Raw genomic sequence first — 144,179 nt, 5'->3', positions numbered from 1 at the left:
ATGAAACATAAGTCTGAAACGTTTGAAAAGTTCAAAGAATTTCAGAGTGAAGTTGAAAATCATCGTAACAAGAAAATAAAGTTTCTACGATCTGATCGTGGAGGAGAATATTTGAGTTACGAGTTTGGTGTACATTTGAAACAATGCGGAATAGTTTCGCAACTCATGCCACCCGGAACACCACAGCGTAATGGTGTGTCCGAACGTCGTAATCGTACTTTACTAGATATGGTGCGATCTATGATGTCTCTTACTGATTTACCGCTATCGTTTTGGGGTTATGCTTTGGAGACGGCCGCATTCACGTTAAATAGGGCACCATCAAAATCCGTTGAGACAACGCCTTATGAACTATGGTTTGGCAAGAAACCAAAGTTGTCGTTTCTGAAAGTTTGGGGCTGCGATGCTTATGTGAAAAAGCTTCAACCTGATAAGCTCGAATCCAAATCGGAGAAATGTGTCTTCATAGGATATCCAAAGGAGACTATTGGATACACCTTCTATCACAGATCCGAAGGCAAGACTTTTGTTGCTAAGTTCGGAAACTTTCTAGAGAAGGAGTTTCTCTCGAAAGAAGTGAGTGGGAGGAAAGTAGAACTTGACGAGGTAACTGTACCTGCTCCCTTATTGGAAAGTAGTGCATCACAGAAAACTGTTTCTGTGACACCTACACCAATTAGTGAGGAAGCTAATGATAATGATCATGAAACTTCAGAACAAGATACTACGGAACCTCGTAGATCAACCAGAGTGAGATCCGCGCCAGAGTGGTATGGTAATCCAGTTCTGGAAGTCATGCTACTAGATCATGATGAACCTACGAACTATGAAGAAGCGATGGTGAGCCCAGATTCCGCAAAATGGCTTGAAGCCATGAAATCTGAGATGGGATCCATGTATGAGAACAAAGTGTGGACTTTGGTTGACTTGGCCAATGATCGGCAAGCAATTGAGAATAAATGGATCTTCAAGAAGAAGACTGACGCCGACGGTAATATTACTGTCTACAAAGCTCGACTTGTCGCAAAAGGGTTTCGACAAGTTCAAGGGGTTGACTACGATGAGACCTTCTCACCCGTAGCGATGCTTAAGTCTGTCCGAATCATGTTAGCAATTGCCGCATTTTATGATTATGAAATTTGGCAGATGGATGTCAAAACTGCATTCCTGAATGGATTTCTGGAAGAAGAGTTGTATATGATACAACCAGAAGGTTTTGTCGATCCAAAGGGAGCTAACAAAGTGTGCAAGCTCCAGCGATCCATTTATGGACTGGTGCAAGCCTCTCGGAGTTGGAATAAACGCTTTGATAGTGTGATCAAAGCATTTGGTTTTATACAGACTTTTGGAGAAGCCTATATTTACAAGAAAGATAGTGGGAGCTCTGTAGCATTTCTGATATTATATGTGGATGACATATTACTGATCGGAAATGATATAGAATTTCTGGATAGCATAAAGGGATACTTGAATAAGAGTTTTTCAATGAAAGACCTCGGTGAAGCTGCTTACATATTAGGCATAAAGATCTATAGAGATAGATCAAGACATTTAATTGGACTTTCACAAAGCACATACCTTGACAAGATTTTGAAGAAGTTCAAAATGGATCAAGCAAAGAAAGGGTTCTTGCCTATGTTACAAGGTGTGAAGTTGAGTCAGACTCAATGCCCGACCACTGCAGAAGATAGAGTGAAAATGAAAGATGTTCCCTATGCTTCAGCCATAGGATCTATCATGTATGCAATGCTGTGTACCAGACCTGATGTGTGCCTTGCTATAAGTCTAGCAGGGAGGTACCAAAGTAATCCAGGAGTGGATCACTGGACAGCGGTCAAGAACATCCTGAAGTATCTGAAAAGGACTAAGGATATGTTTCTCGTATATGGAGGTGACAAAGAGCTCATCGTAAACGGTTACGTTGATACAAGCTTTGACACTGATCCGGACGATTCTAAATCGCAAACCGGATACGTGTTTACATTAAATGGTGGAGCTGTCAGTTGGTGCAGTTCTAAACAAAGCGTCGTGGCGGGATCTACGTGTGAAGCGGAATACATAGCTGCTTTGGAAGCAGCAAATGAAGGAGTATGGATGAAGGAGTTCATATCCGATCTAGGTGTCATACCTAGTGCATCGGGTCCAATGAAAATCTTTTGTGACAATACTGGTGCAATTGCCTTGGCGAAGGAATCCAGATTTCACAAGAGAACCAAGCACATCAAGAGACGCTTCAATTCCATCCGGGATCTAGTCCAGGTGGGAGACATAGAGATTTGCAAGATACATACGGATCTGAATGTTGTAGACCCGTTGACTAAGCCTCTTCCACGAGCAAAACATGATCAGCACCAAGGCTCCATGGGTGTTGGAATCATTACTGTGTAATCTAGATTATTGACTCTAGTGCAAGTGGGAGACTGAAGGAAATATGCCCTAGAGGCAATAATAAAGTTATTATTTATTTCCTTATATCATGATAAAAGTTTATTATTCATGCTAGAATTGTATTAACCGGAAACATAATACATGTGTGAATACATAGACAAACGGAGTGTCACTAGTATGCCTCTACTTGACTAGCTCGTTAATCAAAGATGGTTATGTTTCCTAACCATGGACAAAGAGTTGTTATTTGATTAGCGGGGTCACATCATTAGTTGAATGATCTGATTGACATGACCCATTCCATTAGCTTAGCACCCGATCGTTTAATATGTTGCTATTGCTTTCTTCATGACTTATACATGTTCCTATGACTATGAGATTATGCAACTCCCGTTTGCCAAAGGAACACTTTGTGTGCTACCAAACGTCACAACGTAACTGGGTGATTATAAAGGAGCTCTACAGGTGTCTCCAAAGGTACATGTTGGGTTGGCGTATTTTGAGATTAGGATTTGTCACTCCGATTGTCGGAGAGGTATCTCTGGGCCCTCTCAGTAATGCACATCACTTAAGCCTTGCAAGCATTGCAACTAATGAGTTAGTTGCGGGATGATGTATTACGGAACGAGTAAAGAGACTTGCCGGTAACGAGATTGAACTAGGTATGGGATACCGACGATCGAATCTCGGGTAAGTAACATACCGATGACAAAGGGAACAACGTATGTTGTTATGCGGTCTGACCGATAAAGATCTTCGTAGAATATGTAGGAGCCAATATGAGCATCCAGGTTCCGCTATTGGTTATTGACCGGAGACGTGTCTCGGTCATGTCTACATTGTTCTCGAACCCGTAGGGTCCGCACGCTTAAGGTTTCGATGGCAATTATATTATGAGTTTATGAGTTTTGATGTACCAAAGTTAGTTCGGAGTCCCTGATGTGATCACAGACATGACGAGGAGTCTTGAAATGGTCGAGACATAAAGATTGATATATTGGACGGCTATATTCGGACACCGGAAGTGTTCCGGGGAAGTTTCGGATAAAACCGGAGCACCGGGGGTTACCGGAACCCCCCGGGGGGTTAATGGGCCTCATGGGCCTAAAGTGGAGAAGAGGAGGGGCTGCCAGGGCAGGCCGCGCGCCCCCTCTCCCCCTAGTCCGAATTGGACAAGGAGGGAGGGGCGGCGCCCCCCCTTTTCCTTCTCTCCTTCCCCCTCTCCTACTTGGACAAGGAAAGGGAGGGGAGTCCTACTCCCAGTAGGAGTAGGACTCCTCCTGCGCGCCTCCTACTAGGGCCGGCTGCACCCCCCCTTGGATCCTTTATATACGGAGGCAAGGGGCACCCCTAGACACACAAGTTGATCCACGTGATCATATTCTTAGCCGTGTGCGGTGCCCCCTTCCACCATAGTCCTCGATAATATTGTAGCGGTGCTTAGGCAAAGCCCTGCGACGGTAGTACATCAAGATCGTCACCACGCCGTCGTGCTGACGGAACTCTTCCCCGACACTTTGCTGGATCGGAGTCCGGGGATCGTCATCGAGCTGAACGTGTGCTAGAACTCGGAGGTGCCGTAGTTTCGGTGCTTGATCGGTCGGGCCGTGGAGACGTACGACTACATCAACCAAGTTAACGCTTCCGTTGTCGATCTACAAGGGTACGTAGATCACACTCTCCCCTCTCGTTGCTATGCATCACCATGATCTTGCGTGTGCGTAGGAAATTTTTTGAAATTACTACGTTCCCCAACACCTACATATGTTTGTGCCATTATTTTCTTCAAGATTTGTCTGTACATAGACGGTTGTGCTTAAAAATTGAACCATAATCTCTGGATATGTATAAATAAATAGCCATAAATTCCTAATCATACTTCACGGCATGTAAACATTGATTTGATGCCAAATTTGTTTTACTATTTGTATAGGTGTTATTTGACGATGTGGACAGCGAGGATGAAGATGGCCAGAGGAGGTACAAGAGGCAAATCTTGAGGGAGATTTATGCGGGAAAGCATAACAAGCGTATTAGGACCTAGAATGGTGGCTATCGATGCCCATTTTGCAACCACAAGCTTCATAATGTGTATCTAAGTGTTCTTGGGCATGTAAGAGGACGGGTCGTTGGCTCCTTCAAGCAGAAGTATACTCGCAGGATGGCGCACGGTGCGTACACCGAGTACCTAGAGAAACTTCAGGATCATGCCGGCATGTGAGATGATATGTGGGATCGAACTATGTATGCTTGAGTATGCTTAATGACGATTGAACTATGTACTTATGGTTGAACTATGCTTGTGTACATGTACGCTTATTATCTATGTCTGAGTATGTTTAATCTATGTTTACTAATGTATAACCGTGGGATATGGATGCAATCAGTTAGGTTGATGGAATCTACCCCCGTCTTGGTTTATTGGTCCCCTTTGTAATTTGTGTTAAATTTTGACCAAAGGTTTAACTGACAAAATGTTAGTGTAGGTCAACAAAAATTATATCATTGGATGCTATTTGAGCATAGTGTTCAATGACATAATTTTTGGTAACATGCATAATCATTTCTTAGTTAAATATTTGGTCAAATTTTGGTAAAAATTACAAAGGGGGCCAATAAACCAGGACGGAGGTAGTACGTCAATCACTCACGGTTCCCAAAATTGGAACCATGTGCAATGACTTTCATTTGACCTGTTGCGTCAATCACACACGGTTGGCTCTACCAAACCGTCGCCTCCAAAATTCTTTATGGGACAGAAAACCCTCACCACCCAATTCAAAAAAGAAAAAAGAAAGCCCTCACCATCCCCACGTCACAAAAACCCTCACCCCGCCCGCCACCCCCTTCGGTCCCCATTCACACCTGCACAAGCTCCTCCGCGTTTATGCATGGCACCGCCTATCGTGGCGTAACCACTTACCTCGACGCCTGCCGCAGCCGCCAGGCTGCCGGCAAAGCCCGCCGCATTTCGCCACTTCCGCTTGTCGTCGCCTATCGCCATCGACTTTCTCCACGCTGCTCGCGGTCAACCCAGCTCCGCTCGGTTGGGGAATCTGTCGTACAGAGGGTTCTTTCTCATGGACAACAAGGTAACTAATTTAATGAGATATTATCCCATCTCCTATCCCAGTTCATCTGCCTCCTTTAACCACCTGGCCGAAATCGCCATGAATTCATTTTTATTCGAGCTGATTTGAGGGTTTTCTTCTGTTCATAGAGTGTACAGTGCGCAGACACATCGGGACCTTGCGACCTCCGCCAGACATTACATCTCACCGTACCAGATGACTTGAGGATGCGCTCGGTATGTTCAATCTCACCCTAAATCGGCTGGCATGGCCTACTTTCCTAAACATATTCTAAATATTACTACATTTGGATAAAAGGTGCCACATGCACATATACGTCAAAGGGGATTTGTTTCCCCTCTTCTTTCTATATTAGGCAAATTAATGATGTATTATTCTTTCGATTACTCTCATATTTCCATGACATCATGTTTACCCTATCTGTTTAATTAGATTTTTGTCCTTCGATTTCGGCTGCTGTAAAGTTCTTTCAATTTGGGCCCATATTTGCATGTTACCATATTTTGTTTAACAATCCTACCATTTTCTGCAGCGTGTCCCTTGCTATGCAACAAAATCTGTACTGCACAATATTTCCCTTTACATAAATCAAGACTGCAGGGATGTCATACTACACACAAACCATGGATTTACAATCGTTGCTACTATAAGACTTGATGAACGTGGTGACTCCTATTTTGGCACTGGCTTTTGGAAAGAAATTTCTAAGTTTTATGAACTGAAAGCTGGCACTAGAATTGCACTGCACATAAAAGGGCCTGGTCATGAGATATATGCTAACTTCCCCGACGATATCATCCGTCCAGACTTTGTTCGAAGTAATTTTTCTTTTCAACTATCTGCATGTTGACTTACCCAGCAATATCAAATGAATTGTGTAGTATTTAAGCAACCAATTGTAATTCCCTTTTCTTACTATATTCCTACCTCATAACTTCTAGTTACCAATACACTTTTCTATTGCCCTGTTTTAACTAAATATTCCTTGTACTCCCATTTCTATCAGAAAGCGCCACTGACAAGGAGACTCCAGAGGTGGAGAACGGGGCTGCCAACAAGCGGAGGCGGGGCGAGCTAGAACCGCAAGCGACTCCAGCAGGCCTAGACTTCATCAACAGCCTCCCCAATGATATGTTGACAGTCATCATCTCCCTCCTCCCAATCAAATATGGGGCGCGGACAACCGTCCTTTCCCGACGGTGGCGCCCCCTATGGAACTCTAGCCCTCTCGACCTCATCGACACCCACGAGCTCTGCCATGGCTATCGCAAAAGCTTGGATGCATTCTCCAAGATCCCCGGCAGTCACCTTGGCCCAACTAGAGGCCTTAGAATGGGCAAGTTCCATTCCAACAGCAAGGACCGAGCCAAGCTTGACGACTGGTTCTGATCCCCCGCCCTAGATCAGCTCGATGAGCTTACTTTTGATGATGGGCATATGCGCTTCCTGCCAACGTCCACGCTCCGGCTCGCGCCCACGCTGTGCGTCGCCAAGTTTAGGAACTGCCATCCCCCCCCTAATGACGCGCCTGCTCTTATTCTACCACGACCGAAGCACCTCGAGATCGTCGTCGTCTGCCTCTCAAACGGTGACATGGAGCGCCTGCTCTGTGGCTGTACTGCACTCGAGTACCTTCATCTTCAGGCGATCAATGGGTTGAGTACCTTCCACATCACCTCCATGACTCTCCGGACTATTTATGTGTGTTTCTAGTGCGGCAGGAAGACATCACAAGATGTGTACCACGGTATGGTCATTGAGGACACACCTGCACTAGAGAGATTACTTGAAATTGATCAAGAAGGTCCAACAAGAATCAATGTCATTTCTGGGCCGAAATTGACAGTGGTGGGTATAGCGACCCGATCCCAATGGATCGTAGTCTCTGTGCTTAAGTGTCATCCCTGGATCGGTATTGCTGACACACACAGTACTCGAGGATTTATAACGGAGTTCAATCACACTTATTACATCGAGTGTCTCATAAAGAGTACTTATTACAATAATATGGTTGAAGGCCATCTAAATAAGATAACTGTGGAAGCTTCCAAGATAAGTGAGTCCATCCAAGTCCACGGCAAAACTGAGTGCATGACAACGACCTATCGCACCTTACTCTTCGTCTGAAAATTCTGCAACATGATACATTGCAGCCATGTAGGTCATCACATGGAATATGTTGGCAAGATAACACCATAGAGCAATGAACAAATAACAGCTATCACTACATGCATATTTGGCTGGTGGAGGCTCTACGGTTATCATTTGCATAAAGCTAATTTTTCCCTACAACAAAGGAGTATCTTTTATTTAACTACAAAGTTTATATCATTATTGAGAAGGTTCCTCCAACTCAATCCCAAAATAGTAATTAATAACCCAACAAATTCATTAAGTGATGAGATCAATCAATAATTCAAATACCGGATACTCAAGACGTCTGTAACCGGGGACACGACTAATAATGATTAGTTTATACACTCTGCAGAGGTTTGCGCACTTTTCCCCACAAGACTCGACCACATCCATGATTGGATGATCGAGGCATAGTCTTTCTGAAGCATTAACTCTTTACTCTAAGTAGACAGTACCACCTACTTTCCCCTACATCTGCTAGCCTACCACTGAAAGAGATCACACAACTTACTCAACTATGCCAGAGCCCATAATGGCTTGTGACTGCACACGGAAGTTTCTGAGCATGAATAATATTATGATCTCTTTGAGCCTGGGTGGCATTTCATAGGATGATCATACGGGTACTCCGGGATATCCTAGGACAACACTGGATTGCTCCTGGTGCCCGCAACCAATCCACCCATATGTGTATTAAAGTTGCCTCCTTAAGTTTCCCTTAGTTAAATATGAACCCTCACATCTTTCATGAATCTCACATACCAATCCACGTCTACGAGCATAGCCAAGTAGTACAAGCATAACGTTTAATACCCGGGTTTGATATAAGACAATAGGTTCCTACCTCATCAACTACTTCCCAATACGAACATGTTTCAAAACCTACTCATGCAATGTTTGAGGGTTGAAACTAATGCATAAAACTGGGTAATAAAAGGATATGTTCAAAGTGTTACTTGCCCTGCTGACGATCGGAAAACCATAGAGATTCATAGTAGCAAGATTCGCACTCCGAAAACTCTATCGTGAACAAACAATAGCATATATAAGTACTCAAGCATAAGATGCAAAGGTAAAATTAAAAAAGATCTAAACAGAAAGTTCAAGTGAAGAGCTTCGATTTACAAAAAGAATCAGTCAAATCGGAGATACAAAATTTAAATTACGATCAAAAGAAGTTCAAATTCAAATCTGTTTGAAACCAAATTTTAAATTCTCAAAATCATGTTCAAGTTATTTATCTGGAGAGAGGGGAACAAACGAAGATTTTGGCGTTGGTTTCATTGGATTTGGATAAACGAGCAAAAAGTAGTGAGGGTTTGAAAATCAGGGACTAATCTGAAAGAACAATATTTGTGGATAGGTCCCTGGCCAAAAATAAAACTAAAAAGAAAAATCTATCGAAAGAACGTCCGCTAACAGAGACTAACAAACGAATTCGTTCGTTAACAGAACCAAACGGGCGAACGTTCACTAAATAACTTAACCAAATAAATAAACCGAGCTAAAAAATAAAACTGAACTAAATAAAAAACCGTGGCGGGTTAGCAGTTTATACCGGTTCACCAAAAAACCCGGCGACGGTGGCGGTGACTACTCCGGCGAGGGCGACGGCAGTGGCGGGGACCCCAGGCATTAAAACCGAAAACCGAACCCGAAAAGACCGAGACCGAACCTGAAAAGACTGAACTAGAAAAGACCGAATAAAAAACGGTCAGCACAAACAAAAGACCGAATTTGTTACGGTCTGTTCAGTCCTGCTGTCTCAAAGACCGAATAGCCCGTAAAGACCGAACTAGTAAAAGCCCATACACAAGGGTTTACCAAAAACCCATCCGGCCAGCCCAAGTCATCACACGATCTCACCCTCGGCTCACCTCACGATTCACAGGACAGCAACCAACAGCCGCTTCACTCTCGTTCCCCATTCTCTCCCACGACAAACCCTAGTCGTCGGCCACCGCCCGCCGCTGTGGCCCGATGCCCCCCGTGAGACCGTGATGACAGCCGCACCAAGGCGCCGCGCGCCCTGACCGATGAATCCCAGGACCCCGAGCCGCGCTCAGGATAGGTGACGACCACGACCAGCATCCAAGCCGTCAACTGTCGTGCCCCGTGCGTCGCGCTACGCCGCCAGCCCCGGCACTCGTGCGTCGCTCCATTGCCTGTGACGCGGCCATCCATCCCCGACCACCATCTAAGCTGGAGTTCTTCACCATCTTCTCCTCTTCCATGCTGGTCGCCAGCTCGCCCCCTACTGTCCTCTTTCAGTGCTCCACCTCGCAGATGAAGGTGAGCAAGCTACCTCATCTCTCTATGTGCATCAGACTCATTTGTGATGTTGATCTTCTGTACTATCCAGATTTTGTTCAGATGTTTATGTTCTATGGTGTACAAATTTTGTGATGTTTATGTTCTCTATGATGTCCAGATTTTGTGATGTGTCTGTGATGTCCAGATTTTGTGTTGCCCATAGGTAAAACTCAGCAAGAAGGCATGCTCCTATGTCTTAGGATTTCATCATTCCACAAAGCCACGTCCGCGTCATTGCGTAGCGGAGGCCTGAGATTCTTACGTCCTCGATTGCTGAGATGTGGCCGGCAATTGAGAACCTTCAAGAGTCCAGCAGCAATATGTCGCCGAACGATGGCCGGGCAGTTGTAGTCATTGGCGGTGAGGAGCATCGGTAATGGCTAGCTGCTGCTGCACTCGACACTGATGTTCAAGTGCATATGCAAGTATAATGTATGCACATGATCAATCCATGTCCATATCGTCAACATTATAAGCATTAGTGGACCGTATATGCATTTGCATGATGGAGCCGTCTCAGCTAAGCAATGAAGCAAAAGTTCAGGTGCTCATTGCTAAGCCGCTTGCAGACTTGAGTATGGAAAGCAACTGATCGTCAACTACCTGCAGAATGTACTGCACCCGCGAGGAATATAGTGGCCGTCTCGACGTTTGGTAGCAGTCCAGGGCGGCTGCAGTTTCAGTTGGTAGTAGGGGTGCTGTCAGCAGTATATATAGTACTGATTTTCTATTTTAAGATTTTCATGTGAATCTTGTTGCTGGTGAAGTAGCGATTATATATACTACAGATTTTCTTTTTTAAGATTTTCATGTGTTGTACTGTTTTCCATGCAGATTGCATACAAGTGGTACTTGTTTGAATTTTTCTTATTTACACATGCGCCTCTATACAAACATTTGTTGTCTCTGTACACACACACCTTTGTACACACATGTACCTCTGTACTCTATGTAGTTTGCATACAACTATTACTGGAAGTAATATAAATCTGAGTTCTAGCTATTAATTTGGTCTGTTTGGTCGGGACCGAAGACCGAATAGTAAAGACCGAAGACCGAATAGTGAAGAACGGAAAAGACCGAAATTATTTCGATCATCAATTATGGAAGACTGAATTTTTGAAAGACCGAAAACACCGGACCGAACAAACCGAAAAGACCGAACGCCCGGGCTGAGGCGGGGTGGTGCGGGGCGACGGCGAGGCGATGGCGACACGAGGCGGCGGCGCGGCATCGTGGGGAGGCGGGAGTCGGTGCGGCGGCGGCGGCGGCGAGCGGCGGCTTGAGGGGAGAGGGGGGTCGGGCGGCTATATAAAGGGCCGGGGAGGGGCGGCTTGGAGGAGGGGCAAAGGCGGCGGCGGGGTGCGCAAGTCCGAGCCGGACTCCGCGGTGGGCGGCGGGCGGACTCCAGCCGGAGTCGGTCGCGGGCGAGGCGAGGCGCTGGGCCGGCTGGGCCTTCAACCCAGTTCGGTCCGGGAAGAATTTTTTTAATAATTTGGCCGCCGAGAAAAATATTCAAAATAAAATAAAATAAAAATCCTAAAATTCCAAAAATAATTTTCACGGTCCTATCCTAATATTTAGGACCAAGTGAACATTTTTCTAGGCTAAAATACAATTTTTCCCTAATTTAACCGAATAAAATCTCAAATAAAATTTAAAGAAAAATATATTTTTATTCAAAATTAAGTTTTCATTATTTCCTCACAGTTTTGAAGAAGTCATATTATCTCCTCTCTTTATTTTATTTATTTTGAAATAATTGGAAAAATAACTTCAAATAAAATCACCTTGACCCAATTACCAATTTTGAAAATTTAAAATTGGAATTTTATGAAAACCTCCAACTCTCTCAAATGGTCCTTGAGTTGCTTAAGGTCTCTTGGATCAAAATGTCCAAAGAAATCAAATTCAAAAATGCTCAAATCATGGATGCATATGATGACCTAATGATTAACATCCAAATTGAAAATTGGGATGTTACAAACCTACGCCCCTTAGGATGAATCTCGCCCTCGAGATTCGGGTTGGCTAGCAAATAGGTGTGGGTGGTCTTTCCGTAGGTCTTCTTCTCGCTGCCAGGTGGCTGATTCCTCGGTATGGTGGCTCCACTGAACTTTGCAAAACTTGATGACCTTGCTGCGCGTAACTCAGCTGGCAAACTCGAGAATCATGACGGGTTTCTCCTCGTAGGTTAGGTCACTCTCCAACTAAATTGCTTCCAAGGGCACTGTATCTCTCAGAGGAATATCGGCCATCTCTGCATGGCATTTCTTCAATTGGGAAACGTGAAATACATCATGAAACTCCTGACAAACCTTCGGGTAACTCCAATTTGTAGGCAACTTCTCCCATGTGTTCCAAAACTCGGTATGGTCCTACAAATCATGGGGCTAACTTTCCTTTGACTCCAAATCATTTAACTCCTCGAAGTGGTGACACATGAAGATATACTATGTCTCTGACTTCATAGGCTACCTCCTTGCGTTTAGTGTCACCATAACTCTTCTGTCTAGACTGAGCTATCTTGAGTCTATCATGGATCAAATTAACCTTCTCTTCAGACTCTTTGATTAAATCTGGCCCGAACAATTGTCGGTCTCCAACTTCATCCCACATCAACGGTGTCCTGCACCTTCTTCCATACAAAGCTTCAAAAGGTGCCATCTTCAAACTAGCCTAGTAGATGTTGTTGTACGAGAACTCTGCGTAAGGCAAATTATCATCCCAACTAGATCCATAATCTAGTGCACAAGCTCTCAACATGTCTTTCAGAATCTGGTTGACTCTCTCGGTCTGTCCATCTGTCTGTGGATGAAAGGTTGTACTGAACTCTAGCCTGGTACCCAAAGTCTGGTGTAATTGATTCCTCTATCTGATATGATGGTCCTCGGAACTACATGCAGACATACGATCATGGTCATATATATCTTGGCTAACTTCGCGCTCGTATAAGTGGTTTTCACCGGGATAAAGTGAGACACTTTGGTCAAGCGATCTACTACTACCCAGATGGAGTCATATCCTGATCGTGTCCTGGGTAATCCGGTGATGAAATCCATGCCAAGCTTATCCTAGTTCCATTCAGGTATCGGCAAAGGCTGAAGTAATCCTGCTGGTTTCTGGTGTTCTGCCTTAACTCTCTGACATACATCACATACAGCTACATACTCGGCAATATCCTTCTTCATACCTGTCCACCAGAAACGTTCCTTCAAATCCAAATACATCTTGGTGTTTCCTGGGTGAATTGAGTATGGCGATTCATGAGCTTCCTGAAGTATTAACTTCCTGATCTCTGGGTCATTGGGCACGTAAATACGATCCTCAAACCATAAAGTTTCGTGTTCATCCTCACGAAAACCTTTGGCTTTTCCTTTACTCATCTTTTCCTTTATCTCCGCAATCTCCTTATCAGTCTTCTGGGCTTCTCGAATCTTTGCCAACAACGTGGACTAAACTTCCAACGATGAAACAAAACCTCTCGAAACAATCTCCATTCGAAGCTTCATGAGATCTTCGGCTAACTCCGGAGGTAATCCTCCGGTTATGAGGGTATTAACATAACTCTTGTGGCTCAACGCGTCTTCTACAACATTGGCCTTTCCTGGATGATAATGCAGCTTCAAATCATAGTCTTTTATGAGCTCCAACCATCTCCTCTGCCCGAGATTTAACTCCTTCTGTGTGAAGATGTACTTCAAACTCTTATGATCCGTGTGTACATCACAACAGTTTCCAATAAGAAAATGTCTCCAGGTCTTGAGCGCATGTACTACGGCTGCTAACTCCAAATCATGCGTGGCATAATTCAAATCATGAGGTCGAAGCTGTTGTGAGGCATATGAAACAACTCTTCCGTCTTGCATAAGTACACCTCCAAGTCCCTGGAGAGAAGCGTCGCAATATACTTAGAAATCCTTGCATATGTCCAGAAGGATTAGCACTGGGGCTATAACTAAACATTTCTTCAACTCCTGAAAACTGACCTCACATTCCTCGGTCCATTTGAACTTGGTATCCTTCTTCAATAACTCCTCATGGGCTTCGCAATCTTGGAGAAATTCTTAATGAATCTCCATAGTATCCTGCGAGTCCAAGAAAACTGCGTATCTCTCCAACTGAGGTGGGTGCCAACCATTCCGTGACAGACTGAACTTCCGTAGGGTCTACTGCTATACCTTCTCCTGATATAACATGTCCGAGAAATCCGACTTCCTTCAACCAAAACTCACATTTGCTAAACTTGGCATATAATTGATGCTCCCTGAGCTTCTCGAGAACTAAGCGAAATGTTCTTTGTGTTCTTCATTCTTCGAGTACACCAATATGTCATCAATGAACACCACGACAGACTTATCCAAGAACTCCATGAACACCTTATTCATCATGCTCATCAAGTAGGCAATGGTGTTAGTCAAACCAAAAGACATGACTTTGTACTCATATAGCCCGTACCTTGTGGTAAAAGCTGTCTTAGGTATATCATGTTCTTGGATCTTTAGCTGGTGGTATCCTGATTGAAGATCGATCTTGGAGAATACTTTAGCTCCCTGCAGCTGGTCAAACAAATCATTGACAATGGTAGAGGATATTTGTTCTTGATTATCTCCTCATTCAGTGCACGATAATGAACAACCATTCTCAAGGATCCATCCTTCTTCTCAACTAAGAGCACTGGGGCTCCCCACGGTGATGAACTTGGTCGAATATAACCTTTCTCCAATAACTCCTTAATCTGCCTCTTAATCTCCTCTAGATCATTTTCGGGCATCCGATACGGTCTCTTAGATATTGGTTCGGTGCCTGGTAACAGCTCGATCAAAAACTCTACGTCTCAGTCCAGTGGCATACCTGGTAATTCCTCTAGGAATACATCTGGATAATCCTTCACAACTGGCACTTCCTCTTGAACAACTCCCGAGAGTGAATTTACTTGAGTCCTCCTTGGCGCATGCCTAGACACATACTTGATCATTTTCCCTTCTGGGGTGGTGAGATGAATTGACTTGCTAGCACAATCGATGTTTCCTCCATACTCCGAGAGCTAATCCATGCCTAGTATTATATCCAATCCTTGTGACTCCAAAATAATAAGGTCTGGGGGGGACATGCTTACCAATGGTTAATGGCAACTGATCACACCATCGGCTGGCCATATACTCCGCTCCTGCTGAGCTTACTAACATTGGTGACCTAAGGGCTAAGGTTGGCAATATAAACTTGTCCACAAATACCCTTGATATGTATGAATGGGATGCACCAGTGTCAAAAAGAATAAGGGCGGTAAATGACCTAATAAAAAACTTACCAATCACTGCGTCAGGTTGCTCTTCAACTTCCTCCACGTTGATGTGGTTCACCTGACCTCTAGTGAAGGGATTTGGCTTCTTTCCTGAGCTTCCATTGCCATTTCCATTCTTTGCTTCAGGACACTCGGTGGCGAAGTGTCCAGTCTTCCCGCACTTGAAACAAGTAATGTGGCTTAGATCCTTCTTGGCGGGTGTAGCAGGGTTGGGACGGTTCTGACTAGTGTTTCCTCCATTCCCATTACCATTCTTAGGGCCACTGTGCCTGTGTGAACTTCCTCTATTGTGAGAATGGCCTCCATGGTTATGATGGGTGTGTCCCCCCAAGTGCGGGGTAAAACGAAGCTTCTGCTGAGCTCCAGAGTTGTACATCCCCTGTCCATACTTCCGTTTGCAGTTCTCTATCTGCTGCTGCTTGCCTTCAATCATGAGAGCCATGTCTACCAGCTCCTGATAGTTAGTGAATGTTGCCACCATCAACTGCATACTCAACTCATCATTCAGCCCCTCGAGAAACTTCTCCTGCTTCGCGGCATCTATGGCCACATCATCTGGGGCGTAGCGTGCTAACTTGCTGAACTCTTCCATGTATTGCGCCACGGTACGATTCCCCTGGCATAAGTTGTGGAACTCACGTTTCTTCATACTCATGGCTCTAGTTGAGACATGTGCAGTGCAGAATGCTTGTTAAAACTGATCCCAGGTGACATTGGCCACGGGGAATGTGACTGTGTAGTTCTCCCACCATGAGGCTGCGGGTCCATCCAGTTGATGTGCGGCAAAGCGCACCTTCTTAGCATCTGTGCAACCTGCGGTGGTCAGCTCCCTTCCAATCTTGCGGAGCCAGTCAACAGCAACAATCGGCTTGGTGCTACTAGAGAACACCGGCGGATTCAACCTTAGAAAACGGGCTAATTTGTCAACTTGGGGTGGTGGTGGTGGGTTGTTGTTGTTATTGTTGTTGCCTTGGTTCTGGACTAGCAACTGCATCAAGGCATTCTGCTGTTGGATCAACTGAGTGAGCTCCGGTGGGAAGGCGAATGTGGGGCCACGTCTCGGAGGCATCTGATAGGTTTAGAGGGGTGAGAACAGAATAGAATAAGGTCTAAAGAGATATTTCACTACACATATGCTCATGAGACAAATACATTCATTTCACACCACTCAATTCAAACAAGATTCATACAATCGATCTAAGCTACCATTACAAAATCTCGCGGACTACTACTATATACATGGAAGGTGTTCTAATGGTAATATGGTGGTCAACTAGAAATTTTGATCGGTGGAAGACTCCATAATATCTGCTCCAGCTTCGTCTTCATAATCATCATCGCTGTCGGGGTCGGAGTCTGTGTTGTCTAGTATGATGTAATCCTCTGAATGAATGTCCACTCCAGGTTCTGGATCCCCCATGAATATTCCTAGATTCTTCTTCAGGTCTTCATTCTTCTCTAGTAGTACAGCAATTTCTTCTTCATGTCCATCGCGTGTAGACTTGAGTTCTTCCTCTAGCTCCATGTTCCGGGTCCTCACCTTCTTCGTGTCTATCATGTTGGCACACATCTGGTTCTCGTGGCATCGAATGTGCTGGTTCAACTCCTGTATGTAGGCCGCAATGGATTTATCCTTCCTGGTGCGAATCATCTCCCATTGCTCATCACTAGGTCCACATGTCTGGTAGGTGGTGTCCTCAACATCCTTGTTGTACACTTTGCCTATGCGTCCAATGGCGATGTGGGTGGCCATGATCTTTCCCAAACTCCAGGTTGGTGCATCAAAGTAAAACTCGATGGGCTCGGTAACTGGTGCAAACGTCCTCCCAGGAACATGAACTTGAATTGTCCAGCGCTCCCCTTCTGGTAAAGTGGCTGTGAAGGTTCCGGTGAAGCTTGGTATGCCGATGTTCAGGTACCTAGTGACTTCCTTCAAGTTTCGTCCGAAAGGTGTGTTGTCATCCGGTTGAGTGAACTTGTTCCTTGGGTCCGCCATCTATAGAGGGGAAATGGAGAAGAGTTAGAAATGAGTAGAGAACAGTATCATGCATCTTTTCCTAGTGGTCGCGTCCTACAGTCAGCGTGCGCTCTCATACCATCTTGTAGCGACCCAATCCCAATGGACCGTAGTCTCTGTGCTTAAGTGCCATCCCTAGATCGGTATTGCTGACACACACAGTACTCGAGGATTTATAGCAGAGTTCAATAACACACTTATTACATCGAGTGTCTCATAAAGAGTACTTATTACAATAATATGGCTGTAGGCCATCTCAATAAGATAATTGCGGAAGCTTCGAAGATAAGTGAGTCCATCCAACTCCACGGCAAAACTGAGTGCATGACAACGACCTGTCGCACCTTACTCTTCGTCTGAAAATTTTGCAACATGATACGTTGCAACCGTGTAGGTCAGCACATGGAATATGCTGGCAAGATAACACCATAGAGCAATGAACAAATAACAGCAATCATTACATGCATATTTGGCTGGTGGAGGCTCTATGGTTATCATTTGCATAAAGCTAATTTTTCCTGACAACAAAGGAGTATATTTTATTTAACTACAAAGTTTATGTCATTATTGAGAAGGTTCCTCCAACTCAATCCCAAAATAGTAATTAATAACCCAACAAATTCATTAAGTAAAGTGATGAGATCAATCAATAATTCAAATACCAGATACTCAAGATGTCCATAACCGGGGACAAGGATAATCATGATTAGTTTATACACTCTGCAGAGGTTTGCGCACTTTTCCCCACAATACTCAACCACATCCATGATCGGACGATCGAGACATAGTCTTTCTGAAGCATTAACTCTTTACTCTGGGTAGATAGTACCACCTACTTTTCCCTCCATCTGCTAGCCTACCACTGAAAGAGATCACACAACTTACTCAACTATGCCAGAGCCCATAATGGCTTGTGGCTGCACACGGAAGTTTCTGAGCATGAATAATATTATGATCCCTTTGAGCCTGGGTGACATTCCATAGGATGATCACACGGGTACTCCGGGATATCCTAGGACAACACTGGATTGCTCCTGGTGCCCGCAACCAATCCACCCAGATGTGTATTAAAGTAGCCACCTTAAGTTTCCCTTAGTTAAATATTAACTCTCACATCTTTCATGAATTCTCACATACCAATCCACATCCACGAGCATAGCCAAGTAGTACAAGCATAACGTTTAATACCCGGGGTTTGATATAAGACAATAGGTTCCTACCTGATCAACTACTTCCCAATACCCACATGTTATCAAAACCTACTCATGCAATGTTTCAGGGTTGAAACTAATGCATAAAAATGGGTAATAAAAGGATATGATCAAAGTGTTACTTGCCTTACTGACGATCGGAAAACCCTAGAGATTCGTAGTAGCAAGCTTCACACTCTGGAAACTCTATCATGAACAAACAATAGCATACATAAGCACTCAAGCATAAGATGCAAAGGTAAAATCAAAAAAATATCTAAATAGAAAGTTCAAGTGAAGAGCTTCGATTTGCAAAAAGAATCAATCAAATCGGAGATACGAAACTCAAACTACGATCAAAAGAAGTTCAAATTCAAATCTGCTTGAAACCAAATTTTAAATTTTCAAAATCATGCCCAAGTTGTTTATCTGGACAGAGGGGAGCAAGACGAAGATTTTGGCATTGGCTTCATTGGATTTGGATAAACGAGCAAAAAGTAGTGAGGGTTTGGAAATCGGGGAGTAATCTGTAAGAAAAATATTTGCGGATAGGTCCTTGGCCAAAAATAAAACTAAAAAGAAAAAATCTATCGGACGAACGTCCGCTATCAGAGACTAACGAACAAACGAATTCGTTAACAGAACCAAACGGGCGAACGTTCACTAACTAACTTAACCAAATAAATAAACCGATCTACCAAAATAAAACCAAACTAAATAAAAAAACCATGGCGGGTTAGCGGTTTATACCGGTTCGCCAAAAAAACGGCGGAGGCGGCGATGACTACTCCGACGAGGGCAACGGCAGTGGCGGGGTGGTGCGGGGCGACGGCGAGGCGACGGCGACACGAGGCGGCGGCGCGGCGTCGCGGGGAGGTGGGAGGCGGTGCGGCGGCGGCGCGAGGCGGTGCGGCGCGGCAGCAGTGGCGGCGGCTTATGGCGGCGAGCGGCGGCTGCGGCGGCTTGAGGGGAGAGGGGGGGTCGGGCGGCTATATAAAGGGCCGGGGAGGGGCGGCTTAGAGGAGGAGCAAAGGCGCGGCGGGGTGCGCGAGTCCGAGCCAGACTCCACAGCGGGCGGCATGCGGCGGCCGGACTCCAGCCAAAGTCGATCGCGGGCGAGGCGTTGGGCCGGCTGGGCCTTCGGCCCAGTTCGGTCTGGGAAGATTTTTTTAAATAATTTCATCGAAGAGAAAAAATTCAAAATAAAATAAAATAAAAATCCTAAAATTCCAAAAATAATTTCCACGGTCCTCTCCTAATATTTAGGACCAATTAAACATTTTTCTGGGCTAAAATGTAATTTTTAAAAATGTAATTTTTCCCTAATTTAATCGAAAAAAATCTCAAATAAAATTCAAATAAAAATATGTTTTTATTCAAAATTGAATTTCCATTATTTCCTCGCTGTTTTGAAGAAGTCATATTATCTTCTCTCTTTATTTTATTTATTTTGAAATGATTGGAAAAATAACTTCAAATAAAATCACCTTGACCCAATTACCAATTTTGAAAATTCAAAAATGGAATTTTATGAAAACCTCCAACTCTCTCAAATGGTCCTTGAGTTGCTTAAGGTCTCTTGGATCAAAATGTCCAAATAAATCAAATTCAAAAATGCTCATGGATGCATATGATGACCTAATGATTAACATCCAAATTGAAAATTGGGATGTTACAGTTGGCTACTCGTCTGACAAATACTCGGAACTTATTATTGGATCCACACCCGTTCAGGTACAACAGCCGCCTTCTACCTCTCCTACAAATTAACATTATTTCTAATTTTGAAGATGTTTGTTCTTCTGTCATTCAGAAAATGATTCCGACAAGCTTGACCCCGAAATTGCGCAGAGTGAAGGTCTTGGCACTAGAATCTATTGGCCCCAACTTGGAGCAAGTTGTCAGTTTCCTCAAATGCTTTTTGTGCCTGGAGAAGCTATATATCGAGGTGATGTTCCTTTCCTATTAAATGTTAACCATAAGGGAGTTCAATTTGTGATACATTTTTCCAAGTTTACAATCACAATGTACTACGATTTCTGAAGGATTCTTTTGGAGGATTTCAGTACATACATGTCCCCCCCCCATATTGGTTGCTTGATCCATATGGGTACAATCAATAAGCATTTTTCTTTTGGATTCATCAGTACTAGTTTTCTTAGGGAACTTTTCATCCACTCCAACCTCTTGTGAAGAAGGCTACATTTTTCTAGAATGTAATCAAATGGCCATGTTAATCATGTCAGATCGAAGATGGCATGTTAGTGCATTTTACAAATCCTGCAAACCAAATAGGCCTGTAGTAGTGTTCAAAACTGCATGTAGGCACTAACACGTTTTCTTCTTTTGCAGATAAGATTAGGCCCAGTGGTGGATAATGTGATACAATATAACAATCACGTCAAATGCCTAGATCAGCATCTCTCAGAAATTACTTTGAACTCCTACCGAGGACCTTACCGGAGATTATATTCGCCACCTCTTTGTTCTCGAAGCAAGGGTGCTGAAGGTAATGAGGTTTGCCCTACATTTATTTCGCAAAAATGAATGGTTTGTTGATCAACGTCGGCACCTGCGGTAGAATGGAATAGGCTCCAAAAATGCTGAATTTCATTTTGGAACTTCAGATGACAGAGTAATCGAAAGTCATCGTGTCAACCCCATGCATGACTTCTCAGTGGCTGACCCCTTTGCAAAAATTGTGAGGTTTCGAAACCAGACTTGGAAGTGGTAATATTAGTTTGAAACTCTTTGATATCCATGTTCAGCGGATTAGCACGAGCGTTTGCAGCTGATGAGCTGAATTTCATTTCCAATATCAGTTTGAACCTTGTAATCTTCGAATTTGAGCCATATAACTCCGGAATTAGAACCTTGTAATATTTCGAGTTTTTGTGGTACAATCATTGAAATGGCATCGTATGAGACTCGTATATTGGTAGCACTATTTTGACCTTAATATGCAATGGTCTTAGATTTTACTAACCATTCTCGAATCTGTTTACCTTGTCGATCTCACAGCACACGGTCTATATAGCTAACTCAACTGCGATCTTCGACATTATTGCACACAGTTGGTTTCTTCCACTGTGTGCCTTGTAGAGCACAGAATTAATTATCGCACTCGAGTGTCCATCATCACCCTTCTGTGTAACTTTGACCTCATCACCCACGGGTAAACTTATGACCGAAGTCATTCCACACACTTCATTTTTACAAAGATTTTTGCCAATAAACGCACAAGATTTGTCCCTCTTCTAGCCGATGCATGGCCAAACTAGCCGGGCGGGATGCTTGCACGGTAAACTGCACGGTAGCGCGGGAACAGGCTCACCGATGATACATTTGGCGCCTCTTCGAGCCCATGCATGCGGTGCGGTGTTGTCAAGCGTGCACTGAAATCCTCCGTTATGAATGTCATGACAAGACATGACGATTACAGGCCGGCCGGCCCCCATTTATTACAGCGGCCATTTAACCCTTGTGTTTCTTCAACCTTTTGATCGCGCCCACCATTGCAAGAAGCACACCCACCACGAGAAATTCTTAGAGGGTATCCTGCGCGGCTCCAATGGCGCTCCGAGCGGCTGCCGACGATGAGTAGCAGTTCACCATGCGTGCCATGGTGGACACCCACAGAAGGTTCATGGACCTCTCGGTGGTGTACACCAATGACCTGGTCTGGGTGGAGCACTCCATCCACATCATGGAGCTGTTGCTTGCCGAGGAGAAGTACAAGGTGGTCGGGTTCGACCTCGAGTACACCCGCGCTCGTGTCGGGTCTCGTCCCGAGGTCACCGTCGCCCAGATGTGCGTGTGCCACCACGTCCTTGTCTACCACTACTGCCTGGCCACAAGGCCTTGCGAGTGTTTCGCCAGGTTTGTCAACAGCCCCCACTACATGTTCGCTACAGTGGACATCACCAACGATGTAAAGGCGCTCGAGAATTCGGGCATCGCCTGCCAGAATCTTGTCGACATCCAGGGCCAATACAAGATCTGGGGCGACAAGGAGCATGAGAAGGACTCACTGGTTCGCCTCGCCGAGGCCATCATCGACCCCTACTACACAGACATGAAGGATTCGTCCAACAAGGACAAGCGTGCCTGGCACTTGACCTAGATGGAGAAACTCGACAAAGCTCACGTCATGTATGCGTCCAAGGAGGCGTACACGAGCTACGACATGTACAGGTAGATCGTTGACATGAGGAAGTGCCTCCTTCCCTAAAACGGCCAGGGATCCAGCCGGAAGTAGAGCAATGGCAAGCGTCGTCGCAACAATAAGTAGATGATTAGATCCTCGTTTCTCCTAGTTTAGTATGCATGTAATTGCTTACTTTGGTGTGTGGAAATGTTATGTGTGTAGTCACTTATGTAATTGTATGCTTAATTTGGTTATGCAATGCTGTCTTTTTAAGTATATATGTTGATGCTTTGTAGACAGAGCGTATATGTTGTGCGTACAAAGAAAATCACATCACACACGGACTAAATAATGGAACCCGTCGGTGATGTTTTAATCAATCACTCACAATTGTATACCAGCGTTGCTCACAACACACACGGTTTGTTAGCAACAATCATCTGTGTTGTTATCGGTCTTCGCACACATTTCCGATTACAGACCTGTTTGCCGCGTATCACACACATCTTGTTAAGTTGAACCATTTCTGTTCTCTTGTCTCAACGCAAACAATTCATCCGAGTGAACTGCATGCCGTATATCGCACATACCTTGACCTGGCTGATCGTTTCTTTTGTGTTGCCTAACCACAAATAGTTCATCCGAGTGAACCGTATTGTCGGTGTTCTGGGAACAGGGGTCCCAGACTTGCCTGCCTGCGGCCCGCTGCGTGGCTAAGCCAGCAGGCCGTACGGCCCATCTTCATCAACAAGGCATCCAAGACCCTCGCGAGGGGCCAAGCATCGCGAGGCGGACGACGCAAGACCTCCTCTAGAGTGTCCTAGTCAGGCAGGCTCACGAGGAGCGGAGATGTCAAGGCAAGGCGAACCTCATGAGGCTCTCATGACGTGAGCCATGACAATCGGCACCAGGCGGGCACCAGGCGGGCGCCAGCGCGCGCGTCCTTGTTCCCTCTTTGGTTCTAAGGAGGCCTGCGCGGGCAAGGAGTACCGAGACATTAGGCAAAGGTTGCCATATCCGTGCAACAAGACCAGGACCAGAAGGACGGCAAGACGGAGGTCATCATGGAGCCCAAGACGGTGTCACCACCAGAGCCTTTGGCAGGCGAAGATCACTTTTGTCAGGATGGCTTGTACTAGCTGCCCCCTTCAAATTAGCCCGCCGTTGTTGGCTCCCTTCCCACTTGATATTTGGGAAGAGGACCAGGGCCTCTATAAATAGAGCTAGCCACCACCGAGGGGGGACGGATTGAGATCACTCTCACCCACACAAGTTAGCCAAGCACAAGAACACCTCAACCTCAGGAGGCTGTTCTTCCCCTTGTATTGTTCATCATCAGCCCAAGAGGCAATCCACCACCACCACACAGGAGTAGGGTATTACACCACAACGGTGGCCCGAACCAGTATAAATCTTGTGTATTTCTGTGTTGCGAGTTCGTCGAGTTCGTCCGCGAGATCTTAGCGAGCTAGGGCGTAGATCGGTGGGAGGAAAAGACTTCGTGCGCACCCCAGTGTTCGAACCTTAAGGGTTTGCCGGAACCCCACATCCGACATTTGGTGCGCCAGGTAGGGGGTGCGTCGTAGCTTCCCCTCCGCCGATCTGCGCTCCATCGCCACCGCGCTTCGCCCACATGGCAGGCGCCCTGCCGCCGACCCCGACGGTCAGCGTTGACAACGGGGCCAGGGGGCTCCGAGCCCTAGCCCCCGCCCTGCGACGGGTGCAGTGGCCGCCCAAGTTCAGGCCAGAGATGCCGCCGCGCTACGATGACGCGGCGGACCCGTCAGCTTTCCTGCTGGCATACGAGGAGGCCGTCCTCGAAGCCGGGGGTGATGACAAGGTCATGGCCAACTGGCTTCCCATGGCCCTCGCCGGCGAGCCGCGCGCCTGGCTGCTCAACCTTCTCGGATCCACAGTGGCATCTTGGGAGGAGCTCCGTGACCTCTTCACTGCTCGCTACGCGGTGCCAGCGCACCACGCAGTCGCGGCCCTGCTGGGTGGCTCTCAAGGACCGCCGTCAGACCGCGACGCCAAGCCGTTCCTCCGTCAGATTGGGGCCACCTCCAGGCGCCCGGGGGCTCCGCCGGGTTGGGCTGCGATAGATGCCGACCTTACCTTCGGCTCAGAAGACCACCCGACTCCACCGCCGGCTCCGGGATGCTCCCTATGCTCTGCACGCCCACCATCTGCAATGTGGCCGTCACCAAGACCCTCATCGATGGTGGTGCTGGCCTCAACTTGCTCTCCGTGGAAGCCTTCAGCCTTCTCCACGTGCCACTCGAGCGGCTCGGCCTCAGTAAGCCCTTCTCGGGAGTGGGTGGTGGAGCTGCCTACTCCCTGGGACAGATCCGCCTCCCTGTCACCTTCGGCACACGCGACAACTACCGCACCGAGCTGGTGGACTTCGACATCGCTCGCATCGGTCTCCCATACAACGCCATCCTCGGGTACCCGGCTCTCGCTCAGTTCATGGCGGCGACTCACCCAGCTTACAACCTCATGAAGATGCCAAGGAGCAAGGGCGTCCTCACCGTCAAGGGGGACACTAAGGAGGCCGTGACGGCGCTCAGGCTCGCCTTCAAGACCGCAGCAGCAGCACAACCCGCTGATGCCGGTGCCCCCGTGGCCAGGGAGGCCGCGCCCACCAAGAAGAAGCAGTTGTTCATCCAAGAAAAGGCGGAAACCAAGCAGGTATCGGTCAACGAGGATGGGTCTTCAGGAGCCACCTTTACCATAGGAGCCGGCCTTGACCCGAAACAAGAAGAAGCCCTGGTGAGGTTCTTGCGCGCGAACAAGGAGATATTCGCGTGGGAGCCCAATCAGCTAGTAGGGGTCCCGAGGGAGGTGATCCAGCATCATCTAAGGGTATGCCCCAACATCCGCCCCGTGAAGCAGCGAGCGAGACGGCAGTCCACTGAGAAGCAGGCCTTCATCGTCCAAGAGACACGCAAGCTGGAAGCGGCAGGTGCCATCCGAGAGGTCCGATACCCCGAATGGCTGGCAAACCCTGTCGTGGTGCCGAAAAAATGCGGGAAGGAACGGATGTGCGTCGACTTCACCAATCTTAACAAAGCCTACCCTCGAGACCCGTTCCCACTCCCGCGCATCGACCAGATTGTTGACTCCACCGCCGAGTGTGACCTGCTGTGCCTCCTGGATGCGTTCTCAAGGTATCATCAAATCAAGATGGCGGTGGAAGATGTGGAGAAGACGGCCTTCCTGACACCATGTGGGGTGTACTACTACACCTGCATGCCCTTCGAGCTGCGCAACGCGGGCACGACCTTTCAGCAGTTGATGCACATCGCCCTAGGGCGGCAGCTCAGGAGGAACGTAGAGGCTTATGTCGACGACATAGTGGTCAAGTCTCGCGAGGCAAGGACATTGATTCAAGACTTGGAGGATACCTTCGAGAGCCTGCGCCAAGTGAACTTGAGGCTCAACCCGGAGAAGTGCGTGTTCGGTGTCCCCTCCGGCAAGCTGCTGGGATTCCTCGTGTCCCATAGGGGGATCGAGGCGAACCCGGAGAAGGTCAAGGCTATTGAGGACATGAGCCTGCCGCAGACCCTCAAAGAGATGCAGAAGCTAGCAGGGCGGGTGACCGTGATAGGGCGTTTCATTTCCAAACTGGGAGAGCGCGCCTTACCATTCTTCAAGCTCATGAAGAGGAAGGGCCCATTCGAGTGGAACCCGGAGGCCGACCGGGCCTTCCAAGACCTCAAGAAATACCTTACTAGCCCCCCAGTGATGGTGGCACCACGGCCCCTTGAGCCTCTAGTTCTCTACCTTGCTGACACCCCGTACTCCGCCAGTGCAGCGTTGGTGGCAGTTCGGGAGGAGCGCCAGGCCAAGGGCGCGCCCCACCAGGCCAAGGCTGAAGTAGCGCGGGGTCAGGAAGGCGCAGCAAAGGCATCAGCGGCGGAAGGCCAAGCTCAGCAGGGCGGCGTCACAGAAGCTCCTGAGGACAGTCGGGTCTCAGGGACCCTTCCACCTCAGGATATGCCCCGATCTCCGCAGGACCCGAGCCTCAACGGCGTGACATCCCTCGTCGAACAGCCGGTGTACTTTGTCAACACCGTGCTACGGGACGCGAGAGCGCACTACCCCATGCCCCAGAAACTCCTGCTCGCACTCCTGGTGGCCTCACGCAAGCTGCGACACTACTTCCAGGGCCACCCCATCAAGGTCGTCTCAGCCTACCCACTGGAAAGGATACTTAGGAGCCCTAACTCAGCTGGAAGGGTCGCAGAGTGGAACATCAAGTTGCAAGCGTTCCAGTTGGAGTTCAGCACTACCAGGGTCATCAAGGGGGCCGCCCTCGCTGACTTTGTGGTGGAATGGACGGATGCCCCAACACTTGAGGAAGGAGAAGACCGGTCCACCTCCCCAGGAAGTGAGGCTCTGGATGGTTGGGTCATGTATTTCGATGGCGCCTTCGCACACCAGGGCACGGGGGCTGAAGCAGTGCTCATCTCACCCACCCAGGACAAGCTATACTACGCCGTGCAACTCTGCTTTCAGCACGGCGAGAAGGTCTCCAACAACATCGCAGAATACGAAGGCCTCATAGCTGGCCTGAAGGGTGCAGTGGCCCTAGGGGTGAAGCGCCTCACCGTCAGAGGTGACTCACAACTCCTCGTCAACTTCTCCAACAAGGTGTATGAGCCAAAGGACGAGCATAAGGAGGCCTACCTCGCGGAGGTGCGCAAGATGGAGAAATAGTTCTCGGGCCTGGAGCTGTAGCACATGCCCCAGGGCACCAACAAGGAAGCTGATGACATTGCCAGGAGAGCATCCAAGCGGCAACCACAGGAACCAGGCGTATTTGAGGAGCGGCTCTTCAAGCCATCAACTGTGCCACCTCTTTCAAGCACGACTCAGCATCGGGAGGAGCTCCCCCAGCCTCTGTCCACGGGAGCCCCGACCTGTGGACCAACCTCCGGAGCTCGGTTGCTCTTGGCGCTCGAGCCCAGGAGGAATGCTGGACCAAGGAATTCAAGGAGTACTTAACGCACGGGACGTTGCCGGAGAAGGAAGAGGAGGCGGAGCGCATGGCCCGGCAAGCCACGGCATACTGTATCCAAGACGGCGAGTTATATAGGAAATGACCGAACGATGTCACACTGCGCTGCATATCTAGCGACCAAGGAAGAGAGTTGCTGATTGACATACACGGTGGGGACTGCGGACACCATTCGTCATCACGGACCCTCATCGGTAAGGTGTTCCGCAGTGGATTCTACTGGCCTATAGCACTCAACAACGCAACCGAGCTGGTGAAGTCTTGCGAAGCTTGCCAATTCCACGCCAAGCAAATCCATCAACCTGCTCAGGGCCTTCAAACTATCCCGCTCACATGGCCGTTCGCGGTCTGGGGGCTGGATATCCTAGGCCCGTTCCCTCGGGCGCTAGGGGGCTACCGTTACCTCTACGTCGCCATCGACAAGTTCACCAAGTGGGCGGAAGTGGAAGGTGTCCGTACCATCCCAGCCGGCTCTGCTGTCAAGTTCATCAAGGGCCTCGTGAGCCGCTTTGGGGTCCCCAACCGCATCATCATAGATAACGGTTCGCAATTTACTAGCAACCTCTTCAAAACCTACTGTGCTAACCTTGGAACGCATATCTGCTACGCTTCGGTGGCCCACCCCAGGAGCAATGGTCTGGCCGAACGCGCTAACCCGAAGGTCCTGAGGGGCCTCAAGACCAGGATCTTCAAGAATAAGCTGGAGGCATGAGGCAGGGGCTGGCACGACGAGCTCCAGTCCGTACTGTGGTCCGTCCGGACCACCGCCACCAAGCCAACGGGAGAGACTCCATTATTCCTCGTCTATGGAGCTGAAGCGGTCCTCCCTCACGAGGTCAAGCATCGCTCCGCACGGGTCCTGGCGTTCGATGAAACGCAGTAGGACGCCACATGGGGGATGGACCTCATGTTGGGGGAGGAACGTCGCCGCGAGGCTGCGCTACGGGCGGCGAGGTACCAGCAAGCACTGCGGCGATACCACAGCCGCAACATCCGCTCCAGGACACTCGAGACGGGTGACCTAGTCCTGAGGCGGGTCCTCTCCAGGGAAGGGCTGCATAAGCTTTCACCAATGTGGGAGGGCCCGTTCAAGGTCCTCCACATCTCCAGGCCTGGCGCCGTGCACCTGGAGACACAAGATGGAGTACCAGTCCAAAACGCCTGGAACATCCAGCACCTCTGGAAGTTTTACCCATGAAGTAAGGCCCAGAGCCTGTGAAGCAAGGCCCAGAGCCTGTGAAGCAAGGCCTTGAGCCTGAGAAGAAAGGCCTAGAGCCTGTGAAGAAGGCCCGGTGCCTGTGAAGAATCGCCGCCCATGACAATCTCACGTAATAATGAGTTGGGGATGTACACGCCCCGGAGTCTCAGGAGTGCCGGCCTCAGGCCCTGGGGATCCCGCCCACGCCTAGTGGAAGCACTTACCTCCGCACTGGTGAGAAGACTTGAAGACTAGATTAGGTGCCGGACGCGGCTTTTCATTTGCTTTCCGTATTTGGCTCCCTTTTCCTTAATCGAAATTTGCTTTTGGCATTCCTTGCTGATTTGACCCCCTCGCCTCTTGTTGTGTTTTTCCGGCTCGGGTTAGCTCGTGTTCTCTCTCTCGCATGCCTCGTGAGGGGGCTGGGCAGGTGCCCTCGCGAGCATTTTCTCCCTTCTCTGCCTTCTCACGAACCACCCTCGTTCGAGCCCAAAAGCTGGCGTGCCTCTCCTAGTCCGTGCCCCTCGGGTACTGCGATACAAGGCGCCAGGTCAGGGCCAGGGCGAATGGCAAATCTTTTAACGCACTTCCTAATGAGCTTTTGCAGTTCCCGAACAAATGCAGGCCACCAAGGCAAGAAGGACGCGGGGAAATGAGCGCCTCATGAGGAGGGGCATCCCGGATACACCAGGTTAAGTTATCTTTGCACGAAATAATGACACAACACGCACGGTGCCACAACCGAGGAACCATAGTTCGATACACGCCCCCCTGGGCCCAAACTGGTTACATTCTTGATGCAGGAAAAAGAGTAAAACAAAAGTAGCGTTGCAGCAATCTGCGGAGGCAGACCCCTAGCGGCACCCCGAGCCTAGCCGGATCCTTCTTCGCGCTTCACGGAGGCGCGGCGATGAGATGACCCACTGCCGCCTTCAAAGCGGGCGCGGCAGTGCGGCGGCTGGTCGTGGCCACTGCTGCTGGAGCTGTCATCGGATGAAGAGCCGCCGTAGCTAGACAAGACACAGCCGCCCCCGAGGGCAGGCTCGCCCTCATCCTTGTCGCGACCGTCCCCGAGACCGAGCACCTCCTCACCATCGTTCGCCTCGAGGCAGCACCTGGCGCGGCGGCCATCTTCCCCAAACACCCTCACGTAGAGGGTTGATTCGCCATCATACTTGAAGTGGAGGGCGCACCGCCGGCCCAAGCCGTGCGCGCGGGCGAACGTCTGCCAACCACGGGCCGGGGCTATGTTGCCCGCGGCGGAAGTCGCGACTGCAACCCAAGAGGCCTTGCTGCAGCAACCATCCGCCTGCAGCCAGAGTCCGCCTAGACCAGAGGCCGGCAGCTCGTCGGCGAAGAAGCGCGGAAGTTGGAGCTAGTTGTCGGCCGGATTCTCCGACCAGACGACAAACTCCGGCGACACTTCCACCGTGTGGAAGCGTGGGCGGGGGGGCCGCGCCACCAAAGCATGCCTCCCCTCGTCAACTGGATCGCCATGGCTGGGACGACCCCCTCTGCATGCCGTGGTGCCGCTCCGATAGTAGGCTGCGACAAGGGACGCGGCGTGCTTGCGCGGACGGCCACGTCCACGCTTGGGCGCCGGCGAGCCGGGTCCCTCGCGAGGGGCCTTTCCCTTCTCGGCGGCGGAGAACTTCCTTCATGGCGCCATTGGTGGCACAGCAAGCAATGAAGCAAGGAAAAAGAAGCAAGCGAGCAAGGAAGAGATGGGCAGCGGGGGCTCAGCCCCCTCCCCATTTATAGCAACAGAAGGCCAACCGGCACCTCTCACGATCGCAGGTAATGATGGTTTTCCTTGCATGTCGCAGGGACTTGTCAAGTCGTGCAATTGCCGAGGCAGCATGGGGAAGCGGAGACGCCCACGCCCAATCAACCGCCACGCGTCAACCGAGGCCGCAGGCTTTTGGGGCCCGCGGTGCTCCGTACTTGACCCTTGGCTTTGCCGTGAAGCCAAGCCCGAGCGCACCTTGGGCCTGGGGGCTACTGTCGGTGTTCTGGGAACGGGGGTCCCCAGACTTGCCTGCCTGCGGCCCGCTGCGTGGCTAAGCCAGCAGGCCGTACGGCCCATCTTCATCAACAAGGCATCCAAGACCCTCGCGGGGGGCCAAGCCTCGCGAGGCGGACGACGCAAGACCTCCTCTAGAGTGGCCTAGTCAGGCAGGCTCACGAGGAGCGGAGATGTCAAGGCAAGGCGAACCTCACGAGGCTCTCATGACGTGAGCCATGACGATTGGCACCAGGCGGGCGCCAGCGCGTGCAGCGTCCTTGTTCCCTCTTTGGTGCTAAGGAGGCCTACGCAGGCAAGGAGTACTGAGGCATTAGGCAAAGGTTGCCATATCGATGCAACAAGACCAGGACCAGAAGGACGGCAAGACGGAGGTCATCGTGGAGCCCAAGATGGCGTCACCACCAGAGCCTTTGGCAGGCGAAGACCACTTTTGTCAGGATGGCTTGTACTAGTTGTCCCCCTTCAAATTAGCCCGCTGTTATTGCCTCCCTTCCCGCTCGATATTTGGGAAGAGGACCAGGGCCTCTATAAATAGAGCTTGCCACCATCGAGGGGGGACGGATTGAGATCACTCTCACCCGCACAAGTTAGCCAAGCACAAGAACACCTCAACCTCAGGAGGCTGTTCTTCCCCTTGTATTGTTCATCATCAGCCCAAGAGGCAATCCACCACCACCACACTGGAGTAGGGTATTACACCACAATGGTGGCCCAAACTAGTATAAATCTTGTGTCTTTCTGTGCTGCGAGTTCGTCGAGTTCATCCGCGAGATCTTAGCGGGCTAGGGCGTAGATCGGTGGGAGGAAAAGACTTCGCACGCACCCCAGTGTTCGAACCTTAAGGGTTTGCCGGAACCCCACATCCGATATGTATGCTTTATATCGCACACACCTTTACTTGGCTGCCCGTTTCTTTTGTTCCTCCTCATCGCAAACAGTTAATTGAACTGAACCGTGTTTGATGCATCCTCCATCACAAACGTTTTCCACCTTTTTGATGGGTTTTTTACACCACCGTTTGTGATTATTGCATCGCACACAGTTTCGTCGAAGGGTCTCTGATCATAGTGTCGCGTTAGCAGCATCCTGCAGTAGTGAATACTCTTGCTCCTGGTTGTGTGTGTAGTCCCCAGGATATGATTTATTACTTTTCTAAAAAATATTTCCCTGCTCATAAGAAACAAGCTGCCTTGCAGGAAATATTTAATTTTGTGCAAATTAAAGAAGAGAGTCTCCCACAAGCTTGGGGGAGGCTTTGCAAATTACTTAATGCTTTGCTTGATCATCCTCTTAAGAAAAATGAAATACTTGATATCTTCTATAATGGACTAACCGATGCTTCTAGGGATTTCCTAGATAGTTGTGCTGGTTGTGTTTTCAGGGAACGAACTATTGGGCAAGCTGAAGAATTATTGAATAACATATTGAAAAATTATGATGATTGGACTCTTCCTGAACCACCGCCTAAACCCACTCCAAAGAAGAGGGGTATATTATATCTCAGTCCTGAAGATATGCAAGGGGCAAAGAAATCTATGAAGGAAAAAAGGTATTAAAGCTGAGGATGTTAAAAATTTACCTCCTATTGAAGAAATACATGGGCTTAATACACCACCATTGCCTAAGGTGGTGGAGGTAAATTCTCTAATGAAGTTCAATTATAATGACAATCCTCACAATATGCACCCTAGCCAATGCCTTTATGAGTTTGAAAACTACATTAGAAAACAAGATCACTTCAATGCAAATGTTATGAAACAGTTGAAATACAATTCTGATATGATTGCTCGCTTGAGTGACTTGTTATTTAGAATCTCAAATGATGTTAGAGGTGTGGGAAAGCATGCTTCTATGGTTCAAATCCAGTTAAAACAAGTTGCTAAATCTCAAAGAGAGTTGCTAGATGAGATGAATAATAACATACATGGCTTTGTTGTTAGAGTAGCAATTAGAGGAGGTAAAATGACTTAGGAACCACTTTATCCTGAGGGACACCCAAAAAGAATTGAACAAGACTCTCAAAGAGTTAACGATGGTAGGACTTTGCATGCCTCTAGTGAACCTGAAGTAGAAAAACCTCGTGATAATGATAATGAAATTTCTATCTCTGATGCTGAAACTCAATCTGGTAATGAACACTCACCTTCTGATAATGAAAAATATAATGATGAGGTTCATGAAGACACTCAAACAAATAATAAAGAACTAGACAATGATGTTGAAATAGAATCTCCAGTTGATCTTGATAACCCACAGCCTAAGAATGCACGTTATGATAAAAGAGACTTTATTGCTAGAAAACACGGTAAAGAAAAAGAACTATGGGTTCAGAAACCTATGCCCTTTCCACCCAAGTCAACTAAAAAGAAAGATGATGAAGAATTTGAATGCTTTGCTGAAATGCTAAGGCCAGTATTTTTGCGTACTCGTTTGACTGATATCTTGAAAATGCCTCCTTATGCAAAGTACATGGAAGACATCATCACCAATAAGAGAAAAATACCAGAAGTTGAAATTTCCACCATGCTTGCTAATTATAGTTTTAAATATGGAGTTCCTAAAATACTTGGAGATCCAGGAATACCAACTATACCTTGCTCCATCAAAAAGAATTATGTGAAAACTGCTTTATGTGATTTAGGAGCTGGTGTTAGTGTTATGCCTTTATCTTTATATAAAAGACTTGATTTGAATAAACTCACACCTACTGAAATATCTTTGCAAATGGCTGACAAATCAACCACCATACCTATCGGTATTTGTGAGGATGTGCCCGTTGTTCTTGCTAATGTTACTATTATCACTGACTTTATTATACTTGAGATGCCCGAGGATGACAACATGTCGATTATCCTTGGTAGACCCTTCTTGAATACTGCAGGGGCTGTTATTGATTGCAATAAAAGCAAGGTCACTTTTCATATCAATGGTAATGAGCATATGGTGCACTTTCCGAAGAAACAATTCCAAGTGAATGGTATTAATGTTATTGAAACATCTCCGACAATCACTATTGGAAGTTTTCAGCTACCTCTACCTACTATCAAAAAGAAATATGAAATGCTTATTGTTGGGGACATTCATATCCCCGTTGAGGTAACTTAGTTATTTACGAAAGTTCTTCGGTTTCATGCTAATCGAAAGTGGTTATTAATAAGACCTGATCAACCTTATTAATGGATCATTTTTTAGAGGTATGAAGTTGATGAATTTAGTAAGCACTGCCTTCTACCCTATTGATACGTCTCCAACGTATCTATAATTTTTTATTGCTCCATGCTATATTATCTTCTGTTTTGGACATTATTGGGCTTTATTATTCACTTTTATATTATTTTTGGGACTAACCTATTAACTAGAGGCCCGTCCCAGAATTGTTGTTTTTTTGCCTATTTCAGAGTTTCGCAGAAAAAGAATATCAAACGGAGTCCAAATGGAATGAAACCTTCGGGAACGTGATTTTCAGAACAAACATGATCCAGGAGACTTGGACCCTACGTCAAGCAACCAACAGGGAAGCCACGAGGTAGGGGGGCACGCCTACCCCCCCCCCCCCCCCAGGCGCGCCCTCCACCCTTGTGGACCCCCTGTTGCTCCATCGACGTACTCCTTCCTCCTATATATACCTACGTACCCCCAAACGATCATAGACGGAGCCAAACCCTAATTCCACCGCCGTAACTTTTTGTACCCACGAGATCCCATCTTGGGGCCTGTTCCGAAGCTCCGCCAGAGGGGGCATCGATCACGGAGGGCTTCTACATCAACAGCATAGCCTCTCCGATGATGTGTGAGTAGTTTACCTCAGACCTTCGGGTCCATAGTTATTAGCTAGATGGCTTCTTCTCTCTTTTTGGATCTCAATACAATGTTCTCCCCCTCTCTCGTGGAGATCTATTCAATGTAATCTTCTTTTGCGGTGTGTTTGTTGAGACCGATGAATTGTGGGTTTATGATCAAGTTTATCTATGAACAATATTTGGATCTTCTGAATTCTTTTATGTATGATTGGTTATCTTTGCAAGTCTCTTCGAATTATCAGTTTGGTTTGGCCTACTAGATTGATCTTTCTTGCAATGGGAGAAGTGCTTAGCTTTGGGTTCAATCTTGCGGTGTCCTTTCCCAGTGACAGTAGGGGCAGCAAGGCACGTATTGTATTGTTGCCATTGAGGATAACAAGATGGGGTTTTTTATCATATTGCATGAATTTATCCCTCTACATCATGTCATCTTGCTTAAAGCGTTACTCTGTTCTTATGAACTTAATAGTCTAGATGCATGCTGGACAGCGGTCGATGTGTGGAGTAATAGTAGTAGATGCAGGCAGGAGTCGGTCTACTTGTCTCGGACGTGATGCCTATATACATGATCATACCTAGATATTATCATAACTATGCTCAATTCTGTCAATTGCTCAACAGTAATTTGTTCACCCACCGTAAAATACTTATGCTCTTGAGAGAAGCCACTAGTGAAACCTATGGCCCCCGGGTCTATTTTCCATCATATTAATCTTCCAATACTTAGTTATTTTCATTGCCTTTTATTTTACTTTGCATCTTTATCATAAAAATACCAAAAATATTATCTTATCATATCTATCAGATCTCACTCTCGTAAGTGACCATGTAGGGATTGACAACCCCTTATCGTGTTGGTTGCGAGGATTTATTTGTTTTGTGTAGGTGTGAGGGACTCGCGCATAGCCTCCTACTGGATTGATACCTTGGTTCTCAAAAATTGAGGAAAATACTTACGCTACTTTGCTGCATCACTCTTTCCTCTTCAAGGGAAAACCAATGCAGTGCTCAAGAGGTAGCACCTATCTTTTGTTCTCTATTTTTATTAGTTAAATAAAGTAAAATGCCATGTTTTATCTCTTTTCTAAATTCCCGTGCATAAAAATGACCCAAAAACAAAAGTTCTCAGAATGCCCTGAAAATTTAATACGATTTTTTTTGAATATTTAAGAATTTTTGGTGCAAATAATATTAGAGGGAGGTGCACCAGGTGGGCACAACCCACCTGGGCATGCCAGGACCCCCAGGCGTGCCCTGGTGGGTTGCGGTCCCCACATGGGCCCTTCACTTATCTCTTCACACCACATCATCACCTACCTCGAGAAAAAAATCACCATTGCTCTCTCTCTCTCATGTTCTTGCTCTCAAACCCGCGGATTTTGATCTCTTTGCTCGAAGCTCCATTTTCGAAACCATTTTCGGGGATTGTTGCTTGGTATGTGACTCCACCGTTTGTCCAATTAGTTTTTGTTTTAGTGGTTTATATTTTGAATAATTAGCTACTCTTGGTGTTGCTGTAGATGAGCTTGCATGTTGAATTCTTAGAGTCCTAAGTAGTTTGAATTCTTGCTATGGCCTCTATGCATCCCTATGAGTAGTTGTTATCAATTTTGTGGAGTTTTGTTGAGAAAAATTTTGTGGACTAAACTTTCAGAATTTTGTTCATAGGAAAAAGATGAATCTCTTTAGGAAGTTTGCTTCTAAGAAGAACTCCAAGGGAGTTATTGGGGAGTCGTCTGAGAGTGATCTCCATAACCGGAGGTTGGCAGAAGTACGGCCGTGCGAATGGCTGCATATCCCATTCATGGAAGAGGTTGGAATCCTACAAGAGTTTACACAATATGCTACTAATGCCAGCCTCACTGACTTCATCGTAGTTGAATGTGAACAGTATCATCTCCTCACAAACACCTTTGTTCAAAGTTTTAACTTCCTTCCTAGGAATAATCTTCCTGAGGTGCAATTCAATTTATATGTTGAACCCCATCAAATACCTCTTACTGAATTTTGTGAAATATGCTTGCTTCCTGCTGATGGTGGTTTGGTAGAGCCTAGGCCGGCAGAGTTTGAGGCCTTTTATTGTACCTTGACAGTGGGAGATGAGAGAGGGGTGTCGGGTATCACTGTCGCTGGCTTGCATTTTCCTGCTGTTCATTATTTTGCTATTTTCATTGCAAAATGCTTGCTTGCTAGAGAGAAGGTGGGTGCACTCAGTTCACCAGACCTTGCTGTTTTACGTCGTGCACTAGAGGGTGACAACACTTATAGCTTGGGAGCTATTATGGCACGTCGCCTCCACATTAATAAGTCCAAGGGTAAAATACATGGTGGTATCTTCGCTACTCGTTTGGCGGCTCACTTTAATGTTGAGATATGCCTTCATGATTATCCTTTGCCCAAGGTTTACCTGGATCGCGCAGCCATGGAACACCACCAGTTTATTGCACACGATTATCCTAACATTCCTATTCCTTATAACCTGGTTTTCAGTGTTAACACTCGTGATATTATTCCATTGCCTGCTCCTGCTTTGTTTGATCCTGTTGCTAGGGGCGGATATAGGATTATGCCCGCAGATATCATCGCCTACTGGAAAGACCAGGCTGCAGCAGAGGAGGAGCCTCAGTAGTGGGATCCGTGGATGCCTGCTCCTCAGCACCCCGACTACTATCCAGGCTACTGACTGCTTACCAAGTTAGGCCAAAAGCCTAAGCTTGGGGGATTACGTATTCCCACCGACATAACATTCATGTTCACACATTTCATTGCAGTTGTCGATGTCCACACTTTTTCATTGTATTATCCATGTTAAAATTAGTTTCTCGCTTTCTTCTTGTGTGTTTGAAAAACTTGAGAAAATCCAAAAATACTGCTTCTTTTTGTTTTTCCTTCTATGCATGCTTAGCTATAGCACTAACAAGAAAACCCAAAAAGATTTCATTTTTCTTCTTTTGCTTGTTGGGAGCTTTTCGGTGTAAATAGTTTTTCTCGTTTTTGCTTTTCCCTTTTATTTGCTTGTTCAAGAAAACCAAAAACTCCAAAAATATTTCGGTGTGTTTCTCTGAATTTCTTTCTTTTTATTCGAGTCGTACCGAGGAGAAGACCACGACGCAAATTTTGAGTGGCTCTCATTTGCATAATTGTTTATCTAACAAAGAGCCCATATTACCTTGTCTTCTCCTATTGAATAAAATGTTTGCAGATTCCAGCTTAATCCACGGCACTCTTGCACTATTATTATTTTCACATTGTTCGGTCGTGCAAGTGAAAGGCAATAATGACGATATTTGATGAACTGGTCGTCGCAGAGAGAAACGGGTATGAACTCGACTTGTTCTGTTTTTGTAAATATGTTTAACCTAGTATCCATGATTCAGTCCATTATGATTAAACATGTTTGTAATGACAATTAGAGATTATAGTTTCTCATGCCATGCATAAGTAGCTAGGGTTGGATAATGATTTATCTTGGATATCAACATTGTGTTAAAATGATTGTGATGTAGTATGATGATATGGTATCCTCCTCTGAATGTTCGAGTGGCTTAACTTGGCACATGTTCATGCATGTAGTTGAATCAAAACCAACATAGCCTCTATGATATTTATGTTCATGGTGTTCATATCCTACTCATGCTAGCGTCCAGTGTTACTTATGCATAATGTGTGTTCATGACCATTGTTGCTCTCTAGCTGGCCGCTTCTCAACCTAATTGCCAGCCTTCGCCTGTACTAAGTGGGAATTCTGCTTGTACATCAAAAACCTTGAACCCAAGTTATTCCAGATGAGTCCACCATACCTACCTATATGTGGTATTACCCTGCCATCCTAAGTAAATTTGCATGTGCCACCTCTAAAAACATCAAATAAATGCCATTTTGTGTGTCTGGATCGTTCATGGAACGACAGGAGGTGGTCGGTATCTTCCATGCTAAGCGGGTTATTCTCAAGTCGAGTGTTTATTCACTTGCCATCGCACGAGAAAAGGGTAGTAATAGGGATGCCCAATCCCAAACTACAAACAGAAAAGGCTTACAAATAACCAAACAAAAACTCCCAATGGAGTCAAAACCTTTACTTTTATCGCTTGGGAACCGCCACTAGCGTGCTTAGCATGGAAGATATTGATAACTGATGGCTCTGAAGTAAACAAGAAGGGTGCATGTCTCAAAATATCATTTACCTCTATTTTAAAATTTTGAGCTCTGGCACCTCTGCAAATCACTGCTTCCCTCTGCGAAGGGACTATCTATTTACTTTTATGTTGTGTCATCACCTTCTAAAATAAGCGCCAGAACCTAAGAGCATTGATGTCATGCTGATGCATTGTGTGTAGCTAATGTTGGGTGCGTGGATCTTTTCTACTGTGAATTACAATGTTTAGTCGCTGCTAGAACTTTGGAGGTGCTCTGCATCTTTGTTTTGCGGTCTCAGAAAGGGCTAGCGAGATACCACTATTGTCATATTATATCATGGTTGTTTTGACAACGTTTTGCCGTTTGAGATATCTTATTATTGCTCGCTAGCTGATTATGTTATTGATATGAGTTAATATAATCTTTAGGAGTTATTGTCGGCATGGTTAGTTATAATAGTGGTTGAAAACAAGGGTGTTGTTTAAGCTTATATCAATAAAGAGAATTTCTGGAGCCAAGAGTCACCTGAGGGGGGCACCTGGGTGGGCACAACCCACTAGGGCGCGGATGCCCCCCTCCTCCAGGCGTGCCCAGGTGGGTTGTCCCCACCTGGTGGCCCCGCATACCCTGAAACCGACGCTATAAAATCCTATTTTTCCAAAAAAAATCAGGGAGAAAGAATTATCACGATCCACGAGACGGAACCGCCGTCACCTCCTGTTCTTCATCGAGAGGCCAGATCTGGAGTCCTTTTGGGGCTCCGGAGAGGGGAATCTTCGTTCTTCGTCATCACCAACCCTTCTCCATCGCCAATTCGATGATGCTCCCCACCGGGAGTGAGTAATTCCTTCGTAGGCTCGCTGGTCGGTGAGGAGTTGGATGAAATTCATCATGTAATCTAGTTAGTTTTGTTAGGGCCTGATCCCTAGTATCCACTATGTTCTGAGATTGATGTTGCTATGACTTTGCCATGCTTAATGCTTGTCACCTTGGGCCTGGGTGCCATGATTTCAGATCTGACCGTTTATGTTATCACCATTATATCCATGTTCTAGATCCGATCTTGCAAGTTATAGTCACCTACTACGTGTTATGATCCGGCAACCCCGGAGTGACAATAGTCGGGACCACTCCCGGTGATGATAGTAGTTTGAGGAGTTCATGTATTCACCGTGTGTTAATGCTTTGTTCCAGTTCTCTATTAAAAGGAGGCCTTAATATCCCTTAGTTTCCAATTGGACCCCTCTGCCACGGGAGGGTAGGACAAAAGATGTCATGCAAGTTCTTTCCATAAGCATGTATGACTATTTACGGAATACATGCCTACATTATATTTATGAACTAGAGTTAGTGTCGTGTCGCCCTAGGTTATGACTGTCACATGATGAATATCATCCAACAAATTATCGATCCAATGCCTACGAATTTATCTTATATTGTTCTTGCTAAGTTACTACTGCTATCGTTACTATTGCACTTGCTACAAAACTACTGCTATCACTGTTACCGTTACCGCTGCTGCTGTCATTATTATCAAAACTATCATATTACTTTGCTACTGATAGCTTTGCTACAGATAATTAATCTCCAGGTGTGGTTGAATTGACAACTCGGCTGCTAATACTTGCAAATATTCTTTGGCTCCCCTTGTGTCGAATCTATAAATTTGGGTTGAATACTCTACCCTCGAAAAATGTTGTGATCCCCTATACTTGTGGGTTATCAACCAACTCGCATGGATGGTCATATGAGGCGCCAGTAGCTCCACCACATCTATACAAGACACTTTCATGAAGGAAGAGAGGAGGAGAGAGAACCCTAGCCACTGCCAGCGCAACTAGAATAGAGAGAGAAGAGATCTGAAGAACCACCGGGGATCTTCATAGTTTTGGTCCTTTCGTCACCATTATCATTTCACCCTTCACTATTGTAGGATGAATTCCAAGTTGTAAGATCGAGTTGTGAACTCTATTCATACTTATCTGGAGATCAAGACTACTTGGATCGTTCATTTCATCGTGGATCTTACATGTGTTATTGATATGGTTTCTGTTGGTTTATTCTTCGAGATGATTGGTTATTATCTTATTATGCATGAGTAGTTCCCCTAGGCGTGGGAAATGTAGGTGGGTGGTAAGATTCATTTGTGCCTGATCTATATGTTGTCATTTGTGCTTGTAGTCTTATGGTTTGTCTAGTACGTTGTTATACTATGGTGAACTCTATGTGTGTTGTCCAATTTAAGGGTCCAGGCAACATGATCTCAAGACCTACACAGGTAACACATGTTGTTTAGAAAATCTGCAACCTCTAACATGATAGGTGGAGACATCTATGAGGACTAAAGACAATATGAGATAACGGTGATCCATTAAACTTAATACTTGGTTCCGGTCCAAGGACCTTAATTGTGGAGACGACCAGTCTGTGGCAACGGCGAAGCAGGACCATGGAATGAAATGTAATCTTGTGAGGAGGAGTTCCATGACCTTAGGGTAATCCGCCTACTGAACAACAAATCAAATACTATATTCATGATACAAGGTAACTGGTATTACCGTCGCACTAGCACATTCGATATATACCATGAACTGAATTCTTTCCACGCCTACCCTCTCCATTGCATGAAATATAACTTTACTTTCCATTTTATTTATGCTCTTTACTTTCAAGTGTTATTACTCTCGTTGCTACCAACTCATCCTGTTTACCACTCTGGTTTATTTGCCTCTTGGAACAGTAACAGTGTTTGCATATCACAAGCAGTTACTTCACATGATAATTGTGACAATTTGTGTGTGATGGAAACTTTATTTATAAATATTCTCATCTGCTCTTTGTTGGGACAATAAGTAATTGGGATACTTCCGTGAAAGTGCTACAACACCCTGTCTGTCTTGCAGGCCATTAAGCAACTACGTCTGGCGCGACAGTGGCGAGGGGCACGGGCGGTGGTTCCAGTGCAGATTCTTTCATCTTTGCATGAGCATCTCCGGACTTTTCAATAGCTTGTGAAAAATGAAATGTCTCTAAACTTGAAGTATGTGAATTAAATTTTCAATGTCTACATGTGAGTCGACATAGGTTTTACTACGGTTGGGTCGATCTAATCTTGATTTTTCCTCATTCTTTGTGAAATGCTAATGTGAAGATATTTATCAAAATTGTCTACTCCCTTTAGACCCTAAATTTTGAAACTAGAAGGCTTTGTCGTGGTTGTTGTCTACTTCCTCTGTTTGAGTTTATATTTGGTACAAATTTTTAGCTCTTAAATTTGATACTAAATGTGTTATAAGTTAAAAGGAAATCATCATGAAATGAAGTTTCTAAATGCATATTTTATAACATTACACGTGCTTTGTTAGTTTTTTTCTGAAAAGATTTGTTAGTTAAATTAATTAAACTAGTATTGTACGCTTCCAGCCGCATCCTGCTGGTGCAATGATATGCCTTCGACGTATCTATAATTTTTATTATTATTTCATGCTATTGCCATACCACTTTTACATATTTTTGGCAATAATTTCTATTTGGACTAACCTAACCAAGTGCCAAAGGCCAGTTTCCTGTTTTATATTGTTTTGGGATTTTTAGATGAATTTTTATAGGCCCTGAATTTTTTTGTGGTTTTTTATTAGAATTATCAGGAGTTTTTGCGCAATAATCAACGCAAGATGAGGCCCATGGGCCCCACAAGGGCAGGGGTGCGGGTACCCCCTCTCCGCGCCATGAGGGCTTGTGGCAAATCCTTAAGTCGGTTAGGGCTCTTCTTTCGCCGCAAGAAAGCTAAGTTTTCCTTTCTCCCATCTATGGGGAAGGCCAAGCAAGAGCGTGAAGGAGGTCCCTCTCTACCCCTCTCTCCCGGTGGTGCCGGAGCACCGCGGTGAACCATCGTGACGGCGATCATCTCCAACAACTTCACCGTCGTCATCACCATCTTTCTCCCTCTCCATGCAGCGGTGTACTCTCTCACCCCGTTGTAATCCCTACTTAAACATGGTGTTTGATGCTATATATTATTATCCCATGATGTGTTGTATCTCTATTATGTGTGAGTAGTTTCTTTTTGCCCTAGGGGTTAATTGTGATATGCTATGGTGGATATGAGTTGTATGTTATTATGGTGTTTTCCTATGGTGCCCGTCGTCTCGCGCAAACATGTGGGATTCCCGTTGTAGGGTGTTGTAATATGTTAATGATTTGCTTATAGTGGGTTACGGGAGTGATAGAAACATAAAATTGAGTTCGCAAGTTGTTGCATATGGGATTAAAAGGAACTTTTAACTTAGTGCTATGGATGGGGTTTTCCTTAATGAATCTTTGATAGTTGCGGATGCTTGCTAGAGTTCCATGTTGGGGAACGTAGTAATTTCAAAAATTCCCTACGCACACACATAGGATCATGGTGATGCATAGCAACGAGAGGGGAGAGTATGTCTACGTACCCTCGTAGACCGGAAGCGGAAGCGTTTATCAACGCGGTTGATGTAGTCGTACACCTTCACGATCCGTCCCGATCAAGTACCGAACGTATGGCACCTCCGTGTTCAGCACACGTTCAGCTCGATGACGTCCTCGCCTTCTCGATCTAGCAAGAGGGGTGATGTAGTAGATGAGTTCCGACATCACGACGGCGTGGTGACGGTGTTGGTGAAAAACAATCTCCGCAGGGCTTCGCCTAAGCACTACGAAAACTATGACGAAGGATAAACTAGAGGGGACGGGGTAGCCGTCACACGGCTTGGTGTTTTTTATGTGTCTCGGGTGCTAGCCCTACCCCTCTATTTATATGTTGAGCATTGGGGTCGAAACTTGGAGTAAAAGCCTCCACAAAGTCGGTTTCACCCGAAAGCCAAGAGTCCTTCTCGGACTCCAGGGCCAGACGCCAGGGTCCCGGCGTCTGGACCCAGGCACCAGGGACCATGGCGTCTGGCCTCTGGACTCCGCAAAACTTCCTTTTACGCTTTCCAAAAACCTTATGGGCTTTCCCCTTTGGCCCAAATAAAGTGTTCTCGTACCCCAACATTTCGGGGAACATCCGGAACCCCTTCCGGTGAATTCCGGAACCCTTCCGAAGACTAAACACTATTATCCCATATATCAAACTTTATCTCTGGACCATTCCGGAGTTCCTCGTCGTGTTCGTGATCTTATTCGGAACTCCGAACAACATTCGGTTACCAACATACATAACTCATAAATACTATATCGTCAACGAACGTTAAGCGTGCGGACCCTACGGGTTCGAGAACTATGTAGACATGACCGAGACATTTCTATGGTCAATAACCAATAGCAGAACCTGGATGCCCATATTGGCTCCTACATATTCTACGAAGATCTTTATCGGTTGAACCACATAACAACATACGTTGTTCCCTTTGTCATCGGTATGTTACTTGCCCGATATTCGATTGTCGATATCTCAATACCTAGTTCAATCTCGTTACCGGCAAGTCTCTTTACTCGTTCCGTAACACATCATCCCGCAACTAACTCATTAGTTGCAATGCTTGCAAGGCTTAAGTGATGTGTATTACCGAGTGGGCCCAGAGATACCTCTCCGACAATCGGAGTGACAAATCCTAATCTCGAAATACGCCAACCCAACAAGTACCTTCGGAGACACCTGTAGAGCACCTTTATAATCACCCAGTTACGTTGTGACATTTGGTAGCACACAAAGTGTTCCTCCGATAAACGGGAGTTGCATAATCTCATAGTCATAGGAACATGTATAAGTCATGAAGAAAGCAGTAGCAACAAACTAAACGATCATTGTGCTAAGCTAACGGAATGGTTCAAGTCACTCACATCATTCTCCTAATGATGTGATCCCGTTAATCAAATGACAACTCATGTCTATTGTTAGTGTTGAGGATATAACCTCTGAGGGTAAACCGCCCAGGAGGGGCCGGTTCACCTTCAGCTATATTGAAGCCCAAGGAAACCCAGAAGATGGCGCTTTATGGATGAAGTTTAGAGGCCTGGAGCCCGCAGGCGATTTAGGGCCCATGATAGTAAACCGCCATGATTGTATAAACTTGCATTATAAGATAAGAAAGAAGAGACCGAGGCGGATACTTGTATGAGCCAGCCTCGGGACTCTGTAGACCGGCCGGGGTCCTCCTGAGTATGTAAAGGGGTGACCCGGTGGCGGTTTAGGAACAGAGAACAACAACTCGAGAACCAGACAAAGCGGATTCGCTCCCTGGCCTTCGAAACCCTAGCAATACCAATCACAACTAGACGTAGGCTTTTACCTTCATCGAAGGGGCTGAACTAGTATAAACTCTCGTATCCCCTTATCCGGTTTAACCCCTTCAAGCTAACCCGTTGTGATGGCTCCACGACTAAGTCCTTTCATGAGGACATCTGCCGTGACAATTCCATGACAGTTGGCGCCAACCGTGGGGCTATCGCACGGTGGTTTGGAGTTCTTGAAGGGCGGCTTCGATGGACTCAAGGGATACGTCGTGGGCCGGATGACGAAAAGTCGCCGTGGAAAGCTCTACATCGACAACGCAGGATGGGGTCCCGAGGCCGATTCAATCGAATATGGGTACCGGGTCCCCTTTGGTGGGATTCACGTCTTCATCGGCAAGATCGGTGAACCGGCCCCCGAGTCAGGCACCTGCACCGACATCATCGAAACGGCTCGGCGTGCAAGTTCTTAACCGGTTCAGCCTGAGGCAAGGCATGTTTTCGTAGGTGTCGTCCATGGTTCGGGGTACGAGGAGGAACCGGTCTCCGACGAAGAAACCATAGTCCGCAGCGGTGACGAGTCTTCTGGAGAAACCGAATCGCTTTACCAGTTGCAGGACGGCCGGATTGAGGGAGGATCCGAGGGCAACAGTATTCCGGATTCCCTCGGTCCGCCAAACCGGGCCGCCGTCTTCATGGCCGGCACACGACCAGCGCCTCATTCATCTACCGCCACAGCAATGCTCTCCGGTTCAACGATGGCCACGCCAGCAGGGGCAGGAAGCTCGGCGCCGCCTCCGGCCCAAGTCTTGTCTGATTTGTTTGACGCTCTAGCGGCACTGATGTCCGCGGAGGTAGACGCAGCAGCCAGGGATCAGCACGATGCGGAGATTCTAAAGGTGAAAGATCAGATAGCCCAGGCTAAAGCGGACCTGGCAGCAGAGAACGCCAGGATGGCCACAGAGCGGGCCGAGTTGGAAGCACAGGCTTATCGGATTAGACTAGATCAGAATGCTTCAGAAGAGGTCATGAGAAGAAGGTACCGATCACGTCTCCCGTCGGTTTATGAGCCGCAGAATCTTTTCAACATGCCAGGTGCAGGAGCTGGTAATCAACCCGCGCCAAACCGGGCGGGGGCACCGGAAGCAGAAGCGCCGGTTCAGCCACGCGCAACAGACCTGCCTCGCCAGAACAACGTTGCGTCATCAACGCCGCCCGGGCATTATTCCAACCCGTTGGATAATATTGTGGCCGCCGCTTCACGCCTGGCGGCTCTCCCGGCCGACGGCGAATCACCAGTGGCAGTGGAAGCGCGTCGGGCCAGGGATCTCCTTCAGACAGCACTGAATCAACAGCAAGCGTATTCACACAGCCGTGAGAGGATTCATTCCACTCCCCGTCCAAGCCGGAGTTGCAGCAGACACGTGGAAGACGAAACGGCCGTGTCCAGTAGTGCGCGCCACCGAGATTCACCACGGGGGAACAACCCGGGCGGGGGAGGTGCTAATGCGCAAGATGTTGTGGACCATGGCCGCGCACGACGGGAGGCCGAGTTGACAGCTCGACACGAGGCACGACAACATACTCCGGTTCACCCCACTGCCTCCGTGGAGCCAGGGGTAATGTTCAGTTCCCTAGGGGTACCATGTTTAACTCCCGCATTGCGTAATGTGCGATTGCCCAAGGATTTCAAGGGACCTCGTAAGGTACCAAATTACACCGCTGATTTGCAGCCAGAGGCGTGGGTGGAGAGCTATGAGATGGCAATGGAGATGTTAGATGTGGATGAGGCGGTATGTGCTAAATATTTCACCATGATGCTGGAAGGGATAGATCGCACTTGGTTGAAGAGCTTGCCAACCAACTCTATCGATTCATGGGCCGAATTAAAGCGTCGGTTTATCCAGAACTTCAAGGATACGTGCAAGCAGCCGATGTCAATTGTAGATCTGGCCGCTTGTGTCCAATAGGAAGGGGAGTCCACGACCCATTGGGTTAAACAGTCAGGTTACCAGAGTCACCCCAAACAGTTGAACAGCGGACAGTATCATGTGTTCGCTACTAGCCTGTGCAAGCGGGATCAGAAACTTCACAAGAGGGCAGTCAATACTGTTGAACCGGCCGTACCACATTATCTACGATGGTCGGAGCAACCCATTGTATGGAGCAGAGAGGATCACCCGCCCCGGGTTGACAATCCGGGTCAAATAGCTTTGGTGGTAGCCCCTCAGGTGGGGGGCTATAAATTTACCAAGGTTCTGATGGATGGAGGGAGCAGTATCAACATCCTGTACTATGAGACTTTCCGTCGCATGGGATTGACAGATAAGAGTCTTAAACCGTCAAACACTATTTTTCATGGCATAGTACCAGGTAAATCGGCATACCCTGTGGGAAAGATCGCTTTGGAAGTCGTGTTTGGAGATGAGCTTGATTCTAGGTCTGAGACGTTGACCTTTGAGGTGGTGAAAATCCAGAGTCCATATCACGCGCTTGGACGGCCGGCTTACGCAAAGTTCATGGCGAGACCCTGTTATGTTTATCTACAGCTCAAAATGTCGGGTTATAAGGGGACGATCACAGTACATGGGAGTCAAAAGATTGCCTTGGATTGCGAGGAAGGTGAAGCGGCCTATGCTGAATCAGTTTGTGCAACAGAGGAGCTGAAATTCTATAAAGACAATGTTGATCCGGCGGACATGACCCCTTTGAATAAACCTACGACTGAGCATGACCCGGCCCTGACGTTCAAACCGGCTAATGAGACTAAACTCGTTGACTTCGTCCCTGGCGATTCATCCAAGCAGTTTAGTATCAGTGCAAATCTGGATCTGAAATAGGAAAGCGCGCTCATCGAGTTCATCCGTGAGAACCGGGACATCTTTGCATGGAAACCTTCTAATATGCCAGGTGTATCGAGGGAACTCGCTGAGCACACTCTAAATATTGATCCTAAGTTTAAGCCGGTCAAGCAGTACCTTTGCCGTTTTAACGAAGAAAGACACAAGGCCATCGGTGAAGAGGTAGCCCGGCTACTGGCAGCTGGGTTTATTGTCGAAGTATTTCATCCCGAATGGTTGGCTAATCCGGTGCTTGTTCTTAAGAAAAATGGCACTTGGCGTATGTGTGTGGACTACACTGATTTGAATAAAGCTTGCCCGGCAGATCCTTTTGCTCTCCCGCGTATTGATCAGATCATTGATGCAACTGCGGGTTGTGAGCGCCTATGTTTCCTGGATGCTTATTCAGGTTATCATCAGATTAAAATGGCAGTTAAGGACCAGGAGAAGAAAGCCTTCATCATCCCCTTTGGAGCCTTCTGCTATGTTTCTATGCCCTTTGGGCTCAAGAGTGCCCGAGCAACCTACCAGCGTAGTGTGTAAAATTGTCTTCACAAACAGATCGGGCGTAATGTTCATGCCTATGTGATGACATTGTGGTGAAATCCAGGAAGCAGGAAACCCTGATAAATGATCTCAAGGAGACGTTCGACAATCTTCGGGTTTACAAAATGATGCTCAACCCGGACAAGTGCATTTTTGGTGTTCCGGCAGGCAAACTCTTGGGTTTTCTTGTGTCTAACAGAGGTATTGAGGCAAATCCAGAAAAGATCAAAGCAATCACATCCTTGGCTAAACCGGCATGTATCGATGATGTTCAGCGTCTGGCGGGCCGGATTGCAGCCCTCGGCCGATTTATCAGCCGTTTGGGAGAGAAGGCGAGTCCCCTGTATCAGATGTTGAAGAAAACAGATAAATTCGTCTGGAGCGACGCCTCTAATGCAGCATTCGAGGAATTGAAGCGGCAGTTAGCTGAACCGCCAGTCCTCGCTGCTCCAGTTGATAATGAACCTCTATTGTTGTATGTGGCCGCCAATGCCCGAGCGGTCAGTGTGGCGATTGTGGTTGAGCGTAAGGAGGCCGGAAAAGAATCTCCGGTTCAACAACCAGTTTATTATATCAGTGAAGTACTGATCGAATCAAAGCAAAGATATCCGCATTGGCAGAAGCTAGTGTATGGAGTTTTTATGGCAAGTAGGAAACTCAAGCAATATTTTCAAGGCCATCCTATTACAGTGGTTAGTTCTGCTCCCTTGGGCGATATAATCCAAAATAGAGAGGCAAATGGCCAGGTTGCGAAGTGGGCGATCGAGCTTGGTCCCCATGGTTTGAAGTATACACCCCGAACGGCCATCAAATCTCAGGCGCTTGTGGACTTCATCAATGATTGGACTGAGTTACAGGCACCAGAGGATAAACCGGATAATACATACTGGACCATTCACTTTGATGGATCCAGGCAGCTGGAAGGCTCGGGGGCTGGAGTTGTCCTCACTTCCCCTCGAGGAGATAAGATTTGTTATGTTCTCCGCTTAATGTTTCCTTGTACTAACAATGCAGCGGAGTATGAGGCCTTGCTCCACGGCCTTCGTGTAGCTAAGGAAATGAACTTAAGCCAGGTTCGATGCTTTGGAGATTCTGATCTGGTGGCTCAGCAAGTTTCTGGTACTTGGGATTCTAAGGACCCGCTCATGGCGGCTTATAGGCGCGAGGTGGACATTGTGGCAGCTCACTTTAAGGGTTATCAGGTGGAGCACATCGACCGGCGCAAGAACGAAGCAGCAGATGCTCTAAGCCGGCTGGGATCTCAGCGTAAGCCGGTACCACCTAATACCTTTCTAGATATCTTGCATAACCCATCTGTAAAGTTGCCTACAGAGGAGGATTTAGCTGTTCCTGATCCGGAGGCCCAGTTGGTAGCCGTTTTGCATGCCACTCCGGATTGGACGGTTCCATATTTGGCATATCTGAACCGGGGCGAATTACCAGAAGACGAACTTTTCGCCAGGCAGATAGTCCGGCGGTCCAAGTCTATGGTTGTTCACAACGGTGAGTTGCACCGTTCTAACGTTTCAGGTGTATTCCAATGTTGTGTTTCTCTTGAAGAAGGACAAGAGATTGTATGGGAAATCCATGAAGGGGATTGCGGTCACCATGCCGGTTCAAAGTCCTTGGTTGCTAAGGCTTTCCGACACGGGTTCTACTGGTTGACAGCTCACTCTGATGCGGAAGACTTGGTAAAGCGGTGTGACGCTTGTCAGAAATTTTCACGTCGAGCTCATGTTCCTGCTCAAGAGTTACGCATGATCCCCCTCACTTGGTCGTTTGCTACTTGGGGGCTTGATATGGTTGGACCCTTTAAGCGTTCTAAGGACAAAAAGACCCACCTGTTGGTGGCGGTTGACAAGTTCACCAAATGGGTTGAAGCGGAGCCCGTCAGTAAATGTGATGCAGCCACGGCAGTTCAATTTCTCAAAAAGATTATTTTCCGTTTCGGCTTTCCACATAGCATCATCACAGATAATGGTACGAACCTTTCTAAAGGTGAGATGGAGGAGTTCTGCCAACGAGAGCACATCCGGCTTGATGTAGCATCCGTGGCTCACCCCCAATCTAATGGTCAAGCTGAGAGGGCGAATCAAGAAATCCTGAAGGGTATCAAGCCTCGGCTCATGGTCCCTTTGAAGCGGACGCCGGGTTGTTGGGTGGAAGAATTACCATCTGTGTTATGGAGCATAAATACCACCCCAAACCGATCTACGGGATATACACCCTTTTTCCTGGTCTATGGGGCTGAGGTTGTCCTCCCAAGTGATATTTGTCACGACTCGCCCCGGTTCGCGAATTATGTTGAAGCGGACAATGAGCAAGCACGCCAAGAGGCGCTGGACCTGTTAGATGAGAAGCGAGACATGGCTTTGGCTCGGTCGGTGGTTTATCAACAAGACCTGCGGCGTTATCACAGCCGCCGTGTTAAGACAAGAACCTTTCAAGAAGGCGATTTGGTACTTCGGCTCATTCAAGACCAGACTGATATGCACAAGTTATCCCCACCTTGGGAAGGGCCTTTTTTGGTCAGCAAAAATCTGCACAACGGATCATACTGCCTCATTGACGTTCGAGAAGACTCACGTAGCTCTGAGGAGGAGACCCGGCGGCCATGGAACATAGCTCTCCTACGGCCTTATTACACTTGAAGCCACAGGCTTTTCATATGTACATATTTCAACAATGTATATATTATGATCAATATAATAAACCGGCATCCTTGCTATCAAGCAGGGTCTCCGCCGTTTTTCCTTCAAATATCTGTTAACTTGGGGGCTTCAGCTACTAACACGAAGTACTACCTGTTAGCCCGGCTACCATGCCACCATCTAGCTAGGGAGCTTCACACCCAAGGGGCCAAAGAGGGATTGATTGCGCAAAGCACGACTCAAACATAGGCACCCGTTGAGCACAGCTCACAAAGTTACTTGGGGGCTCTTTGTGTCAAATACCAAAGAGTTTGAAAGGACCCTTGTAGCTGGGTATCGACCCACGGCTTGGAAGCCTGGTGTATTCACCTAAAACCCTAGGTTAACCTGCCTTCATCAAGTAAGCCACTCCTATCCAGGTAATCCTGGCATGACCCGTCGAACGTTTGATAGTTACTCTCATTGAGACCCTGAACTTGTCAAAGTTAAAACGATGATTGGTTAGTTGGAGGGCCATCTTAAAAGGCTTTGTCAAAATGGTTTAACTCAGTGGCCTGGCAGCCCATGAAAAGCCTCGATTTGGGCCTGGCAGCCCTTGAAAAGCCTCGACTACGGTTTTTTGTTTGCTTTTTTGCCAAGTTTTTGTTTTTCGTGAAGGCTACATTAAACTAGAGTTTTTTAACCCGGCATGGCTTATGGACTGTTAAAGTATACAATTAAAGGTAATCCGGCATCCTTCAAAACTGGTCTGGCTTTGACACTTTGTCTCCAGCAATCGGCCGGTGTTTATCACAACCCGGTTCTATATCATGTATATATACCAACATGGCATGGTGGAAGTTGGGTTTTCACCCTTCCTCAAATCACAATTGGTAAACCAACAGCAATGTTTTATATCACAGGCATGATTTATTATTGCTGCAACCATAGTTGCTTACCAAGTTGTGTTGGATATTTTGACCCGTCCAGTGGTAAACTGCCTGGACAGATTTTCTTTATGCAGGCACAGGGATTGCATAATATTGTAAAAATACATAAGCCAGTACTGAAATTCTCATGACAAATCAACGCAAAGTGTATCCCGGTGCACGAGGGCAACGGATCAAAGTATTTTCACTAGCTTATTACAAGGCGCTTGAAGGCCCAAAATATGGTGTTTCCGGCAGAACAAGGTTTATGGAGCATCACTCTGATTGCCAGATCAAGTCTCATTACCATGTTGATGTGAAGTTGATGGGTCATTTGGCGTCGGCTCAGCCTCCTCCTCCCCACCTAGCGGCTGGAAGTTTGTAGTGGTCCAGTCAATCCGGGTTAAGGCCTGAAAGATAGCTTCTTCACTGATAAGTTCTGACAGATCAATGTCAGGGGCATAAGTGTGCTTACGGATTCCTGGAATAAGATTTTGCGCCTCCGGAATGATAGGGTTAATCCGTTTGTTGTTGGCATCATAATAAGACCGGTGAACCGTCAAGTTAGCATCTTCTGCCAGCTGACTCGCCAGAGGACGCATTTCCCTTGTCACTCTTTTAAGGGCTGCATCATCAAAATCTGCTCCATTTTCTTGTGTGCTTGGAAATCCTTTGGCAAGCTCAAGTGGATCCAAGTCAGCTATCCACGCTTTGGCTCGGGTAAGTGCCAACAAAGCACCGGCCTTGGCAGCAGATCGCTTCACCTCTTCTAGCTGTGCTGGTACCATGGATAGCCTTGTCAGAGTGTCCTTGATCAGTGTTGGGGCCGGATTGTCATAGGATGCTGCGCAGATAACCCGTTGAGCACCGGTGTATAGTTGTTCCAGAAGAGTATATGCTGCTTTCAGCTTCATCCATACATCTGAGCCCAGATGAGTAATGCGGCTACCTGCAACGGTTTAAGAATTTCATATTTTAACCGGCACCTCACAAGATGGATATTTCAGATACCTTGCTAGGAGTACTTACCAAATACTGTGGAGGTCATGGCATTTACTTGACGCTTTAACCCAGAAAGCTCTTCTGCCACCGGTTTAAGAGCAGATTCGGCATCTTCAGCCCGTTTCAGCAATGTACCCTTCTCAGTGTCCCAGTTGGCACGTTCCGTCTTGAATTCTTCCTTCAGACATTCTATGGAAGTTAAAGCAGCTCGAAGTTCATCTTTGGCTTTGGAAGATTCTTCTTGATGAGATTTGGTACTCTCTTGAAGATCAGCAATCTGCATCCATTGATGGTTTATGTCAGCCTGCCAAAATCAAGAGGAGCATTTCAATATTTTATTCAAAGTCCCAAGGATTCATACAAGTTTCAATCCTGGCACTTGGGGGCTAATGCGGATTAATTCTTTCTTACTGCTTATTCAAAGTCCCAAGGATTCATACAAGTTTCAATCCTGGCACTTGGGGGCTAATGTGTGTTTGTTCGAAAAACTTAAAAGTCAACAATGTGCAGTTTGGAAATTCAAAGTCCCGGTTTGTTTTTACAAACTGAACCAACCCTTGGGGGCTACAGGATACAAGGCATTGAAAATACAAAGATAAGGAGGAAAATGTTTACCTCATAACGTTCCTTCATCAGATTTACCAAGTCAGCCTCATTGTCTCGGCTTGTATAAAGCCGGTTCAAGAATCCGGAATGAAGATCCTGAGCAGAAACATTAGCATATTTTGACATATCAGTTTCCATCTTCTTCTTGCCCATTGAAATAAACTCATCCTTGGCGGTATGTTTTGCCAAGATAACTGGATCGCCCGGAGTGGTATAAGCAGTGCCAGTAATAGTAACGTCATAGTCCTTGGCTGGGCTTGGCGGATTAGCATTTGACTTCAGTGGATTAGCAACCGGGCTTGCAGGTATAGCATGTGGACTGGAGGTATTCTCATGTATGGCCAGATCAGCTTCCGGCGGATCAGCATTGATGGTTGGCTCTGGCGGGACAAAATCATCCATGAGATTATCAAGATTTTGATCAGGATTTTCAGGAGCTTTCTCCGGTTCAACTTCACCGGTAGGGGCATTGGTCTTGGCCTTCTTACTCAAATGATCTTTAGCACTAATATTAAAACAAGGATTAGCATGATTAACTGAGTTATGAAAGAGAAGGGAAGACTGCATGCTTACCCAGGGACGGTTTTTAGTGGAGGCAGCTGAGTGGTTGATGAACTGCTAGACGAATTAGAAGATGCCTGATAAATTGAATCAGATGAATTGAGAGGGCATCAGAAGAAACTTCTCAAAAGATAACGTTTTTCAGGAGAACAAGCAACCTCTGGACGACGTTTCTGGTTTGGGGTATGAGGTAAACCGGAAGAAGTGACATGTTAACCACTGTGCCGGGTTGTGCGACGCCCTTCGGTTTGCTGTGTCTTCAAAGAAAGTTTTTGATCCAAATGAGCAACAGGGTGAGAGCATTTCACTTTCCGAACTGCAGGGCGAAATCGTTGAACCAACACAAGTTCTGAGTCAGAAAGACAAATTACCTCAACATGATCTGCATGGCTGGCTTCCGCATCATCCTGGGAGTAATCATTATCAGTAAAATATATGGATAGAAGTCAATGGAGTCAAACTTTACCTGTTCAGCCGAGTCATCGACATCTTCTGGAGGTTCTGAAGACTCAGCAGTTTTCTTTTTGGCAGCTCTCTTGATGACCTTGGTCTTACCACGAGGAGCCTTAGCTACTTTGTCTTGAGTTTTCCTTTTCCAAAAGGAGCTACTGGCCTATGGGATTGCACAAAAGGATTATTATAGCAATGTCAAAGCGGAGAAGGATCAGGAAAGGTACAAGGTTAAAATCTTTACCACTGGCGGTTTGTTGGAGGCGTAAAAAGGACGCAGACCAATTTGAGTACATACGGTGAGCGGTTCGTCAAGTATTTTCTTTACACTTTCACTGACTTCATCGTCAGTCAGTTCTATTTCATTAAACCGTTGTGGATCATTGGTGTTGCCGGTATATTCAAACATCAATCCGGGCCGGTGGCTTAATGGAAGAATGCACCATGAAATCCAGCAACGGACGAGATCAACACCAGTTAAACCGTTGGCAAGGAGAGCCCGGAGTTTGGCGAGTTGAGATGCATAAGCTTGTCGGTCTTTGGCAGGCAATCTCTGAGGCAAAGGGTGATTATTGCTGAGTTGGTGCGGACGGTAGCCCGGTAAAGGATTCTCTTCAGTAGGGGCAGTATTCTAACAGTAGAACCAGGTTTGGTTCCAGTCTTTTGGATGGCTGTGAAGTTTGGCGTGAGGAAAATCAACCTCTTTCCTCTTTTGAATCGACACACCGCCAAGTTCGGTATTGGGTCCATCAGAAAATTCCGTCCGGCGGTTTAAGTGAAAGAGATCTAGAAAAAGGTCGACAGTTGGTTCTTCTTGCAGATAAACCTCGCAGAACACTTGGAAATTGCATATGTTGGACACGGAATTTGGTCTAATATCTTGAGGATGAAGTTGGAGCCTGGCAAGAACATCCCGGAAAATTTTTGATCCAGGAGGACTGAAACCTCGAGCTAAATGTTGCAAGAATACAATCACTTCTCCATCTTGAGGTTCAGGGGGGGCACTCAGGGCCAGGAACTCGCCAATGGAGGACATTTTTTGAAGCTAAAGCACCGGTGGTGACATATTCATTGATTTGCGTTTCTGTGATCCGAGACGGAACCCAGTTGCAAGCAGCAAATTGCTTCGTCATCTTACAAAGTCTGTAAAAGGAAAATGGACGGTTTACGATTGGCGGTCCGTATGTGTTTGTCAAATATTAAACCGGCAATTCAAGGTATACGTATGGAGTGAACCGGGCATGGCTGTTCAAAGTTTAGATGGCGGTTTAAGAGAGGGCTAATGACATACGACGGATTATCAACACTAAAGGATAAACCGCCCTTTGGAGGCAGAACCCCGAACTGAAAATTTGTTAAGTGTTGCGGAAACAAGTTGCATAAGATGGTGATATAATTTTGGATCTACCGTTATTCAAGAGACAAATTTTTCTGAGCTGTACAATGGTGTTAAACAGAATAGAGAAGATTCAGGTAAGGATTTATACAGGAACAGTAAGATGCTGTAGTATGGCAGATTAAAGCTACAGATCCGGTCGCAAGGGGAAATTATCAGGTTTATCTAGATTCAGTACGATGCCAAAGGAAAAAGCAGAGGAAGGGACGATGAACACTAACGAAAACCGAAGAAGCTTCGAAACCCTAATACAGATTCAACAAATAACAGGAAGAAGTATGTACCAGGGACACGCAGCGGCGGAGTATCTTCAGAGATCTGGTACGAACAGGGTGATGCAGCGGCCTGGTTGGTGCGGACTGGAAGATCAACGACGGCGGCGGCGGCGATACTTGAGGTCTTCGGATCGCGAGGAGGAAGATGATGCGGTTTGGAAAGGGGGAAAATGGAAGACGCCCCGGTCTTATTTATAAGGAAGTGGGGAAAAACAGCAGGCGCGAAAATCGAGGAGTCGGAAGCGGCAAAAGAGGATGCAGTTGTCGCCTCGATCTTCAGGAATTAATGAAAGAGAAAGGAATCTTTATAAAACTTTTTATATAGGGATGACGTTGCAATGATTTACTACAGTAACAGAAGATGACGTCATGGCGATTCACCAAAGTTCACAGGGAAAAGATAATATGGCGGTTTACGAGAATTGCCAGAAATTCAAGGATTGAAGACTGACATGAACAGGTTCAAATCAATCTGGGGCCTAATGTTGAGGATATAACCTCTGAGGGTAAACCGCCCAGGAGGGGCCGGTTCACCTTCAGCTATACTGAAGCCCAAGGAAACCCAGAAGATGGCGCTTTACGGATGAAGTTTAGAGGCCCAGAGCCCGCAGGCGATTTAGGGCCCATGATAGTAAACCGCCATGATTGTATAAACTTGCATTGTAAGATAAGAAAGAAGAGACCGAGGCGGATACTTGTATGAGCCAGCCTCGGGACTCTGTAGACCGGCCGGGGTCCTCCTGAGTATATAAAGGGGTGACCCGGTGGCGGTTTAGGAACAGAGAACAACAACTCAAGAACCAGACAAAGCGGATTCGCTCCCTAGCCTTCGAAACCCTAGCAATACCAATCACAACTAGACGTAGGCTTTTACCTTCATCGAAGGGGCCAGACTAGTATAAACTCACGTGTCCCCTTGTCCGGTTTAACCCCTTCAAGCTAACCCGTTGTGATGGCTCCACGACTAAGTCCTTTCATGAGGACATCTGCCGTGACAATTCCACGATAGTTAGGAAACTTAACCATCTTTGATTAACGAGCTAGTCAAGTAGAGGCATACTAGTGACACTATGTGTGTCTATGTATTCACACATGTATTATGTTTCCGGTTGATACAATTCTAGCATGAATAATAAACATTTATCATGAAATAAGGAAATAAATAATAACTTTATTATTGCCACTAGGGCATATTTCCTTCAGTCTCCCACTTGCACTAGAGTCAATAATCTAGTTCACATCACCATGTGATTTAACACCAATAGTTCACATCACCATGTGATTAACACCCATAGTTCACATCGTCATGTGACCAACACCCAAAGGGTTTACTAGAGTCAATAATCTAGTTTACATCGCTATGTGATTAACACCCAAAGAGTACTAAGGTGTGATCATGTTTTGCTTGTGAGAGAAGTTTAGTCTACGGGTCTGCCACATTCATTTCCGTATGTATTTTGCAAATTTCTATGTCAACAATGCTCTGCACGGAGCTACTCTAGATAATTGCTCCCACTTTCAAAATGTATCCAGATTGAGACTTAGAGTCATCTGGATCAGTGTCAAAATTTGCATTGACGTGACCCTTTATGACGAACCTTTTGTCACATCCATAATCGAGAAACATATCCTTATTCCACTAAGGATAATTTTGACCGTTGTCCAGTGATCTAATCCTAGATCACTATTGTACTCCCTTGATAAACCCAGTGTAGGGCATACAATAGATCTGGTACACAGCATGGCATACTTTATAGAAACTATGGCTGAGGCATAGGGAATGACTTTCATTCTCTTTCTATCTTCTGCTGTGGTCGGGCTTTGAGTCTTACTCAATTTCACACCTTGTAACACAGGTAAGAACTCTTTCTTTGACTGTTCCATTTTGAACTACTTAAAAATCTTGTCAAGGTATGTACTCATTGAAAAAACGTATCAAGCATCTTGATCTATCTCTATAGATCTTCATGCTCAATATGTAAGTAGCTTCACCGAGGTCTTTATTTGAAAAAACTCCTTTCAAATACTCCTTTATGCTTTCCAGAAAATTCTACATTATTTATGATCAACAATATGCCATTCATATATATTTATCAGAAATGTTGTAGTGCTCCCACTCACTTTCTTGTAAATACAGGCTTCACCACAAGTCTGTATAAAACTATATGCTTTGATCAACTCATCAAAGTGTATATTCCAACTCTGAGATGCTTGCACTAGTCCATAGATGGATCGCTGGAGCTTGCACATTTTGTTAGTACCTTCAGGATTGACAGAACCTGCTGGTTGCATCATATACAACTCTTCTTTAAGAAATCCATTAAGGAATGTAGTTTTGACATCCATTTGCCAGATTTCATAAAATGTGGCAATTTGCTAACATGATTCGGACAGACTTAAGCATCGCTACGAGTGAGAAAATCTCATCGTAGTCAACACCTTGAACTTTGTCAAAACCTTTTTCGACAATTCGAGCTTTGTAGATAGTAACACTACTATCAGCGTCCGTCTTCCTCTTGAGGATCCATTTATTTTCTATGGCTTGCCGATTATCGGGCAAGTCAACCAAAGTCCACACTTTGTTCTCATACATGGATCTCATCTCAGATTTCATGGCCTCAAGCCATTTTGCGGAATCTAGGCTCATCATCGCTTCCTCATAGTTCGTAGGTTCGTCATGGTCAAGTAACATGACCTCCAGAACAGGATTACCGTACCACTCTGGTGCGGATCTTGCTCTGGTTGACCTACGAGGTTCGGTAGTGACTTGATCTGAAGTTACATGATCATCATCATTAGCTTCCTCACTAATTTGTGGAGTCATAGAAACAGATTTCTGTGATGAACTACTTTCCAATAAGGGAGCAAGTATAGTTACCTCATCAAGTTCTACTTTCCTCCCACTCACTTCTTTCGAGAGAAACTCCTTATCTAGAAAGAATCCATTCTCAGCAACAAATATCTTGCCTTCGGATCTATGATAGAAGGTGTACCCAACAGTTACTTTTGGGTATCCTATGAAGACGCACTTCTCCGACTTGGGTTTGAGCTTATCAAGATGAAACTTTTTCACATAATCATCGCAACCCCAAACTTTAAGAAATACAGCTTAGGTTTCTTGCTAAACCACAGTTCATACGGTGTCGTCTCAACGGATTTAGATGGTGCCCTTTTTAATGTGAATGCAACTGTCTCTAATGCATAACCCCAAAACGATAGTGGTAAATCGGTAAGAGACATCATAGATTGCACTATATCTATACTACTATATAGTTTACGAGTTTTGAATAGGAGCTGACCATCAATCCTAACCACTTATGTCCTAAATCCAATGGTTGAAAGTAGCGGGATTCGCAGTGAACAGTGCATGGTTGTTGCATCCACCATGTTCTAGAATGAACCGCCGGATACTTCTCAAGAGATCTGGCCCAAACTAAGGGGCAGTTTGGTTGCTGTCCTCAGCCACATGCCTGGGCAAAAGTGATGCCTGGCTTGGCGAGTGTTCTCGCCTGGCCAGGCAGCCTGGCCACGTTCTTGTTTGGATGGTGGCCTGTGCCTGGAAAGTCATCAGCGGATTAAAAAAAATAGAAGAACTGAGAAAGCATCCCAAAAGCTATCTGCAAACAGCTACTCTAGCCCTAGGCTAATACTACCCTCTGCCCAGGCGAATGGAAAAGGACGCCTGGCGTTGGCCTGGCAGGCTAATCAGCTGCCTGGGTTGTCCAGGCCAGGCTTGCTCTATTTTTTTCAGGCAACAACCAAACAAAGCTTGGGCAGCTATCAGGGCAAGGTCCACGCCAGGCAGCATCCGGCGTGGATGCGAACCAAACTAGCTCTAATTCCTCTTGGGCCAGACATGTTGTAGCTTGAGGTTGGCAACGAGTTGAGCTTAAAAAAGTGGTTTCGAGGGAGAAACATAAAGTAAAATTAAATTACATTTTTTAATTATTTTCTTTATTAACATTTTTTGCGGGATTCTTTGTTAACAAATTGTGGGGATTGCATATATTAATTCCGACTTTCTTTATAATATAATTTATTTCGGCATCTATAAATCAAGAATATTTTTTCTTCGAATTAATTAGCAAATATATGTTTTTCCCTACCAAAAATCACCCCATAATGTTAAAACGTGCATGCACGTGCATACATACTAGTCAAATAAAGTACGATTATGACGTTTGGACACATCATTACGCTTTGGTGTTCTAGGTGGCATGAGTTTGTGAAACTATTCCACATTGTTTTAATTGAAGGCCAAACTCGTAACTCAAATATTCGCCTCTGCAATCAGATCGTAGAAACTTTATTTTCTTGTTATGATGATTTTCCACTTCACTCTGAATTCTTTGAACTTTTCAAATGTTTTAGACTTATGTTTCATCAAGTAGATATACCCATATCTGCTTAAATCATCTGTGAAGGTCATAAATTAACGATACCCGCCGCGAGCCTCAACACTCATTGGATTGCATACATCAGTATGTATTATTTCCAACAAGTTTGTTGCTTGCTCCATTGTTCCGGAGAACGGAGTCTTAGTCATCTTGCCCATGAGGCATGGTTCGCAAGCATCAAGTGATTCCAAAAGCCCATCAGCATGGAGTTTTTTCATGCGCTTTATACCAATATGACTCAAACTGCAGTGCCACAAATAAGTTGCACTATCATTATTAACTTTGCATCTTTTGGCTTCAATATTATGAATATGTGTATCACTACGATCGAGATCCAACAAACCAATTTCATTGGGTGTATAACCATAGAAGGTTTTATTCATGTAAATAGAACAACAATTATTCTCTGATTTTAAATGAATAACCGTATTGCAATAAACATGATCAAATCATATTCATGCTCAATGCAAATGCCAAATAACATTTATTTAGGTTTAACACTAATCCCAAAAGTATAGGGAGTGTACGATGATGATCATATCAATCTTGGAACCACTTCCAACACACATCGTCACTTCACCCTTACCTAGTCTCTATTTATTCTGCAACTCCCGTTTCAAGTTATTACTCTTAGCAACTGAACTAGTATCAAATACCGAGGGGTTGCTATAAACACTAGTAAAGTACACATCAATAACATGTATATCAAATATGCCTTTGTTCATTTTGCCATCCTTCTTATCCGCCAAGTATCTAGGGGCAGTTCTGCTTCCAGTGACCAGTCCCTTTGCAGTAGAAGCACTTAGTCTCAGGCTTAGGTCTGGACTTGGGCTTCTTCACTTGAGCAGCAACTTGCTTGCCGTTCTTCTTGAAGTTCCCCTTCTCCCCTTCGCCCTTTTCTTGAAACTAGTGGTCTTGTCAACCATCAACACTTGATGCTTTTCTTGATTTCTACCTTCATCGATTTTAGCATCACGAAGAGCTTGGGAATCGTTTCCTTTTATCACTTGCATATTATAGTTCATCAGGAAGTTCTACTAACTTGGTGATAGTGACTAGAGAACTCTGTCAATCACTATCTTATCTAGAAGATTAACTCCCACTTGATTCAAGTGATTGTAGTACTCAGACATTCTGAGCACATGCTCACTAGTTGAGCAATTCTCCTCCATCTTGTAGGCGAAGTGCTTGTCAAAGGTCTCATACCTTTCGACATGGGCATGAGTCTGAAATACTAATTTCAACTCTTGGAACATCTCATATGCTTTGTGGCGTTCAAAACGTCTTTAAAGCCCTGATTCTAAGTCATAAAGCATGGTGCACTAAACTATCAAGCAGTCATCATATCGAGCTCGCCAAACGTTCATAACGTCTGCATCTGCTCCTGCAATCGGTCAGTCACCTAGCGGTGCATCAAGGACATAATTCCTCTGTGCAGCAATGAGGATAAACCTCAGATCACGGATCCAATCCGCATCATTGCTACTAACATCTTTCAACTTAGTTTTCTCTAGGAACATATCAAAAATAAAACATGGGAGCTAAACGCGAGCTATTGATCTACAACATAGATACGCTAATACTACCAGGACTAAGTTCATGATAAATTTAAGTTCAATTAATCATATTACTTAAGAACTCCCACTTAGATAGACATCCCTCTAATCCTCTAAGTGATCACGTGATCCATATCAACTAAACCATGTCCGATCATCACGTGAGATGGAGTAGTTTCAATGGTGAACATCACTATGTTGATCATATCTACTATATGATTCATGCTCGACCTTTCAGTCTCAGTGTTCCGAGGCCATATCTGTTATATGCTAGGCTCGTCAAGTTTAACCTGAGTATTCCGCGTGTGCAACTGTTTTGCACCCATTGTATTTGAACGTAGAGCCTATCACCCCCGATCATCACATGGTGTCTCGGAACGAAGAACTTTCGCAACGGTGCATACTCAGGGAGAACACTTGTACCTTGATAATTAGTGAGAGATCATCTTATAAAGCTACCATCAAACTAAGCAAAATAAGATGTATAAAAGATAAACATCACATGCAATCAAAATATGTGACATGATATGGCCATCATCATCTTGTCCCTTTGATCTCCATCTCCAAAGCATCGTCATGATTTCCATCATCATCGGCATGACACCATGATCTCCATCATCTTGAACTATATCAATGTGTCGTCACATGGTCGTCTCACCAACTATTGCTCTTGCAACTATTGCTATCGGATAGCGATAAAGTAAAGCAATCATTTGGCGCTTGCATCTTATGCAATAAAGAGACAACCATAAGGCTTCTGCCAGTTGCCGATAACTTCAACGAAACATGATCATCTCATACAACAACTTATATCTCATCACGTCTTGACCATATCACATCACAACATGCCCTGCAAAAACAAGTTAGACGTCCTCTACTTTGTTGTTGCAAGTTTTACGTGGCTGCTACGGGCTGAGCAAGAACCGTTCTTACCTACGCATCAAAACCACAACGATAGTTCATCAAGTTAGTGCTGGTTTAACCTTCTCAAGGACTGGGCATAGCCACACTCGGTTCAACTAAAGTTGGAGAAACTGACACCCGCCAGCCACCTGTGTGCAAAGCACGTCAGTAGAACCAGTCTCGCGTAAGCGTACGCGTAATGTCGGTTCGGGCCGCTTCATCCAACAATATCGCCGAACCAAAGTATGACATGCTGGTAAGCAGTATGACTTGTATCGCCCACAACTCACTTGTGTTCTACTCGTGCATATAACATCTACGGATAAAACCTAGCTCGGATGCCACTGTTGGGGAACGTAGTAATTTCAAAAATTTCCTACGCACACACATAGGATCATGGTGATGCATAGCAACGAGAGGGGAGAGTATGTCTACGTACCCTCATAGACCGAAAGTGGAAGCGTTTATCAACGCGGTTGATGTAGTCGTACACCTTCATGATCCGTCCCGATCAGGTACCGAACATACGGCACCTCCCCGTTCAGCACACGTTCAACTCGATGACGTCCTCGCCTTCTCGATCCAGCAAGAGGGGCGAAGTAGTAGATGAGTTCCGGCAGCACGACGGCGTGGTGACAGTGTTGGTGAAGAACAATCTTCGCGGGGCTTCACCTAAGCACTACGAAAACTATGACATAGGATAAACTAGAGGGGACGGGGTAGCCGACACACGGCTTGGTGTTTTTGATGTGTCTCGGGTGCTAGCCCTACCCCTCTATTTGTATGTTGAGCCTTGGGGTCGAAACTTGGAGTAAAAGCCTCCACAAAGTCGGTTTCACCCGAAAGGCAAGAGTCCTTCTCGGACTCCAGGGCCAGACGCCAGGGTTCCCGGCGTCTGGACCCAGATGCCAGGGACCCTAGCGTTTGGCCTCTGGACTCCGCAAAACTTCCTTTTGCGCTTTCCAAAAACCTTGTGGGCTTTCCCCTTTGGCCCAAATAAAGTGTTATCGTACCTAAACATTTCGGGAAACATCCGGAACCCCTTCCGGTGACTTCTGGAACCCTTCCGGAGACTAAACACTATTATCCCATATATCAAACTTTATCTCCAGACCATTCTAGAGTTCCTCGTCGTGTTCGTGATCTTATCCGGAACTCCGAACACCATTCGGTTACCAACATACATAACTCATAAATACTATATCGTCAACGAACGTTAAGCGTGCGGACCCTACGGGTTCGAGAACTATGTAGACATGACCGAGACATTTCTATGGTCAATAACCAATAGCGAAACCTGGATGTCCATATTGGCTCCTACATATTCTACGAAGATCTTTATCGGTCGAACCGCATAACAACATACGTTGTTCCCTTTGTCATCGTATGTTACTTGCCCGATATTCGATCATCGGTATCTCAATACCTAGTTCAATCTCGTTACCGGCAAGTCTCTTTACTCGTTCCGTAACACATCATCCCGCAACTAACTCATTAGTTGCAATGCTTGCAAGGCTTAAGTGATGTGTATTACCGAGTGGGCCCAAAGATACCTCTCCGACAATCGGAGTGACAAATCCTAATCTCAAAATACGCCAACCCAACAAGTACCTTCGGAGACACCTATAGAGCACATTTATAATCACCCAGTTACGTTGTGACATTTGGTATCACACAAAGTGTTCCTCCGGTAAACGGGAGTTGCATAATCTCATAGTCATAGGAACATGTATAAGTCATGAAGAAAGTTGTAGCAACAAACTAAACGATCATTGTGCTAAGCTAACGGAATGGGTCAAGTCAATCACATCATTCTCCTAATGATGTGATCCCGTTAATCAAATGACAACTCATGTCTATGGTTAGGAAACTTAACCATCTTTGATTAACGAGCTAGTCAAGTAGAGGCATACCAGTGACACTATGTGTGTCTATGTATTCACACATGTATTAAGTTTCCGGTCAATACAATTCTAGCATGAATAATAAACATTTATCATGAAATAAGGAAATAAGAAAATAAATAATAACTTTATTATTGCCTCTAGGGCATATTTCCTTCATTCCAATCATAAGAATATATGGTCCAAGGACAATATGTTAGCTTAGGTCTCTCCCTTATAAGTATGATGAGTATCACTATCTTTCATATCCAATTGCCTAGCGACAATCCTTTTATTTATTGTTCTTTTACAAGTCACCAGCTAATCTTTATTTTCATGTTCTTTATTATCTTGCAAAGTTACCTTTTCATTCCCGCAAAGTACTTTTAGTTTTATTCTCGCAAAGTAGTTTTATTTCTTGGTCTAGGTACAGCAAACGTTAAGTGTGTGTACAGTTGTGTCAGTGGTCGATAGAACTTGAGGACATATTAATTCTACCTTTACCTCCTCGTTGAGTTCGACTCTCTTACTTATTAAAAAGGATGTAACTGATCCCCTACACTTGTGGTTTATCACGTCGCCATCGATCTGCCTCGCCTCCCGTGGCCTTAGGTCCATGAAGACGTGGTGGATCTTGGCTCTTGCCGGTGGAAGGGCTCTTCCCTTTGTTTTTTGATGTGTCTTTCAATTAGCTTAGGGTTTGTATCCTTCTCGAAAAGACGAGACGCCGGCGACTTCCTAAAGATGAAATAAGGTTCTCCCCGCCATCGATCTGCCTCGCCTCCCGTGGCCTTAGGGCCATGAAGGCGTGGTGGATCTTGGCTCTTGTCGGTGGAAGGGCTCTTCCCTTTGTTTTTTGATGTGTCTTTCAATTAGCTTAGGGTTTGTGTCCTTCTCGAAAAGACGAGACGCCGGCGACTTCCTGAAGATGAAATAAGGTTCTCCCCGCCATCGATCTGCCTCGCCTCCCGTGGCCTTAGGGCCATGAAGGCGTGGTGGATCTTGGCTCTTGCCGGTGGAAGGGCTCTTCCCTTTGTTTTTTTATGTGTCTTTCAATTAGCTTAGGGTTTGTGTCCTTCTCAGAAAGACGAGACGTCGGCGACTTCCTGAAGATGGAAAAGGTTCTCCTCGCCTAGCCACCGTCTCGGTGATGCGTCTAGCGTCGCCGGAGGGCATGTGGAGACGTGTTTCCGGCGAATCTCACGGGATTCAGTCAACATTTGTCTTCGGTTGATCTGTTTGGATTTGGTCTTCGTTTGTCTGTGTTGGTGTGTCTACGGGTCCTTCCGATCTATATTTCTCTCCATCATCGACAGTTGCTGCTCTGTTGCGCTGGTTCTCTATGACCTTAGCACGACAACTTCCCGACTGTCTACTACAACAAGGTTTGCTCGACTCCGATGAGGGAGGGGCGATGACAGCGGCGCGCCTTCGGCTCGCCCTAATGCTTGTAGTCGTCGCTAGATGGTCTACGAACTTGGATGTATTTTTTGTTATTTTTTATGTTCTTTGTACCGTCATGATGTTTGATGAATAGATTGAAAGTTCTTCCTGTAATTTTTTTAATTAAATTACAGATCTAAATCCGTGGCCAACTTTTTCGATAGAGAATTCCGCGCTCAACTTTACGAATCCAACCAGAGGGAATAGTTTTGTTTTTGAATGGTTTGAATACTTTAAGTGAGAAAAATTCTTTTTCCACAACGCAAGCAGGGTTCGTTGGTACGGATATGCGATGGCCCGTGCGGTTGGAAATGTCAGACATGTCAAGATCAACGCACCTTCACCACATGACGTATCATTGAATGCGATTGCCTTCATGATACAAAACAAACCATAGTCCATGTGGCTTAGGCTTAGCGCTTAAACCGGGCCATATATAAAAATAACAGTAGGCCAATGTAAAAAGGTTGATTAAAGCGACCCCGAGAAAAACACAAAAAAAGAATAACGCAGTCGTAGACCGTGTACGGAAGTCGCCGTTGAGAAGTCTGACATGCCTTCCTCGATACGAAAGCTGATTAGGGCATATACAATGGTATATACAATGATTGATAAGATAGTCTTATCTTAAGTTTTGCATGTAAATTAGAGATGATAAAAAAACATGTCTACAATGGCTCATCTCTTAGCCTTATCTTCAATAATTAGTTGTTCCTAAAAACATGATGAGACAAATTATGCTAAGAGATCATCTCTTGTCTTCTCTTAAATAAGATAAGACAAGTCTTCTCTTATGATTTTCTTTCCTTCACCTCATCAATTATCCTACGTGGCCCTCTTAAGATAGAACCATTATACATGCCCTTATAAAACATTTGGAATTCAGAAATATCTCCCACAAACTTCCGTCGGTACATGCATCGATCACAGGAAACAGTACCTTCATTTTTTATGAGATAGTATAGGAGCAGTCTACTTTTTCTTGAAGTCTGTATTACAGAATAATACGATTGGTCTTCTATAAAATTAAGATACGCCATTGATGTATTCTTGAAAAAAAGAATAATGCAACTGGTCGCCGGTCAAGAGTAAGACAAAAAGTAGCGACGGTACGCTATGTCTCGGTATGCTAATCCACAGCTAGTTTATCTTTTCCTACTACTATAGTCAATAAGATAAGTTTATCTTTTCTTTAGGAATAAGATCAGTTTATCTTTAATTTTCTTGCAGACCGTGAGAGAGAGAGGCAAGCCGACCGCGTGACCTGGCCCTTTGCGATGGTAGTGGTTAAGTGTTAGCTGGATGAAACTATATTTTACCTTATCACATGTACTACATGTACTTTCTCCGTTTGTTTTTAGCCTGCATATAAGGTTTGGTTAAGTTTGACTAACTTTATAATATAAACATTCACAATATGAAATTAATATTATCAGATGCACCATGAAACGTATGTTCATACTATATAGTTTTAGTATTGTAGATGTTTATATTTTTTCATATAAATTTGATCAAACTTTGTGCAGTTTGACTTTGACCAAATCTTATATGCGGAGTAAAAAGGAACAGAGAGGAAGTACTACAATATGCAGCGACGTAGCCGATGAAAGATGTAGCTCAACCAGCGGCTGGGCGTACGTACGTAAAGCTGGACAAATGAAACGTGTCAGGTGTATGTGCCGTCTCCTTTTCTCTTCTTTTTTTAACTCGCGTGTTACTAGGACCCACCGCCACTGATATTAGTGGTGTGCTAACGAACTTTCTTTCTGCTGCTAAAACACCAAACTAGCAAGCGGAGTAAGTGACGCTCAAATAGCGACCCGGACGCCGGGGAGATTTCATGAAATTCAGACTGATGCAATACCCAATTATTTACTTCTCATGTTTCACCAATCCATGATACAGTGTAGATGCTGGACGGGAAGCAAAATACATGGGTGGAAGGAATCAACTGAAGCTGGGGCAGACAGGGCCCTTCGACAGGCCAAGCCGAACCTCCATCCCGTGGTGCATGTCCGGTATGCGCAGGCTGTCAGAGTCCTGGGGCACTGCAAAGTGGACAAGCAAACAAAATATCAACACAAGCACTGGTGAAATTTCTCGCAATGGAAACGACATATACTCCCTCCGATCCGACTTAATTGACGCAGACATTGTATACGGGCCGCGTCAATTAATTCGGATTGGCGGGAGTAGAATAGTTGCAATTTGCGTGGACAAACGTTGCACTGAAAGCCATCCATTTTCTTAAGCCACCGGCGCAGACCTCATAGTGGTAAGCACAAAGGAAAAATGATGAACAGGGTGCTGCACTCTTTGCCATACAAACCATATGCGTAACTAAGCTAGTATTTTACAACTGAGGGACACAAGATTGGTTCGTTTACTGCCAACACTTTGTTGTCAGCTATTGAATAGATTCCTCTAAAATACTCCCTCCGTTCCCAAATATTTGTCTTTCTAGAGATTTCAACGAGTGACTACATTCGGAGCAAAATGAGTGAATCTACACTCTAAAATAAGTCTACATACATCCGTATGTTGTGTCCATTTGAAATGCCTAGAAAGACAAATATTTGGGAACGGAGGGAGTAGAATGAGAACCATTAGCTACCTACCTTGTAAATACAGTTGTTGTTTTTAATAACATAATGATGATCTCTTCGAGTATATTCTACAGCACAAATCTATGCTCGTCTAAGTAACCAGAAGTATGAAAAATGAGCAACAGAACCATTTTGATAAACCATAAATCTTGATTTCCCAAGAAATCGCTTTTTCCCAGGAGCACTCCCCCATCAGATCAATAAATTTTGCTCGGGTGTGTTGCACTGTGAGCAAAGAAGCTAGTGCTCATCAAAGCTTAGAGAAGTTTAAAGATAACAGTCCATCCTAACTCCAACTAATCAATTCATTACTAGCAAGTTCTGCACGAATGCTTGCAGCGTTATGAAGCGGCAAAGCAAGAGATTGATGGAGAACAAAAGGATGGCAATGCTTACAGTTAAGGTAATCTTCAAATCCAAAATCATCCAAGGAACCTGTCATTGCCTCATATCCTAGCATAGATGATGGCAATGCACCTGGGGGCCTTTGGAACCTGGAAACACACAAGTCATCAATCAAACGTTTGTAGTGTGAGACAAAAAAGCTTAACGCCTATATATTTTTAAGAATATTTTTTTAGGACAAGTACACATGAAGTTCAAAAGCGTATAAACAAAATGTAACTCGCATGTTCTCTGCCCTCTCTTGTCCTTGGATTGATGTACTGATTGCTAGAAGGAACATGTGGACAGATAAAAACCTCAAGACATGTTTGTGCATTCAAACAGAAGAAGAGATTCAGTTATTCCGAGGGTAGCAAACCCATGTGCTTGATCTATTCTATGGAAATACTCTTGGATGAAAAGACTAACAGAAGGCCTCAAGTACCAGTCATAATATTGCAATTAATCATTTAAGCACACAAGCATGCATATTTACACACAACCAACAACCAAACATGCAGCACAAGAACTTAATAAGTAACTGTACCGTACAAGAAAACGAGCTTCCTGCAAACAGAATGACACACGACAATATGAATACATTTGCAGCAAAAGAAAGCATTACATTTTATTTTACGGTTTTGCGCAAAACAACTTTACAATATGATAAAAAGCCTCAAAAGATAACCAAGTATCCCGACGCCTGCTCAATTGCTGCCAACTGAATCCAGCTTGAACAAAACCTAACATGACTACATAGCTGCAGTGAGGGCCATTGAGCAGAGAAAGTACACATATCACTAACAAGACTACATAGTTGCTGTCAGGGCTATCTAACAGAGAGAAAACATACATATCACTACCAACAGCGGAGATATGGACATGGCATTATGGCTCATACGAGTATATGATCCTATTATCTGGGCCAGATGGTCTCCAGTGTGGATCCCGTGCCAATATGATTTAATGCTACCAGGGCGAGCAACATAAATTGGCGTATTGAAACAACTATTCCGTTCTTTACATCTACAGTGGTAGCCCATACTGACGTCCTGAGCTATGTTCTGGCAGACCCGTTTGAAGGATGGAGCACCTCCGCAACCAGAAATCATCTACTGATGGTGCAGGTAATGCCTCATAGATGGACCATGGAAAAGAATAAAAATCTTGCAAGCATCATGGTGTGTGGCTTTCGGTACCTACTCCCATTGCTCTTCTCCTTTGTCTTAATGTTGCACGGGAGAGGACCTCAACACGACAGTCAAACGTGGGAAGGTGTCGGCCTAACATACATGAAGAAGGTAGCGGATGAGCCAATGGATTTCCCCGTAGATTCAATTTGCAGGTAAGATAGTTTGTTGCTGAAACGACTAATCTTTTTCCTTGGAAAAACAAAACAGAATAATCTTAGGAACCTGCGTGGGCAGATCGGCAAAGACGAAGCAGATGCTGATGTCAGGAAGACACTAGAGGTTTTTAATGAGATTGGAGCCAAGGATCCAGAATTCTTGTTTAAGGTTTATGCTAATCCCGGGAGTTGGATAAAGAATCTGATGTAGTAGACGAGCAGGAATTATAGGATGCAGTACAGGTGCTTTGATGATGTAATCACGTTCAACACAACTTGTAGAACTAACTTGTACGAACCATTCGTGCTATTTGTGTTGCAGACTATCACTACTATGTATGATGTGTACTATGAGCAGGTTGAGACCTTGGAATGGTTGTTCATGGAGTTCATAAGGATGATGGGAAGGGCCGCACCTAATGCAATCCTAATTGGTACCAATTGCAGTGTGCCTAGCCACCAGAAGAATACATCCCGTTACGAATTTCCGGGAGACGGTCCTGATTGGTATATGTGATCTGGATAATGAGAGCATATAACCCTACAACCCATGTCGAATTTCCGAGATATTAACACATGGACTACAAGATATTATTAGCACATCTGGTTCTCACGGTAAGGTGAAATTCACGACCCCAACAAATTGCAGCTGCCCAATTGGATGGCCAAACAATTATGAATGACCACATCGGCTACGAATGACTCTTAGTAGTTAGCCAAAACCTATTTCCAGGAGGGGAAAGGAGGGGGCAGCGAGAGAGCGAACCTGGAGAGGATTTGAGCGTCCAGGTCCTTGCGGATGTTGAAGGCGGACCCGTAGATGGCCTCGGTCCCGAACCTCTTCTTCTCGTCCCAGAACTTGGTCTCCTGCACGGCGCGTACCCACGAAACAGTCAGATTCAGAGCTAGGGTTTCGAGGCCCCGGGCGGGAACGAACGGGCTCACCTTATGGATGGTGGCCTGGACGGGGTGCGCCGGCGCGAGGTCGGCCCTGACGCTGTCGTTGACGCCGAAGCGGAGCACGTCGTGGGTCTGCCCGATCTCCTTCTTCGTCATCAAGCTCGACATCGTCGCTGCTCAGGCTCTCTCTCTCTCTCTCTCTCTCTCTCTTCTCTTGTGGTTCTGCTGAGTTTTTTTCTTTCTTTGCGGAGAAGAAAAGGCAAAAAAGAGGAAGAGAGAAGAACCTGGTCTGGGCTGGGCTTGGTGAGCCCGTGAGAGCCGGATAAGCAGGCCGGCCAGTAGCACGAAACGGTCGGAGCGCTGGCATTTCCTAAACGGCGCCCGCTGCGCCCGTTTTAGTTGTTTTCCCTAACGGGCGCATACCCCTCGCAGCGACTTGGGCTCGGCCCATCTACGTTCTGCTTTTATTCCGCAAAAATGAAAAGTGCGTGGGTGCGGGATTCGAACACACTTTTAGGCCATCCCGTCAGATGTGTTCACTTACATCTTCTTCACTCTTTTCTTTCGTCTCGCTGTTTTTCTTCATTTTTTTCCTTTTGCTTTGTTCTTTTTCTCCATTGTTGGAACGGTTTTGTTCCCTTTTTCCTTTTTCTTTTTCTTTGTTAAATGTGTGAGCTCTTTTTTTTATCAAAATCCCATGAACCTTTTCAAATTCGTGAACTTATTTTTCAAAATCGATGAACCCTTTTTTCAAAACCGATGATTTTTTTTCCAAAATCGACGCACTCTTTTCGAAATCGATGAACTCTTTTTTCAAATCAATGAACTCTTTTTCAAATCGATGAATTCTTTTTGAAATCTTTTTCAAAACCGATGATCTCTTTTCAATATTGATGAACTTTTTCAAAATCGAAGAACTCTTTTTCAAATCGATGAACATTTTCAAAATCAATGAACTCTTTTCAAAATCTTTTTTTCAAACCGATGAACTTTTTTCAAAACCGATGATCTCTTTTCAAAATTGATGAATTCTTTTTCAAAACCGATGAACTTTTTCAAAATCGATGAACTCTTTTCAAAATCGATGAACTTTTTTCCAAATCGATGAGCTTCTTTAAAAATCGATGAACTCTTTTCAAAATCGATGAACTCTTTTCGAAATCCATGAACTTTTTTGAATTTTGATGAACTTTTTTTCAAATTCGATGAACTAATTTACAATTTTGATGAACTTTTTTAAAATTTTGATGAACTTTTTTCAGATACGATGAAGATTGTTTGCAATTTCGATGAACTTATTTCAAATTGATGAACTTTTTTTCAAATCAGTGAACTTTTTCTAAAATCGATGAACTTTTTTTAAACCCGTGAACTTTTTTTAAATCCGTGAACTTTTTTTCAAGATTTGTGAACTATTTTTCAAAACAGGTTAACTTTTTTCTCAAAATTGTGAACTTTCTCAAATTGCTCAACTTTTTTCAAATTTTTATGTTTTTTTCAAAACCAATGTACTTTTTTGATAATGTTTACAAATAATTGAAAAATCAAAGCGCTACAGTTAATCGCATGCGTGCAATAAAGTACACGGCTATAAATGTCCTTAAACGCTTTACGCTGAAATAATTCAATAGGAAGCATTAGATCAGGTGGTTAGGGATACTCGTATGTTTCTGTAACAGCGGGAGTTCGATCCCTCACAAGAACAACATTTTTGGAATTTTTTTCCCTCTAGCGCTACCCACGTGCTAGCTCTATCGAATGAACTTTTGCTGGGCCGGCCCAGTAGCAACTCCTTCAGGCGCCAGTAAGCCGAACCGGCGCTCTAGGAGCTCCCCGGAGCGGTCCCTAGCGTAATAAACAGTTTTTTTTGTAGCCCTAAAAAAACATGTTTTTGTCAGTTTTCGCTACGTTTTTGTCAAATCCGGTTTTTAGCAATAGCTCGATTTTATGCCCAGCTTTTATCTTCTTCTATATCTAAATAGCTAGCCACACTAACTTAGGGTGTGTTCGGTGTCCCTCCGCTCCGCTCGGCTCCGAGTGCGGACCGAACTGGAGTTATAATCCCTGAAGCAAGCTAACAGCTGCTCCGTAGATTCTGCATTTGAAGGAGCGGTGGACTGCCGAACGCGGCCTTATTTCTCTCAGCATGCAAGCATGCCACCTCATCATTCAACAAAGATGAAAAAAGACCCACCTTAACATGCAACCATGCATAAGTAAAAGCTACCTCAACATGCAAACATGCATGAAACTTTTCATTTTATTCATATTTAACAAAAAATCAATAATTTTACACAATAAATCATTTGTATTTTCAAAAAAAAATGCCATGTTATTCCAAATCTTCATGTTCCATACAACCAAATCACATTAGAATATATTGCAACATATTCCCACAACAACTTGCGGAGTTTCATCTAGTTTTTTCAAATGGTAAGTGTCACACGTTTGGCACTAAGCACTCCAGCCCTGACGGTTTTTACTGCTACAATTGCCATCCGAAAAGAAAAAATAAACCAAAAATAAACTGAAACTTGTCATCTGAAAAGAAGTTGTTATGCTTGACAACTAAAGTTGTCATCCTTGCGTCACTAAAATTGACATAAAAAGTGTTCGAAGTTGCCATGTGTTCGTGCCACACGTGTCGCACTTATGAGGGTCCTTTATTTTTTTCCTCGGTTTTTATTGTTCTGGCTTTATTTCCTTTCCTGTTCTTTTTATTTTTCTTTTTATTTATTTTATTTTATTTTATTTATTTTTCCTTTCCTTCTGCCATTCCTCCTTTATTTTTCTTTATTTTTCCTTTCCTTCTGCCATTCCTCCTTCTTTTTTTTACTTTTAGTTATTATGTTATAAATATTTACAATATTAGGCAAATACACATGCACGGACATTTTCAATGAGATTGCACAGATTTTGTGGAAGATGCGAATAATTTTTACGATTATGAACAAATTGCTCTCGAACCTGTTATGATATTGTTCAACTCTTATTAAATGTGTTCTCAAATCGCTCGAAATAAAATTCCATGTATTGAAAAAAATGTTCACATGTGTAACAAGAAGTTCAAATATTTTTCAAAAATGTGTTTTGTGCAAAATCTGTTCATTGCAACAAAATGTGTTTCCCCTTTTTTTGTTTCTGTTATTTCAGTTACTTTGTGTACATATATGTCAAAATGTCCATAATGTTTAAAAAATGTATTTCATGTATTTCAAAAAAAAAGTTAATTCAATACTTTTACAAAATGTTCATTTTTCTGTTAAAAATAATTTATTGTGTTTTGTCTTGACGTGGATTTTGAAAATGATTCATCATCTATTTTGAAAATTCTCAATGTGTATTTTAAAAATTGTTCATCATGCATTTAAAAAATTTCATTGTGTAATTTTTCAAAAAATGGAAATGTTCATCGTATTCTCAAAGAATATTAAGTCTGTATTCAAATAAGTGCTCAACATATATTTTTGAAAACTTTCATCATATTCTTAAAAAGTGTATTTAATCTTTGTTTCTTTTTCAAATTTGTGAACCTTTTTTGGATGCATGATTTTTTTTCAAATTCATGAACATTTTTTAATTCACAATTTTTTTGCATTACAAAGTTTTTCATAATTTCTGAACATTCTAAATTTTCCTGATTTCTTTAAAATTAAGAAAAAGACAACCAGTTGTGAGAAAAAGACTGATGTGAATCGGTGTGAACGAAGCGCGACCGCCGCCTCGTTGGCCACCCTCGATCGTGTGCTGCTCGATCTGCTCTTGGTCGGACTCCGGTCAAAATGGCTCTGATGAACCTTGAAGGATTTTGCACACGTGCTGGAATGCATTGTGCACGTACAGGGTCGGAGATCGATGCGGAAGCGAGAGGATCGAGTAATCAATCCAGCAGCAGAAAAGAAGCGAACAGCTAGGGAGGCGGCGGCTACATGAGGCAAATAAGCGGAGGAGCCAGCGAAGGGTGAGATACTGGGTTGCAGCCCACTCAGATGCACCACCTCCTATTCGTGCTGAAGGCGTTGATGAGGAGCTCCCGTTGCCGCTAGCACCACCAAGGTGTGGCGAATGAGAGCTCCTATTGACCGCTCTTTGTGCCGTCGGCCAGACGCATAGATTTGTGCATAGTCTTTTTTACTGTGACAAGCATTGTGGCGACACGGTCATTGTAGCAATTGGGTTTTTAATCTTTTTCTTATTCGATCATTTTTTGAAAACTTATAAACATGTACAATTTTTGAAATTTCAATCATTTTTTGGAAATGCGAATATTTTTTTAAAAATTTGAAGGATTTCTGGAAATTATGATTTTTTGGAAACACAGACATTTTGTTAAAACGTGATTTTTATAGAATGAACTAATTTTTATAAAAAACTTATTATAACAGGAGCATTTTTGAAATCTTGAATATTTTTAAAACATGAACTGTTTCTAAAAACACTACCATTTTTTAGATTCTTATTTTTTTAGGGAAAATCAAAAAAATAAGAAAAACCTTAAAAAGTGGTAGATAAAGAAAAAACCAACACATAACATTCTATAATGTTTCTAAAGAGTAACAGCAGAATCGTTGGCTTTAAGGTTCGGTCTATTTCTTGCATAAAAGGCGGGTTACAATCGTCTCGTTGTTAATTCTGACAATATGGAGATGATTGACACACTGAATAGTGGGGGACATTCGGCGGGAGCGGCGACAATAGTGTCCGATGATTGCTATTTCATAGCTTGTGATTTTCCTCTTATTAGGTTTGAACATTGTAATAGGGAAGCAAATAAGGTGGCTCACGAACTTGCTAGCCTAGCGAATTTTTCCGTCACTAGGGATTTTGGTTTGACAAGCCTATAAGTGACATTGTACCTTTTCTTATTGACGATGTAACAATCATTACTAATTAATAAAGGTGATGTTTATTTCAAAAAAGTAGAGTAACCAGAACATACTAAATTGGTCGACCCAAATCCCTAGCGTTTCGTGCGATCTAGCAACTAATGCTTCAAATAGGACTTGGGGGGCCGAAGCATCGCGACAACACAAGGCGTCAACTGTTTCGGACATTGGCGACCACGCACGATGCACGATGCGTGGGGAGCAGCTAGGTCAGTATGATAGGACCCATAGTTGTTTTGCCGCTCTGTGCAGGAAAAAAGTCCAAAACAAACCTTAAACTAGTAGACGAAAACTAAATCGTGCTTTGAACTCCTAATCCCCAAAATCACCCCAGTCTAATTTAAACCTTGGGAGTGTTCACAAACAGGGATGGTCAAGGTGGCAGGTCGAACCCGGGATTGTTGGTTGTGGCTGAGGGAGATAGTCGGTTGGGCGTGACCCACCCTGTCCATCCTTATTTTGTTTATATTTGAAAATATTGTAAACATGTACAAAAAGAAAATTCTAATGTATACGAAAAATGTACAAAGTGTGTGAAAAGAAATTAGATATCATAACATAAATATGAAAAAAAAATAACCACGTATTTAAGAAATGTTAAACCTATATAAAAAGTGTTCTTGATGTATTCCAAGAAATGCACAAGGTGTTTGAAAAAATAGACATCAAAAAATGAAATGAAAATTGTTAATCATACATTTAAAATGTTAAACATGTATAAACAATGTTACTAATGTATACAAAAAATGTACAGCGTGTATGAAAAAAGTAGACATCAAAAGTAAATATCAAAAAATGTTAATCATGTATTTAGAAAATGTTAAATATGTATAAAACAATGTTCCTGGTCTACAAAAAAATGTAGAAGGTGTTTGTAAAAAAGTAGACATAAAACACACACAATTTTTAAGAAATGTTCCTGATGTATATGAAAATGTGCAATGGTGCTGATGTATACAAAAAATGTATAATGTGTATAAAAAAGAAAATTGGCATCAACCATATATTTGAAGAAAATGTTAATTGTGTATTTTACAACTATTAAATGTGCACCAAAATGTAGCTGATGTATACGGAAAACGTAGACTTGTGTTGAAAACTGTGGAAGAAAATTGAGAAAGAAACAAAAGAAAAACGAGTGCAAAAAAGAAAAGGAAACAAAAGAAAACCAGATAACCAAAGAAAAAAAACCGAACTATAATGAAGAAAATAACCCGAAGAAACCAATGAAGAAATAAAGAAAAGGGAAAAAGGAAACAAATACAAGCAATGAAAACAAAGCGAGGAACACACAACCCAGTCAACAATCCCAAGGTTTGTCTTGTCACATCAACGAATAACAGCTAAACGATCTCAATTGCTGAAAAGAAGAGCTAAACGCTCCCAAGGTTCAAAATAGATCGGGTCATAGAGTTTGTTGTGCTGAGTTCGAGGATTAGGAGTTCATGGTTTGATTTAGCTTTCGTCTACAAGTTTAAGATTTGTTTTGTACTCTTTGCCTTTGTGCATGACTGGTCGCCACTTTGTAGCACACCGACCGTGGAGGATACAAGACAGGGAGGTTCAGGACGTACACAACACATCTCCGTGCTACCGTGGCGCGTCAATTGTAGGTTGAAAACTATTTTCAAACCCACTTACTGGCCAGTGAGAATTCCAGCAAGGGCTTTCTTTCTTTACACACAAAAAAGGGGCTCTCTTTCCTTGGAGAGGGTAAAGCCAACAAGTCTAAGAATGCAAAAATATATTTGACGTAGTCTTGTATCGAATATAATATGGAAAACGTTTGGAAACACTGGAATGGCTGTTGGTGCATGTCGATCGCCTCCACGAGCATCTGGTCGGTCTTTGATAGTGTGGCGCGCAACACCCTCCCACTACACACATATGTTGGTGCAACATGAGTCGTGTGCCGGCAACCGAGCGCAACACAGGATCTGTTAGCGTCACGATCAGGTGTTGCGAAAGAATCAAAGAACACAACGCAACATGGCGGATGTTGCAATGGGGCGTAGCACATCATGATAGATGTTGCGAGGGAAGCAGGAAAATAGCTCAGCAATGCTATATTTACAAGGGTTTTACATGAGTTTTACAGGCTAGGCTGAGGTCGGGTGCGTTGATTGGTTGTTAAGATGAAGCGGGTCCCACCCTGAAAATCAGGGGGAGAGATTAGTGAGGGGGGAAAGGTTAGTCCGTTAATTCTTGTAAAAAAAATCCCATACCACCTGCAAAAAAAAAATCCCGTACGTCTAGCATTTTTGAAAATAGCTAGACGATCAGACGACAGCGGTTAACGCGATAGAACTGCCCGCGGGAACGGCTGATCTTTGTCGGTTCATCCATTCAATATTCAGAAACGAGCGGCGGTATGATCGCCTTGCTCTCCCCTCACGGTTGAGAAGAAGATGTCCTGGCCATGTCAGTGTGGCGTGCTCAAAATCGGCCGAGATTCTACAGAGGATGCGGACATGCTAACGGCGCATATTATCACCACCTTATCCGTGGTCGTGTGCTAAATAAGAACGTTGAGACCGGATCAAACTCTGCCTGACACATTGCTGATGCTTCGCCGATCTACTCCCTCCGTCCGCGAATAAGTGTACATCTAGCTTTTGTCTTAAGTCAAAGTTTTAAAACTTTGACCACCTTTCTAGGAATAAATAAAAGCATTTATGGCACCAAATTAGTATCACTAGATTCGTCTTGAAATGTACTTTGATAATATATTAACTTTATGTCATATATATTGCTATTATTTTCTATAAAGTTGATTAAAATTTTAAAATTTTGATTTAGAACAAAAGCTAGATGTACATTTATTCGCGGACGGAGGGAGTACGTGACAAAGAAGCAGACTTAGCCGAAACCGTAAATAAAGTGAGTCGTAAGAATCGACGAGAAAACTAATGACTGAGCACGTGCGCACCTCTCCTGTGCTTTCACCGGTGCAAACAGAGAGGAAAACAGAGCCGACTCGCCTCGGATTCCATCACTAACTAGCCTATGGGCCACGTTGTCAGCACTGATCAATCTTCCGGTCGATGTCTCCACCCTAACGGCCATACTATTATTTCTTACGTAGACACGAGAGAGCGAGAGCCAAACTGCCAAATACCATCACCTTATTATCAATCCTCTTTTTATCAACAAGTTTGTAGTATTAGAATTTAGAATAGACCGGGCGACGCATAATGGAGCACAATGACCCCCACCAAATAAAAATGGCCAACAATGGAGGAGACACGCCGTGCCAAGTGCCATCGTCGTCCCTAGCTACCACCGGTAGCCAGCCAGCCAGCCCTCCAATCGCTCGCGCTCCCGCGCCCTCACATGTCAATGTGCTCGCCCGCCTTGCAATTTGCAGACCCCAAACCTCACCAACCGCCCATGAACCATACATAATTAGTACTTAGTTAGTTGCCCACAAACCATCGCTCATTTTATCCTCACACTCTCCGCGTGCTCACAGCTCACTCCGGCTACCCGGCCAGCTTAGGTGCTCGGTCCATTCCAGCGCCACCCATCATCAGTGCGTCGGCCACTACTGAGCTCGGCCATGGCGGGGGCGGGGGCGCAGCTGCGGCGCGTGGTGGCCTTGGTCCTCCTGGCCTGCTGCAGCATGGCGCCGGCGGCGACGGCGAGAGGGATGTCGGCGGGGATCGCGCACAACATCACCTCCTTCCTCAGCGGCCACCCGGAGTACAAGCAGTACAACCGGTACCTGACGGAGACGCGGGTGTGCGACGAGATCAACGCGCGGGGCGGGGTGACGGTGCTGGTCCTCGGCGACGGCGCCATGTCCACGCTCGTGTCGGACGCCGGGGCCGACCTGGGCGCCATCAAGAACGCGCTGCGCCTCCACGCGCTGCTCGACTACTGGGACGTCAAGAAGCTGAAAGCCCTGCCCACCGGCGCCGACACGCTCACCGACACCTTCTACCAGGCCGCGGGCGGCGCGGCCACCAGCGCCACGGGCAGCGTCAAGATGGCCAAGCTGGAGGGCGGCGGCTTCGGCTTCGCGTCCGCCGCCAGCCCCGGCGACGCCTACGACGCCACCTTCACCAAGGCGCTCAAGCAGACGCAGTACGACTTCGCGGTGCTGGAGGTGTCGGCGCCCATCGAGTTCGACGGCCTCTTCGACGGGCCGTCCGTCGCCAGCCTCACCCGGCTGCTGGAGAAGGCCGGCTGCAAGCGCTTCGCGGCGCTCATCGCCAGCACGGGCGTGCTCAAGGACTACCAGGCGGCCATGGCGGACAAGGCCGGGCTCACCCTGTTCGCGCCCAAGGACGACGCGTTCCTGGCCAAGGGCGCGCCGGACGTGGACAAGATGCCCCGCGCCGACCTCGTCGCGCTGCTGCGCTACCACGCGCTGCCGGTGTACAACCCGAGGCCGTCGCTGAAGCTGGTGAAGGCGTCGGCCCGGCCGTTCCGCACGCTGGCGTCCACCGCGGGCGGGAAGTACAACGTGTCGGTGGTGGCCCGCGGCGACGACGTGTCGCTCGACACCGGCCTCCGCAAGTCCCGCGTCGCGGAGACGGTCCTGGACGACACGCCCGTGTGCGTGCTCACGGTGGACCGCCTCCTGATGCCGCTCGAGCTCTTCGCCGGCGCGCCCGCGGAGGCCCCCTCGCCGACGCCCGCGCCGGCGCCGTCCCCCGCGGACGCGACGCTGAGCTCCCCGCCGTCCCCGCCACCGGCCGACGCCCCGTCGGAGGCCGCCGCGGACCACGTTCACAAGGACGTCAAGGCGTCGTCCGCCGCCTCACTGTCGGTCGGCGCGCTCGCCGCGGCCGCGTGCTCCGCCGTGCTCGCGTCCCTACTGTGAGAGTAAGACCAGTGAAAGCAGAGAGAGCGGTGGCACGTCCCCTTCCGGCCACATTCCTCGTCAGCCCATCACATTCTTCTCGCCATCCTCTTTCAGCCATTGATCGTTGATTGCATGAGTCGCAGCTATTCTCTCTGTGTAATTCATGAAACATTGTGTACATTATTATATCTTGATCTTTTTACGTGCTGGTTTCGTCAGAAGAACAAAGCCGTTACAGGGCAGCCACACCGACACAGCCCTTGCCATTTCCGCTCACCACTCACGCAGACACGCTCCATGAATAAACAACACCCGACGATACGGCGGCGACTTTACACGCTGCGCAATGGAATTGTAAATTGGATGGAGCAGATCATGCATGTGACTCCCTCTCGAGTTTTACTCCTCTTTGTCCTTGGATCGAGGTCGTCCTTGCTGCTGAGCAGGCAGCCCCACCACATGCAAATGCAACTGACGCCCATTTGCCGGGCGCTTCAAAATCCGGGGAGATGAGGCCCAGGATAGCCAGTGCGCCTGCCACAAATGCCATTCCACTCGCAGCTCGATCCGGATGAGCTGGCGCTGTCAGTTCATACGGATTCCGTCTCATCAATTTCACCGGGCCAGACGACTCACAAGTTCAGGACCATCTCTTCTGATCTGAAAATAATTAACGGCAAGTAGACCCAAACACTAAACTCTGCAGTAAGAACCAAGGACACTAACATGCACGGATAAATAATCATCAGCGGGCAGTAAATAAGACCGTGCTGGAGCTACTTTTATCACAGCCGGAAAATTAGGGCATGCACTCTTGTGAAGCGGTGAAAGTACTTGTAGTTGCACAACTGCTGGGGGAAAGAAATGATTACCGTAGCACGGGGGAAAAGGCAACACGCATGTACCCGCGGCGCTGCATCACATGATCAATGTACTCAAGGACAGATGTTCCCAGCTCCTGGCCAGTGGCCATTGCTAAAGTGCTGTAGTATTTACACAAGAAATCACTACAATTCCTACATTGCAGCTTGTGTGAAGCTGTGATCACAGGAAATATTTCTATATCATGGAATATCTACAACCTATGTATTCTGAAGTAGCACTATATATTTCTTTATGGCAGAAGTTCTAGATCTTGAAAATGGCAGGCAATTGGGCAGAAGAGCTAACTTAGTCTTTGGTGCTAGCGGCCCTCTCCTTCTTCTGACCGCCAAGAATCCGGGAAATCTGCAGTCCTCTACTGAACGCCTGGTTGAACAGCATCCGCGTCTGGAACTCGGAGACGAAGGGGAACCATGACAGGACAGTGATTGGTGTGAACAGAAGCATCCCCATGATAACCTCGTATGCCCGCGCAAGGGCTCGGACAGATCCCCAAAGCCCTGTGACCCGGAAAAGAGGCCTGCAAGCTTGTGCAATCTGGAAGTGATAACAGAGCAACGGTAAGAAACCAACGGAAGCATATATAGATGAACAGAAGCAGGCATTCCGTTGTAGTAATAAATATATGATGAAGCAGACACAAGAAAGAGAATGGCTGACCAATAGTATTCCCCATCCGGTGGGCAAGAATGCCAGGAAGCATACAAGTATGTCTTTTATAGTCATGTGAAGCAGTACTATCAGCACGACCAAAATAGCGAAGAACGAAACGAATATCATGAACTTGATCAGACGGAAGAACAGCTGAAAGTTCGCGCCGAACCTCCGCCTTCCGACAGATATGATCTGAAAAGACGGTAGGCAATTTAGGAAAGGAATTTAGCCAACGCAACTTTCAGAAATACAATGTTGACAGGAAATCGTGATGTTCCGCTATAAACATTTGTACTGACTGATCCATGTTTTATTGACAAAGCAACCATACTCTCTCACCTTCAAAATAACCAGCATCACCAAAATTACGAGCCATGAAATTAAGTAAACCTGGAAGTCACAAAATTGAAAAATGTTAAAGACCCACCCAACCACCTAGCACAGTCAAAGTCAAAACACTGCTCGCATACCACGATACTTTTGTTGTTCTTTGCGATAGTTAACTGGTAAACGAGGCCATACTGATATATGAAAAACCGAAGGGACAAAATTATCTCAAAGATGATTCCGATTGTTCCTGTATGCTTCAGATGCTCTTGCTCTATCTCCCACCAGGATTCCCAGCTCTTTTCTGGTGACACACCAATCCCACCACGATTGCTGATCCACTTATTCCAGTCCGACCAATCGTCCAAAATTTTCGCCCACTCAAACCCCGAGGGGTTGAACAGAAAGGGTGCAAAGAGCCATGTCAACACTAGGAACCACATGGAGGACGTAACAAAGATATATGCGATGGTTGAGTGGGAAGTTTGACCAAATAGTTGATAAACGATGAGCAGAGTCATCAACTCGATGCCTTTAACAAAGTGGCTGCGAGAATATAGCCTGTAGTTTTCTGCAAACTTTGCATGAAAGACAACAAATCCCCTACCGGTACTTCTGTATTGAGCACCTCCATGAAGCAACATACGTCCATAATAGTGAGTCTTGGTACCAAGTGAAAATGTAAAGAACACGGATGCCAATTGCAAGTTCATCATTATAAATTCACTTAGTGCCTTGCCAAATCCTTTTTCAAGGCCAATTTCCATCATCATGGGCAGGGCCATCAGAAAACCAAGCTGAACAAGAGACTGCGAGGCAAGAGCAACCTGAAGAGCATGATTATGTCTGAATTTCCGTTGTGTTGCAAGCCCTTCTTCAAGTCCACTAAGAGCAAGATAAAGGCGCCCATACAGAAACACATAAACTGTGAAGACTGTCAACTGAGAGGAGTAAAAGGCGTTAGAAAAAACTATAGTTCATTGTACTGATATACTCCAAATGCAAAATACAAGTCGTTGTGAACATATTGATGGCAATATCAATATAATATAAATGAGAAAAATATGCCCCTTAAGCTGTAAACAATCTCTATAGAGAGAAGTTCGTAGGCTAACAAGATTCATATTTGCATTTGGCAGAGAAACTTGTATGGATATATTCAGAACGAAGTGATCATACCAGTGTACTGAAATAAAATCCCACGGTGGTGAAGTAGCATGAAAGCATTCTGAAGAAATCGAACCGGTGCCCAAGCCGGTAGATATCACGGCTAAGGGTCTGCTCGCCATTTCCATTTGCCACCTTAGCCTCAAACTTGGAGATCTGATTTAGTCCTACATCTCGTCCCTTGCCGACTTGCACATATTCATGATGTGTTACATTGCCACCACGAAGAGTTGAGTTAAATCCTAAAGTATTGAAGACAATATGAATCAAAATATAATACTGATATCTATTTTGCTATCTCTTGCAAGAAAATATCTTTAATGACTACCCTGTTGGCTCTTATAAACACTACCCCCTGAAGCCTTGATTTTAGGAACATCATTGATCACTCGATAAAATCATGTAACAAACCTGCAAAAATATCTTCACTTAAGTTGATACTCCTTGATGCCTTACTGACACCACCCCTTGTTAGATGGAAAAGCCTATCAAATACATCCGGGTGGCCATAGTGGAATCGAACCCTAGACAAATTCAGTAATAAACTTAGATACAATTCAAAAGGAGAATGCAGGATCAGCTAGTTGAAGCAAAGCAAATAATGAATGAATTGGAAGAAGAGAACAATATGAAAGTAGACACAAATGATGGACGGTATGAAGTAAATGGCGACACAGAGGAATAACCCTGTCATAAGAAATCACTGTGCATGTGGACAACACGTTGAAAGATACAAGTACTGCTTCCTTGGTTTTATTCATAGCCCTTAACTGTTTCCACCCAGTAGTTATAAAAGTTCGATCTAAGACTTGCTCTCTCACAGAATTTTTGGATAACCGCATGTATGACGATTCTTGTGAAATATGAATGCTTGCACTCCCGTCTTATTTTCCGCACTAACTATTGCGAAATAATAAGGGACTGAATAGAATGTATTAATACTTTTCCAAATACTTCGATACTCAAATAAATACAGTGTGTGTGTGTGTGTGTGTGTTTCTCTTTTTACAGTAGCTGACACACTGCCAGAATAAATGTATAGAGTATTTTTCTAATCATTGAAATGTACGAGTAAATGTGTAGTGAAATACTCCCTCTGTCCCATAATATAAGAGAGTTTTTGACACTTCACTAAGTGTCAAAAACACTTATATTATGGGATGGAGGGAGTAGTTAATAGGAGAAGATCTCACTTCAGAGGGTTTGCGAGCAGCCGTTGTCCAATAGTCACAAAACTGTGCTCCTGATTTGACATAAACCATGCAAGGGAGGAGACACTGCACCATGGGAGACAAGAGAGGTTTAAGATGCATAAATAACAGAAAAAAAAATCTCAATTGTACACTACATTAGTAATCAACCTGCCAGTAAAAATGTGCTCCCTAACTCCAAGGATAGATGGCTGCCGGATTCCATCTTCTGTAAGGAACTCTTGAAGCAAGTTTCTCATTTTAAGTGCTTCTTCCATATAGTTATCCTATGAAATTAATGGCATGATGACAAGAAAATGAGTTCTTACTAGAAGCATTAGTATAATTTCATAAGTAAAAGCACTATAAGCATGATGGGAGATACCTGGTTCATGTCTATGGTTTGCAGGCCTTCACCACGGGTGAAAATTATTGCATGGTTTTGATTTTCAGGTTTTCCTTCTCCTAATATTGCAGGGCCTGGAAGTTTTATCCGGTAGATAACCTTGGAAACATAAAGATGTGCCCAGATGGTAGAAATGTCACATGAGTCATTTATACAAACAAAAAAGAGTACCCATCCAGAAATCTTGACATTTTTATGGAAAAGGAGAAGTTTTGTGAATAGAAATTGCAGCGGAGATTTTAAACTTGTACAATCATGTCACTTGAACCCTTAAAACATGAATTTGCTAACTGTACCTCCATCAGTCAATGATAGTAAAAGTATCACAAAACACAACTACATAAGTGGCAAGTTTAGTGACCGCTTTATTACGCCATCTGATTTTATTTTCTAACTATAGACTAAATTTCAGAAATAAGTTTGAAGACTTCATAGACTAAATTTCCGTTTAATGACGTCCATGAATCAATCAAGTAGGAAGATTACTGCCACCATTTTCAGCACCTAGAAGATACAGTTGAGAATGCCCCTTTCCTAGTTTTTTTTTCTTCAGTGTTGAATTGCATTGCCTGTGTTCTTTATATCTTCCATCACATGTTTTAGATCCATACTAGTTTCAGAAAAACAAACTGTGGGTATTTTGGTTCTGCACTGCCCTTTCTATTAGTAAAAATTATTTGCTTCACAAACATGATTTGACAGAAGTTCCGCACCATAGCCTGATAAAATTGAACTAACATTACCTGATCAAGATTTTGTACTGGACCCGCAGATTCAGAGTCCTTATTTAGAGCAACCTTTACCAATGTAGAGTAATAAGCTGTCTCAATTTGCTTCTCTCCTACTCTATCTTCCACCACATCAATATATGCTACACGAAGAGAAGGGTACCTGCGAGAAATATAACTCCAGCAATTAGTTTACACTTCGAGGGTAAACTCTAAGTAATGGCATTCCTATGCTATCAAATTATAATGGGTAATCAAGTGTACACTTATGTGAACTTGTGAACTTTGTGAAGGCAAATGTGGGGGAAAGCATGTGTTGTGGCTCTGGGTAATTGCATGACCGTATCAGGGAGAAACAAGAGAAAATTTAAGTTCCCACAGAGATATATGGTTACGGGCTTCCTGCACTATTCCATTGAGCTGCTTCCTTATTTTTGTTTCTCAGAATTGCAATCTAATTTGATCATGAAATTTCTCAGTGCCATATAATATCCCTGTCTCTATGCCCACCAATATTTCGAGATTTTTTAGAACTCGTCAGAAAATTTCATGCGGGTTACATCAAGATATGGGTATTTCACACAGCAATAGAAAATGAGTATTCCACTAAATTTATATCCTGTATTGTTATTCAGATATATGCAGAAGGATCATTTACGTTCTCATTAGCTGTAATATGTCTTGGGCATTTGAAAGAGCAGAACGCTTGTCATTTCCATATTGTTGGCATGATACCACATAGGCGAACTTCATATCAGCCAATGCTTCACACTGAGCAATCAAGGACTTCCACTCTTCATCCGATATTGTCCCAGCTGCTTTATATCCTTCCATGAGATCTGCAGAAAACCCATGTTACAATCATTAAACCATGCTTGAACTAGTAAAGATGCGCTGCTAATGGTGTTATACCCCCGTTCTTTCCATTTGGGTTTAGCTGGGGAGATAACAGAGACTACAAAAATATTACCTTCATGTTTGGCCATATCTAGAAATGCTTCAAGAACCAAAGCTTTTCGGTAGTACATCATGCCTCTAACTGTTTCAGATCAATCAAATAATTTGAAATTAAGCATGATCAGGTTAAATTGAGAAAATGTAGCATTTGTTTTAAAAAGGGTGATACATGTAGCTGAATTCAACAAATAAATGCTAACCAATTAATTGTACCTGTTCGAGTTAGTGTTTGGCCTCTGTATGAAGCCCATTGACGAAGCGCTTCTTCCTTCAGTTCTTCATCATCTTTTAGTTCTTCCTCAATCCTTTCCTGGAAGTTTTTCCATTCATCTGTATGCATAACCATACAAAATAAATGTCTGGTTGTTTCATAATATACTTTATTACTTATGACTGGAAAGGAGAAATTGTTCTTCCTCTTCCCCCCGACCTGGGTAAATTTTCTGTAGGTAGAACAGAGTGGAAACTCCATCTTCATTTTCCTCTTCAAGCTCTTTTATGGAGAAAAGAACATGCTCATTGTAATAAGGAGTCAATGCACTACACACAAAAAAAAAATCTCATCATTATAACAGAAATATCTGACATGTGAATCATAAGCAGATGAAAAGAGAAGAAAGAGGAAGTTGATAAAACCTTATCATTTCAGGCTGTGTGCTATTACATTTTTCTATTTGCAATATACAGAAACAAATCACTACGGTAGATCTATATACTTGATCACAGTTTCACAAAAAGAGTGATGCATGCAAGGTCAAAAGAGGATTAGTAAAATTAATGTGCAAGTTACATATAAGGACTTACGAAAATGAAAGTGTGTTTCGGACTTTAGGAGCATCAGGCATATCCATAAACAAAGAGTTGGTGAAAAAGGTAAGACGCCTTCTGGCTTCAAGATTTGAAGGAACGTCCATAGCAGACTCTTTCACCGTCAGCAGTAGTTCCAGCCTATTCACCTGGAGTGAAGATTATATCCTTAGACAATAGGTAAACATCCGGTTTCATTAGAACGCCAGAAAAGGGGAACAAGAAGAATTGCATTATCGGAAGGAATTAAGAATGGAGCAAATTGGTCAGGAAATGATCCCCCAGTCTATGAAAACAAGAGACATTCACAATTTTAGAAGTTTCAGTTACTTCTTCAATAAAACCTTTTCTTTCCAAGCCTCTGTGCTGACTTCTAGTGGAAACTTGATAGCTCCAGATGGTTGAAATAACTGATATTCATTATCCCATGCTGTCATGCCCTCTGGCCTTTGATATGAACCCCCATGACTTGACTCCAAAATACTGCCATGTTGTAAAAGAAGCAATGACAAACCACAAATATAAGCTGCTCACAGAATGAGCTCTAAGCAGTAAGATAGCAGGGTGCAGTACTTCATCGTCAGGGATATTTATACATGCTTAAAACAACATTGTACCTAGGAAGTTGGTCTTCCATTATATCTCTCGTTACAACCTCCAGCATATCTTGAAATATCTTTATCACAGCGACCCTGTCTTTCTCATCATTCTTTTTCTGACATCAGTAAACAAAAGAAAGAGGAATGAAAAACAAGAATGAGCACAATGAGGCAAAACAGCATAATATGGTTGCACAAACATGTGAATGGACTACATTTATGCTGTAGTATGTCTAACAAGCATTATGTAATGAAAGATATACAAAAGGACAACATGAGCTTACGAATCGACATCAGTACAAATAGGCAAGTAGGAAAACGTCTAGATATTTTCATTAAAAAAGGTCTAGCTATTTCCTTAATGAATCATGCATGCAGTGCTAGTCTTACATTAGGTAAAATTGCACACTGGTCATGGCTATAGTACGTAACCATGCATTGTCCAAAAGAAACACAAAGTGTCATGTGCTGGCACAAATCATTGGAACAACCACTAATGTGTTATGAATAGTATTCACACACACACACACACACACATGTCTGCTTCATGTTAGTGTGCTGTTCCAGTTTCTATCTGGTTACTGGAAAAAAGATAGACCATTTTGATTTGCTCAAATTCAGGAAAATAAATTAGACTGCTGCTAATAAGTTGCTGATTAAGTTGTTGTGCCAGCGTATTTAGACAAGCTCATGAAAGACAAGTTCTCCAGTAATGAGTTCTAAGGTGGCATGAGAAGACATTGGATTAATCAGTTATTTGTGTACACTATCAACACTTGGAAAAGGAAGAATGCAACTTTAAAACACAAAATGAAAATGATATTGCTTTGTATTGAGGTGCATACTTTCCAGCAATATATCCATATTTGTACTTCTAAAAATGGGGGAAATAAATTGTACCTTTTCCGTAATTCAGTAGAAAACCAGAAAAAAACATAACTTATTATTTATGACCTTGTTTTTTACAACTGGAAATGTCATACTTACCAAGAATAATACCAAGTCAACAAACTTATTGTAGAGATCTGGCAGGGATTGCATATTCAAATCTGTAATAACTTTGTCCTCAGCAATACACTTTTCAACTTCAGTAAATATAATATTTATGACCCTGAAAGCAGCACGAATAAAATGCATCAAGTACACCATGGATCAGGCAACTATTTCTCACAAGTTTAATAGATAAAGTCTAGGACTCATAAAAGGTATATAGGAGAGATACCTTTTCTCGGGTTCACCATGTACAAGATCATTGATGATGTTTTTACATGATGCATAGCATTCTTTAATTGCACAAGAAAAATAATAATCGTTTTCAATCCTCTTTTTCAAGTCACGGTCTTTACCATTGCTATCCTTCGCCATGTCAACGGCTATGGGGACCTGTCCATTTGCATATAAATAGAAGGGAATGAGGATGGCTTCCCATAAATTATAAATAAAATAAACAAAGTAAAAGCAGAGAAGAACCATGCTGGCAAGCAAAAATGGAGGCCACTGCGTAACACGAAGACCCTGATCAGCCACATATGGAACAAGTAGCAGCTCCTTCTCCCTATGTTAAAAATGACAGCATTTGCTTATGGTCAGAAGACAAAAGTGCAGTTGAAAACTTATAATTCATACAATCTAATCACCTGTTATCTATAAGGTCTTCCTCACGGAAGCTAGAGACAATTTCATTCCACATCTGTGCAAATCTTGCAGCTACCTTCTCCTTGTCTTCATGCGTCATCTAAAATGTAGTATCATTAACAATATATTTCAAAGAATTAATATCGAACAATAAATTGCAAGAATACCACAATAATATGTAAATGAAGTATGAGTACCTCCTTGAAACGATTCTTGAAATTAGACCTTAGACCTTTCTTCCGCCTTGGATCAGATGTTTCAACCGGAACTAGACAATCATTAACGGCTAAAGGTATTGAATCAAAGCGAGACCGCAGCATTCCAAGTGTGCGGATCTGTCTCATCCAGGAAAGAAAAAGATATTTGTAAATGATTTCTTTGAGAAACTCATTCATATGATTTGTAAATGATTTCTTTGAGAAATTACAATCATTAGAACTGCCTACTGAGGAGCCTGAGTCACGTTAACAAAAAAGCTTCATGACGGGATAGAAGTGTTACGCTATGAAAGAGGGACCGCGCCATAACAGAAAAGTAATGGTGGCCTGTTTGATAAATTTGTAAATAGACATCACTGAACAGTTAAAAGATAACCTCGCCAAGTCGTTGGAAAGCACCATAAACTCCACCAACTAGAGTGGAGAAGATTGTATACCAAATTTGCGTGTCCATGAAATACACCTGGAAAGGGAAAAATGCACATAATCATTGTCGTGCTCTCCTCTAGTGCAAGTGAAACTGTCATAAAGTGGCGGCCTCCTATTTTTGATAATCGGTAACATGGTCATAATAGGCATTGAACTTTCCAACAAAACAAAGGAAAAGAATTTACCAAAATGACTGGGGCCCAAAGTGAAATTACAACGCCAATGTTTCCCTTCGCTGCATAACATGATTTAGGAATGTTATAAACAAATAAACACCAAATGATCATCTCTGCAGTGTTTTAACAAAATTGACCCTCTGTTGAAAGTTCAGTCAAACAGAACTCTAGTCCAAAAATTTAACCAAATCAGTGCTGTGCATCTTAACGTTGAGAAAACTTAGCATATTTGTAGAAACGGCGATTCACAGGCCAGCGCAACATCACCGGCTCAGCACCATTCCCGTTGGTGCTGAATGATTTGCCAACCTAAGCAGTTCAGTTGTATGTAACACATGCATTGATCGCACTGCCGAGTTAGCTGAGTGAGTGGTGTAGGTGTGTTCTTGGTGAAGTTTGGCTCCTTGTGCGTGAGATATGCATAGGAATCGAAGATAAAGTAGAATTTCTAGCCGCTGTTGCATGGCAAATATTAGCAGTGTTGCCATGTGGTGCTCAGCCTGCAGTGCGTGCAGTTTTTTTTTCGAATGTTAGTGTGCATGCATTTTTCTAGGTAACATGGGTTGGCGGTGCTGGCCAGGGCCAAAAGAATGGCACTGAGCTCTCAAAGCTCAATGTTGATAACAATGGCACTGCCATGTGAATTGGTAACATGGGTTGGCGGTGCTGGCCAGGGCCAAAAGAATGGCACTGAGCTCTCAAAGCTCAATGTTGATAACAATGGCACTGCCATGTGAATCATCATTTCAACCATCAAGGTTGACTTTTTCTCAATGCGAAGATACATGGTGCTGACATAGCCAACTTCAGCGCCGGGGGCAAAAAGGTCAGACTTATTTAATATTTCGGACTAGGGTCGCTTTTAGCTGAACTTCTGATAAAGGGTCAAGTTTGTCACTTCTCACATCTCAGAAAGACATAAATACCTCTTGGAAAAAACTCATGCCACCGGAAATGATTTATAGGGAATTTCATGATATCCTTGGTGGGTTCAACAAGAGGCTTGATCTATAAGAACAAGTGCAACAGTTAAGTTAGAGATACATTTAGTTCAATACCAATTTATTTGAACAAAACAAAATAAATCAGATGAAAAATTGCATCGCTTAAAATCAATCAGGCTCAAACACTCCTGCGGCTTCAAAATGTAACTCTTCAACGTATTAGATCATCATGGTTTGCACTATCTTATAAGTGCAACATCTCCAACACACAAGCTTGTGAGAAAGTTGCACTCGAGCTTCATCAAACTTGTAGTTGTAACAAAGTGTGGCTTACCTTGGTAAACTTGGAATCTCCAGTTCTCTCCTAAGGTTCCAGTTTAGATCCATAAACTTGCAAGTTTTCTCACTTGGATCATTACTACAAAACTATTGTCGGACGCTAAAATGGATGGTTGGTGCAAAGATCCGGTGGCATTATAACTATTAGATTATATAGTTGCAAGTACAGTAGCAACTAAAAATGGAGGTTTAATATTGAGGTGCATTTGGAATTTTATAGATAGATGTATGCCAATTGCCAAAGCAACAATTGGAAGCCACTTCAGGATCATTAATCCCATACCTTAATTCAATGTCGGATCATGGTGCAAACACTTCTTTGGTAAGTAAGGATCTATGCAAGTTTTGAAGTATTAAGGACCTTTTTTTCAGGAATAGGTGCAAGGACCTAACTGGACCATCTAGAAGAATTTTGCCCCTTTCTACGGTCAAGCTAGCTTTTATGATCAATTATCTTATATATGTGGAATAGTTATATTAGGCCATACGATTTAGATGTTTTACTTTACGATTGACTGCCCTACTACCGATTATAAAAACACTAGCTACTACTGTACTACACTTCGGGTACACGCTATTTAAACCAAAGCTAACAATCTATTACAAATCAGTAGACACTCAAATTGTTGTTCTGCCATGTAGGATGCGTAGTAAGTTAATATTCCAAAAAAAATGGTAAGTAACAAAATGTAAATTACTACGAGTGACCTCTCTGGCCAAACACGACTAGCTTGACCACAAAAAAAATTCTTTCACTGATTTTGGCTGAATGTTACTCCCTCCGTCCCAAAATAAGTGACTCAACTTTGTACTAAAAGTTAGTACAAAGTTGAGTCACTTATTTTGGGACGGAGGGAGTATTTATTAAGTTTCATGCACCAACCCAGTAGAACCTTCAACACCCCCTCTCACGTGTGGCTCGATAAGGCCTAAATGTGGATAGAAAGAGGACAAGCAAAAAATTAATTTAAATTGTGAAAAAACCAAAACCCCTTGGCTCCACTACCATATCAAGTTTCATGTACCAACAGGTAGAGCCAAAAGTTCGAACTGGGAGAAGGTTGGGCAATGCATTTATACTTCAACACCCCTCTCACATGTGGCTAGATAAGGCCTAAACGTGTACAGAAAAAGGGCAGGCAATTAAATTGTGAAATCTGAGACTTGGACCCAAGACCTCTTGGCTCTAATACCATATTAAGTTTCATGCACCAACCAGTAGAATCAAAAGTCCAAACTGATGTACGAAGTTAGGCAATCTACATATAGTTCAACATTATTGACATAAAAAGGAAGATAAATTGGTATGTGTGTATAATCACCTCGACATAGTAGCTAAATACGAACTTTGTCAAAAGAAGAGCAACCCAAAACATGGTGTACCTGAAAAAAACGAAACAAGAACCACATCTCAATATACAACCAAGTACATATGTATTGTTGATTATCCTGGATTCAGTATGTAGTGAACACTAACATACGGGCGCTTACATGAAAAGTGAAAAGGCACTTTCATGCATTCCCCTACCAACAAACAGGCGAGTCTGCATAAATACAACAACATAAGTTCACAATGTTCAACTTGATTTAGTAAATAAATTGTATAACTTCTATTGAAATTTCAGGGGACAATTCATATGTGGCATCAATGTCAAAGAGTACATTACACCGAGATGTATCTTAAAAACTAAGAACCAAATTCAAAACCAAAACTATAATAACTCAGAATATTAATATTTTTAAAATTATTGTATATTTGTAGACATTTTATACATAATTGCTTTGGATTTACATAACTTTAAAAACCTGCATTTTCAATGTTATCATTTTATATATTTGATTTTAAATATCAACTTTACCTTAGCATTATTTTATTTTAACAGAATGATATTCAGCTTACCGAAAACAAATCAATTTCATTCTACAGTCACTTTTTAAAGTTTTTGCAGTCATATAGACACAGTTTGTTTCCCATCATATAAGTACTCGAGGGAAGTGCAGAACATAAAAGGATTATATTCTTGATGGTTTAAGGCAATGTTAGCTTTGGTAAATGAAATAGTAGCACAAATTTAATTTTCACTAGCATAACGCGCATCCATTGCTAAGGAACCACAAGAAACAATTCAGTCGTACTGGATTAGTAGTCTATTACAACCAATAAAGAAACTCAATCAAGCAGCCAACACTGCACTTGTGTAACTGCCGCAGCGATGTGAGCACCATTGCAAGGTATGATTTGTTTTTCTTCAAATTGGAGGGGTATGGTGGGTTCTAGATGGATCAGGGCGATTGGGATGGAGTGGGGAAGTGAACTGACCACTACCACCACCAACTCCAATTTATAAGATACAGAGTGGTAGAGAGATAAGTAAAATTCACTCAAATGTAAATTACCTGAGACCACCACATGATCAATCTCATGAGTTTATAATCTGAACCTTCAAGTTTCCGGCGTAGTAATGGAAGAGCGAAAAGTACAGCAGCTAGCATATCGGGCAACAAGTATACGACTACTGCAATGATGAAGAGTGATGGTTGATCTGGACCATTTCCGAACCAGTTTTTGATGGTCCTAATAATTCCTGTCGGTTTCTCCCAGGTGTATGCATATGTAACTGACAGAAGTACCACCCACATAGCTGCCAATATGAACTTCAGGACATATCTCAGTTTGACCATAAATTCCATCGTTCTCCTGGCCCTCCAATTAAAGATTATGTCAAGTGTAGCTGTAAATAAATACAAATGAGCATTCAAATCACAGCTGAATTTGACTAAACTACATAACAATCATGAACGCTGGCAGTACAGCTTTATGCTCGCTGAAAGATATTAGTGCTACACATTATGAGTTTGGGCCACTGGGTGACTCCAAGTTGAACTTCCTCCATAGCCAATTTTCATTGTAAAACTTCTATCATGACACATTCCTTTGACCGATTCTAAACTTATTCAACTAATCCACCCATTCCCAAATGGTAACAGCATATAGGCATAATTTACTCTGTTTCATATTCAGAGATGATATTGTGCTGCGAACCTAATCATGCCTGTCTCATGAGAAAGTTAGAAGAATGTGGTGCCAGGGTTTCCCAGAACTTCAGCAGCACGCCACTTGTGACTGTAACCGAGATTAAGGATGAGCAAGAGCAAGTACATCTGTACATGACCAATGCTAAGAATCTACAGGCTCTTATATCAGGGGGAGAGGCTTTTGGTCTTCATTTTTTTCCTCTTTTCATGGTTTGTTTGTTAACAGACTCCTTATGCAATGAAATTAAACAAAACTTTAGTCGTTCGCTTAAAAAAGTGATATTCTACACAGCCAGTTACATGTATGAAGAGGGAGAAGAAGCATATGTGGCATGCTCGCACTCGAAGAGAAAGAGCGGGGAAAGAATACACAATCAAGTAAAATTAGGATGTGAGCTAAAAAAGGTTAAGGAATAAAATATAAAAGAGTCACTGTAGCAGGTTGGTTATCAAGATCCCATACCTTTTCCAAGATTTAGTATAGAAGAAGTGATAAAGATGCTCAAGATCTCCTTGAAAACCAGAGGATCAAAAATATTACCTAATGACCCTTCTTCACTCCAAGCAAGAATAACCATAATCTGGCATTAAAAAATCAATATTATATTAAGCTGAAAATGGTATTTCATCTATCTAACCTACCATAGGTTGTTTAAGTGCCTTGCATATAAAAGCACTTCTCAACTAAAGCATTTGACTCTGCAAAGGTATGCACAAAATGACGGATGTGAAATCTGCGAAGACAGATAGTTACCACCAAAGTGGAAGTAAATACCTGAAGAGCTAGAATAAAGAAGCTCCACATTCTATCGAAACTCCTGAATATGTGCCAAAACGAGCGCAGCTCCACAAAATTGACCTTCCCTTTCTGCTTGTCAGCTTTTATTGTGCTCTGCAAATAAACAGTTACACTAGTTGTTGTTGTTGTACTTCAATGAAATAAGGACATAGCATGATGACATGAAATAGATCCTAAAAGGGACATTTTGGTATATGCCACTGCTAAACCTTGACCTACTTTATATGCCGCTGTAAAGGTTGTCGTATACTGCAGAGACTTATTTTGATTTATTTTTTATGTCATTACCGTTACACTCAGTGCGTTTTCTCAATTGGCTATAATTGGCAGCAGAGTTCTCCTCGACTCATGCTACCTCCCTCCACCTACCTAAACGCTTCATCCATTGCCTGGATGCAATCTCTGTAAATGCATATTGGACTAGCCTCGAAAGCTCAGCAAGTGGTGGGCCCACCCACAAGGCGTCATGCAGCATGCATGTCAGCAGTGATGGCACCCGAGGGAGGTTAGCAATGCAGCTTATGATTTGGAGAAATATACTTAACAGGGTCGTTCCCTATGCTGTTTGGAATTATTTTTGGCATAAAGCTGTGTTTTCAAACTCTCTGATATATGTGTTTAGTACAATACTATTTTGGCGCAAGCAGTTGGGTCCACAAGCCCTGTTGGTGACGGATATTGGAGTTCCCAATTAATAATCATGAAAAAAATCATGGAGTAGAGCATGCTATAATAGGGGACCTGCAAAAATTCATGCAAAAATACAAGCATTTGTATACTGTAAAAAAAGATAAATGGATAGTGCCGCCCTATTCATTTATCTTTGCTTTTTACATGATATACATTTTGAACAGAAAAATGCAGCACATTATAGCACCTTCTACATCCAAGAAGTTTTCATGATTGATTGTTGGAAACTCCAAGGTGCATCACTTGTTGCTGGCACAAACACTTGCGCCAGATCCGTGCAATGCTGCTATTTAAGTTGGACTGGTACTGTAGTTTTTTTTGCAAAAAGTTACACTAGTAGAGGAAAACTGACGGCAGTGCCATAGACAAATAAGTCAGCATTTGCAACGAGCCCAATGACATGTAAAATGTTTTAAGTTCTACCAAAAGCATGTACAAATATTTCATGTTGAAATGGACTTACTTCATTTCTTTCATCAACTGGCTTTAAAGGTTGACAAAAGAAATCAGCATCAGCTCGCATAGGCCAACCTAGCCGAAAGCAGTCAGCAGACCTGCAAATAAACAAATATAAAATCTAGAAAGCAGGGTATAAAGTAGGAAGTAATAAAAACTAATACCAAAAAAATTCGTTAAGATCATCGTAGTTTCTCCACTGAGAATGATTCCCTTTTTCTCTTTTGCTCCTTTCAGCTTCCTGAAAATGAGGGTGGAATACTTATATCTAGCAAGTGAAGAAGCATCAGACACAAGTTAGACAGTCAAATGATGTTTGAGAGCAAAGCCAAAGTGTACCTGCGCAATGGTACAGTAAATTGGAGTGACAATCTTTTTTAGAAAGGCTTCTTTATCACCGCCATAGGCTGGCTTCACATATTCGCCTGTCATGGCACTCACATTTCCAGCTAGCATACCATACATTTCAAATGCCATCTATAAAAATGTAAGAGCAAGAATTGTCAGCCCCTTGCCAAGCTATGATAGTTGAAGATGAACATTTTTGTGGGCACGTTACAATTTAAAGATGCACGGCTGACTACATTCTTAAAATAGAAATAACAATTGTAGCACTTTATGATGCAAGCCCTGAACTCTGCAAGCACTCCACTACTAGTCAACAGATCTTTGAAAGAAAACAACCACATTAGCATAGAGATGACACTGAACTCTAGTCACACATTCACAGCCATTACATTATGCCTCCGATAAGCTCGATTGTACAATTAAGCTAATAGCACATGTACTCCCTAAAGTTACTAGCTGGTTATTCAGTATTCCCTCAATAACTCGAACAATTTCAAGTAGGGTCTAGCAAAATAATGAAAATATGTCCAAAATGGTTACACCACAGTTTTCTTTTGCACCAACCGAGGATGTGTTCATGGGTCAAATGGATATGGACATAAGAATATAAGCGTCAGTCAATTGTTTAAAATGGCGGACACCAAGTTGATTGGCGGTGTTGCATGAATCAGTTTACATAGAAGAACTTCATTGCTTATTGCTATTCATTAGAAAAAGTAAAGGATTTTTCATATAGACTATAGCAGTCCGAAAAAGAGATGACGAGCATGAACGACTTGATTACCATTAATGGGAAATTAAAGAGTAACCTAACTAAATACAAGATGTTAGTAAAGCAAATCAGACAGCTAACTATAACAGATTTTTTCAAGGAAGAATGAGAACTCGAGATGAAGAGAGTTATTATTATTTGTCCACACCATACATGATGATATATGTAGCAAAGACATTCTGGCAAAAATCGCAAATTTGCAGCTTCCCCCCAGATAAGAAGGTATAGACCAATATAGAGTAATTTCCGTTGTTGCACCTCTTGCTGAATTGTTGGCAACCTATAGTTGAGAAAGACACAACAGAGAATCAGAAATGAGTAACCGTGGAGCACAGCAGTCTTATTTGTACATTTTGAGAAAAAACTCAATGCTCATTTTCTAACTTCGAAAGTTTGTCTATTCTTACATCTCTTTCATTATCTGACATTAAAATCATAACAAAACAAAACATTTGATAATTGAGAAAACCTAATCTATTTTGATTCACTCTAGCTATTATATAGTTAACCAAATTGAGTGGATAACTAACACTGATGTCCAACCCAGGCACACATGATGGAAGTACATGAACAGGTAGGGTTACACCCCAAATACGTTTGGTGTCTGCTAGGTTCCTTCTCTGACACACCTACACACGCACCCACTTTTTTTTAGTTGATTCTACATATCATTCATGACTTACAAGTACCAAAAACACCAGAAAGACCCCTAAGTTGATTGGATAAGCGCTATGGCTGCTGCCTATGAAGATTTAAAGGCAATGAGGGTATCATGTTCAGAAAATTGTTTTATTTGTTCCATCTACTTTCCATATTTGTGTGTATTTACGGTGCATACACAAGTGTTGATTTTGCTGCCAGACAAGGAAGCCGAGAAAAGAAGGTGACAGGCAACGTTTTACTTCGATTGGTAGGGTGGACGACATGTGGTTTGAAACTGTGTGCGGCAAGAACAAGCATTACAGTTGTAACCCCGTTCAGATTATGTGTCCACAATTTATACCTCCATGTTTAATATGCTTTATAGTGGGTAAACTTTTGCAATTTTTTAGTATTAAAGAAAAAAAATTGCAAAAATGTCAATTCCACTTTATATATTTGTATGCGATTTTCATAATAATTTTACCAAGTCCTAATGCTTTAAGTCCATCAAGAAGACGCAAGGAAACATAACAAAAGAATCAATCTCCAATAAATAACTTTAAATATAAACAGTAAAAAGGCAGAATAAATCAAAAGTCACAAATGAACAATTAGGATAATAGAAAGGTTTCTCAGGAATTTACCAAAGGCTACTCTTGCGATCATGATATGTGCACCACTTCTTGTAGTTCTTAAATAACTTTTTCATCACTTCATCAAGCGCATTGTCCTCCAACTGAGGCGGCAATCGTTAACCATTAGATCTCTAATAAAGTAAAAAGGTATATTAACAGGAACAGAAGATAAATGTTACGGAAACATAAGAAAGGTAAGGGGAACATCTGTATATGTATGTTAGCAAGAAGTAAAATCAAATGCTCCAAGTGCCTACAGAAAGAAAAACACCTTTGAGTGTTCATCGGTCTTTGGATGTTTCCGTATATGTATGTTAGCAAGAAGTAAAATCAAATGCTCCCTCTGATTAGAAACATTATCTGTCTGCATGTCAAGAGATTAATGATACATCAAACATCAGAAAACGAATTGGTTAAATGTCAACATCAACAATATAAAACCTAAACAGGTTAGACAATAACAGAAGTTAAATCTAGACTGCCTTTCCTGAAAGCCAAACATAGCTTGTAGCCAATCCAAGAGGTCCTCGTTAACCTTACTCTCGTAATTTTTGGGTAGTGGAAGGCCTCTAGTATTGCGAAGAGCAGAAGCAGCAGCTTGTATCTTAAAGGTAGAAAAAGCACCATAAATACTTCACTTGGACAACATTAAGTCAACAGGATATTTTGACAAAGAGAAAGGGCAGAAAAAGGAAACCTCAGGAAATTTCATGACTGCCTGGTTGCCACTGTCAGGATCAAGAGGCAGAATGTTAAAAGGGATGTAGATTTTTGTCTTCTCTTTAACCTTATCAGCAGTTTCCAAGATCTAAGAACATACAAAATTAAATTGGTAACTGTTAATTATCAATTGTTATAGTGGCAATTTCCATACAAAATCTAATTGGTGATTACAGTGCAGCACCATGAAAGGGGAGCAAATAACTTGTTAGGCTATACCTCATCGTCAACTTCAACAGCATGTTGTTGAGTGACTGCTTTTAAAACCTCAAACAGAACATTGGCGGTCTGGTATGCTTTGGTAAGTTGGGAACTGCATGCAGAAAGAGAATCTCTTGGCGACAAAATCAATTAACAAAGGAGCATTATCAAATAGACAAAGTAATGTACCGATCCCCTTGGTCAGAAGCATTTTGAAGTGCCTGAATATATTTTTTGTAGTAGTGTCGATAGAAGGTCTGTATTTCCCGTGCATCGCTCTTTTGGGCCCTTCCGGTCAAGGTGGGCACATTCTCCTAATGGGCACAAAAAAAATGAACAGGCTATGAAATGTATAATCAGATAAAATGGATGGGTTTAGAATTCAAACAGGACACTGATGTCACCTAAAGGTTCTCCATGTTGTCTGATGAAATCTAATCTCATATAACTCTTCTCAAGCACAACGCGAAATTCACACTCACAAGACCATCCAAAACTATGCAAGTATTAGCATGTGCAGCGACTGTTCAAAATCTAACATGAAGTGGTGGACAAAAATGGAGCACGCGGCGAAGAATCCAATTTGGCATTCGATGGGCAGGTCATCTGTAGGTGGTGGCTACTGAGCTAATGCAAACAGAAGAACTGAAAACAAACTCGTACCCTTTCGAGCCGTTGTAGAAGAGCGGTCTTGAACTGTCGGACACCTCGACCGCTTGAAGTCGGATCCAATCTGTGAGCCTTTTCGAATGCATAGAATCGACCTGCCCATTATTGCAGACAGGCACATTAATGTGATGCAGCACAAGATGAAGTAACAGAACAATAATGGGCAATTATAGGCCTAAGCTGATGGACATGACTAGCATTGAGGCATGCCATAAGTGGCACCAAATATGGTTCACTACTTCTTCAATAGAAGAAGACAGCACTAGTACAGTTTAGCAGAGTGCTGTGTTGACACCTGACAGTATGCGTGTGGCAGTGCTGAAAAAAGCAGAGGAGAGGAATAGTAGTAGCTTACAGAGGTAGGCGACGCGGGGGTTGGCCGCCTCGACCTCGTTGGCGACACGGAGGATGGGCGCGATCTCCACGAGCGACGACGGCACCACCTCGCTGTCGAAGATGGGCTCGCCGAGGTTGACGGCGGTCTGCGTCCTCAGAATCCGGCGAGGCCCCGGCGGCTGCATCGGGCCGGCCCGGGAGAGCGTCCGCGACAGGGACGTCATCGCGATCAGTCTCCTCGCTTCCCGTCACCGTGCTAACCTGAACGCACACACGCAGAGAGATTGGGGCGGAGCTGAGCATACAGTACATCAAGACCACGGTTCCAGAAGGTTCTAGAAGGAGGGGCATTACCTTGCTCCTCTGGCCAACCGATTCCACCAGCAAAATTCGGGCATGAGAGGAACTGAACTCCTCGAACAGCTGCACCAATCGCCTGGAAAAAATCGAGCTCCAGGCCTAGCCCATGCGTGAGATTCCCTGAATTCCGGAAAAGTTAGCGCACTCCGCGGCGCTCGAGGACCTGGAATGACACGAGACGAGACGAGAAGCTCGGCAAGGGAAGCTGTAGAACCTCCTCGAAGCTTCTAGAAAAGCGGCAAGAGACGAGGCGGGTCGCCGGGGCGAGCGATTACGCACCCTGCGCGCGCGCGGAAAAAACCCGGACCCGCCAGCCCGCCGCCTCGGCCACCGCGACGTCCTTCCGCGCCGTGCCCGGCGCACGAGGGCGGAGCCTGTGGAGAGCGCCGCCGGAGGCTTCGGGAGGGAAGGCAGGCGACCGCGGGGGGGCGGCTTCTGGCGGGCGAGTTGATCGGCGGGAGGCGGAGGAGGGGAGGGGGGGGGTGATATTTTTGAGTTGGCAGTTGGGAGGGAGGGGAGAGCTTGGCTTGGGGTGGGAAGTGGGAAGAGGACGCCACCGCCGGTGGAGAAGGAGGCAGAATCTTTTCGTTATTTACGGGTCCCTGCCACTGAGGGGTGAGGGCCAGATAGGTCGGTCGTCGTCGGGTCGCGAGAAAAGGCGCAGCGTCTGGCGTCGCCGGCAAGCACGCACGCCCGCCCCCCCTCCCCGATTCCACTGATTAAACCCTCGTCTATCACCGTGCAAATCATTGCTTTATCTAATTAATCACACGCTAATGCACTCGTACATACGGTACTCATAAGTATTTATGTAATTAAAAACAGGCAGTGGCTACTTCTCAGCTCCTCCAATCCGTTACGAAGGTAGGGCCTCTTTGATTCATAGGATTTTCAAAACGCGGGAATAGAAAAAACATGAGATTAGAATGGAATGTCGTCTTGAATCCTATAGGATTGTACGAGTGTTTGATTGTGCATAGAAAAGACGCGGGATTCTTTCAAACAAGTTTGAGTGGATGGGGTGTTTCCTATGAAATCTAGTGCAAATGAATCCTATGAAAAAATTTCTATGGTTTACAATCCTTCGAATCAAACAACCAAGATAGAAAAAAATTCTAAGAATTAGAATGCTCCAAAATCCTTTGAGAATTCTTTGAATCAAAAAACCTATAATATCATACACCAGTATTATATGCATGATACTAATATACTCCCTCCGTTCCATAATATAAGGACGTATTTTATACTAGTGATTCCACTACACCGGATTGTAGCATGGCACAAACCGTGCATGGTAGTAGGTTTGACGAACGAAAGCAAGTTTATACTACCATTAAAAACTAGTCTCTGCATAATCCAGGAGAATGCCAAATCCATGGTATGATTGACTGACAACTGATTTGCGTGCAATTAGGCTACGCTCTCTCTCGAATTCACTCGATCGGCGAAGGTGACGGGGCTGAAAACGAAACGGCGGCTCCAATCGAGCGAGCACCAAAAAAATCTGCGTACACCGCGACGCTGCTGCTAACGACTGCCTTTCGTGAGCGACCGAGCGAGCGAGACAGGTGCGCATATAAATTCCCGGACGGCGACAGTAGCGTCCTCGCTCCACACGCCAACCGCTACACGCCGTACGTATGCGCCACCCCGGCCGTGCACCCACCGAGAAGTAGAGTGGCCGAAGCTGCTCTGCCCTGCTGCCGACTGAGCCACTGTCTCACCCGAAAAACTGGTGCGGGAGGCTGACCGGCTGGCTCTTGTATTACGCATGGGCATTGCTTTTTCTGGCCGACCACCGCCGTCGTCGTCGCGTGACGGAACGGCGCCCCCGCCGGCCGGTTGGTCGGTTCTTCCGCTGCAGCGTGCTACAAAAAGTTGGAAAAATGTAGTAAGAAATTCAAAAAAAAAGTATTGGTGTTTGGGGAATTAAACGCGTAAAAAAAGCGCGTCAATTGGCCACGATCATTCCATCCTGAAACGAAATGCCGACATGAATCAACCAACGCTGGATCAGGACCTCGGGCCGCGGTCAGATCGCTTGCTTCGGCGCACCGGAGAATGTGCATCTTGTTCCACCGGGCTTCACCTTGAGCAGATAAATGTAGTATGTTCTACTATGTGCTTCAGAGGCCGGCGCGGCGCATCTCCAGTTCACGTACTCCCATCCTGCTCTGTTACCTGTAAGCATTGTTGGACGTACTGTACTGGGGATCTGTTACTCTTGCAGTCTTGCTAGTCAACCGTGTCTTGCAGCATTGTTTACCTGCTCCGAGTCCGAGAAGACGTATCGCAGAAGCTTCCAAGCTCACAGTAGTACTGCTGGCATATGTTGCAGATATCAGTTCCCAAGCCACTGAACGGAGGAACTGATCATCGATCCTCCCAATAGTATCTTTTAGTGCATCCCCAACAGATCTAATCATGCACTCTTCGGTCGGTGGAGTCAGCGAGAGCTCCACATGCCATGCTCCCACTCTCTTCTTGAATGAAAACAATCCATCTCCTCGGTCGGTCGGTGGAGCTATCAACGGGATGGGATTAGAGCATCTCCAGTCGCGTCCCCAACAAACCCCCCAAGACGTTTTTTTAACGCCGGCGGTCAAAAATCGGCCCAGTCGCGCTCCCCGGATGTCATTTAGCGCCGTTTTGGCCCGAAATAACAACCGGCGAACCCGAGCCGAACCCAAGTGCCCGAGGGTCGCCTGGAGACGCCGGCAGAAGCGAAAAGGGGCGTGGGGACGCTCTGTCGATGAGAGGAGGCCCTTTTCTCGTCGTTTCCTCTCGCTTTCTCCATTCAGTTTCCCTCTCATTCTCCATTCCTCCCGCCAATCTCCTCCTTATCCCCTCCCAGCCGGCCGCCATGCCGCCGAAGAAGTATGCGACCCCCCGCGCCGCAACGGATGCCACCGCCGCTGCCACCCAGCCGAAGCAGAGGAAGCAGACGACAACAAATGGGTCGAGAAGGGAAACACGCCGAGTCGGCTACCGCACGTGTGCAAGAGTCCATCGAGCATTGCCTCGCCGGCGCTTAGACCTGGGGCGCCCTGCGGAAAGAGAAAACCGAGGCGCGGTGGTCGGCGTTGATGACGAACAACGCCGTCAAGCTCGACCTGCTCCGGACTAACGTCGCCGCAAAGAAGAGGAACACTGACCTGGCTTTCCTGATGGGCGGGGCGGACATACTCCAGAGCGACGACGAGCAGCTCAAGGTGTGGTACCTGGCAGAGCGCGGCCTCATCCTAAACCAGATGCCGTCGACAACGCCGCCAACTCCCACGCTGACGCCAACGCCGCCGCCAAGCCCGAGCGATGATGCCTCCACGACGCCCGACAGCATAGAAGTCGCGCCGACGCCGACTCCTCCGACGCCGGAGGCCGACACTGTCATTTGATGCATTGCCTACTCGTCCTTCCTTTTTGCACGCCGAACTTTTTATTTGATCGTCGAACTGTGACGCTGATGCCGGACTTGTGACGTTTTTTAGAGTGGGAATGGACCAAATTTGAATTTACGACGCCTTACAGACGGCATCTAGGGGCGTGGTTGAGACCTAGATCGCCCCCAGAGCCTAAAAATCATGGAGCGAGCGCCCGAAAGAGCATCGGCCTATACGCTGGAGGGTCGAACGAGTGGAGATGCTCTTAGGCCAGACTGCACGTTCGGTATGTCGCTCGGGCTCGAGATGTCAATGCTGCTGAATACGACGTCTTTGTACACACATCATTACGCTGTCACGAGTGACAACCATCGGTCGGTCCATGAATTGGTCGCCAGGCGGACGAAAGCGGACGCGCGTCTGTTTGGATCGACGCGTTGGGCCGACTTTTCTGTCCACGTCCCAAACAAACGGCGACAGACGAAATGAGTCGCCCCATTGGAGTTGCTCCCAATGCTGCTGAATACGACGTCTTTGTACACACATTAGTATTACGCTGTCACGAGTGACAATGAAACGGGCCAGCTTCAGAGTTGCAATTCCACACGATCCTGGCCAGATAATCAAATCCTACCACCGGGACGTACTCGCGGGCTAGTAAACAAAGCCCCCAGTTGCAGTTGCATCAAGATTATTCTGCTTTGCTCGACTCGACCTTTTTCCCTCAGCAATCGCAAAGCGATCGGGTCCTTTCTCCGAAAGAGAATAGGGGAGACGGCGACGGCGGGGATGCCCGGCCGCGCCTTGGCCCCGCGCGGAAAGGCTCGCTCCACCAACCACTGTATCCGTTCCGGGTGGTACCACATACCACCGGCAAAGATGAGCTCTGCCCGGCACGGCATGAAAAGGCCACGGAAAAGGCGGTCGATTTCCGCGTCCGTCCGTTCTCCACATGCCACGATGCCCGCGGCTCTTTACTCGTCGGCTCACCGTGGACAGGCAGGGGAACCTATTCTACTCTTCTACCTGAAGATTTGCGGCGATGCTTTGCAGCGTTCCAGCCTCTCTTCTCCTTTTCAGATTCAGACAGAGGAAAGGCAGCTCTGTTATCCTTACCTTGCTTCTTTCTGCAGGTGATTCAGACTACTGGGAGTGCAAAGGAGCGCCGTCCGCCCGAACCAGCCTGCCCACTGGTTGATGATGAGATTCAGTGCAGAGCACCGCACCCAGACACTTTGTTGTTAGGAAAAGGAGGAGCTCGCCGGTGCACGGAATAATAATGTCAGTGCTTGACTTGAGGTCACGTTTTCTTAGCGTGGGGGGTTTGCCTTGCTGTGCTGGGTGCGAGTATATGATGCCTACCAGCGTCAAAATTCATGGGACCGACTCATCACTTATCCTGCTTGCCTTTCGGAACTGGCCTTGTTTATTCAGGCCCTGGAACCTAACGATACGTGCTGCCATGTAAAGTACTAGGGATAAGAAAGCAGGTTCGTTGTTGTACCAAAGTAGTAACAAGAAAGCAGGCTGGAAATTTCACGCGCTGAGACCGCATGGAAAGAGCTGGAGACCTATGTCTCTCTGGTCTGGTGCACAGTTTGGAGCGGCCAAGCAACCAAATCAAACAACACCGTGTGTGCTGCTTGCCTGCACGCATGCATATCCCCGCGTCCGCATGTGTTCGCGGCTAGTATGATCTGAATGTGAGAGCTTGCTTCTTTCTGCTCTGCCTGTACACCTTCAGAGAGTTCGCAAGCTCATTTACGCCATTCTAGCGGCGCAAAAGGTGGGTATTCGTCGTCAGAGAGGATACGAACGAAGCATCATTCATGCGCACAGCAAGAGTCTCTTGGACAGAAAACTTGGTAAAAGCCAGAGAGCACGTCGCGTACTGCGATTGTGCAGCTAAAAACCATGTTTTCCTGGGGAGCACGATGAGTAAGTAGACCAAAGACTGAGGCGGAAATGCGACACAGAACAGAAGAAGCAACTACTTTTTTTCTTCTCTTTGAGGTGAAGAAGAAGCAAGTACTTTGAGTGGGAGGGGGATCCTCCAGGCCCATTCAGGACAGCCCAACACACAAAGCCCAAGGCCTTATCGGCATGAGGTTCACATTGGCAACAGCAATTTCCCCAAAAACAAATTTGTCAATAGCACTGCCACCCGGACCCCTCCACCTGTGGTACTTGAAACAAAAAAAAACCTGTGGTACTACTGTACTGGGTGCGGACCCTCTCTTTCTCTCGGTCTCCTCTAGCCGTCACTCCAATTATACAGAAAACACCCTTCCAAAAAAAAAACCCTTCAAAAAAAATTATACAGAAAATTTGCACAAGCTGGAAGTAAACACTAGTAGTGCAGTACAAGTGCAGTGGAAGATGAAAAATCCAATTGGCATATAGTATAGCAATGGTACAGAATTTGCAAACTTGAATTTACAATGTGGTGGCGATGAAGGAATGAGCATAAGCAAACACACTTGCAACGGCAAAGAAATACGCTGAACCGCCCGGAGAAACGTAGCTGGTTCGATTCGCCTCGTTAATCCTTCTCTGCCATTTTTATTCCGCTAAGTTCAGAAACGAATTCAGTTAGTAATTCGCAGAAACTGGAGTAGCTATCAACCCCGAGCAGACGGCCGCCGGGCGGGCAGTGGGCACGGTGATCTCATCTGCTAGACCATGTCGCTGATGAGCTGCACGTGGCTGCTCCGGTGCCGCTCCACGAACATCCTCGACGCGCCCGCCACCGTCTTCTTCCACGTCTGACCACGCGCGCACAACCAACCAATGATGCAGTGTTAGCCGAGGCGATCGAAATTGAGGTTCAGAAATGACGTGACAGAGAAACGGCCAGCTTACCCGCTCCAGCGCGGCGAGGAAGTGCGCGACGCCGGCCTCGTCGAGCCGCGCGCCCCGCTTCGCACGCGCGTGGCCGCCGTTGCCCTTGCGCGCGGCGGCGGCGGAGGAGGAGGCCGTGGTGGTGGTGGGCAGCAGCAGCCCGGCCCTCCAGTCCGTGGACCCGCCGATGCTGCGCCGCCGCTTGGGCGCCGCCAGCTCCAGGTCCGCCCCGGACGCGCTGGAGTCTCTGGCGGAGAGCCCGGACGCGACGCGGCGGGACGAGCGCTTGCGGCGCAGCGCGAGGCTGCGGCGGGGCGGGGTTGACCGCTGGTTGGAAGAGTCGCCGTCGTCCGGGTCGGCGAACTTGCGGAGTAGCTCGTCCGAGGAGGCCTTGGCCACGTGCTGCACCGACACCGCCTCGCCGGCCTCGCTCTGTGATGGCCGCGCCGGCGTCGTCGCCATTGGATTGGGTTGGATTGGCCGGAGGGGGAGGAGGTGCGGTGAATGGCACAGTAGCCGTTGGGGAGCAGGAAGTCCACCGGGACAGGAATTCAGGATTGATTGGTGGATGGGAGTGGTGCGGGAGATCGGGAGGGGATGAGGGGGAAGAAGGGGGCGCGGGATTTAAGCGCGGGGAAGGCGAGGAGGAATATAGCCGTTGCGGAGCGCGGGTAGGTGGGATCCCACTTGGCCGCGACGCACGCTGGTGCGGTCGTGGTCGGCACCTGTGAGCAGAGTGCATCGCTGGACGGCCTCCTGGGGTGAGCGCTTTTCTTTCTGCCGATCGTGTGGTCGCTGTGCTGGGCTGTGACCACCGTTTACTTGTCCCGTGACACCGGCGGGCGGAACGGAAGGGAATCTCCATCATCATCGCTCGTCGTCACCCACGGGATTCAGGCCGTTAGGCTAGATCTGCTGACCGGCCGGCATAATAAATGACAGCAGCACTGACAGCACGGCGCCCGTGAGCCGTGGAGTGGAGTACGTAGTGGTACATACTTGCTCCGTCGTGCACTGCAGGCGAGTAACTCTGTTCCAAGTACATATCGTTGTGGGTGATAAACACGGCCGAGGAGGCATGCCAACACAATGATCGAGTGTGGCCTCTGATCTGGTACACAGACGTCACAGGTACCGGGTGTGTTTGGTTCGTGCCCAACTTTACCCCTACCAAAAAAAAATCTGAGATTAGCCAAGATTTTTGTTGAGCTTTCGCTTGCCATGAAGAGGCCAACATCAGCTCCAAAAAATGAACTGGGGTCGTCAAAAGAGCATTGCCATAGGTATATCAAAAGGCAAGTGGTCGAGAACACGGCGAGTAACATGACAGGACCAGACTAGGACTGTCACTGAATTTCAGAGAAACAGAGAAAATCACTCGACTTTGTTGGGGATTCTGGGGATCGATTTCAAGTGGATCTGAGCTACAAAACTAGGGTTCGCCAGCCGGAACACGGCGGCTTCAAGGGCCAATCCCGGTTACATCCAGAATGCCCTCTCCACAAGCCGGAGGAGGGTTTAAAAAGGCTCGAGCAGTTGAAAAAGGTAGACAGCGGCATGTTCAGCTAGCTACAGTGCTACGGTAATTTCAAAAGTAAGGTTACATCCACCAGAGCAGTTCATCCGGAGATCTACGGTTGAGGATGGGCGACTTGAGCGCGAAACGTTACGCGCTCCAGCTGCCATAGGATTGTAGATCGACGGTTGATAGGCGCCTGGACATATGAAACGGTATTGTAATGATTCTAAGTGTTGTCGATGATGTTGCAGTCCTGACAGGTCGTCAAAAGAGCATTGCCATAGGTATATCAAAAGGCAAGCAGTCGAGAACACGGCGAGTAACATGACAGGACCAGACTAGGACTGTCACTGAATTTCGGAGAAACAGAGAAAATCACTCGACTTTGTTGGGGATTCTGGGGATCGATTTCAAGTGGATCTGAGCTACAAAATTAGGGTTCGCCAGCCGGAACACGGCGGCTTCAAGGGCCAATCCCGGTTACATCCAGAATGCCCTCTCCACAAGCCGGAGGAGGGTTTAAAAAAGCTCGAGCAGTTGAAAAAGGTAGACAGCGACATGTTCAGCTAGCTACAGTGCTACGGTAATTTCAAAAGTAAGGTTACATCCACCAGAGCAGTTCATTCGGAGATCTACGGTTGAGGATGGGCGACTTGAGCGCGAAACGTTACGCGCTCCAGCTGCCATAGGATTGTAGATCGACGGTTGATAGGCGCCTGGACATATGAAACGGTATTGTAATGATTCTAAGTGTTGTCGATGATGTTGCAGTCCTGACAGGTCGTCAAAAGAGCATTGCCATAGGTATATCAAAAGGCAAGCAGTCGAGAACATGGCGAGTAACATGACAGGACCAGACTAGGACTGTCACTGAATTTCGGAGAAACAGAGAAAATCACTCGACTTTGTTGGGGATTCTGGGGATCGATTTCAAGTGGATCTGAGCTACAAAATTAGGGTTCGCCAGCCGGAACACGGCGGCTTCAAGGGCCAATCCCGGTTACATCCAGAATGCCCTCTCCACAAGCCGGAGGAGGGTTTAAAAAAGCTCGAGCAGTTGAAAAAGGTAGACAGCGACATGTTCAGCTAGCTACAGTGCTACGATAATTTCAAAAGTAAGGTTACATCCACCAGAGCAGTTCATTCGGAGATCTACGGTTGAGGATGGGCGACTTGAGCGCGAAACGTTACGCGCTCCAGCTGCCATAGGATTGTAGATCGACGGTTGATAGGCGCCTGGACATATGAAACGGTACTGTAATGATTCTAAGTGTTGTCGATGATGTTGCAGTCCTGACAGGTCGTCAAAAGAGCATTGCCATAGGTATATCAAAAGGCAAGCAGTCGAGAACACGGCGAGTAACATGACAGGGCCAGACTAGGACTGTCACTGAATTTTAGAGAAACAGAGAAAATCACTCGACTTTGTTGGGGATTCTGGGGATCGATTTCAAGTGGATCTGAGCTACAAAACTAGGGTTCGCCAGCCGGAACACGGCGGCTTCAAGGGCCAATCCCGGTTACATCCAGAATGCCCTCTCCACAAGCCGGAGGAGGGTTTAAAAAGGCTCGAGCAGTTGAAAAAGGTAGACAGCGGCATGTTCAGCTAGCTACAGTGCTACGGTAATTTCAAAAGTAAGGTTACATCCACCAGAGCAGTTCATCCGGAGATCTACGGTTGAGGATGGGCGACTTGAGCGCGAAACGTTACGCGCTCCAGCTGCCATAGGATTGTAGATCGACGGTTGATAGGCGCCTGGACATATGAAACGGTACTGTAATAATTCTAAGTGTTGTCGATGATGTTGCAGTCCTGACAGGTCGTCAAAAGAGCATTGCCATAGGTACATCAAAAAGCAAGCGGTCGAGAATTCGTAGGATGGACTTTGGTGACAATCCAAACACCAACAGGCACGGAGATAGGGCCCATGACAGCCTGCATCTAGTCATGCCATTGAAGTAACTAAGTTCAGGGTAAAAAGAAAAACTAAATTCAGATCACGTTCGATTGCACCTCATCAATAAGAAAAAGGGAAAGTTTATGTGCTTGCAATAATCTGGCAGCAACAATAGGCACGCATGCACGCACGCAGCAGCAAAGAAGAAATGGAACGAACACAGGCACTGTCTTTCTCCAAAATAACAACACTTGCTGTCATGAGCCAAGATATGGCTAGAAATAACAGTGTGGTAATCCGTGACTTTTGGCTAGGAATATGTAATACAATTATTCAAGAATCTCGGATGGAAATGACAGCAGAGGATGCAATGATCCAGGGCTATCATCAAACAGCAGCCGGGGACAAGTGTATATACAACTGAAAAGGTGCAGAACTATCCTAACATTGATAAACACCTAAGATTTCGCAGCCCCGAAGACGAGACCGACGATCCAGGTGAAGATCGATCCGATGACCCACAAGAGCAGGAAGAACACAGCGATACCGGCCAAAATGGTCAGGACTGGCGGGCCATGTGGAGAAGAGTTGGCGTCGCCGGTGCTGCTCTGTTTTGAAACCTCGGTGCTAGGGGAATCTGTCTCTGATGCAAACAGAGCTTTCTTCCTTGCCGCATTCTCAAACCAGCCAGAATTTCTTGACGAAGGGTAAGGATGCCTGCAGCGCAAATCAGTGAGAGTGATAAACAGATAGGTGACGACTCAAATATTTTCAAGTGGCATGAGGTTGCGCACAAAATGGACAACTGAAATTTCTAACATGTAGGTGATTCTTTTGCTGTTAGCAGTTATCCCAATTTTGCAAAGCCACAGATGACAGATTCGATCCACATAGGTGCATCAGATAAGCCAAATAACAAAACTTATCTATACTAGTATGTGGTGTATTAATTTTGAACTGAACTAAGTGTCAATCCTATCCGTTGGTCTTCTAAATATAACGATTGGGAGCAACCCCTCCGGTTTTGAGACGAACAGTAACGTGCTGCGCCCTCCACCGTGGTCTAGAAACATCGTGTCAACCTTCCTGTAAAAAGGGCCCATGCCTCCTGAGCCGTGCTGCAGCATGAACTGGGTATGTTGTTCAGCAGAAGCCGGTTCCAGTGCATGGGGATTGCACTTGTACTAATTCCTAAAACCAATCCTACTGTGTTTCCTTCCTCCAGGCATTCTATGATCTTTTCTCCTTTACCAAAATCAGTGTATAAATTTAAATACTACTGTAGTAGCATGTTAGGTATTCCTAAGACTGAGTTAACCCCGATGCATCATGAAGCACGGGATAAATCACTGTGATATGCTACGTATTTCCAAGACTGGCGCAGCTAATTGTTTGGCAAGAAGGGGGAGCCTATGTTGTCAATTCTTCCAGTTGGTTTCTGCAACACTACGAAAACCTACAGATCCCAGAAATCCACCCCCTTTCTTCCCCTGCGCCGTTATTGGCAAAATGGGGTGCCCGCACGGCCGCCGCAACTCCAAATACATCAATCAAGAAAGAAAGCGGCGGAGTAGAGCGTAACTACTGATGGTACCTCCCCTGCCTCCGGCCAATGCCCGTTGTTAGAAGGAACGCTAGGGTAAGGAAGGGGGTGAGGAGGGAGGGCATCATACGGCCGGCACGCACCTGGAGGAGCGACGGAGGGCGATGCGGGCGCCCCGGGGCGGGAGTAGAGAGGCCGCGCGCGAAGGCCGGCGGGCAGGGGGCCGGAGAGACGGCAGGGTCGCGGCGAGGTGGGGGGAGAGTGCGGCGGCCATGGCGACAGAGGGGGGAGCAGGGCGAGGGCGCGCGGATTGGTTCAGTAGTCTAGTCGGCCCAGCTCCTGCTCTGGTTTTGGCACTTTGCTGCGTGCGATGACGAGCTGCGACCACAGGTTTTGGGGTTTCAGGATCAGGAGGGGCTCTCGAAGAGAAAAATAGTTTTGTTTCTCTTTCTTTTTTTGCGGGAACAAATAGTTCTATTTCTTGATGAGAATTCCGACCTAAGGAGTGCTCCTGTTTCTCAAGGTAGTACATGTATGGATAAAACAGGTGACCATTTGCACCAACGAGAATGTGAATATGCACTCCTGGCCATACCTGCCGGTGTGCTTCCAGACAGGCATACTACACAAGAACACAATCTGTTTCGGAGAAGACTGACGCATTTGCTAACACTAATGCCAACAAAACACAAGTTCTGACGAACGCATCAGCTGACGGAAAGTGGGAATAATCCCGCAAAAAAAAAAAGATGGAAACTGGGAATAGAAGCATGAGCTTCTGCTATTTGTTTCTTAGCTACAACCAAGCACAGGGCTACCAAACCTAGGTCATCACATCTAACAATGAGCTGCTAAGCTACAGATACAGGTAGCCCTTACATGAGCCTCTACGGGTAACACAATAGCTTGTTCCCTCGTGAAACCTTAAAATTCAAGATTTGGATCTGCATAGTAGCGCTACAACAGAACCTTCTTGTGTGCACTCCATGCATGGAGCAGAGTCAGGCGTCGAAGCTTGTTGAGAAGCTCAAGGTGCTGCATTCCAAGTTCCTCAAGTTGAGCTGCATTAACATACATACGGATATGCTTGTCAGCAAACTACAATCACACATTTTATATTAAAAAAACAGAACAGAGGAATGGAGCTTATGGTCTCATAGCTAGCCTTTTGTTCTACTTCATGCAGTTATTATTATTGTTTAAAAGTAACAGAGCAAACCATTAATAGATTGTAAACGTGGCAGATGCAGAGCTACCGGTACATACCATGACAGCGATTCCACTCTCACAAAATCTTGGAATGCTGATTAGCCTGACCTGCTGCTTTTCCGTTCCTGGATAACAAGGGTGTTAAGTTGGGTGCTGAAACAACATATGGATTTCACTTGAAGTAGTACCTTTCAACAATCGAGTCTCGTATCTGTCTTGATTCCCGACAAAGTAAACATGGGGGCAAGTTTCGATGAGGAAAGGGTCCTTGTCTGTGTATGGATAACATCCTGGACAAGACAGATAAGTATGTAAGGATCATCTAGCTTTAGATAACATAACTACCAATCATGAAAATCAACTAAAATAAATGAATGATAACGATTAACGGCGCTGGGTCATTTTACCCAACAATATCATCATTACCACCAAGGCACTGAAGTTTGAAATGCCTAGTGAGTTACCTAGGCTGTTCGGTGCAGTCGGAGCAAGATGGCGCCATTTCAATGTCCTTTCCATGAATTCCAGCCGATCTTTGGCATCCGAGTACCTGTAGAGGTCATCTATGTTCTGCCCAGATGTTCCAATAAACCTGCATACAGAATTTATTGCATAAAAATCTCCAAGTTGCTTTCATTTAAAGAAAGTTAAAGAAGCAGTGCCACTCACTTGACATTGTCAAGATCGAATTGATGTGGATTCGGACATGATGAAAATGTATTGTAGGTGGATGCTCCAGAGAAAAGGCATCTATGCAAAGGCTACAATAAATAAATTAAGAAATGAGTTAGTCATGCATGCACAAAAGAAACTACTCCCATTGATTGGTTCTGATACACAATTCAATAGCTATTCATCAGCATCAAGAACCCACCTGCTGAGGCAAAGCAAAATTCGCTGGATCATTACACCCTGGCATTATATCTACAGGTAATGATGCCACCAGCTGCAGAGGAAATGGGATTACATCAAGATCTACAACAGAGACCGGAGCAGTCACACTGGCAAAATTTGAAGGGAAAGGGTAAAACAGTTGAACCTGAGTCAGCATTATATCCAGTTCTTTGATTGGCTCAGCTATCCTTGGTTGATCTTTTGCAGCTACTGTCTGAAAGATATGATACATACTAGTAAGCAATTTCACAAAGTAGTCACAAAACATGTGAAATGAAATGCCGTTACCTGGCCATTCAAGAACCTTGGTGCAATATGTACTGAATTTCCAGCAACCACAACACGAACTATCTTTGATGCTATGGCTTGCTCCTAATTAATTTCAAGAAAGATAATCAGAATTAGTGTCTCACTCGAGTATAAAAACTCTTATACTTGATAATGACAAATGACATACATTCTCATCACCCAAATGCCCAGTGATATGGTCAATAAGAAGTTGGAACTGCAGAGGATTGAATGTGCTGCTCCCAACACTTAATCCCGACACAAAAACAACATACTTGTCCTCATCTGTAAAAGAAATGAATGTGATTCCACAGCAATTTTAACACGACTAGAAATTTGTAGCAACATGGAACAATATTCAGGAATGAGCGTCACAGGATCCGGAGAATATTACTTATGCTAGGCAACACAGTTTGAGGAGGAAGACCAGCCTCCATGACATCTTCAACAAGAAAGTTGCCAGCACTTGTTTCCTTCCCGTGAAGAGCTACTACAACTCCTGTAGATGATCAAGTGTTATTCCAAAGAAACATGACATGCTGGTTAAAAGTACAAAACAAATTGTACAGTGCCGAGTCTTTTAAGTGACAGTCAAACTTACCAGTCACATAGGCTGCTGGAGGTATGGCTCCTGCAAGTGCAACTCTTCCACTTTCATCTTCCAGAATAAGATTATCGTCAGAGTGCATGAAATTGTGTGGCTTAACAAGAGGGATTGCCGACCTCTGCAGCACAGAAAGTTCATGCAGAAGCACATCAGTTTTTTTCAGACAGGCATCATATATGAACGCATGAAAGCACTATCATAATGTTACATTACCTCCTTTGAGTATTCATCGAGAATAGAAGGCTTCAGTTTCATGTGCTTGTATAAAGTCCCAACAAGCACACAATCTTTTCCCTCTTCGAGTCCGAGCACCGTAGTGACTGCAAGATAGGGAAAAGATGTGACTTTAATTATATCTTAATTCACAAAGCAGAGCACATGTGTGATCCACTAGCATGAAGAAAACGTAACTACAGAACACCAAAACTCCTGTTGAGGATTCAAATCGGTAAACCCCCAGAACCTGGATCCAAATTTCCAATCTTGCTAACAAGGAGGCGGCTTTATTAAGATTGTAAATATAGAGTTTAATTACGAAATGATGGTGTTCTTAGCGATATTAACTCCATTGAAAAGATCCTATGCCACAGACACAGAGCACAACAGCCAAGTGAAATGATTTCAATTCAACTTCAATTCCACACCAACCAAAGCATTTGATAGCTACCAGTTCCGGAACTTTATGAAAGCAGACGAACTAAATTTGACATGAGCCTGAACACACCCAGGAGACCGTAATCGGCCAATCAATGTCCGGAGCTGCTTAACCTAAACGGAGCTGAAAGGGCCTAAAATTCGACATTCACAAGTGACAACTGCACTTGCCAAATCCAACTGCACATGGATTAGAGAGCAACATTTCAGCAGAGAAACCCTAACTCAACAAGCCATACATACTGTATCACAAATTCACAGCAGACACCGAAATCAGGCAATACTCTGGATACAATTTCTATCCATGACTACCTTCAGACAAGTCATGCTCAACTCTCCTAAGCATCGATGGGGAGGGAGGGGGGAGGGTTTCCGTACCGGGGAGGTGCGGCTTCCGGGAGGGGACGAGGGCGTGGAGGAGGGTGCGCATGTGGTGGAGGCGGGTGTAGTAGATGTGGCTGTACTGCTGGCCCTGGTACCTCTCCCCCTGGATCGTGTACCTCTCGTCCTGCACGCGCACGGCCGCCGCTCGCCAAATCAGTCAGGTCCACTGGCCCCGAACGGGGGCGAATCGAATCGGATGGGGGCGGCGGGGGTGCTTACCAGGTTGCTGTAGTCGGCCTGCTTCCTCTCCATGGCGACCGGCGGCGGCGGCGGCGGCGGCGCGGAGTTTTGGGGGAGGGGCGTGGGTGGTGGGGTTTGGACCGGTCTGTGGGGGTCTCTCTCTCGTCGTCCGCGCGTGTCTCCTTCCCGCCCGCGCCCAAATTTTATCCGCCGCGGGCGCGCTCCGTGGTTTCGTCGGCGATGGAAGCGGTGCGGCGTCACTGTGGCAGGGTGACACTGGCCTTGCTCAGGCCCGGATAGTAGGAAGGACGGAAGATCTAGCACTTTTGTGGCCCAACCCGATGGACTCCCTCACGGTGCGCTCGGCCCACCTAGAATGATTTCGTGGGGCGAGTGACTGTCACGGAACTACTCTCCGATATACTTTTCTCAACAACAACAAAAAGCTACTCTCCGATATACTGGATTTCAGCATAATTTATCTCCCTTGCAATTAAAAATCTCAGAGGAGAAGGAAATGGAGAAAGGGAATCAGAACCAGAGAGAGAGAGAGATGTACAAAGTACTTCCTCTTGACGAAAATTCAATTCGGTGCCCGGGTCCAGATGAACCTGGTGAACATCTGTTTGATTGCATGATGTTTTTTATCTTGGAAGATGTTTGAGTGCATGATGTGCGTGTAAAATTTCATCCCGTTTTGACACCTGTAGAGCTCGTGGCAAAAAAGAGAAAACCGGACAAAACAGTGCGTGAACAGTAACCTTACTCACATAGCCAAATTTTGTCTTTTTTGTCGCTCGCTTCTCGAATGTCGAAACTCCACCCAATTTTACATGAACATCACGCACAGAAGCATCTTGCTTGCAAAAAAAAAGGATATTTTTTATGATTTTTTTATTTTGCCAGGGCTCGTCTGAGCCTCGGCGCTGAAACGTCGCTCTCTTCCTCTGGATGGGAATATAAACTGGACATGGATTTTTTAGGCCTTGATTTGACTACCAAAACATGTGTTGTATGTCATAAAAATTATATATGTGGAATCCTTGTCGAATGAACTTCCTAAACACATATTTTTTGGGAGGAATATTCTATATGTATCGCAAGTTAATTTCATGACCAAATTTTTGGTGCTCAACTTATATTCTCATCTGAAGGGAGTAGGTGGGAGGGATAGAGAGTCGTTACAACATTTCCTTTCTTGCCCTCTTCATAGTCTCATCGTCACTTAGGATCAGTTCTTTTGGTGGCTTCTCTGGGCTTTTAGAATAAGCTGGGTAGGGGAGGGGGGGGGATATCAGATGCTCCCATCCTTGAAGTGCTCCTCATACTTCAATTTGAAAACATTAATTTTAAATGTTTTAAAAATTCTAGATAAAATTGTGGATGTTCACAAGGAATGTGACTATAAACCCCTAAAAATTTTAGGTCCCAACTCAAAATGTACATTGAGATACAAAAAAGACAAATTCAGATGTGAATAGTGTCAAATGTTATTTTTGTCTTTTTATGACACTATTCATGCTAGATTTCACATTTTTGTTTCTCATGTTCGTTTAGAGTTTGGACCTGAAATTTTTAGGAGTTGTAGTTACATTCATTGTGGACTTTTTTTTGAAACTATGATGATTTTTATAAAAAATTCGGAAACTATACACCCTAATGCAGAAAAATCAAAAGTATCACCCTCTCGGCCTTCTGTTGGCCGAAGAGGGACTTTTCGGCCTACCATTGGCCGAAGAGGGACTTTTCGGTCTACCGCTGGCCAAAAAGAACTTTTCGGCCAACAGTTGGCCAAAGAGTCCCTCTTCGGTCAACATCGACTCTACTATTTTAGAAAATTCATATCAATTAGGATTTTTAATATTTTAATTTGATTCTTTTTTCATTAGATTAGAAATTTTATGAAGTTTCTGTAGATATCAAGTTTGACTAGATTTGAAAATTTGAATTTGAATTTTTATGAATTTGCTCAAATCACTAGATTGCCTATAATTTGAACTAGGAGTATTCTTTTTAGATGGTTCTTTGTGACTTTGTTTATCAGTACTAATTAATTGGTGAATTTTAAGATTATTTAAAATTAGGTTTTCACGAAAACAGTTCTGTTTTAGTGTTTTATAGGTTTTGTGCTATTTCTTTTAATTTTAATTGCTTTAAATTGTTTTCTTCATTTTCTTGACATATTCTTTTAGTTTCTGTTAAGTTATTAGTATATATTTTATTTGTAGTCTTTTTTTGTATTTTATTTTCTTTATCCTCCATTTTCTTTCATGTCGTTCTTTCCCTCCATTTTCTCCCACTATTTTCTTTGCCGCCATTTTCTCCCGCCATTCTTTGCCGCCATTCTCTCCCGCCATTCTTTGCCTCCATTTTCTCATGTCATTTTATTTCCTATCATTTTATTTGCCGCCATTCTCTCCCTTCATTTTCTCCCGCCATTTTATTTCTTGCCATTCTCTCCCGCCATTTTCTTTCCCGCTATTTTCTTTCCCGCCATTCTCTCTCGCCATCTTCTTTCCCGCCATCTTCTTTCTTGTCATCTTCACTTCTCAACTTATAAAACGAGCCTCATGTTGTCCACGACCGTAGATAACAACGTCTGACACGGTCTGTGTCTCCTGCGTCGGTGCTGCTGGTAGAGTGTGAAACACTGTCTGAGAGAAGTCATAAGTGTTTGCATCTTCGTCATCATCATCGGAGAGTGTTTCACACTTATGACTTCTCTCACACAGTGTTTCACACTCCACATGAAGGCATCATAGTCATCCTCCGTTGATTCAACACTCCTTAGTGTGGCGGGAGAGAATGGCGGGAAAGAAAATGGCGGAAGAAAATGGCGGCAAAGAAGATGGCGGGAAAGAAAATGGAGGGAAAAAGATTGCGGAAAAGTATTTTTTCATGTATAAAACGGAAATGGTTCTATAGGATTTATAAGGAACTTTTAAATATAAACTCCTATGAAGCTCAAAACAAGTTTTCTAGTAGGATAAAAGAAATAAAATACAAAAAAGTACTACGAATAAAATAGCTACTGATAACTAAACATAAACAAAAAGAACATGTCAAAAAACTAAAGAAAACAATTTAAAGCAATTAAAATTAAAAGAAATGGCATAAAACCTATAAAACACTAAAACATAATTGTTTTCATAAAAACCTAATTTTAAATAATTATAAAATTTGCCAATTAATTACTACTGATAAACAAAGTCACAAAGAACCAGTAGCAAAAAGAATCATCTGGAAAAATACTCCTAGCTCAAATTATAGGCAATCTAGTGATTTGAGCAAATTCATGAAAATTCAAATTCAATCTTTCAAATCTTGTCAAACTTGATATCTACAGAAACTTCATAAAATTTATAATCTAATGCAAAAAGAATCAAATTAAAATACTAAAAATCCTAATTGATATGAATTTTCTAAAACAGTAGAGCAGGTGTTGGCCGAAGAGGGACTCTTTGGCCAACCGTTGGCCGAAAAGTCCTTTTTGGCCAACGGTTGGCCGAAAAGTCTCTCTTCGGCCAACATGAGACCGATAGGGTGATACTTTTGATTTTTCTGCATTAAGGTGTATAGTTTCCGAATTTGCTATAAAAATCATCATAGTTTAAAAAAAATCTTCATTGTGAGCATTCATATTTTTTTCTGGAATTTTTTGAAATGTTTAAAATTGATTTTTCTTAAGTTGGAGTATTGGGGGTACCTTAAGGATGGGAGCACCTGATATTTCCCCAGGTAGGGACAACTTATTCTAGCTTATTTTAGAAGTCAGCAAAAGAACTACCCTTAATTAGTTTACGCCCTTGCCGCTGGATGGTCGCGAGACTCTTTTGAGGCGTTGATTTGGCACGCTAGGCTGGGGTGGGCCCATGACATTCTTCCCTCTTTTACAAGTGGCTTGTACCCAAGTTAAACCCTATCAAATCACTGAGTAAAGTGTACTCCTTGCATAGGTCACTACTACCTTCGTTTTTTGATGATAAGTGACGCACTACATGTGCGACAGTTGTCGTAACCTATAAGTATTATAAAAAAATCATATATTTTTTAACATTTTATCTCTTGAACCGTGTATGCAAATCACAACTATTTTCACAGTTGCATGTCTCATATCAAGTATTTGGAAACTAGATCCCATGATAATATGTTTAGAAAGACTTTTTTTATAAAAACAAAAACATGGAAAAAGGTGAGACCCAAAAAAACAAATACAAAGAGCGAAAGCACAGCCGTGCTTTTTCACCTTTTTGGAAGCACACATGTCACAGTTGTGTTTTTTACTTTCTGGGAAGCACACTATACATTTCACATTTCAAGAAGCTCAACTGTGCTTTTCAATTTTCGAATGCACAACTATGGGAAGCACAGATGTGCTTCATGTCGAAGCAGAACAATGTTTTTTCACATGGAGTACTTCACCAGAGAAAATAAAACAACAACAACAACAACAACAACAACAACAACAACAAAAATCAAGAAAACACAGGGAAAACCAAAAGCCTGGAAAACAATGTGTGCAAAAAAACGACTTTTTTGGGTATTTGGTTTTGTTTAGTGGTTTTCTGGGCTGCTGGTTTTCATAAAAAGACTTTTCCCTTTTTCTTCACGATTTTTTTCAAATGCGTGAGCTTTTAAAAAATTTGTGAACTTTTTCAAATGTGTTTTTTTGTAAATCGTGTTGTTTTTATAAAATTGATGAACCTTTTAAAATCACAATTTTTTCCAGAAAAATTTTAACTTTATTTCAAATTCATCAACTTTAAGAATCTTTTTTCAAATTTATGAACTTTTCAAAATTTGCACAGTTTTTCAATTTTACTGACTTTTTTGAAAATTTACTATTTTCCGAAAATCCACAAACCCTCTTCAAATTTGCAAACAAATTACTCCCTCCGTTTATTTTTGCAAGTCGTTTAGGACAGCTGAAATTGAACTGTTTTAGGTGCTGTCTTAAATGTCTAAAAGGTCTTTAAAAAGTGAATGGAGGGAGTAATAAATTTTGTGCACTTTTACAAAATTACAAAAAAAAACAGATAGTTTTTTAAAGTTAACCGCATAACCAAGCCTAGCTGGTCCGGACTGCAGCGCGCGGGCGTGAGCGCCAGTTGAGTGAGCAGAAGCTCTCCATTCCCAAGCCGCATCGTTGGGGAACCGAGCACGCAGCTAGAGTTCATTCTCCCAAAGGAGCATGACCAATGTGGTGTAGGAATTATATTTTTAGGATTGTTGGTTAGGTAATTCTCATCTTACCTCACACGCAGGGACGGTGCTGGAGGCCGGACGTATTTTTCTCCTCCTCCGGTCGCTGTCGACATTGCGCACGACTCACACGCAGCGACCGTGCTGGAGGCCCGACGGTGCTTGTGTCCCCACGAGACCGCACACGTCGATCTTCAGCTCTAAATTCAGACAACACGCGGCTCTTCATCTTCCATACTCAAATACAAGAACAAACAAGCCCTTGATTACGCTGTCCATCCCTAGCTCCCAACCACTTCTACCCCTCAAAAAAAAAAAGCTCCCAACCACTTCCCACTCGTTAAATACCCCTGGAAAATACACTCCCTCTTCAGATCAAACATAGAAGTCCAAGGAAACCCCAGCGTGGCCATGGCGACCACCGACAGCATCAGGCTCTCCGCCGCCCAGCAGACGAGCTTTGCACTGCGCCTCGCCTCCGCCGTCTCCTCCCCCTCCAACGCCGACGGCGCACGCGGCAACGTTGCCTTCTCTCCGCTGTCCCTCCACGTCGCGCTCAGCCTCATCGCCGCCGGCGCCAGCGGCGCCACTCACGACCAGCTCGTCGCCACGCTCGGCGCAGGCGAGGCCGAGGGGCTCCACGCGTTCGCCGAGCAGGTGGTGCGGCTCGTGCTCGCCGACTCCTCGGGCGCCGGCGGCCCGCGCGTCTCGTTCGCCAATGCCGTCTTCTCCGACGCGTCGCTGCCGCTCAAGCCGTCCTTCAAGGAGGTGGCCGTGGGAAAGTACAGAGCCGAGACCCACTCTGTCGACTTCAAGACTAAGGTAATCAAAGCCAAGACCCACTGTCGTATTTCACCATTAAATTTTTACGACGATGTTAAAAGCTCGGACATATACAAACTTTTTTTTTGTGAATTTTCTTGAATTTATAAACTTTGTTTTCATCATTCATCTTGGGCGCACCCATAATTCAATGTTGCAACCATTAGTTGAAACAATGAACATAAATAGGATATAAAAAAAACTGACACATGCACATGTACTCTCTCCATCGAAATATATGGGGCCAACATGTTTTTTGAAGTTGTCTTTGACCGTCGATAAGATTAATAATTATATTATTAAAAACTCCTTTCATATACAAACTTGATGATATGATTTGTGTAGCATGCATGTTAGGCCTTGTACAATGAGAGGTGCTTAGGGGAGGTGTTTAGAGAAATAAACCAGACATTTTTTAAGCATCGGTGCTTATTTATATAGGATAGACGCTTAACTAAGCGTCTCTCCTGTAGAAATAGGCATCGGTGCTTCAGAAAAAACCCGGTTTATTTTTCTAAGCACCTCTCATTGTACAAGGCCTTATGTACTCCCTCCGTTTTTATTTAGTCCGCATATTAGCTATGGTCAAAGTCAACCTTTGCAAACTTTGACCAAGTTTATAAACAAAAATATTAACATATACAATAACAAATCAATACCATTAGATTCATTATTGAATGTACTTTCACATCATATAAATTTATTACGATAAATGTTTATATTTTTTTTTATAAACTTGGTCAAACTTTACAAAGTTTGACTTTAGTCAAACCTAATATGCAGAGTAAATAAAAACGGAGGGAGTATTATTTCTTTAACCCGTGGTCAAAGATAACTTAAAAAATCTTATTAGGTCCTATATATTAGTATGAGGGGCGGGGGTACATATTCTTGCCATGCTTCTCTAGTGCTGCAGTTATACTTGTTTCTATTCAGGGTAAATTCGATCTTAAGAGATACCGATATGAAGTGGTATGTAATATGGTGATTTGCGAGTGTGTGAGGCCCTGCTAATTAATCATCATAACTTAGAGATACATAGGTTGTTATTTATATGAGCAAAGGGGCCTTTTAGAAGTATTAGCTCGCCTAAAGATTTTGATGGCAGAGAATTTCTAACAGATGGAACTGTGCAAACACTATTACTATTATGTTGAAAATTTAGCACATATTCGTTACAGAATCTTATCATTTCTGTCGTTACGGCAATTGTACTAAATAGTTATGTATTTTATCTTGGTATAGGCTGCTGAAGTGGCTGGTCAAGTGAACTCATGGGTTGACCAAGTCACATCGGGTCTCATCAAAGAGATACTTCCAGCAGGGTCCATTGAGGCTGACACGAGACTGGTTCTTGGGAATGCATTGTATTTCAAAGGAACTTGGGTTCAGAAATTTCATGCATCGGACACTAAAGATGATAATTTCTACCTTCTCGACAAGACATACTTCTTCCAAAAGCACAAGACAATAAAAGCACCATTCATGTCTAGTACAAAGAACCAATAAATTTCGTCTTTTGAAAACTTAAAGGTACTTAAGCTTCCTTACCAGCACGGCGGGGACAAGACGCAGTTCTCCATGTACATACTTCTTCCAAAAGCACAAGATGGTCTTTGGAGCTTAGCAAGAAAGTTGACCTCTGAACCAGAGTTTCTGGAGAAGCATATCCCTGCTCGAGCGGTTCCAGTCGGACAATTCAGAATCCCTAAGTTCAAGATATCATTTGATTTTGAAGCGTCCAAATTGTTCAAGAGTTTGGGACTCCAACTTCCATTCAGCACAGAAGCAGATCTTTCAGAAATGGTTGATTCCCCGTTGGGACAAAGTCTATGTATCTCATCTATATTCCACAAGTCATTTGTAGAAGTGAATGAAGAAGGAACCGAGGCTGCCGCGGCAACTTTTGCGGTAGCCATGTCTAGATCGCTTTCAGCAGTTCCTCCCAGGAAGGTGGATTTTGTCGCTGATCACCCTTTCCTCTTCGTGATACGAGAAGACATGACCGGTGTGGTGCTATTCGTCGGTCATGTGGTCAATCCTATACTTGCAGCGTAGCGTGTGTAACTGTGTATAGTGAACCATTGTCCATGGTGCAAGCGTGATCGTGACGGCGTCCGTCACAGGAAGGCCTTTCTCCATCTTGTTGCTAGTCCAATAAATGTACGTAGTAGTACATGCTTCTTTTCCAAAACTATAAAAGAGTTGCATGTGGTATGATGTTTTGGCTTTCAAATTGTGCCTTGCTTGGTGTGCGCCTGAAATACTCTCTTCGTACCATAATGTAAGAATGTTTTTGACGGAGGGAGTATATTATACTAGTCTTTGGATATGAATTTCGTAGAAAAGCAGCCAGGCACTCCATTCTACCATGGTTTACAGGGGTTAGAGAATTTGGAACCTTCTCTGCTTTGGAACAGAACATTTCAATTCGACCACAAGCTAAGCCCCACACAGCATGACCCTGATGCAAATCCCATTTACGCAATGTCACGCAAATCTCCTTAACAGTAAAAACTTTACACACTTGCATCATAATCCAAAATCTGGATTCCAGTACTAAGAAAACACCGTGCATCTAAAGCAAACACCCAAAAGGCCACAAGACATCTAGAAATGTTTCCCGATTCAAGAAAATTGTTTAAAAAAATTACAATTTTCAAAAATGTTTGCAAATAGTATAAAATGTTCATGAATTCAAAAATGTTCTAGATTTCAGAAAATGTTCAAAAATTTGTAAAAGTGTTCACTAATTTGAAAAATATTCACATTTTCAAATATATGCACGAGTTTAAAAATGTTCATGATTTCACGAAATTGAGAGTGATAGTGTATCTCGGTGATGCAGCAAAATGTGGTCATGGTCACTGAAGATTATGATATTTTTTTTTCTTTCTTTGCAACGCACGACCCTTTTGCTAGTCAGACAAAAAAAAAACTAACACGTGTACATGTACGTAATCTTGCCCTTTACTCACAAAAAAACATTTTTCTTGTCCTTTATTTTCTTTATGGAATTCCTATCCTTTTATAGGTGTGTCAAATTTCATGAAAAAAAGTTACGCACTTATGTTTTTTTAAATGGTTTACCTTCAGAAATTCCCTTTTTAGATAACAGGATTTTGTGTCCTCTCTAAAGCCCGTGATTGTTTCTTCTGACGAAATTGCTTTGCGTACGGCCCTTTTACATGTGCATACGATTTGTAATACGCTCCTTCTTTAAGTAGCAGTTTTATCCCATGATGACTTACTAGTGTTGTACAAGCGTCGTCGTAAAAAGTGTCAGACGTGTAGCACTGCTCTTCTTCTTCTTATTGCATTGCGGCGAGGACTGGTTGCAATATATTGTAATGAGATTGGTTGTATAGAGCACAAATATGTGAATTATTAATATAATGTGTTTTTTGTATATTGTAAACTTTTTTCTATGCATAGTCATGTATTGAGGTAGTCATTTTTCCATGCTTGCATGGTTGCATGTGCATTAAGCATGCTAGTTGGGTGGAGCATGCAATTGAAAAGGAGGGAATAATAATTGAAGAGGTGGCATGTGTGGTGAGGTGGCATATGTGCATGCTGAGATAAATAGGATAATGTGGGTCAACTTCTTATGTATACTAGATGATGCCCCGCACGTTGTTGCGGGAATATTTGCAATATATTTCAAAGATGTTGATTTTATGTATTGAAGAAATAACATGAGAGGTAAAAACTATATATATATATATATATATATATATATATATAGTGTTACTATTCATCACCCAGGGTGCAGAATAATTTATTCTTCACACGAGGTAATATTACGAACGATCATTTCATAAATAAATTATGTTTCAAATACAAATAGTTACAGTCATATTGATTCACTTTGTAAAATTTGGCATAAAAAAGGTTAGAAGACCAGAAAAATTACATTTCATGTACATTTTACACTATGTTTTTACATTTGTAATTTATGTAATATAATATATTTTTTACAGCGATTATATATTTTCTTATGTTCTCTTTTTATGTCCGGAATAAGACAAAATTTAAGAAACGTAAAATTACGGTGCATTGATGTTAAAATAGAGGGGGTGAAGAATAACCATTCCTCACCCAGGGTGACGAATAACGCGACCATATATATATATATATATATATATATATATATATATATGGTTCATTGTGTTTGATTATTGTATTTTTCTAAAATATTTATTAAATATATCATGCATGTTTGCATGTTGAGATGAATCTTTTTCTATGACTCATTGAATGTTGAGGTGGAGCCTTGTCTAATGCATGTTGCTTGATGAGGTGTCACACTTGCATGTTGAGAGAAATAAGTTACTCGGGCTAGCTATTTAGATATAGAAGATCCATGACATATGATTAATGGGAGTTTACACAATAATCCCTGGTGACATTTTGGTCCAACCCATTTGGGATCTGGCCCATACGAGATAACATTGCCAGTAGAAAAACCTAACCATCCCCATTTCCCATAGTTTCATCTCACTCCTTTCCATAGCCTACTTTTTTTACTCCCTCCCCACGTGCCACACAGGTCCCGTAGAACTCTCTAACACTATCAGTTCATTGCCCTTTGTGAAAATAATTCAGATGTTCACTGTTCGGTACAACCAATATGAATTAATGGAAGTTTTGATTTAGTATCCTATAGTGCATTTTTGCATCATTTGTTCCATGGTGGCATATAGCTTCTCTAGCGCTGCAGTTAAACTTCTGTCTAATCATGGTAAATTTGATCTTAACAATTACTTTTATGGGAATACTTTATTGTTTAGATCATGCATTGGTATGTAATATGGTGATTTGCAAGTGTATGGGGCCCTACTAATTAATCAACATAGATATACATAACCTGTTATTTTTATGAGCAAAGGTATCTTTCAGGAGTATTAGCTCACCTAAAGATTTTGACGGCGCGGGAATTTCCAACATATGGAGTTGTTTTTTGTGGTAATTGTGCAAAGACTTAGTATTATGTTGGAAATTTAGCACATATTCGTTACAGAATATTGCCATTTCTCTATGTTGGTCATTTAAGAGATAGTAATTGGATTGTTTATTGAATTATGACAATTGTAGTAATTAATTATGCATTTTTCTTGCTATAGGCTGCCGAAGTTGCTGGTCAAGTGAACTCATGGGTTGACAAAGTCACACTGGGTCTCATCAAAGAGATACTTCTTGCGGGGTCCATTGAGACTGATATATTGGTTCTTGGGAATGCTTTGTATTTCAAAGGAGCTTGGACTCAGAAATTTCATGCATTAGACACTAAAGGTGATAATTTCCACCTTCTTGACAAGACATCAATAAAAGCAACATTCATGTCTAGTACAAAGAACCAATATATTTCGTGTGTTGAAAACTTAAAGGTACTCAAACTTCCTTACTAGCAAGGTGGGTTCAAGAGGCAGTTCTCCATGTACACACTTCTTCCAGAAGCACAAGTTGGCCTTTGGAGCTTAGCAGAAAAGTTGACTTTCGAGCCAGAGTTTCTGGAGAAGCATATCCCTGCTCAAGTGGTTCCAGTCAGGCAATTCAAGATCCCTAAGTTCAAGATATCATTTGATTTTGAAGCGTCCAAATTGTTCAAGAGTTTGGGCCTCCAACTTCCATTCAGCACAGAAGCGGATCTTTCAGAAATGGTCGATTCCCCGTTGGGACGGAGTTTGTACGTCTCATATATATTCCACAAGTCATTTGTAGAAGTGAATGAAGAAGGAACTGAGGGCCGCGACAACTTTTGCGGTAGTCATGTGTAGATCGCTTTCAGCAGTTCCTCCCATGAAGGTGGATTTTGTCGCGGATCACCCTTTCCTCTTCGTGATACGAGAAGACGTGACTGGTGTGGTGCTATTCATCGGTCATGTGGTCAATCCTCTACTTGCAGCGTAGCGCGTGTCTGGTGAACCACTATCCATGGTGCAAGCGTGGTCGTGATGGTGTCCGTCACATGAAGGCCTTTCTCCATCTTGTTGCAATACTCCTTTTCCAAAACTATAAAAGAGTTGCTTGTGGTATGATGTTTTGGCTTTCAAATTGTGCCTTGCTTGGTGTACGTCTGAAATACTCTCTTCCTACCATAATGCAAGAATGCTTTTGATGGAGGGAGTATATTATGGGATGAACATGGTTTCTGAGGTTGTCTTTGACAGTTTATAAGATTAATAATTATATCATTAAAAATTCCTTTCACATAAAAGTTTGATGATATAATTTGTGTAACATCCATGTTATGTATTATTTCTTTAACCCATGGTCAAAGGCAACCCCGGAAAACTTTAGGTCCTATATATTTGTAGGATGGGGGGGGGGGTACACATTTCATGAATAAGAAGCTAAGCACTTGCGTTTTTAGGGGTTTACACAAACATGTACACACCTATAAAAACTTCTTTGTATTAATGAAAGTTTACAGAAACATGTATGCATCTATAAAATTTCATATTTTTTGACACCTGCATTTTGATTTTTTTTGTTTCATCTCAAGAGCATATTTCTAAAAAATTTAACCTGAGAGTTTATTTCTAGTAAAAACAATCCATGGTGACTTTGGTCCAATCGGTCTCAAATCCGGCCCATACAAGGCCCATCCCCCCACATAGCCTATATTTTTTTCACTCCCTTCCCATGTGCCACACAGGTCCCATAAAACTCTCTAACAGTATCAATTCATCACCCTTCTGTGAAAATAATTATGATGTCACTGTTCAGTACAACCAATAAAAATTAATGGAAGTTCTAATTTATTAACCTGTGGTGCAATCTTGCTTCATCTGTTTCGCAGTAGCATATGTTGTACTGCAGTTATACTTCTGTCTAATCATGGTAAAATCGATCTTAAGAGATACCTATATGAAGTAGTATGTTTTTTTAGAATCACCGGGGGAGGAGTTCCTCCACCTGAATATATTACTCAAAGTGGCCATAATGCCAGGAGTGTGATCCAGTTTATAAGGAAAACCGAATCGAAAACCTTAACAAATTGACCCCATTTATAAGGAAACCCGGGCCGAAAACCATACAAGCAACAAGTGTTGCAAGAAGAAGAGAAGAACATGGACGCCAAACAAAAGGCATGACCTAACTAGCAGACTAATATGACCAAGTAGATGAGGGGTACGTCGAGGGATCACAATACCAAGACTCTACAAGCAGCCTAACGCACCGCATCGGCGTGCATATCAAACTCCACGGCACAACAGAGGAGCATCCACAATCAACGAGTGCGCTGCTAATTAATCAGCATAACTTAGAGATACATAGCATGTTATTTTTATGGGCAAAGGTGCCTTCCAGAAGTATTAGCTCGCCTAAAGATTCTGATGGCAGGGAATTTCTAACAAATGAAACTGTGCAAAGACTATTACTATTATGTTGGAAATTTAGCACATATTTGTTATAGAATCTTATCATTTCTGTCTTTTGGTCATTTCAGAGACAGTAACTGGATTGTATATTGCAGTTATGGAAATTGTACTAAATAATTATGTATTTTGTCTTGGTATAGGCTGCCGAAGTTGTTGCTCAAGTGAACTCATGGGTTGACAAAGTCACATCGGATCTCATCAAAGAGATACTTCCCGCGGGATCCATTGAGACTGATATGAGACTGGTTCTTGGGAATGCATTGTATTTCGAAGGAACTTGGGCTCAGAAATTTCATGCATCAGACACTAAAGATGATAATTTCCACCTTCTAGACAAGACATCAGTAAAAGCACCATTCAAGTCTAGTACAAAGAACCAATATATTTCGTGTTTTGAAAACTTAAAGGTACTTAAGGTTCCTTACAAGCAAGGCGGGGACAGGAGGCAGTTCTCCATGTACTTACTTCTTCCAGAGGCACGAGAAGGTCTTTGGAGCTTAGCAGGAAAGTTGACCTCCGAGCCAGAGTTTCTGGAGAAGCATATCCCCGCTCGAGTGGTTCCAGTCAGGCAATTCAAGATCCCTAAGTTCAAGATATCATTTGATTTTGAAGCGTCCAAATTGTTCAGGAGTTTTGGCCTCCAACTTCCATTCAGTACAGAAGCAGATCTTTCGGAAATGGTCGATTCCCCGTTGGGAGAGAGTTTGTGTGTCTCATCTATATTCCACAAGTCATTTGTAGAAGTGAATGAAGAAGGAACTGAGGCTGCCGCGGCAACTGTTGCGGTAGTCATGTGTAAATTGCTTCCAGCAGTTCCTCCCATGAAGATGGATTTCGTCGCGGATCACCCTTTCCTCTTTGTGGTACGAGAAGACGTGACCGGTGTGGTGCTATTCGTCGGTCATGTGGTCAATCCTCTGCTTGCAGTGTAGCGCATGTGTAGTGAACCACCGTCCATGGTGAAAGCGTGATCGTGACGGCATCCGTCACATGAAGGCATTTCTCCATCTTGTTGCAAGTTCAATAAATGTATGTAGTAGTACATGTTCCTTTTTCAAAACTATAAGAGTCATTGCTTGATGTATGGTGTTTTGGCTTTCAAACTGTGCTTTGCTTGGTGCACGTATCAAATATTGATATGCTAGTCTATGGATATGAATTTCATAGAAAAGCAGCTAGGTACTCCATTCTATGATGGTTTACAGAGGTTAGAAAATTTGGAAACTGCTCCGCTTTGGAACAGAGCATTTTAATTTGACCACAAGATACGAGCATCTACAGCCACGACCTACAAATCCGGGCCCTCAAATGCCCGCGAGCATTGACTGGACACTTGTCAAATCACGTCGTCTACATCGATGTATCTCATATCTGGTACCTCATATCCATACTAAGCATGCAACGTAAATTAAAAACAATGTAGATCATCACATAAACATAGAATCAGACATAAAAATGCACATTCTGATCACCAAAAGATCACCGACGGATGTCCAAAAGATCGCCAAAGTTCACATAATTCACATAAACGGCTGATAAGTTTAAACTAGATTTCTAAAAACTTAAAATTAAAGACAGAGACGGCGGAGCTTCACCACTTCCTCGCCGGCTCTTTGCCCTTTCGGTCGCCGGCGCAACTGTAGGCGTCGGCGGTTGGTGGCGAATCGTCCGAGTTGTCGGACGAGGAGCCGTGGTGGTCATCGTCGGATGTGTCAGAGAGGATCATACGCCCTTTCAACCGCTGGACCTCCGTGTCCTACTGCCGCCTGAGCTTCGTGAGCCGAGCCACCTCCGCCGCTGCCTCCGCCGCCTCGTGCTCGGACTGCTCAATGGCAATCCGGAGTGCCTTGGCGTTCTTCCGGCGAAGCCGCCGCGCGTCCGTCTCCGCAGTCGTAAGCGATCGGCGATAGACCCATTCGAGGAGCCGCGCGTCCTCGTCGGGCTCCACCTACATCCCGCGGCGGTGGCGCACAGACTGCTCCGCCTCCTTCCTCTCCCTTTTCCCGCTGCCTCTTGCAGCGGGCGGCGCACGCCTTTGATTCCGACGTGCGCGTCCGGGCCGGCAAGGTGGGCCCAAGCGCCCACCACTACCCATGCGGGGGAGCAAAAGCCAGCGGGGGCAGGGGACGGCATAGGGGAAGCACGGATTACGCAGACCGCCTGTCGGAACTGCGCATGGGTCGGGAGGGGCCAGCGCCGGCAGGGAAGCTGCGTCTGTGACGAGGCTACATATCCAGAGCTGCCCCCGGTCTCCACCTTGGACCGTTCCAAGGCGATTCGGAGGGCAAGCTCATAGTCCGGATCCAGCTCGGAGTCGGAGCGGCTGCCGGAGCTCGACATTGCGCCGGATTAGATCGGAATCGGTGCGGGGAGGGGAGAAGACGGAGCGAGAGAGAAGAGTGTCAGTGAGCTAGGGTTTCGAAACGATGAGTCGGATGAGATTTTTTCTGGGACAACCCTGCGGTCGATGGTGGGCCAGACTTGTCAGGCGGATGCGCCCGGGTGTGACCGGGCCACCCCATTTCCGCCTCGTATTTGGGCTGGATACGAGGGGCGCCAGTCGTTTGAGACCCGTTTGAGACGTTTGTCTAGATAAAAAAATCAGAACTGGCCAGTGATCTGACGAGCCATCCAAGTGTTTGAGGCCGGTTTGGGGCGCCTGGCTTAGATGCTCTAAGCCGCACCCAGCAGTATGACACTGATGCAAATCCCATTTATGCAATGTTGCACAAATCTCCTTAACAGTAAAAACTTTACACACTTGCATCGTAATCCATAATCTGGATTCCAGTACTAAGAAAACACCATATGCATCTAAAGCAAACATCCAAAAGGCCACAAGACATGTACTGATATCCAGTGGCGGATGTAGAGGGTGGACAGGGTGGGCCACGGCCCACCCTGAGATTGGAAAATGGGCTTTATACCATAGGGAAAAAGCTAAAAAAATAAAAGAAATAAAATAAAATTATATGTACAATTGCACTGTTGGCCCACCCTGACCCAGTGGGCTAGGTCCGCCACTGCTGATATCCATAAAAACCAGATATTCTACAGTACTCTCTCCGTAAATAAATATACGAGCGTTTAGAGTACTAAAATAATGATCTAAACGTTTTTATATTATTTACGGAGGGAGTACAAAATTGGGATAGAAGGAGAAATTAGACCAACGCGCTCAGCTAGCTTATTAAAGAACTGGTTCAGTCCGGCTGACAGCAACTCGGCGTGCTAGCTGCCGCAACAAGGAGATTGAGAGCGTCACTTGCGCCGTCGCTCGATGTGCATGGGGGCTTTGTTTGTGGGATGCGTATATAACGGCGGACAAATCATGTGCTCTGCGGTGCTGGAGCCTACGTGGACGGATAACGCAGAGTAAGTTTTTGCCTGCCGGTGGTGTCGAGATAAGAGGCCACGGGGCACAGTTCAAGTGTACAGCAGTAGGCTGCTATAAACATCTGCTCGCAACTGTGGCACATGTTTCCACCAGAAATCGCAGATTTACTTTCTTCTTCCTTTTTACGTTTAACCTACTCGAACAGTATATTTACTGTATACGGCTGCATTCACGATCTACCAGTGCAGCGTAAAGGTTTTCGCCTGGTCACACGCAAATGGTAGAACTGCTCACGTTGACAGGGCACCGGCCAGAGGATCACGCGGGGAGGAGAGGAATTGTCTAGGCCTGGGATTGCTTTGACACTCCGCCTGGTCTTTGCCTGACGGCGGATCCAGCAAAGAAATTTCGTGTGGGAGATACCCTTGCAAATCAGAGGAAATAAAGGGGTTTGGTAGTGGATGGAGGGAAAAATCAGGGCATCTTCAACGTTATCTCCTAAACGGAGAAAGTATCCGTCCGAACATTGGTACGAAGCTGACCATCTAACCCTTACACCATCCAACTGAAGAACACATTTCAAACGGAATTTGAATAAACCGGACAAATTTCATGCGGACCGGACAATTTTCATTTAAGCCGGACCATATTCATGAAAACCATATTTCCTTAAACAAAAGCGGACATAGCAAAATTTCCTAGTGTAAATATTCGCCGGGCGTGGAGACGTCCGTGTTCCGCGTCTTGTTCTTCCCCATGTCTGGCGAGGAAGAGCAAGACATGGGACATGGGACACGGACACGCCCACGCCCGTCTCCCACCTATTATTCCTCACCAAAGTCTGCCGCTTGGTTGCAACGTTTTCGATGGAGGTGAGGTCGATGATCAACCTGGATGGCCCCGCCTCCCAGTCGTTGTGGGTGGGCGCAAGCGAGGAGCCGGTGATGATGGTGGTCGCAACGTTCCCTTCCACGGTTGCTTGCGCTACCTCTGCGTCTGTCTCCACCATGATCTGCTCGAAGAGAAGATCGCTCTCCAGTCAATGACGCAAAGCTCCGAACGCTTGTGGCGGATTGTGCGGCGCTGGACACAGGATCGTAGAACGCTCGTTGTTCTAGCCTGGATCGTTCGTTGCCATGGTGGCCATGACCTACTCGCTCGCCTACTTGCCATGGATATGCCCCTCTACAAGTCGGTGTTCCTCAAGGAGCCGAGGTTGTACTGTTGCTCCTCCTACAACATTTGGATAGCGGAGACCGACGGCACGGATGCTCCTCATCCGCCATGATGACCTAGTAGTGCGCCTGGGCCATGGTGAAGCCGGCAACCGGCGCAGGTGCGGGCTTATCGTTGAACGCATAATCCATCTTCCGGTCATCGTCCCCCTCGCTCACCTCTGGCGAGCCCGCGGGTAGTCTGGCCTCTACCTGTCGCGCATGACGGGCCTGCCAGAGGCTCTCCTGCAACGCCCTAGAGCTCTCCGTCATTGCATCAGAGGTGCACGGAAGGAGGAAGGAAAGCAGATGCAGTGTGATGCGGATCATGCCATGTGCGTCGACGTCTAAATAGCAAGTGTCGGCCAGACCTAGCGGTGTTCTGTTTCAATGCAGGCGCCAAAGTTGATTTATCGGCCTCCGCGCCTGTTTAATGCCGACAGGTGGACGATCAGGCAGTCGACTTTAATGTGGTAGAAAGTTGCCCCATCCGATCACTTTGCTCCAGCATTGAACACGCACGGAGACCAAGCGGACTCGGAACAGAAGAAGCTCTTGTCTAGCGCGCTGCTTAAATGTCGGCTCCAGTGACCGAGCGCGTCCGCTCTAACCGACATGAATGCGGTGTGGGGCGCGTATGTGCGTTCACGCGAGAGAGGGTGCCGGTGCGGGACATGTTTTTACGTAGGATCGTGTTGTTGGACGTGTCCATGAAGGCGGTCCAGACGTCCGCAAACCTCCCTCTGGTTTGTTGAAAAACGGACACAACCCAAATAGGGTGTCCGCGTTGGATGGCAAACTGTAATACATTTATTATTGCCTCTAGGGCCTATTTCTAACAAGTAGGACTTGTGATGTCTTCCCAAGTAAGCCACTCGGACAGTTGCGGATGATTGGAGGGTCCGCTTTGGAGATGCCCTGAGTAATTTGTAACTTCTTGGCTCCCCTGATTTTGAACTGAACCCCTGTGCAACGCAACCAGAGTACAACTTGAGTCTAGAAAAGGCATAAAGAAAACCAATGAAACAAAACATTGTTGCCCTTGACGACACTTGTTCTACATTTGTGCACGGAGAGGGCACTTGTGAAAGCACTCGTAAGGCGTAACAAACAACCACTACAATGTCATCTCCATTGAGAACCACTATGCATAGTGATTTCCATGACCATTGTACCTGTAGTCATCGCAGATGTGGAAGTTGACTGATTACCTCCCAAGAATGACGGGATGAGGCTTGTCACACTATCTTGAAAAGACTTAGAGTCAAGCTTATGATCCATAGTTGTGCTGGGAAAGATGATGGATACATGAGCATTGAAAAGATCATCAAGATGGTGATGCAAAAGGTCCAGATTCCGGCTCTTGAACACATGAGCTATAGTTCCTACAAAAACATTGATCTTGGCCAACTTCTATTTTGGATGGCAATCGATGGATGTGAGATGGTTCTAGGGTGGGTACATGTTCTAATTTCTTATCACCTGATGTCTTCCTTCGCTTGCCATGGTCATGTTATCCTTGACCTTGTTAGAGCAACTCTAGCAGACCCCGCTCCGGCCCGCAAAATTACCGTCAAAATGCGGGTCGGGACGGGAAAACATACCCGATCAAACACCGCATTCCGCCCCGGCCCGCAAATATTTTTGCGGGTCGCGGCAAATCTTCTCCCTCAACCTCTATCTTCACGGGCTGGGAAGCCGACCCGAGCTCAATCCCTATCCGCAGTGAGATTTGGCGGGAGGGACATTTCCTCACGCCCTTTCCCGCTCCCTCACCCTCCGCCACCATTGCCCCGCCTCCGCACGCTCCGGTGGTTCCTCCCCGGCCGTCCCTCACCGCCATGGACGACCCCATGCTGCCCCCTGTCACCATCGAGGTCGCGCACACTCCTTCCCCACGGGCGGATCTCGTCGTCGACCATGTTGGCCCCGCCGCCGTCGCCCAAGCAAACGCCGCGCCTGCCCGCAAGCGGCAGGGCAACGTGGTTGTGCAAGGCGGGAATCTGGCTGCCCCCGCCACGATGGCCCGCGCTCCGGGCGCCAACACGGCAGCACGTTCCCGAGCGGCGGCGGAGAAGGTCGGCAAGGTCGCGGGCGTAAAGCGGATGAAGATTCCAGCTACAAAGAAGCGACCTTCTTCATCGTCTCACTCCATCCCACCGCAAGGAGGTGCTCCGGCGATGCCGTTCAACGGTGCCGCTCCCCCCGCAAGCGTGGTGTTCGACGAAATGGCCAGAAGGTATGCGTCTTCGGCCATGGCGATTTCCTTTCATTTTTCAACATTATCCTCGATAGCTCGTGACTTGTTATTGTTCGCTATACCGGTGGTTCTAACAATGCAACAACCGAGTTCATGAACTTGTTGGACACTGATATGTCTCCATCATATCTATTTTTCCAAACACTTTTGCCCTTGTTTTGGACTCTAACTTGCATGATTTGAATGGAACTAACCCGGACTGACGCTGTTTTAGCAGAATTACCATGGTGTTATTTATGTGCAGGAACGAACGTTCTCGGAATTGTTGGAAATATGCCCTAGAGGCAATAATAAATTGATTATTATTATATTTCCTTGTTCATGATAATCGTTTATTATCCATGCTATAAATGTATTGATAGGAAACTCAGATACATGTGTGGATACATAGACAACACCATGTCCCTAGTGAGCCTCTAGTTGACTAGCTCGTTGATCAATAGATGGTTATGGTTTCCTAACCATGGACATTGGATGTCGTTGATAACGGGATCACATCATTAGGAGAATGATGTGATGGACAAGACCCAATCCTAAGCATAGCACTAGATCGTGTAGTTCGTATGCTAAAGCTTTTCTAATGTCAAGTGTCATTTCCTTAGACCATGAGATTGTGCAACTCCCGGATACCGTAGGAGTGCTTTGGGTGTATCAAACGTCACAACGTAACTGGGTGACTATAAAGGTGCACTACAGGTATCTCCGAAACTGTCTGTTGGGTTGGCACGAATCGAGACTGGGATTTGTCACTCCGTGTAAACGGAGAGGTATCTCTGGGCCCACTCGGTAGGACATCATCATAATGTGCACAATGTGGTCAAGGAGTTGATCACGGGATGATGTGTTACGGAACGAGTAAAGAGACTTGCCGGTAACGAGATTGAACAAGGTATCGGGATACCGACGATCGAATCTCGGGCAAGTATCGTACCGATAGACAAAGGGAATTGAATACGGGATTGATTAAGTCCTTGACATCGTGGTTCATCCGATGAGATCATCGTGGAACATGTGGGAGCCAACATGGGTATCCAGATCCCGCTGTTGGTTATTGACCGGAGAACGTCTCGGTCATGTCTGCATGCTTCCCGAACCCATAGGGTCTACACACTTAAGGTTCGATGACGCTAGGGTTGTAAAGGAAGTTTGTATGTGGTTACCGAATGTTGTTCGGAGTCCCGGATGAGATCCCGGATGTCACGAGGAGTTCCGGAATGGTCCGGAGGTAAAGATTTATATATGGGAAGTCCTGTTTTGGTTTCCGGAAGAGTTTCGGGTTTATCGGTAATGTACCGGGACCACCGGGAGGGTCCCGGGGTCCACCAAGTGGGGCCACCAGCCCCGGGGGGGGGGGCCACATGGGCTGTAGGGAGTGTTCCTTGGCCTACATGGGCCAAGGGCACCAGGCCCACTAAGGCCCATGCGCCTAAGAGATGGAGAGGGGGCAAACCCTAATGGGATATGGGCCTTAGGGCCCATATTGGTGCGCCTCCCTCTCCCATCCCCTCTTGGCCGCCCCCTTTGCTCCCCATCTAGGGCTGCCGCCCCCCCTAGGGGTGGGAACCCTAGAGGGGGCGCAGCCCCTCCCCTTCCCTATATATATGAGGCCTAGGGCTGCCCATAACACACGCGATTCGATCTCTCGTTGGTGCAGCCCTGCATCTCTCTCTCCCTCCTCTCCCGTGGTGCTTGGCGAAGCCCTGCAGGATTGCCACGCTCCTCCACCACCACCACGCCATTGTGCTGCTGCTGGATGGAGTCTTCCTCAACCTCTCCCTCTCTCCTTGCTGGATCAAGGCGTGGGAGACGTCACCGGGCTGTACGTGTGTTGAACGTGGAGGTGCCGTGCGTTCGGCACTTGATCATCGGTGATTTGGATCACGACGAGTACGACTCCATCGACCCCGTTCACTTGAACGCTTCCGCTTAGCGATCTACAAGGGTATGTAGATGCACTCTCCTTCCCCTCGTTGCTGGTCTCTCCATAGATAGATCTTGGTGACACGTAGGAAAATTTTGAATTTCTGCTACGTTCCCCAACAGTGGTATCAGAGCTAGGTCTATGCGTAGTTACTATGCACGAGTAGAACACAAAGTAGTTGTGGGCGTTGATTTTGTTCAATATGCTTACTGTTACTAGTCCAATCTTGATTCGGCGGCATTGTGGGATGAAGCGGCCCGGACCAACCTTACACGTACTCTTACGTGAGACCGGTTCCACCGACTGACATGCACTAGTTGCATTAGGTGGCTGGCGGGTGTCTGTCTCTCCCACTTTAGTCGGATCGGATTCGATGAAAAGGGTCCTTATGAAGGGTAAATAGCAATTGGCATATCACGTTGTGGTTTTTGCGTAGGTAAGAAACGTTCTTGCTAGAAACCCATAGCAGCCACGTAAAACATGCAAACAACAATTAGAGGACGTCTAACTTGTTTTTGCAGGGTATGCTATGTGATGTGATATGGCCAAAGGATGTGATGAATGATATATGTGATGTATGAGATTGATCATGTTCTTGTAATAGGAATCGCGACTTGCATTTCGATGAGTATGACAACCGGCAGGAGCCATAGGAGTTGTCTTTATTTATTTATGACCTGCGTGTCAACATAAACGTCATGTAATTACTTTACTTTATTGCTAACCGTTATCTGTAGTAGTAGAAGTAATAGATGACGAGACAACTTCATGAAGACACGATGATGGAGATCATGATGATGGGGATCATGGTGTCATGCCGGTGACGAGATGATCATGGAGCCCCAAGATGGAGATCAAAGGAGCTATATGATATTGGCCATATCGTGTCACTACTATTTGATTGCATGTGATGTTTATCATGTTTATACATCTTATTTGCTTAGAACGACGGTAGTAAATAAGATGATCCCTCATTAAAATTTCAAGAAGTGTTCTCCCCTAACTGTGCACCGTTGCTACAGTTCGTCGTTTCTAAGCACGCCGTGATGATCGGGTGTGATGGATCCTTACGTTCACATACAACGGGTGTAAGACAGTTTTACACATGCAAAACACTTAGGGTTAACTTGACGAGCCTAGCATGTACAGACATGGCCTCGGAACACAGAAGACCGAAAGGTCGAGCATGAGTCGTATAGAAGATACGATCAACATGAAGATGTTCACCGACGTTGACTAGTCCGTCTCACGTGATGATCGGACACGGCCTAGTTGACTCGGATCATGTAATCACTTAGATGACTAGAGGGATGTCTATCTAAGTGGGAGTTCATAAGATGAACTTAATTATCCTGAACATAGTCAAAAGGATTTTGCAAATTATGTCGTAGCTCGCGTTATAGTTCTACTGTTTAGATATGTTCCTAGAGAAAAATTAGTTGAAAGTTGATAGTAGCAATTATGCGGACTAGGTCCGTAAACTGAGGATTGTCCTCATTGCTTCATAGAAGGCTTATGTCCTTTATGCACCGCTCAGTGTGCTGAACCTCGAATGTCGTCTGTGGATGTTGCGAACATCTGACATACACGTTTTGATAACTACATGATAGTTCAGTTAAACGGTTTAGAGTTGAGGCACCATAGACGATTTCGAAACGTCGCGGAACATATGAGATGTTTCGAGGACTGAAATTGGGATTTTAGATTAGTGCCCACGTCAAGAGGTATGAGACCTCTGACAAGTTATCTAAGCCTGCAAACTAAGGAGAAAAGCTCAATCGTTGAGCATGTGCTCAGATTGTATGAGTACAACAATCGCTTGAATCGAGTGGGAGTTCATCTTCCAGATGAAATAGTGATAGTTCTCCGAAGTCATTACCACCAAGCTGCTAGAGCTTCGTGATGAACTATAATATATCGGAGACATATATGATGATCCTTGAGATATTCGCGATGTTTTGACACCGCGAAAGTAGAAATCAAGAAGGAGCATCAATTGTTGATGGTTGGTGAAACCACTAGTTTCAAGAAGGGCAAGGGAACAAAGGGATACTTCATGAAACGGCAATTCAGTTGCTGCTCTAGTGAAGAAACCCAAGGTTGAACCCAAACCCGAGACAAAGTGCTTCTGTAATAAGGGGAACAACCACTGGAGCAGAATTACCCTAGATACTTGGTAGATGAGAAGGCTGGCAAGGTCGATAGAAGTATATTGGATATACATTGTGTTGATGTGTACTTTACTAGTACTCCTAGTAGCACCAGGGTATTAGATACTGGTTCGGTTGCTAAGTGTTAGTAACTCGAAATAAAAGCTACGGAATAAACGGAGACTAGCTAAAGGTGAGCTGACGATATGTGTTGGAAGTGTTTCCAATGTTGATATGATCAAGCATCGCATGCTCCCTCTACCATCGAGATTGGTGTTTGCATTGAGCATAGACATGATTGGATTATGTCTATCGCAATACGGTTATTCATTTAAGGAGAATAATGGTTACTCTGTTTATTTGAATAATACCTTCAATGGTCTTACACCTAAAATGAATAGTTTATTGAATCTCGATCGTAGTGATACACATGTTCATGCCAAAAGATAGTAATGATAGTACCACCTACTTGTGGCACTGCCACTTAAGTCATATCGGTATAAAATGCATGAAGAAGCTCCATGTTGATGGATCTTTGGGCTCACTCGTTTTGAAAAGTTTGAGACATGCGAACCATGTCTATTGGTGTATATGCATGAAGAAACTCCATGCAAATGGACCGTTTGGACTCACTTGATTTTGAATCACTTGAGACATGCAAATTATACCACATGGGCAAGATGACTGAAAGCCTCGGTTTTCAGTAAAATGGAACTAGAAAGCAACTTGTTGGAAGAAATACATTTTGATGTGTGCAGTCCAATGAGTGCTGAGGCATGTAGTGGATATCGTTATGTTCTTTCTTCACAGATGATTTGAGTAGATGTTGAGTACATTTACTTGATGAATCACGAGTCTGAATTATTGAAAGGTTCAAGTAATTTCAGTGTGAAGTTGAAAGATCGTCGTGACAAGAGGATAAAAGATCTATGATATGATCATAGAGATGAATATCTGAATTACGAGTTTGGCACAAAATTAAGACATTGTGGAAGTCGTTTCACAACTAATACAGCCTGGAACACCATAGTGTGATGGTGTGTTCGAACATCATAACTGCACCCTATTGGATATGATGCATACCATGATGTCTCTTATCGAATTACCACGATAGTTTATGGGTTAGGCATTAAAGACAACCACATTCACTTTAAATAGGGCACCACGTAATTCCGATGAGATGACACCGTATGAACTATGGTTTAGAGAAACCTAAGCTGTCATTTCTTAAAAGTTTGGGGCTGCGACGCTTATGTGAAAAAGTTTCAGGCTGATAAGCTCGAACCCAAAGCGGATAAATGCATCTTCATAGGACACCCAAAACAGTTGGGTGTACCTCCTGTCTCAGATCCGAAAGCAATAAGGGATTGTTTCTAGAATCGGGTCCTTTCTCGAGGAAAAGTTTCTCTCGAAAGAATTGAGTGGGAGGATGGTGGAGACTTGATGAGGTTATTGAACCGTCTCTTCAACTAGTGTGTGGCAGGGCACAGGAAGTTGTTCCTGTGGCACCTACACCAATTGAAGTGGAAGCTTATGATAGTGATCATGAAACTTCAGATCAAGTCAAACCTCGTGGGATGACAAGGATGCGTACTACTTCAGAGTGGTACGTAATCCTGTCTTGGAAGTCATGTTGCTAGACAACAATGAACCTACGAGCTATGGAGAAGCGATGGTGGGCCTGGATTCCGATAAATGGCTTGAGGCCATATAATCCGAGAGAGGATCCATGTATGAAAACAAAGTGTAGACTTTGGAAGAACTACTTGATGGTCGTAAGGCTGTTGAGTGTAGATGGATTTTAAAAGGAAGACGGACAATGATGGTAAATTTCACCATTAAGAAAGCTCGACTTGTCGTTAAGATGTTTTCTGACAAGTTCAAGGAGTTGACTACGGTGAGATTTTCTCACTCGTAGCGATGCTAAGAGTCTGTTGGAATTATATTATCGATTACTGCATTATTTATGAAATCTTGCAGATAGGATGTCAAAACATTGTTTCCTCGACGATTTTCTTGAGGAAAGGTTGTATGTGATA

At 44.6% G+C, this 144,179-nt stretch overlaps 5 protein-coding genes and 4 pseudogenes across 12 annotated transcripts; 4 read left to right on the top strand and 5 right to left on the bottom strand.

Moving 5' to 3' along the window:
* Positions 1–68,229: 68,229 nt before the first annotated feature.
* Positions 68,230–71,874, bottom strand: LOC125511274 (cyclin-B1-2). The gene is made up of 4 exons (XM_048676602.2): positions 71,677–71,874; positions 71,498–71,598; positions 69,396–69,493; positions 68,230–68,441 (listed from the first exon to the last, which is right to left on the bottom strand). The coding sequence occupies exons 1-4, from the start codon at positions 71,797–71,799 to the stop codon at positions 68,341–68,343; spliced, it is 423 nt and encodes a 140-aa protein (XP_048532559.2). The 5' UTR covers positions 71,800–71,874; the 3' UTR covers positions 68,230–68,340.
* A 7,903-nt stretch (positions 71,875–79,777) lies between these two features.
* Positions 79,778–81,529, top strand: LOC125511273 (fasciclin-like arabinogalactan protein 8 pseudogene; annotated as a pseudogene).
* A 679-nt stretch (positions 81,530–82,208) lies between these two features.
* On the bottom strand, positions 82,209–102,943 carry LOC125529707 (callose synthase 3-like). Of its 6 annotated transcripts, none has more exons than XM_087522153.1 (43): positions 102,664–102,943; positions 102,444–102,569; positions 102,109–102,350; positions 101,748–101,848; positions 101,274–101,398; positions 101,103–101,196; positions 100,861–100,971; positions 100,654–100,767; positions 100,435–100,530; positions 100,173–100,264; positions 99,040–99,166; positions 98,106–98,243; positions 97,931–98,007; positions 97,774–97,864; positions 96,597–96,713; positions 96,285–96,402; positions 95,183–95,517; positions 94,277–94,329; positions 94,108–94,168; positions 92,429–92,510; positions 91,512–91,561; positions 91,274–91,360; positions 90,877–91,014; positions 90,682–90,779; positions 90,515–90,599; positions 90,267–90,427; positions 90,032–90,155; positions 89,063–89,160; positions 88,790–88,928; positions 88,443–88,594; positions 88,069–88,178; positions 87,852–87,968; positions 87,652–87,720; positions 87,340–87,520; positions 86,697–86,844; positions 85,933–86,052; positions 85,719–85,834; positions 85,551–85,634; positions 84,769–84,881; positions 84,370–84,599; positions 83,334–84,131; positions 83,203–83,253; positions 82,209–83,055 (listed from the first exon to the last, which is right to left on the bottom strand). In XM_087522153.1, exons 3-43 carry the CDS (start codon positions 102,311–102,313, stop codon positions 82,498–82,500), a joined length of 5,964 nt encoding a protein of 1,987 aa, XP_087378279.1. In that variant the 5' UTR covers positions 102,314–102,350; positions 102,444–102,569; positions 102,664–102,943; the 3' UTR covers positions 82,209–82,497. The 6 variants fall into 6 exon arrangements, with proteins under 6 accessions (XP_087378279.1, XP_087378280.1, XP_087378282.1 ...); XM_087522154.1 differs by having other exon boundaries at positions 102,444–102,612; positions 102,729–102,943; XM_087522156.1 differs by having other exon boundaries at positions 82,209–82,746; positions 82,870–83,055; positions 102,444–102,942.
* Positions 102,944–108,204: 5,261 nt separating this feature from the next.
* Positions 108,205–109,386, bottom strand: LOC147973611 (uncharacterized). Its single transcript, XM_087522158.1, has 2 exons — positions 108,692–109,386; positions 108,205–108,594 (listed from the first exon to the last, which is right to left on the bottom strand). The coding sequence occupies exons 1-2, from the start codon at positions 109,130–109,132 to the stop codon at positions 108,505–108,507; spliced, it is 531 nt and encodes a 176-aa protein (XP_087378284.1). The 5' UTR covers positions 109,133–109,386; the 3' UTR covers positions 108,205–108,504.
* A 2,910-nt stretch (positions 109,387–112,296) lies between these two features.
* Positions 112,297–114,014, bottom strand: LOC147973610 (uncharacterized). Its single transcript, XM_087522151.1, has 2 exons — positions 113,774–114,014; positions 112,297–112,804 (listed from the first exon to the last, which is right to left on the bottom strand). The coding sequence occupies exons 1-2, from the start codon at positions 113,902–113,904 to the stop codon at positions 112,546–112,548; spliced, it is 390 nt and encodes a 129-aa protein (XP_087378277.1). The 5' UTR covers positions 113,905–114,014; the 3' UTR covers positions 112,297–112,545.
* On the bottom strand, positions 112,668–118,138 carry POLD2 (DNA polymerase delta small subunit). Of its 2 annotated transcripts, XM_087522150.1 has the most exons (15): positions 117,886–118,138; positions 117,661–117,790; positions 116,842–116,948; positions 116,623–116,746; positions 116,416–116,520; positions 116,191–116,306; positions 116,022–116,105; positions 115,879–115,947; positions 115,714–115,785; positions 115,509–115,600; positions 115,304–115,431; positions 115,028–115,129; positions 114,897–114,964; positions 114,600–114,691; positions 112,668–112,804 (listed from the first exon to the last, which is right to left on the bottom strand). In XM_087522150.1, the coding sequence occupies exons 1-14, from the start codon at positions 117,916–117,918 to the stop codon at positions 114,632–114,634; spliced, it is 1,290 nt and encodes a 429-aa protein (XP_087378276.1). In that variant the 5' UTR covers positions 117,919–118,138; the 3' UTR covers positions 112,668–112,804; positions 114,600–114,631. The 2 variants fall into 2 exon arrangements, with proteins under 2 accessions (XP_087378276.1, XP_087378275.1); XM_087522149.1 differs by lacking the exon at positions 112,668–112,804 and having other exon boundaries at positions 114,273–114,691.
* A 5,288-nt stretch (positions 118,139–123,426) lies between these two features.
* LOC125529708 (serpin-ZX-like) lies at positions 123,427–126,202 on the top strand (annotated as a pseudogene). The gene is made up of 2 exons (XR_015602989.1): positions 123,427–123,870; positions 125,116–126,202. The product of XR_015602989.1 is annotated as a serpin-ZX-like (transcript).
* A 2,618-nt stretch (positions 126,203–128,820) lies between these two features.
* Positions 128,821–129,783, top strand: LOC125529709 (serpin-ZX pseudogene; annotated as a pseudogene).
* Positions 129,784–131,377: 1,594 nt separating this feature from the next.
* Positions 131,378–132,190, top strand: LOC125529710 (serpin-ZX pseudogene; annotated as a pseudogene).
* The last annotated feature ends 11,989 nt before the right edge of the window (positions 132,191–144,179 follow it).

This window comes from Triticum urartu, chromosome 5A (genome assembly GCF_056163025.1).
Source record: "Triticum urartu cultivar PI428250 chromosome 5A, HENAU_Tu73, whole genome shotgun sequence".
Lineage (NCBI taxonomy): Eukaryota > Viridiplantae > Streptophyta > Magnoliopsida > Poales > Poaceae > Triticum > Triticum urartu.
Note: the sequence above shows the minus strand (reverse complement) of the source record. Positions and strands in the feature narration are given on the sequence as shown.

Coding starts and splice junctions, on each gene's coding strand:
- LOC125511274 (XM_048676602.2), bottom strand. CDS start 71,799: ATGTCGAGCTTGATGACGAAGAAGGAGATCGGGCAGACCCACGACGTG. Junction 71,599..71,676: donor TCCAGGCCACCATCCATAAG/GTGAGCCCGTTC, acceptor CGCGCCGTGCAG/GAGACCAAGTTCTGGGACGA. Junction 68,442..69,395: donor ATTTGAAGATTACCTTAACT/GTAAGCATTGCC, acceptor TCCACTTTGCAG/TGCCCCAGGACTCTGACAGC.
- LOC125529707 (XM_087522152.1), bottom strand. CDS start 102,313: ATGACGTCCCTGTCGCGGACGCTCTCCCGGGCCGGCCCGATGCAGCCG. Junction 100,972..101,102: donor CTGTTGAAGTTGACGATGAG/GTATAGCCTAAC, acceptor GTATGTTCTTAG/ATCTTGGAAACTGCTGATAA. Junction 95,518..96,284: donor TATACTAAATCTTGGAAAAG/GTATGGGATCTT, acceptor ATTTATTTACAG/CTACACTTGACATAATCTTT.
- LOC147973611 (XM_087522158.1), bottom strand. CDS start 109,132: ATGGCGACGACGCCGGCGCGGCCATCACAGAGCGAGGCCGGCGAGGCG. Junction 108,595..108,691: donor TCCTCGCCGCGCTGGAGCGG/GTAAGCTGGCCG, acceptor GCGCGTGGTCAG/ACGTGGAAGAAGACGGTGGC.
- LOC147973610 (XM_087522151.1), bottom strand. CDS start 113,904: ATGGCCGCCGCACTCTCCCCCCACCTCGCCGCGACCCTGCCGTCTCTC. Junction 112,805..113,773: donor GCCCTCCGTCGCTCCTCCAG/GTGCGTGCCGGC, acceptor TTTGCGCTGCAG/GCATCCTTACCCTTCGTCAA.
- POLD2 (XM_087522150.1), bottom strand. CDS start 117,918: ATGGAGAGGAAGCAGGCCGACTACAGCAACCTG. Junction 117,791..117,885: donor AGGCCGACTACAGCAACCTG/GTAAGCACCCCC, acceptor GTGCGCGTGCAG/GACGAGAGGTACACGATCCA. Junction 115,432..115,508: donor TTCGATCTTGACAATGTCAA/GTGAGTGGCACT, acceptor TTCTGTATGCAG/GTTTATTGGAACATCTGGGC.